Consider the following 138,128-nt stretch of genomic DNA (forward strand, 5'->3'; position numbering starts at 1 on the left):
TCTTGAATAGTATCTGCTTTATACATTAGTTTTAGGAACAGATGACCTTGAAGATTTATGGGTAGCAAAAGGGAAGAATATGAGTCCTGTGTAAGAAACTAGAGAAGTCCTTTGTACTATGTCTCTTATACCAACATGCAAAGCATCAACAAGCCAGACATACATATGTTCATTGTCGCTCTGAGTTAAAAGAAGCCACGCCCTGGCATCCAGGGAAGAAATGTGACTTGCAATATTTAATAATACATCTTCAGGTTACTTGAAACATTAATTATAAAGAGTAAAGATTAATCCTGCTCTACGAACTTGGCTTGTCAATGGAAAATATATGGTGAAAAAGATTGTTGTAAGTCTCTAGAAAAGTGCTGGAAAGGCTTGCTGAAGTTAGCAAACTTTTCTTGAAGGTAAAGGCTCTGAGTGTTCAAAATCTTAAGAGCAGCCATGCAAAACACTCCTAATTCCTCTGCTTATCTGTACCCTAGATAATATCACAGACAAGAGGGGAAGAGTCAGCCCAAAAGGCATGTAGGATATTCCTGAAATAAAGAGAACAGTGCAATTTTGAATGGAAAATCAGAATGAGACTGCTCTAAAGTATGTTGGGTACCCACAGAGCAAGCTTTTGGTTAGTCAAGCATAAGCTCCACAGGGCAAATGCAGGACTTGAATGGAGCTCAGTGCCAGCACAGATATTTACTTTCTGGCATGTCTGTCCTTCAGTCTGCAGAATGACTTTAAGAGCAGTTACTGGAGCTCTGTCTGCACCAAAGTGGGAGTAGTTTGTCTTCATATATATGGCTGGAGAAAGTCACCCCCATATAGGTGGAGGGAGAAGGTGAATCTCTTCCTGGGGCCTCCTTCAGGTCTAACACAGGCTCTGTCAGATTGCTGTGTTGATGGTGTTAAGCTCACATGTTTTACTATTTCTCAGTTGGTTTATTCAGTTCTTTGTGGCTTTCTGGGAGATTTTCCTCTGCACATTCTGGCCACAGATTCACATATTCTTTCAGGCTGCAGAGGATCTCACTTTGAGGGGACAGCTTTTATCTGCCACTTTTGCCTTCCATGCTTTTCCATGGCACGGAGCCAAGTTCTTCCTTACCCTCCTCCAGGTTGTGGGAAGAGTAGGGATGTGATGAGAAGCAGAGGGACAGACATTTCAAAATAGTCATTCTGAAACTGAGCGACTGAATATAGCCAGCGAGGCACTGCTGAAAAGTTGTGAGAAACCTCTGGCTATTATTCTCATTCCCAGCGAATCTGGGACAGGTTCAGTGCAGACGAACTGGCACCTGGCAGCCAGCCCAGGCACCTGAATATGAGGGATTTCCATGCTCCAGGTGAAGAGCCCTACTGCAGCTAATGGTGGATCGCAAGGAAAACCTGTGCAAAAATCCTGCTGGTGGGACTGTGGAAGACAAGAGGCTTTCTGGGAGTGTCCCTATGCTTCTCTCACAAACAGACCGGGGACTAGAAACCTGGAGCTGAGGTCAGTCTTGTGTTGCAATTAGGTGAGACTGAGAGAAAAACACCTGGGCAAGTGAGTTTGTGCCTGACAGGACCGACGTCATTTGCAGTATTCATGACAAATTTTTCCTGTATGGTTGAGCGCAAAATCTGATCAGTCGGTATGTCCGCAACATGATCTTTTTCATGTCATTGTTTTGCTTAGTTCGAAGCTATTTAAATATAGGATGAACTTTTCCTGATTTACATTGCTTCCATCTGGTCAAACTGGCAGCCCTGCTGGTGGCCACCTCCAATCCTTAGCTGAGGAGAAAAAGAAATCTCCCCAAAATCTTTTCATGGCAGGTGCTAAATACTCTCACTCACTGATGAGAAGTAATGCAGCAGGTTGGACTGCACAGCCCTTAAATTTCTGCTCGCTCCCACACCACCGGTATCGCACAAGGCACGGTGGGAATAGCCTTGCAATCCAGGTCGATCTCGATCGAGAAGTAACAAAGAACTTTGTGAGCTCGGAAAGAGGGCTGCGAGGCTGAAGTTGTAAACCGATAACAAGTTGGACACACTGCACTGTTGTGTTGTAAAAGCCTAATGTTTAGCTTCTGTTTGCTTTAACTGGCTAACATTTTCCATTCTCTGGCTGTTGTAAATGTCACTTCTTTCCATCATCAAGAGGCCAGGCCCTGATCTTTGCTCAGAAAAGGGTCCAGCTCTTATATCAAACCTGCTCATCATAATTTTACTGCAAACCTTGGACAAATTTGATAAGTGGTTATGTTATGAATTGTTGGAAGGAAAGCTTCTAATCTTGAACACTAGTGCAGGCAGGTAGAATGAATCGAATTTTGAAACAAAACACAATAAATGCTTTTTAATATTACATTTACAAGCTTCCAAGAAGCCACTTTGCTTATCAGATGCTGAAATCATTTCCAGGAGCTACTTAGAAGTAGCTGTCAATTCTCTTCAGAAGTGATATGCCTTAGAGAATTAATGAAGAGATTCCTTACTAAATTTCTCTTTTCTGATCTTGAACTCATCTACAAAGTAAATTATTTAATTTTTTAAAGAACGTTAAACTTGTTTTTTTTAAGTAGATCAGAGCGATGGAAAATACTGTTAGCAAGTTTGCCTTCCCAATGTAATGTTCTATTTTCTTGATAAAATCACACATATTTTTTAATCTGTGGATAAGAAAGGAGATAAGCTGGTGGAAATATGAAAAGTAAAAAAATAAATAGAAGAATGCAGCAGTCCATGTAAAAAGAGCTCATATCCTTTGGGAGATAAATAGCATATGGAAGAGTTATTCTCCCTTTGATATGCAAGATTACCAGCCATTGATCTTCAGTGAGAGCCGTGCATAAGGCTGGACCTGACAGATGAACTACAGTTGTTGGTATTTTGCACAGAAAAAGTAAATACAGTTACACGCCTGCTTCTGTAGACTTCCAGTTGCAGTGATCATTGATCACACAGATTTCTGTCCATACCAAGAACTCATATTGCCATGCAGCAGCATGCAGTGACTGAGATCTTTATTACAGTGGCACTTATGTCATTTTTGCTGAGCTAGTTTTGAGTTCAGCGGAGTTGAAAGATGAACCTGTTCACCTTATAATATTGTTTGCTTTATTTATTGTTTTTTCCATATTACACTTTGAGGCTCTCACCATGTAATTTTACAGCTTTGAAGTTGCGTGGGTTGACCTATAACTGTAATAAAAGAATTTGGAATGAGATAACACAAGTTTTTCCATTATTCACAAAAGGTTGAGGCTACTTATTAAACACCTTCATATTCCATAACTTTGCTAAAATGAATACTTTTTCAAGCAACTGTTATGTTGTGGTAGACCCTTGCAGCACACAGATTGGACAGGAAAGGTCTGTGCTGTAAGCTCAAACAAGAAAAACCTCCAGTTTAAATTTTTAATTCAACCTTTCTGAAGAACACTGCATTTCCTAGTTACAAATTAACAGTATGTTTTCATCCTGCGTAACTACTCTAGGACACAGGTTGTGTTTCCCGTGACTCATGCTCTTCTTAAAGAGCATTAAGTTCAGGTAAGAGGATGTACGGAGAACAGAGAAGAGCATTTTGCTCCCATTCTGTCCACAGGGGATTGACCCACAACACCATTTCACTTGGATCCCATCACATCTAACGTATCCCTAAAGTGCACCCCCAAGTTTTGGTCACACAGTCAGCTTTTTCTCCAAGTAGAATAATGCCCTATGGATGTGCCTGGGCTGCAGAGCAGGTGTGCCCCAGGGTGCACCCCGCAGCCCTGGCCCCCCGCTCACCCAGACCGCGGTACCTGTGGGCGTACTCTGGAGTTTCCTTTCAGCTGTCAGCTCAAGTTTCTTTCAAAAAAAAAAAAGTCAGGGGTTTTTTGGTGCTCAGGAGGTGAGGACTCTGGGAACAGAGACCACTGACACACACTCAGCTCTCCTCCTGTTGTGGAGCTAATGGTCAGCGAAAGCATGCATACTGCCCTGTAATCTAGACACAGTCCGAGTTCTCCAGGATGGGTAAAGTGTAAGTGTCCTAAATGCACAAAAGGAGCTCTAAAATCCTCCAAAGAGACAGATAATCCTCCTAAATCAGGATCCTACATTTCCAGCAGTTTCCCAGTAAAATGTCTCACAAGATGGGTCTCTGTAAGCTTCGGTAACCAGTCACCAACACCATCAGTAGCACTAACATTCCAGTTAACTACTTGCTAGACTACTAAACTGTGCTGAATTTGCTTGGAATTGCATGCAAATAAACATTATCCAAACTGTAGAAAGATGATAAAAACCCGGTCTGGCACATAGCAACATAAGCCACTAAAAATCCCACTGAAACTCACTGAAAATCAAGAAAGGGACGAACACTGATGTTAATAAACATTGGATCAGACTCTCAGAGAAAGCACTGGGCCCAGTGAGCTGCAGCCCACTCAGTCCGTGCCATGCAGAGAGCTCAAGGCAACAGCTGGAGATTTCCTCATGCCAGGGGTAGCTTCGGCGGTAACAGTAACTTCACAGCGCCTCACACCCCACCAATGTAAAGGTATTACGGGACTGCGGCAGGTGGGCAAGAGGAGCTGCTTTTCCTGGCATGAGTTAGGTCATCCCCAAGCTGCTTTCTCCTGGTGTGAGTTAGGTCATCCCTGTGGCTCTTCTAAATCTCATCGTTAGGCAGGTATTTGCCTGCAAAATACAAGAAAAAAAAACTGTTAAGCATTATCTTGGAAAAGAAGGAGCTAAATACAAGAATGCTGCATGATTTCACTTTCTTTCTTCTTGGTTTCCTACTTGGTCTATAGTATTGTAGAGCATCAAAGAGATCCCATTGACCTCAGGCGCTTTTCCTGGTGGCACTGACGCATCGACACCCCATTCAGACATGAAATGCTCTGATGGCTCCAAGGATCTTACAGGATTCAGACATGAAATGCTCTGATGGCTCCAAGGATCTTACAGGTAGGAAGACATGGCAAAGCATGGTTGCATGGACTTTGGGCCTTCTAATACCAAGGAATTTGTTGTTGTGCATTGCCTTGTCATCAGCACGCTGCTCCTTGGAAAGCTACAGATGAGACTGTAAGGGTATAAAATAGGTAAAAAAGGGATGAATTAGGCCTTGGCTTCACCTGTCAGAAGGTTAAGGCTTGGGATGTGCTGTAATCTGAATTTACAAGTGGCTCACCAATTTGCAGTTTATATTAAAATACATTTCATGACCTTAAAATTATTTTGGACAATTCTGTCTGGTGCATGAAAAATACATTTCTATATAATGCTGTCTTTGAAAAACAGTGAAGGCTCATGTAAATCACTATTTACATAATGTATTTCCTGTGCAAACAGTGGTTTACCACAATGACTATATAAGCTTAGGACAGCTTAAGATAGAGTGTGCACTTCAATGCTGCATTTTCTTTTTCATTTTTAAAGAATACAAATACTGAATGAAATGCAGATAAGGGGAAAATAAGCAATACATTATTCTGTAGTATTATCCAAATATTTTGAAAAGGCATGTTCTTCCACCACAGCCAGCCATACTTGCTGGCAGTTGCACACAACTGGAAGCTGCCTTCTAGAGCCCAGTGCTACCTCTGCAAATTCTGCCGCAGCCCAAACCAGGTACCAACACGGTTCCAGTTTTTAAAATCTTATCCCCCTTCTAGTCACGATGTTTCTCAGATACGTGTTTTAATGTGGGAGCATATAAAAGTGTGAGAGACTTTTTCCACATTGTATAATCATGAAAAGGTTATAATTAAAATCTAGGGAATCACTTCTTTCAAAATGCTTCTTACTGTGATAGTTCTCTACAGGAAGGCAGGACTGTAGCAAGGAATAACAGCCAAGGATCAGAATTTCCTTCTACATGTTTCAAGACTGACTGTGCTGCTAATCATCACTAAGCGTCAAATGGGAAAGAAGTAGTTGATAAGGAAGTCCAGCCACACCTCCAGATCACACGTGAATTGGTCCTTTCAGAGGAGAGGTGACACAATGGTCCCTGCCTTTGACATATCTTCTGATGGTGGACCGAGAATAACTGAGTAAATAACTTCTGTTATCCCTGTGGACCATTTGTGTTGTTCATGTTTCTCATTGGGAAGTTCTTGCATTTGGGTCTCTTTTGGTCTCTGCCCATCAAAATCCAAGTTTGCGATGCTTCACATGGTGCTCAAATATTGGTGCTTTCTGGATGAGAATTACTTATCTTGTTATTTCTTGCTTTTATTTGGGGGATATTTTAGGTTGGATTGCTATTATAATTGGCATATTTGATTTCCACACATCTTGAGAAACCCTTGGGATATTACAGCTAGACGCTCTTCAGAGAGTGAAGACAGAAGTCTCGTAGCCAGAACTAGGAAATCTCAGAAAACCCACATACAAAAAATTATTAATGAAAAGCATTTGAAGAACAGCTATGAACAAGAAATGTTTTCAAAGAAAATCATAGTCACTTAGATTCTGGGTCAAGTTCCCAGCTGGCTTCAGTGCAGCATTTCTGACTTCTGCCAGATATGGATCTGGCTCATTTTTTGTAAGGAGAACTTCAAGTAGCTCTAGCTAAAATGAATGACAAGGCTTAGGCTTCTCAGTGAAGTAATTCATTAATCAGTGTGTGTATATATGCATATCACCATACATATAATTTCTGAAAATATGAAGAACTTTGTCCTTGTATAAAGCCCTCTAGAGTCACTGGAAAAATTTGCATGGGCTTCATTGGGTTATGGATCACATCCTGTATATATCTGCATTTTTAAATCTTTTCCAGTGCTTCCTCTTTCAATGGAAATTAATAGCTTCTTGGAATTGAAATGACCAGTTTCCGATTTAATTTTGCATAAGAAGCAGAGTCCAGTGGGATTAAATATGAATGGTGGCTTGGTAATTCATTAATCATGAAAATATGGCATGCAGTTAGTTATATAAGTGATTATTTTTGCATGGAAATGTCTGCTACTTTTATGCCCGTGCAGGATCACTTCAAGTGCAGCAGTGAGAACATACAAATCCATTCACCTCAATATACTGTTTTACAAAGAACGCACAGAGATACATAAATGCTTTGTAGACAATACTGATTTTGTAGATGTTAGCATAATGAGAGGTCAGTGTGTCCAAGTATCCTACCTGCGCACGATTACACATGTTCCCGGTGGGGAGAAGCAGCATATTGTGAAAGTTCCTATGAGACTTTCTTCAAACCCTCCTGGCCACATATGACCTATGTAAAATATCTTATTCTGAGAACTTTTGAAAATGTAAACATTACAGCTACTGTTCATTTAAAAGTCTGAGCAGCCAGATGAGCAAGGTTGGGCTGGCCCCAAACAATGCTGAATTCTCTCCCATTCAGCTACAGACTTCTGGGTCAGGGAAAAGTAACAAGCAGAAGATTTGATATGCCATTGGAAAACAGTACGCAGCAAGGAGCAAATCAATGTAAGATGCAAGCCAGAGGACTGTTGAAACAGGTTCAGTACTCGGTTTCCATTTGTGCAGGCTTGCTGGAAGCTGAAATTCTGCACTGAACGGAGTAATTCAATATGCTTGGCAAATATAAGAAGTTGCCTCACTGGCACAGACCTCTTCTATCTAAAAATGATGGAAATGCCAGTTCCACCTTTGTCTCCTTCCAGTGCCCTTGCATCACTGGCACCCCATTGTCTTTTCCAAGTACAAAGGATAATCCCAGGCTTGAGTGACTGTGCTTCTGCTTGTCAAAGCCAGAGCTCTGCCATGTCCTTGCTCCTGATAAACAAACCTTCATGAATTCTCTCTTCTCTTGTCATCATTGCTACTTTATGGAAATGCATTAGTTTCAGATTTTTATTTTCAAGACAAGATGTAGGCAGATGACAGAAGTTTCAGGATCTGGCTACCACTGAAGTCTACTACTTTGAGAAAGCCATGCTCAAAAAACAGTTCCTAGATGGGAAATTGACCCAGCCATGATTTTTTTTATTTCTTTTCTACATGGTGAAACACAAAGCCTGATTGTAAGGAAATATTTAAAATTTCATCAGTCCTTTTGCAAGCGTATAGTGGTATTTGTGGCTGTAAAACTATTCTGAACATTTTTCGCTAATACTTACAAATATTTTGAACTGAAGGGATTAATGATCAGATTCTTGTGTCCTTCATCTTAACTGCTGCTTTGTGCCGCCGCTCACAAAACACAGACCAACATGATGTATCTCTTGAAGAACCCACAGCCAAACAGCAGCAACAGAATGAGAGAAAGCCGCACATAACAGGTGGAGAAACAGGAGAATGGAAAGATGGAGGGAATCAAGTATAAGGTCTCATGATTACTTAATCGCTATGCCCACATCTTGTTCCATAATGCATACAAGATTTCAGCCACCCAATCTACTGAAATCCCTTTCAGGACATGTCAGCCTTTAACTAAGCATCCACCTCTCATCCTGCTGGGTTATCCGTCCCCCTTGGCATTTTGCTGTCTTCTGTTCTGCATTATCCCATCGTTTCTTTATCCTCACGCTATATCTGAGTCTTAACATACTATTGTCCTACTGTTGCTCATGTCAATCACTTAACACACGGAGACTGCCGGGTTTCCCAGCTGTTATCATCCCCCATCCTTACTATACTACCTACTGTATTTGCCAATGTCCTGTCAGCCGATCATCTTGGCCATCAAACCATGCTAACTCAATGTAGGATCTGAGGGATACTGCTGGAAGGAGAAAGGCAGTTTCAGTGCTTCAGAGTACCCAGGTAACCCTAATGACTAAAATGAGTCATCCCAAAAGGGACTTAATCATTATTACTAGTACGATACCATGTTACCCCCTGACAAAAGGAAGCTGCTCTGTCCCCTCCCACCAACCCACTGCTGTAGGAGAGCAAGTCTCCAAAGCTGGTCTACCAAAAAACATTCTTGCCCAGTCAGAAGTGACTGTGGTAGTGTCCCTCACATCTCTGCACTGGGAAAGAAAGAGCTTACTAATGAAGTCTTCCATACTTACCTGTTGGGATGAAATTACCTGCTAGGGCAGTATATTTAAATTCACCATGCCTGTTCCCATGCTGTCTCAATATGGATATCTCAATATCCCATGATAGCTCCGTGGGAATATCAGTTTAAAGTGTTGCAGCACTTCAAAGATTAAGTCTGTGTGGAGTTATCTGCAGGTCTGGTTTGGGGAAGGAGCAGTGAAAAATGGCGTAACCAAAGCTGATTCCTTGCACCCCACATGGTGTCCCGTATGGCTTTTTTGTACTGGGACATCCTGCAGTGCTATTAGCCGTGCTCTGACATCCAGGACCCTTCCCCAGATGGAAACCCAATGGCTAAACCAGGAGGCTGTGCTCGCCCTCCGTCCCCCACGTCTCATGGGCACACTCTCCCACAGTGAGGGACCCACAACAGCTCCTGGGTCCCCCAGCGCCGCTCCCTCTGCTCGGGGCCCTCCATCCGGCACCAGCAGACCCCTCACTCCGACCCACGTTTAGAGGTGACTGTCCCCAGAGGGCTCAGCCGCGGGGGCCGGGGAGGGTGCCGCCGGGCTGGCCCCTGCCTTGGTGCCGCCGGCGGGAGACCCCGGCCCCCCCGCACAGGGCGGGGAGGCCGCGCCGGGGCCCGCGGAGAGGGAGGGCAGCGCCGGGGGGAGTGGCCCGGCCGGGACGGCCCCATAAATAGCCCTCGGTGGGGCGGCGGCGGGAGGAGCCGTCGCCGCCGCCGCCGCCGCCGTCGCCGCCGCCGCCGCCGTCGTCGTCGCTGCCGCCGCCGCCGTCGCCGCGCCGGCCGCGGGCAGAGTCAGCACCGCGGACAGCGCCCCGCCGCGCCCCTCCGCGCCCCTCCGCGCCCCCACCATGACGGCGGAGACCCACCTGCAGGGCGTGGAGATCTCGGCCGCCCAGTTCTTCGAGATCTGGCACCACTACGACTCCGACGGTGACTCCTTTCCCCCCCCGGGGCGGCGGGGGCGCGGGGGGCGGAGGGGGGCAGGCCCGCGGGAGGCTGGGGGGGACCCCACCGCTCCCCGCCCGAAAGCAGCCCCGGTCCCGGCCCCGCTCCGCGCCCGCCGCCCCGCAGCCTCGGGGAGCAGCCCCGGAGCCGTCAGGGGCTGGGGTCGGTGCCGGGCGAGGCGCGCAGGGAGCCGCTCCGCCGGGAGGGAGCAGACGGGTCGGAGACGTCCCTGCCAGCGCTGAAGAGCGGAGAGAGTTTGGAGGGAGCGGTGACAGCAACCGTAACTCTTTCTGTTGTAGGCAATGGGTACATGGATGGGAAGGAGCTACAAAACTTCATCCAGGAGCTGCAGCAGGCACGGAAGAAGGCAGGCTTGGTAGGTTAACGTTTCGCCCCACTTTTCAGTCTTCTCCAGGAAAGAAGAGTTTTCTTGAGCAAACTCCAGTGCCCCGGTTCCTTCTGTTCTCTGTTGCCATCACACGGTTCATGCACTTGCCTCACCAGGCAAAGGGGAGTAGCTCAGTTAGAAATCAGCACGTTGCAAATGAAATAAATCGTCTGATTTGGAAAGGTGAGGCCAGGGTCCACCTCCCTGGAGAGCAGGTCCCACTCACATCTTGCCAGGCTACGAGCTGATACTTCTGACAGTGCTTAAAAAGAAAAGTCAAGAAATGCATGGACGTTATCTTTTTGTCTTGGATGGGACCTTATCCCATTGCAATTAATCTTACCTGATCCAGATATGTACTGATACTAAAAAGAAGAGAAAAAAGAAAAAGAAAAAACAAGTTAGTTGGACTCTCTTTTAATTTCTCACCTTATGGGCAGTATGGGCTGAAATGCATTTCTGCCCCTTGGTGGTCAGTAAATAGATCTGCAGATGATCGCTAACCACTTTTTGCCCTTCACCGGTGTTATACATCAGGAGCATGAGTACCAAATCCTGGTAGTTTAAATTGTTCAGAGAGACAGCAAAGTTTTTGACAATGTTGTCAAAACAATTCTGTGTATGAGTTATTAAAGCACTAATTATTAATTTCTTCCAAACTATACCCACGTGGGGAAAAAACAGAGAAAGAAAGGAAGGAAAAAAGAAAGAAAGAAATTAAAGATTCCATGTAAAGATTTGAATTAAAATAGAAGTGAACCTTTTTAACAAATAAATTGCCTTTAAAATAATCAGTTTCTAAAACAGGCCACTTTTAGCATCAAACTCCAATATATAACCTAATGGAATCAATTTAAATGAATCTATGCTAAAAGACTTCTGAAGTAACAGAAAATGAAATTATAATTTAACTGGATGGCATGTGTGCATGGGGGAATAGATTAATACTTCATATAAGAATACCTCCAAATTGAGCAATAGCTTTTCAATAATTAACTTCGCTTTAAAAGTTACTGTATATTTTAGAAGTAAATGCAAAAAAATATTAATATGAATCAATTTATTTTGTGGAAAATTGTAACTTCTTATTAATTGTAGGAGTGTAAACTTCACACATCTGAAGATCAGTCTCCCAGCAATGCCTCTAATGTTAGTGCAGTCTAGGTATCAGTTAATTCTTCTTAGAGCCATTGGTGTAGGTGCTCATTTTCATGAGTGTAAGTAAGTTTAAACTAATATTTAAGAAAAACAAACTCAAAAAACCCAGAAAATTGGGAAAGGAATGTGTTTTTTAGAGGGATAAAGTCTAATTTCTTTTTTTAGAGTGTTACTTTTCAAAGTAACACAGAAAAGCCTTGCAGGATTATTCTTATCTGCTATGAGTTTCATAATTTATGCTTTTTTTTTTTAAATAACCTCTGCCTATATCTCACACTATATTTAAAAAATGCTCAGGTGTTTAAGTTTTCCTTTCCCATTTCTTTGATTCAAACCTATCTTTGGAGTGTTCTGCTGAAAAGAGCAATCTACAGTAGCAACATCAAATTCAGTACTTGGTCTATTGGCTCTGGAGTATGGATATATGTCATCTTAGGTTTCAAATCTAAGCTGATTCTTGAATTTGAAGACTCATTTGCCAAACAAGCATCTCATTAGTTCGTGTCTTGTCTCACGGGATGCTAATTCAGTAGCTTTGAATTTCTATTCTTTCGCCAGAAGGGACACATTGAGAAACTAGTGTAGGTTATATGTCATTTCCTCGGCTGTCCTTCTTTTAACACCCCAAAGCTTCTTTGTCATCATTAACTTCTGCATTTCAGGTCACTCTCCTGCTCACTAATTTTGAAATATTCAATTATGCATTCTTCATAGCTGGATTTTACATCAGTCATGCCATATGCATTAAAGAATCACATTGATTCTGTCATCGAATAGGACAGTTTAACATTTCCCAATATTCTTCCCAACTACAGAACTGTTCTAATTGTGTTCTAATTCTAATCCTTTTATTAATCCACTCAGTAACTCTGTACTTTCACAGTTGCTTTTTCTCAGATGGAGCAGTAGCATGCAGCCTGATTCATGCTAGCTCCAAAGGGTGGATATGTACTTGGAGGTTTTAGGGCTTGGGCTTTTCTTTGGTAACACACTGTCTTTTTGCTTCATGCATTATGGTAGATAGTGAATTGATCTGATATACTTTCAGACATGTTGAAAGAACTGCCTCTTTTTTAAAGATAAAAGCTGTATAAGTATATAAGCATAGCTTCCATTTATTTTGCCCCACATTTATGCAATACATTCTCTATTTAGGTATGCCAATTGCCAAAAGAAACTGTGGGGTGTAAGTGACTAACACAGAGGTTGATAAAGGGTCAAGAGGTGGATCTTGGCCGAGCTACTCCACATTTGTTTCTCACTTTCTCTGGATGTATAGATGATGACAATATTTCTCCACAGAAATACGTGATTTAATAGATGTTTATGAATACAGTCACGTAAGTGATTCTGTAGTGCCATCTATCCTTACATTTTCAAATCATACCGAAAAAAGCTATTTTTTTCTACAGCTCCGCTTGGCTGGATAAGTGTCTCTTAAGCTTTGAAAGGGGAGACTGAGATGTGAAGGGCTACTTTCTTAATTTCAAACATCGAGCACCGTGAAAGGGCTAGTTTCTTAATTTCAAACATTGAGCACTGCATCTGTATCTGTATCAAGTTTAGGACTAGACTTGGTTAAATTTAGGCAAGTTTTTTTGAATGAAAACATTTATTTGATACATAACTGGAATAACTCATCAAGCAGCTCAAGAGCAGATGAAGTGAACACCAAAAAAAACCCCTTTCTGAATAGCGTACTAGAGGATGAGCATCCTGTTTTGTTTAACCTGTAATCGGCTGTGCCTCCTTCAATGGCTGGACAATGTCTGGCACTGCGGAGCTGCTGTTAGAAAGATTAGTAAAATATTTAACCAGGACTAATTAAAATCCAGGTGTCTAAATTCTCCGTTCTATCTGCTAAGCAAACTTGTCCCCACTTTGGGATCATTAGATGAAAGGTGACATTGAAGTGCATTGTATTAATAACCCCATCTCTAATTAAAGCCATGGCAAATTACTAACCTGCCATGGATGACTTTGACAGAAATAGGATACTAGGCCATGATTGTATCAGCTACAAGGAACTGACATTTTAGTTAGCTTTGGTAGTTGAAATTTGGGACAATCTACAATGGACTTTGTACAGCTGAGATTTCCCGTGTCTCCAGTGAGAGAATCACGTAGGTCCTATATAATCAGATCTGTTATAGCAACTAAACCTTTAATTCCCAAAGACTGCTGTATCTTCATCTATAACCATAGAATTGTCCATTGTTTTAATATAACTGTAGTCCTGATTCTTGCTGCATGGTTTTACTAGCTCACACTTATAAGAAATAAAAAGAAAGTTGAAAGTTTAATCAGTATTGAAGGTTGATGGCAGCTCACGTCAAAGCAAGGCAAGTCAAGTTGAAGTGCGAAATCAAATATTTAGATATTCACCCCAAGGCTGGCACCTTTGCCGTAGCCTAGAGCGAGGATAGCCTTTAGAGAACAGATGTATAGCAGGGACCATAATTTATATGAAGAACAATTACGCTGGCTTTATTCTGTCGGATTCAAGGTACTGCTCAAAGTTTTCTCCCTCCTAAATCTGCCTCTCTGCATTTCAGCAGTGACATTTTGACTTTGTTTCTATGATAACCAAATACTAAACAGTGAAAAATACGATATCGTGATGAGTTCTTTTAGGGCTAAAATAGCATCCATTGTTCAGGAAAAATCCACTCAAAGCTGTGGAAAGGCTATTTTGGTGTTCAGATGTATTATACTGAAATGTTCCTTATTTGAAAGATTTTGCACTGCCTTCAAGTTACTGATTTAAAAATGAAAACTGAGAAAATTGACTAATAATTGGCTATGAACTTCACTGTCATCCTCTTAAACAAAGGAGCTGTTATACACATCTTCCAATACATCTGTCTTTATAATTTTTTCATTCTGTAAACTAAAATAGGAGTTCTAAGTATTTAGATGCCAATCATTCACACTGACTATAATATAATTCCTTAGGAAGTAAAATTTATTACAATGACATTATTCATGATAAAAAAATACTCAATTTCATTTAAACTTGAGGAATCTAGCTGCAGTAAGTGTGAGTACTTCATTAAATGTAGTATATTGTTTGGCAACTAGTAGAATATTCAAGTAAGTTTACATATGTTTCTCTGTATCTTAAAGTAATGATTCTCTCATTGTAACTTTGTAGGATTTAACACCTGAAATGAAAGCTTTTGTGGACCAATATGGGAAGACTACCGATGGAAAAATAGGAATAGTTGAGGTAAGACAGTTACTTTATAACAAAAGACTGACATGTTTACTTGCAGAAAATAAATTTAGCACAGAACAATGTGAGCATAATATGTAAATATTTTGGATTTTTAGTTACACAGAAAATTTCTTCCTCTGTCTTAAGATTTTTAGTATTTTTGCACTCATGAAATTTTTTCATTAACAAAAAGTAAGGTATTGCTTACCCCTCTCCAGACATTTCACTACACTTCATTTAACTTTGCATGCTTTCTTCAGTACAAATAAGCATCAACAGCAACTTAGTTTTCCTGCAAAGCAGATAAGAGTTCTATTTTAGAAATTTAAATTGTGAAAGGTAACGTGATTTATTTCTACCTATGATTTTGAACTAATGTTCTGTCACCACTCCTATAGCGAGGATAATACATAAGTGAACGCAATTGGGCAATCACTGTGTGTAGTCTGTTCTAAAAAAATACATATGTGGTAAGAGAGCACGTTAATCATGTTAAATTTAAACAAAATTTTAATGGTAGTTGTGATCCAGCTTTTGAAAGATCAGGATTTCTTATGAATTCCTTTCTTGAACTTTAACAGAACTTCAGGCAGAAAATTCCCCTACTCCTTACTCCCACTTTCTAAAGAGGGCAAAAATAACCAACCCCTTCTACACGTACAGCTGCTCAACAAGTGTATAATTTGGGCAACTTGCTAGGAAGGGGGGAACCATTGTGTTTTCCCTCTCTTCCACTCTTCAGTGCCGCAAGTCAAAAAGGAGAGTTCGCTGGGTTACAGCTTGAGAAGTCACTTTTTCAAGCCTAAATCTATGACGCATTTATATCACTCTGAGTGCAGTGAGACTGTGGTTTTATTTTTAAATGCTATTATATATTTTTTTCTGATAATAAGAAATCTGACCTAGAGAGCTAATTAAGAAACAGCTGGAAACAAGCCAGGTCTGCAAAATTTCTACAGTGACCAGCTTTGGGTCAGTAGCTAATTTTAAAATAGAGGACTGAATAGAATCTGTAAAAGTCAATAGGAAGTATTGCTGCTGATATAATAGATCATTTCAGGGTACCTTTTCTCCTCTGTCATGTGTCTGAATTGCATATACTTGTTTAAATGCATATGTAATTACGACTAAACTATCATGGAAATATGAACAGTTTGTTTCACTTGCAGCTATAACTGATTTTAAGAAATGCATCTTTTGACAATACTTAGCATTGATCAACTAGTTCTGCATCTAAAAAGAACTAATGTTTATTTGGACTAACAAATTGTTTGGGTTTGGACTAACAAATGCTTATTCATTTGGTATTGAAGAATCCTATTTAATTTAGTATTTTTGAATATGTGTAATAGCAAGCATTGGATGCAAGAGGAATGTGTAGACAGTGCCTGAAAAAGACTGTGTTTCTTCGCTTAGGAAAGATAAATGAAATTTTTACCTTTCAAATTGTATTTCTGATTCTGCTATTGACTTAATGGGTAAAGGTGAGCAAATCTGATAGGGCCTGGTATGGTGCAGTGCTCACCACCCCCAGTGAAGTGCCAAGCATGCTCAGCATCCACGGAAGCCATTGAATAGTGACAGTACTCAGTTCAGTGACTGAAGGGACTTTCTCCCTTAATATAGCAATTTCCTAACCCAATAGCTATATTTTATTTCACTTACATCAGCATGAAGCTTGATTTGGAAAGTGCTGATGGGACTCATGAAATGCGCTGTACGTGCAGAGAAGTATGATGTTAAAGTTGGTATTTGGACTTGATTCTCCTTCTTTATAAATAAAAATGTCCAGTAATTCCAGATTGCTCCCATTTACATAGTACATCAAATAGTTTTTCTGAAAAAGTGTATGAACGTTGTTTAAAAAAAAATTATGTAAAGCCATTCAGACTCCCAGCCATCATAATGAATACCCCAGCATCTGACGGAAAATGTCCTAGAGAATAATGAGGTTTCAGGAAAGGTCTGTTGACTGAGATAAAGGGGAGGCCTGGGTGGCTTCACAGAGGAAGGAGTGGATTCTCAGCTCAGATTAAGTGTCGATTCTGTCTTTGCAAGCAAACTGCAGTTAGTTCACTAGCTTTTATCCCGTGCCCTCTAGCTAAAGGCAGAGTCTGACCTGTCCACTTACTTGTCATTGTGTAAGGGACCTTTAATGCACCTTTTGTACTCATTCAGACCAATGCTTTCACTAAAATGTGGATGTGAAACCCAAGGTTTCGAAATTCAGGACTGCGGTAATTCCACATTCAAATTATTTGAAGCTTACTGCTGCCGTAAAAATACTTAGTAGCCTAAAATATTCTTTGTACTTCCATTCTCTATTACAGGATTTTAAAAAGCAAATTCACTGTATTAGGTGAAAAAAATTTTAAATAGCATTAAATGTCAACAGAATTTACTTAGAGAATGATTTCTAGAAAATAGTTCTGATATTGTTTTAAGTACTGCAAATATTTTTTCTGCTAGGTAACCTAAAAGATGTCCCTCAGCCTGCAGCTGAGCAGAGAGGAGTCAAGCCAGTCTCAGGCTTTGTGGTTGTCCTCTATTACTCACGATGCAGAAACAGCCGACATTCTCCATAAAAGCAGCAGAGCTCACAGAAACGCTCACTAAACCGCTATTGCTGCCATACACGAACTCATAGCAGTCTGCACTCTTATTTAAACATGCTCACGGAGTCCCTCTACACTTATCCTCACAAAGAAGTCATCATTAGAAGTAGCACCAGGTTTCCATCTTTGCTCTCTGTAGTGGTACAATTGGGACTGGGAAGTTGAGCCAGTTTCCACATGATCTCCTCATCCCTTAATAATGCAGAGTTTTCCACAAAAAGCAATTTAATGCTATTTGATGCATGAGCTTGGAGAACTGGACTTCCCTTTAGCTATATTGTTTCTATTACACTAAAAGGTACAAAAGAAAGAAAACACGAAAGACATTTTTTGGCAGAAGCCTGAGCTAATATTGGATATTGAGCTACTACATCTTTGTAACGTAAAAGCCTGTGTTTTCCCCTGAGACTTACAAAGGGTGACAGGTATGGCTTAAAATAAGATCATTTTCTTCCAGAGGTAATATATTCTTTACCTCAAATACAGTTTGGTACTGCTAATGAGTCTTTGGAAAGTTACTATTTTACATTTACCCTTGCACCTTGTACTATTTTACAGTGCCCTTGCAAAATTCACTAGTTAGCTATAGAGATCCCACGAATGACATCTTACTTATAATTTCTACACATGTAAACCGTTTCCCATTGTCATAATCAGTCCCTTCCCCCAAACTCTGCTTATTATTATAATCAGTTCTTCCATTCAACGTTTGTTGTGGAGTAGGAATGTTGATTTACTCTAAAAATCAAAGCTCCCCTGTCATGGGAGAAATAAAGAATTTTTTCCATAAATCAGTACTAAGTTACATACGTTTAGCTCTTGCATACATATGAACATGTACTTACCCACATGTGTATATCCTATTTATAATGGAGTAGGTTTCAAAAGTTGCTGACAAAAACAAGTTAAGTTGATTGGGTTTGGTGTTCAGCCATTTAGCAAAAGCAGTCAGAATGCTCTGATGGGCCTGACAGCCTGTCATCAGCTGCGCCATTTCTGTAAGGAGAGTGCTCTGATGTGTCTTTTCAGTTGTACCAACACTTAAAGAATATAACTGATTCCTTGCACAGATAATTTTAGAGAAACGAGAGATCTGTCTCCATACCATTGTTGTGCCTGTAGGGTGAGAGGGAGAGCTGAACTCCCTTATGGCGCCGCTGGAACCCAATAAAAAAGCCTGAGCAATTAGGCAATAACATTGAAATAGACAGAACGAGGGATTTGAGGGTGTGAAATGAATGCAGAAAAACAAAAATTTGAATCAAAATTTTAAGATGGGGCTCCAGGAAGTCTGCAGATGTGTTTTTTCATCAAAGAATGCAGCTAAGAAATCTGTCTTTCTCCTTTTTCTCTTCCTAGTAAGCACAGCTGGTCTATTCTTCAAGTAAAAAGTCTTCTTTAATCAAAACACATTTCTTACATTTTGAGGACAGAAAAAAAATATTGGGCCTCTGTTAAAAACAAATCATGATTTTACATTAAATTATACAGCATACTCTCCATCTTCTACGTTTGTCACTTGCCAAAATTGAGTTACAGTAAATGAACATTTTCAGTAATTAGCACAATAATGTCTGATTTTAAAAAAGCCTTTTGTAGAGGAGAGGCATTGGAAGAACCACCCCTGATTTTGCAGGGCTAAAAGCCCTGTTGATTTCTTTCTGGTATTTATAGCTCTTCTTGAACACATCTCTGTTCCTGACAAATGATCACCGGTTGCCGCCCCCTTACCCTCCCCGCTTTCTTTTTCTCCTGGCTTTTCCATATATTTTTCTGTTTACCTTACACGTGTTCTTCATGTCAGTGTTCCACTCTCTTCCTCCTCTTCCTTGGTATCTGTGAGCAGTCTATTTTCCTCACTTTCCTAATTCATGGTCCTTCACACTTATCCTTTAAACATCCTTGTGTTATGCTTTCCCTTCGTGCCGATTCCAAGGTTTTCACCACAGATCCTAACTCTGCATGGGTGATTTTTTCGCCCTCTTTCCCCAGCTACCCCTTCGGTAACGTGCTGTCTCACTCCCTTCTCTCAGACCTCAGTTCTGTTTGACCTTGATGAATATGGCAAAGCTGCAAGCCAGAAGCCTTTCAGAGGCATCTTCCAAACATTTCAGCTAACAGGATGAAGCTTCCTATGGGGCCACAACAGGGCAGTATGAGCACAAAGAATTTCATACTCTTTGAAAAAGTTTCATGCTCTTTTACAGGCTCAGCTGGACTAATGAAGAATCAAAATTTAATCTTTCTTAAACTCTGTTACAGCTTGCTCAGATATTACCGACGGAAGAGAATTTCCTGTTGTTCTTCAGATGCCAGCAGCTAAAGTCAAGTGAAGACTTCATGCAGGTACAGTATGAAAAGTTGCCTTTTGTAAAATCATCCAAGACCCACTTGCCATAAATACATCATTAAAGCATTCACGTTCTGATTGCAGACATGGAGAAAATATGACAGCGACCACAGTGGCTTCATTGATTCTGAGGAACTTAAGGTAAACCGATATCTATGAGTATGCACAACATGAGAACAGGCGTTGGATTACAGCCTGTGCTGCTATCTGTTTCTTCAGATACCCACCCATGCATGTTTTTGCATTTCAAACATGACTGAAAAGCAATATGATTAGCTGATGTTTTTATCGCCAGTAAGTTATTTAAAGTGAAACACTAATCTGATCACTGTTTTTTAAAACATGTTTTAATTCAGATCAATGTTTGTCTCAAGTGACTCAGGGTAGCAGGTACTTTACCTTAGAAGTAAGAAAGATTAAGAAAGCAAAAGAGGCCTCTGAAAGTTATGTTGTTCTTTTTTTGGTATATTAGGGAGGAGGGCTGTTTTGTTGTTTTTTTCTTAAGGGCATCACTACCATTAATCACTATGCTGCTGGACAGATCATGCTCTCTCAAGTATCATGTAACCCTACAGCTTCCACTGTAATACTGTTAGGCTAAAACAAATGGAATTGTGTTGCCCCTGTTTGGTTAACTTGGTGGGATTTTGGTATCAGCTTTAATATGCACAAATAAGAGCAGAAACGTCCATTAGCCACCTCAGCCTTGCAGAGTTAACAAACCTTAAAACTAGAGTGATTTACCTCCCTAGTCATGAAACTAACAGCAATTTGTAGATGCTGAATCACAGTCACAGAATCACAGAGTGGTTGGCAGGGACCTCTGGAGGTCATCTGGTCCAACCCCCCAGCTCCAGCAGGGCCACCTAGAGCCACTTGCCCAGGACCATGTCCAGATGGCTTTTGAATATCTCCAAGGATGAAGATTCCACAACCTTTCTGGGCAACCTGTGCCAGTGCTTGGTCACCCTCACAGTGAAGATGTGTTTCCTGATGTTCAGAGGGAACCTCCTGTGTTTGGGTTTGCGCCTATTGCCTCTGGTCCTGTCACTGGGCACCAGCCTGGCTCCGTCCTCTTTGCACCCTCCCTTGAAGTATTTATATACATTGATGAGGTCCCCCTGAGCCTCCTCTTCTCCAGGCTGAACAGTGCCAACTCTCTCGGCCTTTCCTCATAGGAGAGATGCTCATATACAACAGCCTCTGAGTAGAAAGGTGCCATTTTCCACAGTTCAGTTACACTTGATACATTACTGTAGCTTTAAATTCAGAGGAATCAAAACAATTCATAGCAAAAGAAAGACCTAGCCGTATTTATCCATCTAATTTGGACTATTTTGCCCATATGTGGTATTCTAAAGAAGGACTACATAAGCTTCATTAACTAAAGCACCGGGAGATCAAACTGTCTGAAATCCTTACAGCTCTTCTGTTCAGAAGAGGAATCCACATCAGACAATTCACATCTTTTTTCCTTTTCCCTTCCTCTTTGAGTTTGGTATCTGTGTGATGTTTGCCGAGGATCCTACCTCAAGGTAACCCTCAAGCAGAGGAGCCCATTCTTCTGCTGGCTGGTCGCAGCAGGTCAGTGTATCTAAAGTTGGTAGGATCAGGAGGAGGCCATGCACATAGCACTTGAGAACTCTCCAGCTGTTAGACGATGCCTTAAGGACTGTTGCCAGCTGCTATAATTTAAAATAGACTTAAAAAGGCAGGGCTGATTGAGGACCAGCTGAAGAATGAAGACATTTTAACTGGATCCCTAATGGTCCCATCTCTCTTGCACAGCGAGATTTTGTCCACCTCAGAGAAACAGGCCATTTTAACATGTTGAAAATAAGACATAAATGTCCAGTTTTATTTTTAGATCAGTATTTCTTGACAAGCCTAAACATTTGAAGTATTTGCTATGTGAGGAGTACACCCACTTACAACTTTGTAAGAGAAATTTAAGCTGGAAATAAGGAAAACTTTCTAACAATAGTAACGGCAGTGGAATACGTTGTCTAAGGGGGAGGCAGACTCTCCATCACTGCCTGTATTTAGGAAATGTTTGGCAATAGCTCAGATCAGACAGTAACTCAGGAAGTTTAGATATAGATGATCCTTTCTTGAGACATGGAGACGGACTGGATAGCCTTTCAATATCCCTTCCAGTTCTATTTTCCATCAAAACACACAAGATTAAACATGTCTCCATAACATCCATTTACAACATTTCAGTCATGTTCTTTGTATACAAGCGACCAAGAAGTTCCTCCAGCATGGAGGGGGCCAGACTAGCAGAACTATAGTGGGTATTAGTCATATGACTATTGACATGGTTGCATTCAAGTTCAAGAATGTCATCTATGTACAAACAGATTTTCTTATGAGCCACCCCATTTTCTATCTTGAAATGTGGCCCAAAATTCCACCAAGATAATGACACTCCAACTGATGACAGTAATTAGGTACTTCATTGAGCACTGACAGGCATATAGACATCTCAGGTCTTGTAATGCCCTTGTCAAATAAATTGCTATCTTTCTTTTTTAATGTCACAGATCTAGTACAGAAATTTAAACCACTGAATGGGGGGAAACAATCTTATTTTCTAAAGTAAAAATGGCTGGTGTTTGAAGTCATGTGATGCTGTATCAAATTTTCATTCAAAAAATGCAATGAAACTGGCTGCACACCTTTAAAACACAAGGTAGGAAGGAGCAACGTAGGTTAACGTTCACTTCTAGCATCAGGTACTGCCATAGGCAAGGAGAAAACTTGATTAATCATTGATCTTTTCTGTAAAATTCTTCCTATGTTGCAAGAAGTGATTAGGCATCCAAGTTTTCAAGGAGACTCAAGGTTAATTAGTTTAGTTTACTGATAGAGCTGATTAGGAAGCAGTATACTTGAAAGCTAAACTATTTTTTCCAAATTCACAATATAACAAATGGCATACAATGCAGAAAGTTTTATGAGTCACTTTTTCCAAATAAAACTGTGCAATATACTTGAATTGATCAAAAGAAACTGTTATATTCTTAGCTGTTAATTACTACTTCTTTTCATACTTATTTGGAACTTCAGCAGTAAATACTAAAGTGGGAGTAAAATAGTATTTCCCATTACTTTAATCTGAAGTTAGCAAGTCAAGCATTTTATACTGTAGATAAAAATTCACCTATTACTCTTCTATTTATTTTAACAGAGCTTCTTGAAAGATTTATTACAGAAAGCAAATAAGCAGATTGAAGACTCAAAACTAACAGAATACACAGAAATAATGGTAAGATTATTTACAGGCATATTTCATCAAAACTAGATTAATCCAAACTCTGTTTATCTTTAGCCACTGGAAGGCTCCAAATGACTTGGAGCCCCACCAGGTCCTAATCAGGCTAACTATGTCATTGCAACAGAGACGACTGTGGCATCTAGCACTGCAAGTACTTCTGCAGCTACAGAGTTTTGATGGGCAGTTTTCAGTGCTGCTTAAAAAAAAAAAAGCTCAGGAATTTTGAATCTTCTTGGTATTTATATAATATTAGACCATACCATAGTATTTTCCCCTATTCTGCTTCCCTGTGCCATTAGTTGTAAAACTGAAGTCTTCGCAGTTCATAGGAGAAAAATTGCACCTGTCATAATTACATTATTATGTTTAGATCAAATTACTTTGGGGTTACTTTCTATGTTTTGCCTTCTTACAGTGCTGTAGTGTCTGTCTCCCATCTTAAAAGCCAACACTGCATGGCAGCTTCTTATCAGACTTACAAACATCTCACTCTTTCCTTCTCCCCCCTTCAAGAAGGAGAAACTGATGTTTTAGATAAACACTAGAACAAATCTGTCTCTTCCCTGGCCTTACATCAGCCCGTCCTTGGGGCACTCTTTCCATCCCACTGCTATGGTGCTCCATGGTAAGGACCAGTATTGGCTTCTGAGTGGATGTTTCAAGAAAAAAAAGACTCAGAATTCTTGTCTTCAGGAAATGTATAACACCACATTTTTTGTTTTACCAGCTTGGTTTCATCCCAAAATATTTTTAGCAATCAAAAATGTGCTAGGTAAACACATTAGCCCTCAAACTGGCCTGAGAATGGCTGATCAAAACTTGTGTTTCTCCTGGAAAAAGTCTGCTGGTTTGTTGTGCCAGCATAAACCATTTACCTAGAATTGTCTCTATTTATTCACTGGTGAAGATAACACGTATCTTTTTCATTCAGGGAGCTTTTTGACCTTCATCTTAAAGTGTGCTCTAAGTTGAGAGACACAATGACAAAGAATTAACAGCAATAAGAAAAAAAATATAAGGCCAGCTCTCTCATAATCTCCTCAGAAACTAGGAAAAAAGACTAATAGAAAACATACGGCCCTGAGCAGCTGCAGGCAGGCACAGCCAGCCACTAACACCCATCAAAATACAAAATACGTTGACTTCACAGCTGCCACTGCTTACCTCCCCCAAATGCAAATCTCTTTTCATGGGAAATGCATGCAAGGCAGATGCTTTTATACAAGGAAAGGAAGCGTTAAAAGGAACCAGGGTGTTATGTAGAATTAAATGTTTATAGAATTGGTCTCTTTTCCGGTCTCCTTTGCCATTTATTGTGTATTAACCAACTGAAATTAAGTCTTTTTTCACGGCATTAATTCTATCTTTAAAAGGATATATACTTCTCACGGTACAGGATGTCGCTTTTCCTCTTATCTAAAAATTACATCTAAAATTTCTGTGATTGAAAGTGATGGGATGGAGTGTGGGTGGTGGTGTTTTCAGTACAATGTCTAACAATGTTTTGTACAGTTTGCTGCTTTTGTGACTCTTTTATACAGCAAAGGCAAAATAATATTTGAAAGTAGAAAAATGGAACTATACAGACATAAAAACTGGGAGAGGAAGTCCCACACAGGTGCAATACCTCCATCTACTTCTAATAACGACTATAAGCTGTTTGTGCCTCTCAAGCAGCAGGAGCTCATCCTTTCAAGGAAAATACTTTAATACAACAGGGTGATTAAAAATTATTAGAAATAGTCTTCACTTATTTTGTCAAATTACATTAATATATTTATTCCTATAATTATAATTATTGGGAGAGATTTAATTTCCGATTTTCATACCATCAACAAAATGTGGTCATCTACAGCATCTTTTCACTCTTTTCTTAAAATATGTCACAGAAACAGAATGTGATCTTTACTTAAATATTTAGACCTAGCAGCCAATTGAATGAAAAGTCTATTATTTTCTGTCCAAGGAATTGAATGCCTTGGATTCTCTTGAACTTTAACCAACTGTTGTTTCACCTTTATGAATAGAGAATAATGATGCTATTATCAGATCATGACATGAAGTCAAAAGTAAAATGTTATCATGTCAACACTCCTCTCATTTATAAATAATTACGTGCGCATTTCTCATATGGGACATTCATCACTGTAAGCAGGTTAAGACCTACCTTACAGTAGGTTAATCAGAATTGTTCATCTGGTTTCTTATCAGGCTTTTGGAGTAGAATTAATTACTATAAATTACTTCTTCAGTACTTTAAATAAATGTATTACACAGCAAATGTGACAGATTAAAACGTGGGGCCATCATTTCAGCATGAAATAAAGGCTAAATTTCATTGAATTTAAGTTTTCCAAAGAAGTGTTTTCTTCATTATGTTGATTAATTTTGATTAGTAATGTAAAATTATATATTCTTTCAGCTCAGGATGTTTGATGCAAACAATGATGGAAAGTTGGAGCTTACTGAACTGGCCAGGTATGTCTTCTGTCTCTTTTGACAACAAATATCATGTACCATTCGCTGTTATGGAAACAGTTAAATATTTAGACCTTTGTTTTTTCTCTCCAAAGACTACTCCCTGTACAGGAAAATTTTCTTATTAAATTTCAGGTATGAATATTCACATTCTTAAGGTAACCTGTTGCCATCACACGTAACTGGTGTCATTAATGGATTTTTTTTTTCCTTTTGGCATTTAGGGTGTCAAAATGTGTGCAAAAGAATTCAATAAAGCCTTTGAGATGTATGATCAAGTAAGTCTTCAAAAAACCTTTTTATTAATTGCGTAGTTTGATGGCACTTATTTTCTGAATTTATGGAAAACTAGCCATAACCTCTGAAATGAAAAATAAATGTTTAAAATTATGTTTAATGTTATTTTTCAGGATGGCAATGGCTATATAGATGAACATGAACTTGATGCACTACTGAAGGATCTCTGTGAAAAGAACAAAAAGGTAAACCTAGAGGGCTTTTTTCGCCTTAGAGATTAGATTTAATTTGGATTTTAAGGACATTTTAATCCACCCAATTAAGATAAATATAGAGCTTCTAAGTCATAATTCCTGAAGTCAAAGTACAACTAAAAATCTAGCAGAAGTCATAGCAGTGTAAATCATGAACTAGGGGAGTTGTGATTACATAGCGACACTGTCAAAAGCTTGCTTCTAAGACATCAGCTATCAGCAATCTAACATATGTCTACAATATGGATAACATACAAATACATAAACAACATTTGCAATGTGTTACTGTTGGACAGGCTGAGAATACCCTTTTTTTTTTCTCATTTTCTGCCATTGGAAGCAAACTTGTTCATGCTCATAACTAAACAGGATTATAAAGCATTCTCTGTTCTTTAAATAGGAATTAGACATTAACAACCTTGCGACATACAAGAAAAGCATCATGGCCTTGTCCGATGGAGGAAAGCTTTACCGAGCAGAACTGGCTCTTATTCTCTGCGCTGAGGAAAACTAGAACTCTTCTGTTATGTCCACTTAACTAGTGATGTACTCTATCTACACAATAACTGTGCACTATAAGGGAGTAGGCTGTATTTTTAAACTGCATATAGAAAATTAGCCAGGATGTGTGGCACATTCCTTTCAGTTTGTTTCTATACTGTTTGTAATGTACAGTTTTTGTAACAATAAGATTGATAAAGAGAATGTCTATGTTTGGGCCAGTCTGTATATTCAAAAAGAAACTAAAATATGTCAGGGTTGGTTTTGGTTTTGTTTTTTTTCTTTCATAAACACAGCTGGAAAAAAAATTAAACCTGCTGACATTGCTGTGGTCATCATATCCTTTGACACTTGCAACATTTCTTGTTGAACTACATAATAAAAAGGTCTACAGATACCTTTCCCCATGACAACTAAATGTTTTTTTTTAAATGCAAAACATGAATTCAGATTAAATATGATCTAGGTCTGAAATAGGAAAGAGACGTTGGCATGTCTGATTTCCAAAATTTAACAAGGCACTAAGAAATATTTTCAGTTGTCAAACCACCCACTTGCAGGTCTGGGCTCTCTGCAGTTTTTCAATTACTCTTCTCATTACGAACTCATAGCATATAGACAAAGCATTTATCCGGGATAGATCTCCACGCAGTAGTTGACAAAAATGTAGTGTTTTCAATCTAGCTGTTTAACTTTACTGAATTTAAACATAGGCACTTCAGAAATAAATGCCTGTAATCTGTCTTGGAATCCTGGCTAAATGACAGGTAGTATAGTTAATACACAGATTAGCATACAATATTATAAGTGTACCTTTCATGACTATTGCTGTGTCAGAGAATATGACAATCCATTTTCTAAACTATTTTCACATTTTGCAGGTTATAATTATTCTAGTAAATTGCTGTTTTTACATCATATTCTGTGTAATCTATAATTAAATTTAATATCCTAAGATTGTTGGTGTCTAGTTTGTCTATCTCCTGGATTCTTTTTGCTGTACCATGTAAAGGACAAAACTACTATTTAAAAAAATGTGCCTCCTTGGATCTTACACTGAATTACTAATCTATAATAATAGTATTAAAATTTAACACTAAATGAAGCAAAAGATCTAGTACAGATTTTCTACCAATTTAGTAATTTAGTTTACATGGTGGGCTCTGCTTTTTATTATGCTAGAGAGGTATTTTTTAAATGGGAACTATACCATGGAAACAGCCCTGTCTTCTTGCATCTTTATTTTTTTGGCCTGGCTCCCTTTTTACTTTACACCGGTTTTATGCCAGACAACTCCATGAATGTCCAGGCCATTGCTCCCAGTATGTACTGGTGTAGGAAGGAAATGGGGCTGTGTCTTAAAGCCAACAAACCTATGTTGCCTCCATGTACAACTGTTTTGGAAGCAATTCCAGGTTAGCAGATTAGCTATATACAACTTCTCAGATGCATCTCTGTGTCTTATTTAATAAGCAGAAGCAAATGCATTTTATTTGAAACGTGTCTCAAACAATGAGGCTCAGATCCTTCAAGATTACAGTCACTGAACTCCCACTGAAATGAATCCTTGAATTCCTCAGGTGAACTCGGGCAACTAAATACCACTTCAGGAATGGCCTAATGGCCTTGGGCTCTCTCCAGTCTGAGCCTTGGAAAGTTAAGGAGTAGGTGGTGCTGGATGGGGTCTTGCTGAAAGAAACCACAAAAAAATTAAAGTAAGATTAAGCTAGCTCATTCTCACTGCGTTACTCCCACTCCATGCACAGTGACTTAACTTCTCACCTGCTTGTTCTCCTCTTTTCTCTATGCAATGTGAAATACAATTGTGTATGTTAAGTGAAGGAACAGTGAATCTGCCTATCAGTACAATAAATGGTTGATATTGTTCATACTGTGCACTGGTAACCCTGGATTTTGCCTTATTTTAACATTTTAAAAGTGTAAAGAAAAAACCCCAAAACTTGTATGTAAAAATATGATGTGACTGTTTGCTAAAATCATTACAGTGAAAGATAAAGCATTTAAAGTGTTTTGACAAAAAGCCATCACAGAAACTGGGATGTCTTCCTGAATATGAGTAAAGTTACCTGTCACAGATCTGTTCTGAAGCCACCCTTCTACTACTGCTGCTGCCCACCAGCTGGCTCTGCTGCGGAGCACGACACAGAAAGCAGGTCTCAGTCCCCCATAGGCAGAATGTTTCCTGCAGTAATTTCTCATAAATAAAACTTGGATTAAAAGACAACAATTTAAAAACCCAGTTCTAGCAAAGGTGTCTACTATGTCAGTGCAAAGCAAAGTATAGCAAATATGGGTAAGTCAAAACTGCTGTAAAAATTCCAGGTTTTAAAATCTCTAAAGCACTCCTGGGCAGAGCTCTTAAAAATGTCAGGGTTGGGGCAGAACGAGGCTTGGAATAATAAGAGAGGCGATGACAGGGAAGACTGCAAGCTTCTTTCTTCTGGTAGACATTTGGTGACCAAAAAAAAGGTTGGAAGTAGAATAGCAGCATGTACAAAAATTAATTACATGAGGTAGTGTAGGTATGCCATATTCCTGCTAAACAGAGAAACTGGCTGACAGGTAGCTGCATGGGATCTACTTTACTGAAGATGTTAACCATTTTACTGTCTAAAAATATGTATTTTATTTAAATAAATACTCAAACTAATAAGCACTCAAGCTAATAAATACTCAAATACAGTCCTACAGATTGCAAACAAGCATGCTGTGCAAAATTTTAGCCCATTATAGTGTAAATGTGTACAGATGAAAACGCAATGTTTCCTATTTAGATCAAGTAAGGTGATTTTCTATTAATTTTAAAGCACAAAGCAGCAAACTTCTACTACTGCTTAAAGAAAAAAAAAAATCCAGTAACTATTAGGCCCTTCAAAAACCTTTGGCATTATAAATGCAGTATTTGCTGACAGACGTAAACCTTAACAGTATCAGGTCAGGCACAGTGAGTGCCTGCTTCCAGCTGTGCCCACAACACAGTCCCTCAGTGCACCTCAGGGGCCTCGCCTGATCCGAAGTCACTAACGCCACCCAGCTGGCAGCTGTGATACAAACCACTGACCAGGATGGAGAATATCATGCGAATTTTCACCGACGGTTTAATCAGGACTGAATACGGGCCTTGAAGCGAGCCATTTGGCTTTATTTCACTGCTGCATTGTCCACATCCTGAACAATTCATGCATGATATCATAGCACCGGTCTAATCCCCGCTGTTTACAACTTAGTTACGCATCTTTGTAAAGATTACCCACACAAGCTTACGAAATTTCTAAACAACATATTTCATGTGCAAATGTCAAATACAGATCAGGATGCTGAGACCCAGCAGTGCTTTTACGTAAAATGAACCTCATCTCACAAAATATGCACACGCTGCTGCTAAACGCCACTTAAACTAGGGTTAAGTCTTTGTTTCATTAGACAATGTTAGCTTTTTCTGAATAACTTCCATTTGACATCTTGTGCATTTATACTAAGCCCTCATCATAACCATGATTATAATCACTGGTTGTGGAGGCATACTGAGATCCACACCTACTTGCTGTGTCTATGAGGAGGCTCAGAATCCACATTTAGGCACCCAAATAAATGTGGCCTGATTTTCTGAAGTGCTGAGCACCTCCAAATCCCTCTGAAATCAACTGAAGTTGTTCTGCACCAATTAAAAGCAGGCCAATGCACCGAAATCCCAAGGATCATTTTATTTTACTGCATATTAAATTATCACATAAAAGATTGGGGGTTTTACCTTGGTTAAAGTGGGGTTACATGTTTAGCAGCTACAACACAAGATGCTCCATGGAGTTAGATAAAGGTATCAATTTCCTTGTCTTTACTTAAGTGTTATCAGCATGTGAAAGAAAGGAAAGATAAATGAGCAGTTCATGTGCCAATGAACTTGGAAGCCAGTATGGACAGGTAGGAACCCATGGTTCCCTCAAATAGTGTCATCTTCTGCTTGTAAAGCAGATTCTCGAATTGGTACATAATAGCAATATTCTCAACAGTAGTTGAAACAGTCAAGAGGAGGGAATTCCCAGAAATAGGAGAACCAAAGATTGACAGCAGTTCTGGTATCATAGCGAAGAGGTAATACAACTAATCTCTTTCATTTGCAATCTCAAATGATTTTCATGACTTGTTTATAAGCCTTTACTGTAATACAATACCACTTTTACAGCACAGAATTAATCTAAGAAGTTTTAACAGGTTCAAAGACAGTAAATAATCAACTGAAATAAAAAGGGTAATTTCAAGATTTAATCAAGCAGACAAGGTGTACTTTTCAGTTGAAAACAGACAATGAATCCTCCTTTGCGAGTGTCTCGCAGCTGAGTTCATGGAAGCGTTAACACCTTTGACTGACGGGTCATGCAAATGTCATTTTAAAAAAGGTATTTGGATTCCAGGAAAGTTTTCCTTGTGATCCATGAAAATTAAACTGCCTCTGCAGCCCTACTGACTCCTTTCGCCATCTCCAATGTATACCATCACCTTTTGTGACTCATTCCTCCACTTTCTTGTCCCTCCAACTTCATCTCCATAAAATTATTATGCCGCAAAGCAATACTTTTTTCATGCTCCCCTTTACCTTGTGGCTCACTAGCAATCTGAGGTCAGGAATGTAACAATCTCAGGGCAAGTTAGTCAGCATAAGACAGTGTGCTTAATGTGGATACTATCTCCTACCATTTTTGCTATGTTTGGAATAAAGTAGCTGTGACGACTATGCTTTATGTTGGTCTGTGATAAGTGTGCACAATATACAGCTGCGGAGCATGCTTATGGATTGGGCACCTCTTCAGACTTAGGGATATTTTATGCCTCTTTCAGGACAGTCTCATCCTCGTGGGCATTTAGGAACACGTTCTTTTGGAATTTCCAAGCCAAGCCAGACACCGCCTGGGCTAGGCAGTCGCTATAAAGCTACTTTCTCTTGTTCTTTTCCTGAGTTCAGATGCCATGTGTTGCTACTTTAGTAACAAACAATTAAATTGTATTTAGGTAGAACATAAATTTGAAATGTTCAAGATTCATCTCTTCATAGTAATGTTCCTCTCCTGTGCCTAACAAGTCTAACAACTCTTTTAAAGAAGGAAATGAATACAAGCCAGACTATTCCATTCTCCTGCAGAAGTGGATGGCTAGATCAGAGTTAGTTTTTTTCACTTAACTAAGTCTATATATTAGGAAATATTTTATAAACTATCCAGTAACATGTAACTCTTTAAAACATTATATGCCATTTCTAAAACCTGCATCAACACATTGTATGCATCTTGTCAAGACAGAATGTTCAGAATCTAAACGCAACTAACTTGCATAGTTTGAAATGGATGTCATTGGTACAGGTAAGATAAAATAGACTCTATTCTTATTATAGATGCTCATTAAAATTTAAAGTGTGCTTTCTGGTTCTATCACTGAATAACATATGCTTTAAAAATGTTTTGTTGCCACTTTATAATTAATAATTCATTTAGCTATAGACAGTAAACAGGTAGAAGATGACACTTCGGAAGCAATACTTGTTTCTGCAAGTGATAAATGTTCTGTTATTGAATAAATACCCAGTATCTATTTACAAGACAGACTTTAAGAGGCCTCCCTTCAATATTCTGCCCTTATCAAATAAAGCAAAAAACCCCACCCTTAAAGGACATATTCCAGTAACTCTGATTGTTCAGAAAAGAGCTTCAGTCCCTGAAAGGTTCACTATGAATTAAAGCAAGTTTCTCCTAGATGCAAAGTTGGCCTGAATCTCTCTGATAAGTAAAGCAATGAAGGAAAGACAAAGATCTTTTCATTTTTTAATTTTAGGTCAAGAAGCAGTATTCATTTTAAACGGCAAAAATACTTGAAATTCTTTAAGTACTTTTGCATAGGAACCCACTGCCTCTTGCTGTGGAAGAGAAACATTTCTGAACTGAGCTCCGAAAAGTTTACTTTCTAAACAAAGGACGTATGCAGGCAAAGCAGTGTTATAGTGGTGGCTGAGCCAAAGAATAGCAAGTCTGTGTGTTTATAGCCACATAATGGAGTTCTGGCATTCACTATGCCAGTAGGCATTACATCTAAGCACTGCGGTACCTGTTGCTGAAATATTTGGAAAAAAATAATTGTAGCAGGGCTAGGCTTATCGCCCTTTTCTCCTTTGCCCTTCCTTTTCCATCTCACCCTACCCCCACCAAAAAAATGCCTCTGCTTTCAGTATCTAAAAAATACATTAAATAGTACATAGGATTATTAAAAAAAATGCAAGATTAAAAAAAAAGTATTGTTACTATTAATTTATATGCAGGGAAGAGAGATGGATTAAGAATATGTGACAGCCAGCAGTACTTCCTAGCCCCCAAAGCCAAGTATAGACTTGATCCTAACATAATGTTGAGACTGGGAATGTGCCTCTTTTCTTGACCTTTTCCACCTGTGCCCCACCCAGGACCCATGTTCTGTGAGCTAAAAGGAATGTGCCAGTCTCCCTGCTTCAGATGACCAGTTCCTGAGGGAATGCTGCAAAGTGCCCTGCTGTTCAGACGCAACAAAAATAACCTAAGGTCACATAAAGTCTGCGACAATGTTGGAGACTGAACACGGTTGTCTTCAATCTCGGTCCAGTACTTCAACCACATAACAAACTTTCCTATAGTAAAAGTCGTACACACCCATGGATGCAAGAGATGAGTGGGAACTTATTTTTACTGATAGCCTTTCTCCAGAGGATACTCTACTAAATACCGAAGAGAAATACTTAATCATACCACAGCTCACAAACATACCTTTGAATTTTTTTTCTGAAACACTTGTTTTTCTACTGTCAAAGCCTTATATGCAACTGTGTCCCATACAAAGAGAAAATGTAAGTATATGCAAAGGACGACGAGCAAAGAACAGTACATACAGGCCTAACTTCTCAATTAAATCACTTTTTGGGGAAAAGACATGGGTATCATGTCAGAATTTGATCTTGACAGTAGACCTACCAAAACCCAAGATGCTATAAAAAAGCTTTACATTATGTTCAAGCGACACCTTGAAGGCTGCTATAATAAACACATTTGCTTTGTTTTATTATCAGCGGCACAAATGCTATTCAATCCCCCATAGGACGATCACTCTCAGGAGAAAGCTGGCACGTGGAAGCATGCACTAATATAGTCCACCCTTTCAGCAGAACATATATCAACTTGCTTCAGCTTTGTATTAAGGCAATCAAATGATTTCAAAGTCAGATGCTGGCATATTTAAGTATGGCCTGAAGTGTGGGTAAAGTGACAAGACCACTGCCAGCACTTGAAGGAAGACATCCTTGAATTCTTTCTATATTCCTGACTCTTAAATCACTGTATCAATTTCAAAGCACATACAGCTATGTCCATGCTTGTATATGTGGACGGTCTGGAGCTGGGGTTAAACAATTAAAAAAAAGGCCAGAGCCTGTTAATTTATTTGAAGAATGCCATCCATTGTTTAAAGCAGGGGGGACAAACAACTGGCAACTGCCTAATGTGGAAAATGTAATAATAGTAAAAGAGGGATAGCAATAAACATTGTTTGTTTGATTTGGTGGTTTGTTTTGTGTGGGTTTTTTTCTTAATCACCTGCTTATTTGGGATGGATAAACTGACTAGATTCAGAGGTAATGCCATCTTAAAGCTTCTTTAGTACCAGTCTGTGAATGCAAATGAAACCTAGGGATTTCTGTAAATCTCAACCAATGAGTTTCAACGCTTTCAGTCCCGATTTACTGATGTCCTTTACTAGTCTTAACTGAACCATTTTTTACGGAAAGCCTCCCCTAGTCACACACACATTAATAGCAAATGATTTTTAGTTTCTCATTTTCAAGAACATTAATCATAACAAAGAGCGAGCTCCTAAGAAAGGCATTGCTAGTCCTTAAATGCCATTTTTAAAGTTCAGCATAAGATAATTAACAGACTGAAAATGTCAGCAGAAGATAAGACCAAGATGGTTATGTATTTCAAGATTTTGTAAGTAACCACAGGAGTCACATCCCATCTCAGTGTATGTAGTCCTGCTGATCACTGGAAACTTTGGTATTTGCAAGTTTAGGACTTATTACTGCAGTGTGAAGATTTGGACTTAACTTCTTAGTTTTTCCTCAGATTAACAATTATCATAGAATGGTTTGAGTTGGAAGGGACCTTAAAGATCACCTAGTTCCAGCTCCCCTGCCATGGGCAGGGACACCTTCCACTAGACCAGGTTGCTCAAAGCCCCATCCAACCTGGCCCTTCAACACTTCCAGGGATGGGGCATCCACAGCTTCTCTGGGCAACCTGTTCCAGTGCCTCACCACCCTCACAGTAAAGAACTTCTTCCTTACATCTAATCTGAATCTACCCTCTTTCAGTTTAAAGCCAGTACCCCTTGTCCTGTCACTACATGCCCTTGTAAAAAGTCCCTCTCCAGCTTTCTTGTAGGCCCCCTTTAGGTACTGGGAGGCTGCTATAAGGTCTCCCTGGAGGCTTCTCTTCTCCAGGCTGAACAACCCCAACTCTCTCAGCCTGTCTTCATAGGAGAGGCGCTCCAGCCCTCTGATCATCTTCATGGCCCTCTCTGGACTCGCTCCAACAGGTCCATGACCTTCTTATGTTGGGGGCCCCGGAGCTGAACGCAGCACTCCAGGTGGGGTCTCACCAGAGTGAAGTAGAGGGGGAGAATCACCTCCCTCGACCTGCTGGTCATGCTTCTTTTGATGCGGCCCAGGATACGGTTGGCTTTCTGGGCTGCAGGCACACATTGCCAGGTCATGCTGAGCTTCCCATCAACCAACACCCCCAAGTCCTTCTCCTCAGGGCTGCTCTCAATCCACTCATCGCCCAGCCTGTATTTGTGCTTGGGATTGCCCCGACCCATGTGCAGAACCTTGCACTTGGCCTTGTTGAACTTCATGAGGTTCACACAGGCCCACCTCTCAAGCCTGTCAAGGTCACTCTGGATGGCATCCCTTCCCTCCAGGGTGTCGACCGCACCACACAGCTTGGTGTCATCTGCAAAGCTGCTGAGGGTGCACTCACTCCCACTGTTCATGTTGCCGACAAAGATGTTAAACAGCACCGGTCCCAATACCGACCCCTGAGGAACGCCACCCATCACTGCTCTCCACTTGGACATTGAGCCATTGACTGCAATTCTTCAAGTGTGACCATTCAGCCAATTCCTTATCCACTGAGTGCTCCATCCGTCAAATCCATGTCTCTCCAATTTAGAGACAAGGATGTCATGTGGGACAGTGTCAAAAGCTTTGCACAAGTCCAGGTAGACGACGTCAGTTGCTCACTGAATTAATTAATTATATTCAGTTATGACAGTCCTGAAATACTACTGGTATTACAATATTAAGAGACATTTGCATATACCTGAGAAACAAAAAAAATCCTCTGAATATTAAAAAGAAAAGCTAATTGTAGACCACGGCATGGCTATACAAGACATAACCTAAAGAACAATAAAATTTCAGTGAACAACTGTTGCTCACTATTGGCAACAGATTAGATTATAGAAGGGAAAAAATACACGTGTCGTGGTTCAACCCCAGCCAGCAACTAAGCACCACGCAGCCACTCACTCACTCCCCCTGCCCACTGGGATGGGGGAGAGAATCAAAAACCATAAAACTCGTGGGTTGAGATAAAGACAGTTTAATAGGACAAAAAGGAAGAAAATAATAATAATGATGATAAAAATAATAAAATGACAACAATAATACTAAAAGAATTAGAATATAAAAAACAAGTGATACACAATGCAATTGCTCACCACTTGCCGACCGATGCCCAGTTAGTTCCCGAGCAGCGATCCGCTCCTCCTGAACAACTCCCCCCAGCTTACAGACTGGGCATGATGTCATATGGTATGGAATATCCCTTTGGCCAGTTTGGGTCTGCTGTCCTGGCTGTGTCCCCTCCCAGCTTCTTGTGCCCCTCCAGCCTTCTCGCTGGCTGGGCATGAGAAGCTGAAAAATCCTTGACTCAGTACGAACACTACTTAGCAACAACTAGAAACATCAGTGTGTTATCAACATTCTTTTCCTACTAAACCCAAAACACAGCACTATACCAGCTACTAGGAAGAAATTAACTCTATCCCAGCCGAAACCAGGGCAACTTGCTATATTCAAAATATGACAATTTCAAAATATTTTATTGAAATTAGCATACAAAAGATTTTGAAGGCTATTTCACAATTGGTTATTTCTAAATATTAATGAAAAAGTAGTGGTTCATTTCCAAAAAATCTCCACCATACAGTTACGTACTTTAAGAGCCTTTTGTTTTTCTAATCATTGCTTCCATTATATCCCACTGCTCTTTGGTAACCTAATAAAAGAAAAGAGTGTTTTATTGGAATTCCATATAATAATTACACATCGAAGTATTTGTTTGAATGTAAAATAGCAAGCACGGGATTTAATACCTTCTTCAAATCATTGAATTCTCCTGCCATAGAAACGTATTCTCCACCATCCATTCTAATAACCTAGAAAAAGCATAAGCAGCGTATTTAATAACAGTGGGTTTTCTGTAGCATTCCCTTATTATGAACTGTGAAAGTAATTTTCATTGATTTGGATCAGAAAAACCCATGCTCAAAATAATGTAATTCAATCACTTTTAAAAGTTCTTTTTAAAGGTACTAACTACCATGCGTTACAACTAATATGTTAATAATGCTTGTAAAGGATTTAAAAGTAACAGTTTTTCTTTCATTTCTGACACCAGGGCTTTAAAAAATATCAGCAAAACTCAAACCATCAACAGGTTAATTGTATAAACAAGATCAACCAAAACTCACTGCTCCATTAACCCAGCTTGCATAGTCACTGCAGAAATAGGCAGCAAGATTTGCAATTTCTTCTATGGTTCCCAGACGACCACAGGGAATCCTCTCAATAATTTTCTTCTCAAACGAGCCTGTTGGGTCAAGGCGGCTAAAAGCACCCTGAGAATTAAGAGAACCATTTCCGGGGGGGGGGGGGGGGGGGGGGGGGGGGGGGGGGGGGGGGAGAAGAGGAAGTTATAACTACAAAAAGAAGTTTAACTACATCAGAAATTAAAATCCAACAGAGATTTGACTCCGCATAAACAATATGGAAGTTAACATATGTGAGTAAACTGTCTATACCCTCTTTGTCAGTAGGATGAAAAAGAAGAAAGTAGGAAACAGAAAACAATTTATCCCTGTTGCACTGATATGAATCTACTGAGGATAAGCTGGAATTTAACATGTTTGGGATAGTCATCCACCATCTATCTATGACAAACAAAAGGGGTTAATAATCTTTGTTTCCCAGACACCCTTGATAAACACTTGAGGAAATAAGCAAGACTCAAAACTGCTGCATGGACAAGGGAGAGGAACAAGGGGAGAAGAGCAGCAGGAAAGTGACAGAAATAAATTATACATGACAGAGTAAGTAAAACCGAAAAGGAAAAAAAAAAAAAATCAAGTTCAGCCAAATTGCAGCAATGGCTAGAACTAAAATAAAGTCACTGGAAGTTTTAGTATCTGAAGAGCTTAGAATGGCATGGGAAATAGAAGAGTTTTTTTGTTCTTCCTGGCTCCTCCACAAGGAAACAACCTCCTCAGGCAAAATCAGAAATGTATGAGTAACATTTATGTTAAGTTACTGAAGGTATGAGAGTTAAAGCACACTGTAATTTATGTAATCATGGCTGTACTCACACCATTTAAGTCTTCTATTGCCATGTTTTTAAATGCCAGTTTATAAGCTTAACAGTATTGCGCTTGTACGCTTTTTTCTTTTCCTATCTTGACTTACAACAGTGTTTTTTAAAGACATGGATGTAGCCCCTAAGGCAGAAAGCCTCAATTTTGCAATATGCTGTTTTAAGTAAAGCTTGTCTGCCTTTTTATGCTTTCAGGGAAATTTTAACTTGTAACCAGTATGACAAATGTCGTACTTTATTAAGAACACACAGTATCTCAAGTGGGATATACACTATTAGTTTAAATCAGAAACATTAATGGAAGGTAGCAATATTGACATTTAAAGCAGGTAACTTGCCAAAAATCCTAAGAATTTATAAATCAAAGTGACCTTGCCATGTGGTGTAATGGATGCCAAAAGTTTGTATGAATTCAAAAAGGCACAGGACAAACTAATGGAAGAAAAAAAAAATCCATCAAGATGATTACAATACAAAGAGATATCAACTGTATCAAACTCCCTGGGCCATAGACTGCCAGAGGCTGGAGACATAAAGAACAACAGTCATTAAATGTTTTTCTTCTACTCTTGCCTAAAAATCCACCAGATACAAGGCCTGGAGGACTTTTGGACTGATCCTGTAACATTGTTTCAACATTCTTATAACCCTGCTGATACTGCCACTTATCTTTACAGTCAAAAAAGGTAAAACTGAGTTGTCCAGTGTAGCATCTAATACTGTCAAGAAAAAAGAAAAAAAGAAGCAACCCTGCACCCCTACCCCCAAAACAACAGCAAAACCAACATTTTGCAGGTAGTAGTAATACCATTATTAGCTGTTACTGCTCATAATTGTAATATTTTTGATTCAATGTGAAATGGATCCTCCTCTCTCCTCTTGCAGGACTGGTTTCTTTTTTCTTCCTGTTCCAGCTAGTCTGGATTACTTCCTTCAAACCCTCCAGTCCTCCTTTTCACTCATACCAAAGCTTCACATTTCCTTGCTGACTTAGTTTTTCTCTTTCTTGTTTTGTGATTTTCAACAAAACTACTGAGATTCTGTTCTCATATACCTAAAAGAGATTCTGAAATTTTGCAACTGATGAGATGTTTTGTTTAAAAATTAGTTCAGGCAGAAATAGGCACTTTTACCCCATCAAGTGTAAGAATTCACTTCACTTGATGAACTAGGTACATACAGATCATAAGAATCAACATTAAATATTTTGATATATCATTTCTTTGAAAAACTAAAAAAAGGTTTCATTTATATTAGTGTAGTAGAAGAGGCAGTGGCAGGTTTCAGAAGTTTCACAAATTTTATTTTACAAAAGAATTGAGAGGTAGTGTGTTCAATATTCCAGCATAGTCTTGACTACCAAGCAAATCATACTTGAATTTAACTGTTATAGAAAAGGTTAGACTATCTTAAAGTTAAGTCTGTACTACAAAACATATTCAAGGCTGTGTTTCACTTGATGCTATGTACCTTTGTTTTTATTGGACCTGGTTGAATCACATTGAATCTCATGCCATATCTACCCCATTCAGCCGCAAGAGACCTAAAAATTCATTAACAGAATGCATCAATATTTTAAACACAGTATTTTAATAATGTTATTCAGCAAAAAAAAAAAATATTTAAAACTGAATCAAACATGTAAATACTACAATTTTCCTGAAACAGGCATTTCTGCTTAAGGGGTTTTTTTTGTTCTTAACAAAAACATTTCAGAGAAGAAAAAAAAAAAAAATCACATTCACAAACAGAGGAATATTGATTTAATAGGTGCATCATAGCTATAGCAACATTAAGGAGCAATTCTTTCTCCCTCTCAAATCATACCGATGATTTTAGCACCTAAACTCCTTGACAAACTACTGTCAGGCCACCATCTTTCTCTGGTAATTTAGACTATCCCACAAGTATACATTTCTAACATTTTCAACATAGCTCTCACATTACATGCTTTAAAATAACACAAAATAGAGGTTACATTCTAAAACGGGACCAGTAGAAAAATTTCGCTTTATGGCAACATTTTCTCTGCATAAGCAGTGCTTCAGATAGATCATCTACTACTGTGAATGAATTAGCTGGGTCATAAAGTCTCTGAAAAGTACACACTTCAGTTACAGCTCTATAGAAGAGAAATCAAGACCATCACTCATTCCCTCATTTTTTTCTGGATAAGGAATTCTAGTTACTAAAGGGCTGCCAAACTACTCAATTCCTTCTGCCGAAGTGCAGAGGAGGATCCATTTGCTATGAAGGACTGTCCTATAGTTAATAATAATAGAAATCCTTTCGTTTGCTGAGTAACATGGATATATCACATGATACTGTTCTGAATTAAGTATAACTGCAGATCTTAATTTAAAATAGTGATAGGAAACACATTTATGAAACTAGATAGGTGAAGCAACAGTATACTCCACCCAAATACAAGCACATCTTTTCCTGAAACAAAAGAAAGTGGAAGGCACTATAGATCTCGAACAGTTCCCCTAATAACTGTCTTTAAGTGCTGGTTCGCCCATGAGAATGCAGGAGAATTTGATTATCGAAACTGTAATTAAAACTTTCGAACTTGCTATTGCTCAAAGAAGTAGTTCCACTTGTCCTTATCTCTTCTTTGCGATAAAAATCACCATAATAATAGCAGTTAATACTTCCTTCTGTAAGGAGCTGTCGGCATACTATTTTCTTGCTAGGACACTGGAGGCTGGAAGGTTCTCTTATGATACAATGGAATAGGATGACTGTACCAACTAGCTCCATTTTTATAGACCAATTACCCTATCTCAAGGATGTGAAAAGCAGAACACACATTTTGCTGTATTACTCACTTGCTCATTGCTTCTACACCAGCTTTGGCAGAGGCGCTCGGCAACACAAATCCTGAACCGCTCTCTGCATAAATTGTTGTAATAGCCAGGAACGCTGCTCCTGGAAGTTGCAAAAACATTTAAAAAAAAAAAAAACAACTCACCAAGCAAACAAAAAAATGCATGAAGATCAAACTCTGAACTTAAGGTAAAAGCAACCTCAGTGGTACAGAATTTTGCAGCTCAAGTGTTAGGGATGCCACTTCACTCTGGGTTGTAAAAAGATATTTTAAAAATCTAGTCTTGGAAGCTTTGCTTTCAAGCCTTTTTATTTCAGTTCCCTCTTTTCCATGAATGTTGAGTTGTTCCATATAAGTGTAAATAGCTATTGATTACGCCCCAAAGGTCTAAACCCTCAGACTTCTACTGATAATGAATTTACATGTGCAAATCAGTCTAACTGGAGCGAAGGCCTAAGATCTTACAGTGTCTTTTTAGAAGCTGCCCTAGCCTAGTAGTCACTAACCAGGTAATTCATGCTAATTTCATCAATTCCTGGCTGAAAAAAGAAAAATAAAAAATCAGCATTAACAATTAGGTTTGGCACAATCTTAAAATGATGCAGTTTAGGGCTTGAGTTAAAGTTTATGCAGAAAAAAAATATGAGTTTTTTTAAGAATTTTTCAGAAGCTTTTTCTGCAGTAGAGCTTATGACAAAGTTAACATGCATAACTTTTTCCCATTATTATCACAACAAACTGTATTATAAAAAGACCACTTTCTTTTATATGTTATATTTTATAACAGATTTAGCAAAAACTTTATGGAAAATAAGGGAAACTGCAGCTGTTTATTTAATCTTCCTTTTATAGAAGCCTGCAAATTCTAATTGTCTGATTAATGACTAGCATGAACTTACCGTAACTCAGAAATGGAGGACAAGTGACAACAGTTCACTACTTACGCCACAGTAACTAAAATAACTGTTCTACTTACTGTATTTTAAAAATAATTTAATTAGAATAGCTACCCAAGGGATATTTCTAAAACAATATACGTTACTGATAGAACATATGTGATGAAGAAGTAGAGACTCCGTTAAAAAATTATGGTAACGTCACACAAGAGAAACTAAAGAAAACCATAAACAAGCACTGACAGAAATGCCAGCAGATATCCAGAAACCATAGACCCTATTTATAAAAAAAGTAGTCTACAGTGAGAGACTTTGAAAAGAAAACAACAACACAGGCAAAAAACACAGAACAAGTTTGAAGTTATCTAGAGTTGATTGTTAATTATACATTTTGCAGAATTAAACCATAGAATTTTTAAAATACAGGTTAAATAGAGGTGAGTTGGGTGAACCTAACACAGAAGCAAGAATGACTGATAAATTTACAGCTCTGAAGTTTAAAGTACACTTCAGTTCATACACAACTCTTATTTCTAAAGCCTATATTCATAAAATGGACAATATAACCAATTAACTCCTCTCATTTTGTAAAACTTTAGTGCATAGATAACGCACTAGCAGATTACAAATCCCTTTGAAACACCAGTACAAACCCAGAGTCTACAAGCAGAGCACTTTTATTATTTACTAAATTAGGTTTAAGGTAAGTCATGCTGCAGACCTAAAGGATGTGCCAGTGTTCTAGTAACCATCAGATGTACAGCATCCTTACAGACTGTGCTAAAGTATTTGCATTAGGTAGCAGCTCTATCACTTCAGAAACTAAGCTCTCTGCTCAAATTTAAGAAAACGAGCAAGTAAAAAGAAAATGAAGGTGGAGAATGAGAGGACAAACAGGTACACTTGATTTACTTGCAAAAACATGTCTTAAAGAAAGCCTTAAATAAAAAGTCTTACTTACAGATGGAATCCCGTAGAAAGAAGGCATGCAAGTAATAGCAAAAGAAATTCACACGTTTTGGAAGCTTAGAAGTGAAAGGAAGAGAGACAACATGAAGGCGAATGACTTCTGGATTTTGCCGAATTTGAGGGTGGAAGCAAGGAAAGTAGCTTTTCATTCAACAGCAGCAGAGACAAAGGCATTTTAAAGCTATATTTCAAATTACTATAGGGAGACACTGCATGCATCTGGAAGGCCATAAAGCAAGCTATTACAATAATTTGCTATAATGATATAGTAAGTCAGAGTTGGGGATGGGTTTTTAATGTGGGAATATTAGCACTAGAAAGGCGGAAATGATCTTTTCATGTGCTGCTAAAATATGTGGGAAATACCTTGTCAACTGACTGAAACTGTTAGACTTGCTGAAACAACATTAACTTTATATTGTTATCATTAAATAGTATAAACCCACTGAGTACTTTTTGAGGAATTTTGAAGAAATTCAACTAATTCAGGAGTTAGAGAAATACAGTGCAAAGACAAAGGATTATTTCAACACAATGGCTGTACCTAGAAAACAGGATTCAGAAGTGAAGGCACATGGAAAACCACAATATACCTCACTGCTTTTAAAAGCTATTTGAGATGATATCTTTCTGATCAAAAAATAAGCTCAATTTTTTTCAATTCCTAACTAGAAAATAATGTAAAATGAAAGCAGTTCTTTGTATATAATCTATGATATAACATAGAAGGGCATATATTATCTTTCCCTTAAAGACAGTAATTCGGTTCAGTAAATCTTTGGCTAAATAGTATATCAAAGAACTATCACATTTTTAAGGTAAAGCTAAAATATTGGATTAAACTCCTAGGTAGTCTGGAACTAAGAACTATACCTGGGAAAATAAAACCTAATACTGATTTCCATTTTTAAATTCTTCTTCAAATTGTCTCAAAGGCAATATTCTCTAGTGCTATTAGTCAAATACCACAGCTGTGAATTTTATTTATTTAAGTGTAGGAGGAAAATTCAAAGTGATATCCTGACTTGCTGTTCATTTAAATAAATGCCACACATTCAGCTGCGCAAAGAAATCAACATAGACATAGAAGACTCAAAAGAAATAACAGCGTATGTTTTAAACAAAGCCTTATTTTTTAAATTTTAAAAACATTTTACAACTAGTACAAACTCTGCAATCAGATTTTTATATTCAACCTCATGGCCTCTGGATCCAATTTTAAGGACAGATTCTACAATGAAGTAATTGCTAGCCAGTTCTACTGTGTGATATTTAAGTATGGCTTTACTGAAAATGAAGTTTCTTTCTAGAAAAGATGTAGCATGTTAAAAATTAAGTTTATTTTCAAACTCTCAAAACTGGCTATAATAATAGCAAGGCAAGGAAAGCAATAATAAATAATAATGTCACAATGCTTAGTTACCATTTATCTTGAGATACCTTTTTGTACTTTAATGAGCTCCTTTCCGATTTCCAGAGTTACAAAAGCAGTACCATTAAGCACAATATCAGTTATCGTTTTCCATGCATTAGCAGAAAGTCGTTCAGAAGGGGAAATAAAGTTTCCAGCTGCGTTGTTTATCACAACCTGAAACACATGAAGGAAAACCTAAGAGTTAACTAAAAATAACTCTTCCTGAGAGAAAAGCAAAGAATTTACAAGGAACTTCTTAGTGTTTCCAGGTAGAAAAGTAAAAATATCCTCATCAAATGAGGTATGGGGCGGGGAGGGGGGACTGGGGGGTGAAGAGAGAGAGAGAGAGAGAGAGAATAATCCATCAGAAATTTTAACATCTGCAGCATAGATATGTATCAGTAACAGAAAATGAACTGTATTTCCAAACTGCTGTAGTTACTAGCTTAGTACTGAGGAACTGTAAATGTAGAGGGTGACTTAAGCCACTATTTTCCATAGTGTCTCAAGTGCATCCTAACAGAAAAGTTCGTCCCCACCAAGTTCCAAGGTCACATGTCATATTTAATGTAATGGATGCATGGGAATAAAAGCAAAAGAAGTTCAGGTAACCTGATGACTAAAGTCTGGATTAGCTGACTGTTGCATAACAGGAAGTCTAATCAGTCATGACAGAGAATACTATGATTTAGTGAACCGCAAGCAACTAGTACAAAACTTTTTTTGAACAGATGTATATCCATCACTTGTTGCCTTTCTACAAACAATAATTAGGCAGAGGATACTTTTGATGTATCATCTGCTTAGCCCTTCAAGCTATTAAGTTAGATATATTTTTTTAAGGGGACTAAGCGTCACATAAGCAGTTTTTAAACCAAAACTTGTGTGGCCAGATCTTGTATATTTAATAATAATATAATGTGCTGAAGTAATAAAATGGTGTATTACTTATGGAATGGCACCTAGATTCACGTAGGTTTGCACATAAAACAATGTCTTTGTCCTGAAGAACTCCTGGGCTAAATTAAGACATTAGAATCTTCAATAACAAAACAGAGCACAGCACATATTGCATGAATATAAAACAAATAAAATGCAACAGCCATAAATTATACATACAGATGGCAAATACAATTTAAAGGCCTCCCCAGAGTTTGAAGAAAAAAAAAAATCCAAACACCTCAAGATACTGAGGAGGTTACTTGAATCACTGAATATATCGAAGACACAATAATAAAACTAGTGAACTAAGGACTGCATGATATGATCTTTGAGGTATGTAGACATACATGACTGTTAAAATAATCCATGTGACAAAAGAATGATTGCTTTCTAATTAGGAGTAACAGTCTTGGGGACAGAATGAACAAAACAAAGCTAGAAGGAATATGACACTGCCATTAACCTCTATCTTTGAGATCTCAGCTCACATGCACAGTGGCAGTGATACCCAGGCTTGCAGCATTCGTAAATTTATTTTTCTCTTAGTGACAGACGTGACACGTGAGACAAAAAGAAGTGAATATTCAATTTACTCTGCAGTCTCTCTTAAACACACAGAACATGTGAAATTAGAAAGAAAGGAAATGCTTGTAAAGAACAAGTCATGGGAAGTATTTATTCAGAAAATTACTGGTGTACTAAAAATGTAATATATAGCAAGAAGTCTCCTCCCTCTCTGCACACACTTAAAACCTGGAGATCGTGATGTGCTTTGGCCAAAAACTGCAGTAACTAATAGTCAAAATAATATCCAGAGTATCTTGTCTACAAATCAGGACAGTGAGCTAACTTATTTTATAGCACTGTTATAGCATACAGCTGTGAGAAATAGTTTCTCCACTTCTTACCACACTTAGAATTCAGTAGGTTCTCTTCCATGTCTATAGGAAGCTATTGGTGAATGCAAAGTGTCTACAATACACAGATCACAGTTTCAAATCTACAGTAAACAGTTTAAATCTGACTATCCATTACATCGATGTTAACACCCTCATCACACTTTCTATCAGCTAGCAGAATCTGAGTTGTTTCTCTCATGATCAAATCAGTTTGGTGCCTATCATTGTTCAGACTCCACCAGATCACCCTTCTCAAAGCAACAGTCTGATGTAGAGAGCCCTGTATTTTGTGCCAAACTATTGAAAAACAGATGCTTAGCTTGTCTGAAGATTTCTTCCTTGATTTTATGAGAACTTAGTTTTCAAGTTGGAACCTTCTTTGTGTATTTTAATAAGCTCAGCAAGGACCAAAGAAGATGTTTATGATTACTTCCATTTCTAATTTGTGAAACATTCTGTTAATAAGCAACAGGTGTAATTCGGTACCAACGCAGGCAAGTCACCTTTTCAGGAGGATTTAAGAGCAATATTCTGTTCACTTAATTAATTCAAAGAATCCCATCATAATTGTCCCACTGTTTACAAAGAAACTGTTAGTCCTTAGAGTAAGGACAACAACATTTTGTCTATTTGGCCGCTACGTATTTTAAGAACCACAGGAATAACCAGTTTAACTGTGAATGTTAGCTTTATCTTGAAGTACGGCCACTTTTTGTCTAGTGTCTCTTTAGATTCCATTAACTTTCTATCATAGTCATTTTCTTCATACCTACTATGCAGAGTATTTTCAGTAATGAAGACTGAAGTTATTTCCTTTCACTAAAACACTTACATCAGGATGTCCTGCCACTTGGATTATTTCGGCAACAGCATTCTTAACTGAAACTGGATCTCTCACATCACACTGGACGGCATGAACCTATATAATAATGGAAAGGCAGCTGTAAGACTTCAAAACCATATCGCTCATAAATTAAACAAGCCCACAGAAGCACATAAATGCATAAAAATCCTATAACCATTTAAATTATAACAACTAACATATACATAATTCTGTGAAATTTACCTTACTCCCTGTTTTAGAAGAAATTTCTTCTGCGGCTCCTTTCAAAACATCGAGCTTCCTAGAAATAAGTATACAATGTCACTAAATTTCAATTAAACGCAACTTAATTCAGATTAATAAAATCTGGTGATTTTTTTCTGCACAAATATGAGCTAAACCTTAAAATATCATTTAATATGTATGTGCATGCATGTGTGTTGCTGATTTTCATGAAAATTGAGCTTTAAGATAAAAACTATATTCAGTTACTAACTTTCTGAAAGAAAACTATTTAAATCTAAGTAATTTCTGGTTACTGCTACTTCAAAGCAACTCAGAAGTGACTACAATAAGAGATTATTGTGAGCTAATCAAACACGGTAAGGTAGAAAAAATATTTTCATTCCAAGTACATAATCATAACTTAGTTTTAGCTACCACTCTACTAGTATTTTAGAAGGGACACGCATATTCAGATTTAAAAATAAACATCTAAACCGCTATTTGGACGAATGTCACAACACTTTTGTTCATTTTGATTAAAAATGAGATTGTTTTTCTAGTCTTTACTGTAGTGCTACTTAAGAGAACCGTATAAAGATCATCTTCGTTAAGTGAAAATCAGGGCTGGTTTTGAGGTCACAAGAATTAAGAGGAATGGCTTTAATTCTTTACTACAATTCAAATCTGTATCAAGAACACCTGCAATAATACATTCAAAACGTTCAACAATGGCCATTTCAATTTTGTGTTCTCTTTTAGGCTTTAGTTGACTTTATGTCTAATATTCTGGGTTGTTTATTTTGCTGCCGCATTTCATGGAAAGGCATTTAGTTTATTTCTTCCTACTGCTGGTTACACCATTAGACACTTGTAAATGGATCTGCAAGTTTCTGGTATTTACAATATGACATTATAATTTAAAAGTGTACTGAAGTAAATAGAATAAATTTATCCATTTTATGAAGAATAAAACAAGATCCGTTATGAAGAAGAATACAGATCTATTCAGCATTCAGTACTAAATGAAAGCTCTAAAACGTTTTCATTAATATTTACCGGCTTGCTATAACACATGTGGCACCCAAACTGGACAAAGTTGTTGTTATCCCTTTGCCAATCCCAGTACCTCCACCAGTTATAAAAGCCACTTTCCCTTGAAAGGTGTTTGGTGGCAACATCACTTTTTGAAGAGGTGAAAAGAATGCAGCTTGCGGTGTACTGCTCTCTTGATGCAGCACATTTGGCCCACAGCTGAAAAACTGAAAGAAAAAAGAGGAAAGTTAGTTTTTTCTCATTTCTGTATACAGGACTGTTACGCAAGATTAGATTTTCTTATGACAGTGGACGTAACAATCGTAACTGCCTTATTATAAATTGAATCTAGGAACTATTAGATTATATTATACTAAAACACGCAGACCTTCACAAAAATGCTAATATTAGACTAGGGAAGCACCTGAGCTATTTTTAGATGTTCCATTGCAACTAGAGAACTGTTGAAAAAATATTTTAATCATGATTTTTGTCATTTTGAAAGTTAGTTATTCTTACGTCTGTCACTTTTACTAAAGTGTGTGGAAAACCATTATCAACTAATTACAGACTCCCAGCAGGATTTGGGTTTCAGATTCATATAGGTACTGTACTTTATGCATAAGGAGTTTAGCCCTAACAAATCCACGTGATTTTGAGATTACACGTGTATATATTTACAAATTCAAAAGCATCAGTAGTAGCTTCAAGGCTTTGATCCTTTACTACTGTAGTCAACAAAACATTCTTCTTTACTGGAGAATGGGGTAGAATCAAACTCCATGAGACCTGTCCCAATTGTTACTGGAGCTGCTAAGCAAACCAATGCCATCTCCCAGACAAAACTGTGCAAGGTTTAGTTATCAGCACTACACCCATCAGAAATACCATTTACAGTAAATTAGCCCTCGATGAACTGGTCCTTGCAAAAAACCCCATGATTGGTATGTGTTTAAAAACATACATGAAAAGAGAAGAAAATTCAGTATGACATCTAGTGACCCATGTTAATAAGAAAACATCCCATTAATGCAATGAAAAATTTGTGATGTCACCAAGAAAGTCACAGCAAAAATAGGCAAGAGGATATTTCTAGCATCCTAAAACACTAAACTAACTCAAGCCCTAAGCTAAATACTGAATTAAATGCTTTGGAACAGCAGCATTACAGTAGTAATTCAGAAATTCCCAAATTATTCAGAATACAAAAGTTACCTTAACCTGAAGCTGCAAACACCTCTAAATATGACAAAACTACATTATTTTTATTTTTTATGTGCAAAAAATGAGAAGAATGTAAGTTATATTTATTTTCTCTAATACTAATTTGTACTTGAGCCTTTAATGTTTTTATGTGAATACAAAAAATTCTAGTAGAATTTTAGGAAAGAAGACTAAATGGTTACTCTTGTATGGTGGTGTTAAAAAACATGCAATTGTTCAATAGGTTGACACAAAGAAGAAAGGTTATTTTATAATAGTAAAAATACTGCAACTTATTGTTCTATTTACCAACTCACATTTTCAACACTAAAATTAAGAGACAACATTTTTAGTGGTAGCTGAATAATCTGCACATGCCACAGCTACAATGCACAGGGATGGGGGTTTCACAGAGCTTAAAGTTGGCCTGAGAAAGCGTGCATGTGAATCTTTCTGCGTGATAATACATTTGCATGTGAGCAACACAGGTGAAAACAGAGAGAATAATCATGGAATTACACTGCCAATTTAGTGCAGCTCATGTTCCAAAGAAATGATGAAACAAAAACTAAGAGTAAGGAAGAGTTGTGGGCACTATGTAGAACAAAATTAAGAAAGTAAAGCTCAAACTAAAGCTAGAATTATCACAAAAGTAAAGCAATGCAGCAAGTCCTACAGCATTTATATTAAATGTGTACTTTAGGGATTCTTTCTGGAACTTGGACTCTTGAGCTATGTGCAATGGCTTCTCACAAATTAAAAAATAAACCAAAGGCGGTTCTAAGGAACAGAAGCAGACCAAATGGAAAAATCCAAAGAATGTCACAACATTTTTCTGAAATAACAAAGTTCTACAGATCAGATCTGCCACCAAATGTCTGTAAAATACTGATAATTTTTTTAATTCTCCCAACGAAAATAAAATTTGCATATTTTCACGGAGTACCAGAATACTATTAAGCCTCCAGGAAAGGGGCGTGTGAAGATTCTCCTTTGGGTCTTTCCTGATGAATAGTCCCCTATTCATCTCATCTCTCTTCAGGTACGCAGGGAGAGAGAAGGGCTCCCTCTGGAGAACTTCAGCTCATGGCAGAGACTACAAATCAAGACTGCATTTGGACTCCCTCTTCCTCCAGTATAAGCAGATAACTGGAGATAATCCCTACACAGTACTGAGTCCGCCTGATCAGGTGCTCTGTTAGTGACGGACACAGCCTACTCCCCTTGCTCAGCACTACAGAAACCGTGCAAGCAGCTTTCCTCCTGCTTGGGGGAGGAACATGAGGGAGCACGCCACAGCAGGGGCACGCAGGAAGACTGCACCAAGATTAATAAAGTACTGTAACGACATCAAGCAGTCAGTAAAGATGATGTAATTCAGCAATCTTTTCATGAGACTGCTATCATTTCATTACTACCTTGCACTAGGGGCTTCTGTGACAGGATCCACTCAATTTGATCACTCCACTATTTAAGGTCAAGGTTTTAAATTAAACCTCAGGTGTAAACAGAGATATAAAGAAGCCAGGAAACAGCTTTAAAAAAAAACCCAAAACATGAACAAACCAAAAAACAACCCCTACCCAGGGGGTGGAAGTGAATCATGAAATTACTGCAGGCGGCCTTCTCGGAAGCACACAAGCAGTCACTGGTAAGAAGCACTGTGCCTGGGCAGAACTCACCAAAAACAGCGTCCAGCAACACCCACACAAATCAGCCATGGCACTGCTTCCGCAGCAATATTCAAACCACTTTACCTAAACCGCACTGCCTAACTTTGCTATTGGGATCAAAGGGCAATACCAATGCCTCTACAGCTTGTACTGATATGGGAGAGAAACGGCAACTGCCCTGCAGCAGGGCTGGCGGGCCATGTCCCGGGGAGCACAGGCTGCACCTCTGCGAGGGCTCTTGTGGCAGACAGGGCCGGCGCGGATTGCGCCGGGCGCTGAGGAGAACCGGGGGGTGTCCCCACCCTCGGGGCATTTCTCGGCTGTTTCCCCAAACCCCAGCAGCCGGAGCTCCCCTCAAGCCTGGGCCGCCCCTCGACACCGCTTCGACGACGGCGAGAGAGCTTTCCCCGCGACTGCGGGGGGGAAGCCCGTGAGACGGCCGGGAGGCGTCGGCTCGACGGGCTGCACCGTCCGCAGAGACCCGCCGTGCCCTCTGACAGGACAAGAGCGCCCGGGCAGCCCCGGGGGAGCGGTGAAGGAGATCGCGGAGCACCCCCGAGGCACCGGCCGACTGCCCTCGGCCCCACCAGAGCAGGGAGCACCTTACCCGCCCGCTGCCAGAGAAGCAAGCGGCGGCACCGCCACGGACACTGCACCGCCCCAGCCGCACCGCCGCCGCCATCTTTCCCTGCCGAGGGGCCCGGCGTGGCAAGCTGTGCGCCTGCTCCGTGGCCGGGGCCAGCGCCCGCCCCGGGGCGGGAGGCGGTGTGGCAGCCGGGTCTCCCCGCGGTCCCTGGCCGGGCACGGGTGCGCTATCGGTCGGAGTGCGCCGCCGACACTCCTGCCTGAGCTACTGAGGTGGGGAACTAGCGAGGCCGTCGCTGCAGCACGAAATCGGGGCCCCGCCAGCCGCAGGGGCTTGGCCCCGCCGGCCGCCCCCGCCCCCTGGGCGCCTCGCCCGGCCACTGCCACCACCCCGAGGCCTCGAGTTCCAGCTGCGAGGAACAGATTGTGTTCGGTTCAGTTTATATGCTTCACTGGGTTGGGTTTTTTTTATTGCAAATGATTTACTCAATTCTATTTGAAGGACACTAAATATCTTTTTTTTTTTGCCTTGTGGGATCTAAAACCAGGAATTGATGTGCCCTCTGTATCCTGAGCATAGCTCCTCTCAAGCGGTCTTGGCAGTTCTTGGCATGTGTTTTTGGGGGAGGGGGTTGTTTATTTAAGAAGTATGAGACAAGCGGTGGCACAGCAGTCTGCTAACTGGGATTTCAAATGGGGTGGGTAACACACGGCCTGATTTGGGGTGAGATTGTGCTGAGCGCATTCACAGCTCGCTCCCTGACAGCAGCAGCACAGAGGCTCCACGCTGGCCCCACTGCACACACCAACACCTTTCACCTTGTTGACTGCTGTGAAGCAAGGTTTACCAGAAAGACCAAGATTCCTCATTTCAAATTCAGCACTGTCAGTGGAGTTCAGAAGAGGCCTGAGCCGTGTGTGAACATTAAACCATGTTAATCTACAGGGGATTATGTTGAGATAACAAGACATTTGATTTATCTATGTTGAGCACGTAGACTGGCTGTTCGGAAAGGTAATGACTGACTGATACCCACCCTTTTGCACAGCCTGGGTAATAAGGCAGAGAAGCCTGCAGAGTCCTATCTGGCCATAAGGAAAGGCAGGGTAAGGGGATGGGGGAGTAGCACTGTAGCCATAAGAACTTAGGGATTTGATAAAGCTGCAGGTTTTGAGGAGAAGAGATCACACCGACGAATCTACGCAGTTACAAAACTTGGCATGAAAGACAACAAACCTATCAGTGGGTCTATACTATCAACTTTTGAATTAAGCATTCAGGGCAGACTGAATACATGCTGCTATGGGAGTTCAGAGGCATCAAAATTAAAATCCTATGGCTTAGTCATCAGCACCCTGTATAAAAATGGTCAAACAGCTCATTGTTCAACATTTAGAGAAAAAAAAAATGTTGATGCTCTGTTGGTACGGTCAGTTCCAGAGTATGTTATCATTATTAGTCCTGCATACCGTCTGGCAGCCACTGAAGCAATAGTGCCACGCCACTAAGTAGTAGTTGCCACAGGATCATTAAAGTGGTATGTCAAATATCTGGTAGGTGTTAAAGAGTCACTGTAAGGTTTAGATAGTAACATTTCATTAAAATCAGTTGATTCAAAACACAGAGTCTCAAGAGAGATGTAATCACTGAACAAAAAAATGAAAGTTGGAGAAAGGGAGCGAATATAGTTCAAGAGATGTTTTAAAATTAACAAATACTACAGAATTTAGAAAGCTTCACTGGAATGAAGCTGACAAGTAAGAGGAAACAAACTACAAAAGCAAACCTTTTACGCATTGGAAGATAGAAATGTGCCAAACAGCTACCTCTGAAAGAATCGTCGTCATGGTAAAAGTGAACAAGAAGTTATGACAAAATTAAATTTCAGAAAATGTTTTTCAGCAACTTTCATTGATGAGCTGCAATTCCTATATCAGACCTGTTATTTTTTGGTAATAAGAAGAAAGTAGTCTCCAAGACTAGGAAGCAGACAAATTTTAAAAACTGCAATAACACTTTCATGTCTCACGATCTAAAAATATAATTGAAGGCAGACTATCTGCATTTTACAAGGAAAATAAGTTGGCTTAATAGGCTATTACTCCACTTTATAAAATCCTACTTCAGTTTGGGTGATGCTTATTTACAAGTTTAGGAAGAGTTTAAGAATAGCTTAACTGAAATATTAAAGCATCCAATCTCTGGTTTAAAGTATGTCAGGAGGTTTAAAGTACAGAAAGTATCTGTTTTTTAAAAAATCTTCTAGGGTAACGAGAAATTATAGGACTGTAACATCTGTAGGGGAAAAGTAATTAAAAACCATAACATCTAGAGAAGCATGATCTGAAAGTGTCTAACTAGCACTAGTTTTCTGCAAAGATAATTATGTCTCAATAATCTCTTACAGAAATGCTTACGAGGTAATGAATATATAAGAGCTGGCAGGCATAATTTTGATTTTCAAGGGTTTGGCCAAGTGGCGTAACATAGAGCTCAACAGAAACCTGAGTCCTCATTGTAAACTTGCATGCCAGTGCTGTTTCTGCCACTCAAACTACCTTGTCAAAAGAAATGCATAGCACCTGATGATAAAGTTTAAAAATAGTCCAAGAGACTTTTGACACAAAAGGCTACTAAGAAAAAAAAAAAATCCTAGGTCAGGGATAAAATATTAACATGGACATAACACAGACCTACATTTCTGTTCAGGGCAAAAGTTTAATGATAGATCACCTTAATATTCTGTTTAGATACTGTTTTGCAGGGGTTAGTCAACTATGGTACTATTTCACCAGTTATCTGCAAGTTAAGCCTGCAGTCCATATGAATATCTGAAATGCCTCTTTCTGCTCTGATAGTCTCTGAGTTTTGGACTCTGCAGAATCATTTATTTATGAAATGAAAAAAGGAACAAGTAGAAAACCAACAAATATTACAGGACAGACAGCTGGGTCAATCAGGATCAGAGAGACAGCAAGAACTCAAGAAGTCTAGAAGGTAAATGAATGGGAAAACACGGTACCAGAAAATAAAATAAGATTGGATAAATGCAGGGAGATTGAAAGTATAAACATTATAATGGGGTTCACAGGATTCATACAGTTTCTTATGATGATGATTTGTCATATGAGGTTGTAATCACAAAAGTCAAGCCAACAGGATAAATAAGACATGGAATAATGACAACAATACAGAGAATATTTAAGTACAGTTATATAAAGCAGAGAAATAGTCTCATTTAGGATACACTCTATATTTCTGGTCACCCTAGCTCAAAACTGACTGAAATTGCAAAATTATGAGGGACTAAAAAAAACAAGCAAAGAAGATGAAGAAAACTCGCAAGAAAAGAGATTAAGGAGACTGGGATCATTTATCTTAGGAGAAGCGTAGGAGGGAAAATATAAAAAGGTATCTAAGTCAACATTTAAGGACAAAGGATACTTAAAGTCATACCACATGGAGATTAAACAGATTATGATTCTACAGAAACAACATTTGTGACTGACAGCTCCTGTTTACATTTCTGTATGTTTTGAATTAATCTTTTCCTATTAGAAAAATGTTATCCTGAGTTCCCCCACTCCATTTCAACTCCACAGGTTTTCTGATGCTAAAACTTCTTAACTAACTGAGGACATACCTCCAAAAGCGTTCGCTGTTTTACAAAGATAAGAGGCAAACAATTACCAATATTCATTACTTGAGAAGCAAGCTGATTTCCCAGTAGGAAGAAATTTGCTCTCCAACTGCTGGCCGAAATGATTATGGGCATCAGGCATCTGACACTCTGCTCCTTGTGAGCTGCACAGCACAAGGGGAAATGGGTATTTTGAGCCTTACATCAAATGTGTGTGACTGGAGTCATGCACATATGGCTTCTCCATACCTGCCCTCTGCTGTTCCTTTCCAGAAAATTCAGCGTAACAGAGTAGCGAGTCTTTGGTAACCTGCCGAATGACCTTCAAACTCCCAGGCATTTTTTCTTTTACTTAAAATTCTAGTACATTTCTTCTTTTTATCCAAAAGTTGCTTTCAGTTAAGAGATGAATCTCTGCAGTATTTCCTATTCTGCATGCAATGCATTGTGTTAGGGCTATCAGCGCACTCTGAAGGGTAGGACAGAGGGACGCAACTGTCGGGGTGGGGGGGCTCCTCAGGCCTTGCCAGCCCTGCCCCGCCTCACCTGGGGCCCCCACCTGCACCCTGCCCCTGGGCCCAGGAGCCCCGCCTCAGTTCAGCCTGGGGCTGCCAGTCCCAGCCTCAGCGGTCACGGGGCAGGGGCGACCGGCAGCTCCCGGGGGCTGCAACGGAGACCCGGGCCGCGAACACGGGAAAGCGGCAGGCCCCACGCAGGGCTGGTGAGAGACCAGGGACCTCCCAAGGCCGGGCAGGCGCGGGTCTGTCCCTCCCCGCCGCGCATGCGTGCCGGGCCCCGGCTGCACTGGCTCCCTGCCCCCGATAGCCAGCGCTCTTTTCCCTTCCCCTCCCTTCCCTTCCCCTCTCACCGCGCGGCCGCAGCCTTGGCCCGGGCCTCGCAGGGACGCGGCGGCTCCGGCGGCAGCAGCAGCAGCGAGCGAGGTGTTTTCTCTTCCCGGCCTTGCCCCGGCTCGCCGGGGGGCGCTGGACGAAGCGCCCCCAACCTCCCTCCCCCGCCCCGAGGCGCCCCTCGCCGCCCTCCAGGATGTGGAAGCTGGTGCCCGCCGCAGGAAAAGGTGAGGGACCGCCAGACACCGCCGCCGCTCGGGCGGGCTGGGCCCGGGCACCCCGGGCCGCCGGCCCTTCCCCGCCCCGGCCTGCGTCTGCGCGGATCCCCGGGGCGGGGGGCCGGCGCCTGGCCTGCGGCTCGAGTCCCGCGGCGGCCCGTGAGGCCGGAACCTGCCGGCCCGGCCGTTACCTTCGGATGCCGAGGTGTACCGGCGCCAGGAGCCGGCGTTTCGGCTTCCACTGGGGTCTCCAGTCGGGCTTGCTTGTCCGTGCTCCTCGGGCAAAGCTGCGTTGGTCCGGTGTGGACTAGTGGTGACAGAGGTCCTCCTCGCCCTGGGCACTCGTGCATGGCTGAGCCTCCGGTTTTTCCCTTGAGCACTGCAGACCACAGCGCCTGTTAAATTTATGCCCTGGTTTTGGCTAGGGTAGAGTTCATTTTTTTCCTAGTAGCTGGTATAGTGTTATGTTTTGGACTTAGTATGAGAATAATGTTGGTAACACACTAATGTTTTTAGTTGTTGCTAAGTAGTGTTTATACTGAGTCAAGGATTTTTCAGCTTCTCATGCCCAGCCAGCGAGAAGGCTGGAGGGGCAGAAGAAGTTGGGAAGGGACACAGCCAGGACAGCTGACCCAAACTGGCCAAGGGAATATTCCATACTATGTGACATCATGCCCAGTCTATAAACTGGGGGGAGTTGTCCGGGAGGAGCGGATCACTGCTCGGGAACTGACTGGGCATCAGTCAGTGAGTGGTGAGCAATTTCATTGTGCATCCCTTGTTTTGTATATTCTAATTCTTTTAGTATTATTGTTGTAATTTTATTATTATTATCATCATCATCATTATTATTATTTTCTTCCTTTCTGTCCTATTAAACTGTCTTTGTCTCAACCCACGAGTTTTACGTTTTTCTATTCTCTCACCCATCCCAGTGGGTGGGGGGAGCGAGCAAGTGGCTGCATGGTGCTTAGTTGCTGGCTGGGGTTGAACCACGACAGTCCTTTTTGGCGCCCAATGTGGGGCTCGATGGGTTGAGATAATGAACGACAAATCTGACTGGAATGCGTTAGAACGAATTTGTTATAAGCATTCATTGTATTGGTTCAATAGTTGCTGATCACAGTGTTGATTTATTCGCTCTCAAAGTTGGTGCACTTGTTCTTAAAGGTGCATTATGTAATACCTTACTTGCAGTATATGCTCCCTGTTGTGCTGGTTTTCACCTGTGGGAACTGGGCTAGAGTTATCATGTTGTTGTACTTTGAAAAACTGGCTTATGATACGATAGAATTGCTCGTTGTGGAACTAATCTGGTATTTGTACTCAGCATTGCCGTCATCTCTGTACTTTGGGAGTCATCTATCAGAAAATATTAGTAATTACACCTTTTACTTTTTTTCGTTGGAGAGCCAGTCCATGGGGGAGACACATTTCTTCACCTTCCCCTTCTCCTCCAGGCAAATTACAATAGCTCTTGAGAATTTTGAATATCCTTGGGATGTTCAAACCAGCATGTTCCTATTGCTATGTCTCCTGAATGTGTTCCAGGTCTTGTTTAAGGTTAAACAACTGTTTAAGAATATCACCCAGAGATCTGCCCTGATGCTGGCTAGTCATGGGTGGCGTGGCATGTGGGAGAATATGGGCAGGTATCTAGAGAACTTCTCACCTCCAATGATTTGGAACTTCACTCCTGAACAACTACAGGACCCTCATAAAGTGATAGAATATTTGAAAGGAAAATGCTGTGGCTATTCTAAAGAGGCACAACTTACCGCACTGTGCTGGGCCCTGGGCAGTATCTGCCAAACACTGCTCGATATCATGCAGCGCTCTCAGGGAACAGGGAGGGAAAACAGACTGACAGGCACTGTGGCTACTCCAATCCCTGCGACAGGCACTGTGGCTACTCCAACCCCTGCGACAGGCACTGCAGCTGAACCAGAGAACCAACCTGTGCCGGTATCAGTTGCCCTTGTACAGAAGAAGAAATGTGCAAAAAAACCAGTTTGCTTAGTAAGGGATGAAGATGAACCAGGGTCATCACGAGAACAGTAAGAAGAGGCACAACCAGAGGTAATCACCCGATCCCTATCCCTGAGTGAGCTGTGGGATATGCCAAAAGATTTCAGCCATTGTCCAGGTGAGCACATTATCACCTGGCTGCTCGAATGTTGGGACAATGGGGCTAGTAGGCTGTAATTAGAGGGTAGGGAAGCCAAGCAGCTGGGATCACTTTCTGGGGAAGGTGGCATTGACAAGGCGATTGAAGAAGGGACACAAGCCCTGTGCCTCTGGAGGCGACTCCTGTCAAGTGTGAAGGAAAGGTATCCCTTCAAGGAAGATGTAATATGTCAACCAGGCAAGTGGACCACCATGGAGAGAGGTATCCAGTACCTGAGGAAATTAGCTGTGCTAGAGATGATTTATTTTGACCCAGACAACGCACAATTACCCAGAGATCCAGGCAAAGTCCATTGCACAGGATCCATGTGGTGGAACTTCGTATGGAGTGTACCATAGTCGTATGCCAGCCCATTGGCAGTACTGACCTGGAAAGATGAAGAGGCACCGACGGTGGATGAAATAGCTCACCAGCTCTGGCGATACGAAAAAAATCTCTCTTCCTCCCTACGAGCCTGCGTCTCAGCTGTGGAAAAACTGTCCGAAAAGTCCGAAAAACTGTCCGAAAAGTCCAAAAAACTGATTGAACTGATAGAAAAGTCCTACTCCCCACCTGTACAGACCAGTATCTCAGCTATTAGGAGTGAGTATTCCTCTGCTCAAGAGAGAGAATATAGAAGGTACACACCACGGGGTACCCTGTGGTTTTACCTGCGTGACCACAGAGAGGACATGAGGAAGTGGGATGGAAAACCTACCTCGACCCTAGATGCACGGGTACATGAGTTGCAAGCAAAAACAACCACAGAAGGGGATTCTTCCAGGAAAAATGCTGCTCCAGTTTCCAGCGGGCAATTCCCCAGACAGAGCAGAAGGGCTGATCTTACTTTTGATCCTCTTGAAGGGACTTCGAAGTCATTTTTACAAGAAGTGAGTAACAAATACTCTGACCAGGATTAGAGGGGCCCTGCCTCCAGCCAGGTGGAGGAAAGGGACAACCGGGTTTATTGGACTGTGTGGAGTCGATGGCCTGGCACATCAGACCCACAGGAGTATAAGGCTCTAGTGGACACCGGTGCACAGTGTACTCTAATGCCATCAAGTTATAAAGGGGCAGAACTCATCTGTATTTCTGGTGTGACAGGGGGATCCCAACGGCTAACTGTATTGGAGGCTGAAGTGAGCCTAACTGGGAATGAGTGGCAGAAACACCCCATTGTGACTGGCCCAGAGGCCCCATGCATCCTTGGCATAGACTGTCTCAGGAGAGGGTATTTTAAGGACCCAAAGGGGTATCGGTGGGCTCTTGGTATAGCTGCCTTGGAGATAGAGGAAATTAAACAACTGTCTACCTTGCCTGGTCTTGCTGAGGACCCTCACAACCTCGCTGAGGTTGTGGAGTTGCTGAGGTACAAAGAACAACAAGTGCCAGTCGCTACCACGATGGTGCGCTGGCGGCAATATCACACAAACCGAGGCTCCCTGATTCACATCCATAAGCTGATTCGTTGACTGGAGAGCCAAGGAGTGATCAGGAAGACTCGCTCACCTTTGACAGCCCTATATGGCCAGTGCGAAAGTCTGATGGAGAATGGAGACTAACAGTAGACTGTCGTGGCCTGAATGAAGTCACGCCGCCGCTGAGTCCTGCTGTGCCGGACACGCTAGAACTTCAATACAAATTGGAGTTGAAGGCAGCCAAGCGGTATGCCACAATTGATATTGCTAATGCATTTTTCTCAATCCCTTTGGCAGCAGAGTGCTGGCCACAGTGTGGTTTTACTTGGAGGGGCATCCAGTACACCTGGAATCGACTGCCCAAGGGGTGGAAACACAGCCCCACCATTTGCCATGGACTAATGCAGACTGCCCTGGAACAGGGTGAAGCTCCGGAACACCTGCAGTACACTGATGACATCATCGTATGGGGCAACACAGCAGAAAAAGTTTTTGAGAAAGGGAAGAAAATAATCCAAATCCTTCTGAAAGCCGATTTTGCCATAAAACTAAGTAAGGTGAAGGGACCTGCACAGGAGATTCAGTTTTTAGGAATAAAATGGCAAGATGGACATTGTCAGATCCCAATGGATGTGATCAACAAAATAGCAGCTGTGTGTCCACTGACTAGTAAAAAGGAAACACAAGCTTTCTTAGGTGTTGTGGGTTTTTGGAGAATGCATATTCCAAATTACAGTCTGATTGTAAGCCCTCTCTATCAAGTGACCCAGAAGAAGAATGATTTTAAATGGGATCCTGAGCAACAACAAGCCTTTGAATAGGTTAAACGGGAGATAGTTCATGCAGTAGCCCTTGGGCCAGTCCGGGCAGGACCAGCTGTTAAAAATGTGCTCTACACTGCAGCCGGGGAGAATGGCCCTACCTGAAGCCTCTGGCAAAAAGCACCAGGGGAGACCTGAGGTCAACCCCTAGGGTTTTGGAGTCAGGGATACAGAGGATCCAAGGCCCACTATACTCCAACTGAAAAAGAGATACTGGCAGCTTATGAAGGAGTTTGAGCTGCCTTGGAAGTGGTTGGTACTGAAACACAGCTCCTATTAGCACCTGGACTGCCGGTGCTGCGCTGGATGTTCAAAGGGAAGGTTCCCTCTACACATCATGCAGCTGATGCTATGTGGAGTAAGTGAATTGCACTGATCACACAACAAACTTGAATAGGAAACCCCAGTCACCCAGGAATTTTAGAATTGATCACAGACTGGCCAGATTGCAAAGATTTTGGAATATCACCAGAGGAGGAGGTGACACGTGCTGAAGAGGCCCCACTGTATAATAAACTGCCAGAAAATGAGAGGCAATATGCCCTGTTCACTGATGGGTCCTGTCGCATTGTGGGAAAACATCAGAGGTGGAAGGCTACTGTATGGAGTCCTATATGACAAGTTGCGGAAACTGCAGAAGGAGAAGGTGAATCGAGTCAGTTTGCAGAGGTGAAAGCCATCCAGCTGGCTTTAGATATTGCTGAACGAGAAAACTGACCAATACTTTATACTGACTCATGGATGGTAGAAAATGCCCTGTGGGGGTGGTTGAAGCAGTGGAAGCAGAGCAACTGGCAACGCAGAGGTAAACCCATCTGGGCCGCCACACTGTGGCCAGATATTGCATCCCGGCTAGAGAATCTGGTTGTAAAAGTACGTCACGTAGATGCCCATGTACCCGAGAGCTGGGCCACTGAAGAACATCAAAACAACCAGCAGGTGGATCAGGCTGCTAAGATTGAAGTGGCTCAGGTGGAGCTGGACTGGCAACAGAAGGGTGAATTATTTATAGCTCTGTGGGCCCATGACACCTCAGGTCATCAAGGAAGAGATGCAACATATAGATGGGCTCGTGATCGAGGGGTGGACTTGACCATGGATACTATTGCACAAGTTATCCATGAATGTGAAACATGCACTGTAATTAAGCAAGCCAAGCAGTTAAAGCCTCTGTGGTATGGAGGGCGATGGCTGAAATATAAATATGGAGAGGCCTGGCAGATTGATTATATCACACTCCCACAAATCTGCCAAGACAAGCACCATGTGCTTACAATGGTGGAAGCAACCACCGGATGGCTGGAAACACATCCTGTGCCCCATGCCACCGCCCGGAACACTATCCTGGGCCTTGAGAAGCAAATCTTATGGCTACATGGTTCCCCAGAAGGAATTGAGTCAGACAGTGGGACTCATTTCCTAAACAACCTCATAGACGCCTGGGCCAAAGAGCATGGCATTGAGTGGGTATATCACATCCCCTATCAGCCTCCGGGAAAATCGAATGATACAATGCAGTGTTAAAGACTACACTGAGAGCAATGGGGGGTGGAACCTTCAAACATTGGGATACACATTTAACAAAAGCCACCTGGTTAGTCAACACTAGAGGATCTGCCAATCGGGCTGGCCCTGCCCAATCAAAACTTTTACGTACTGTAGAAGGGGATAAAGTCCCTGTAGTGCACATAAAAAAATACGTTAGGGAAGACAGTCTGGGTTACTCCTGCCAAAGGCGTAGGCAAAGGCAAACTTATTTGTGGAATTGCTTTTGCTCAAGGACCTGGGTGCACTTGGTGGGTGATGCGGAAGGATGGGGAGGTCCGATGTGTGCCTCAAGGGGATTTGATTTTAGGTGAGAACAGCCAATAGATTAAATTGTATTATGTTAATTGCTATATAACCGTGCCACTGTGTATCATCATTGCTATAATTGTTACATGCTATATCAATGGTATTGCAATAAGAATCACTTAGACTAATGAAGAATGAACTTTGATAAAACTGAGCGAAGCGCAGTAGTGATGGAACCAGAACTGACTTCAGCATGCAACAATCCAACACTACACATCATCCTCCTGCTGCGCCCAGTGTCACCTGCCCGCCGCACCACACCGAAGCCTGATCCTGCTCTGCCAACTGAGCAGACTTCACACCATCCCTCATGCCCAGAAAGACTGTTATGACAGATGGACCCCAAAGTTATGGACTAAATGAAGTCAATAGACATTTTATAGGGATGGCCCACAGACTAAGGGAATGATATCTGTGTGCGTGTGTGTATATATATCAAAGGACACGAAAGGTGATGGTGATTAATTGGGATGTATTGGAAAGTGTGGGACCTGAGCATGACATAAATGGTATAGAATAAGGGGTGATACTGTCCTGGTTTCGGCTGGGATAGAGTTAATTTTCTTCCTAGTAGCTGGTATAGTGTTATGTTTTGGATTTAGTATGAGAATAATGTTGATAACACACTGATGTTTCTAGTTGTTGCTAAGTAGTGTTCGTACTGAGTCAAGGATTTTTCAGCTTCTCATGCCCAGCCAGCAAGAAGGCTGGAGGGGCAGAAGAAGCTGGGAGGGGACACAGCCAGGACAGCAGACCCAAACTCGCCAAAGGGATATTCCATACCATATGACATCATGCCCAGTCTATAAACTGGGGGGAGTTGTCCGGGAGGAGCGGATCACTGCTTAGGAACTAACTGGGCATCGGTCGGCGAGTGGTGAGCAATTGCATTGTGCATCCCTTGTTTTGTATATTCTAATTCTTTTAGTATTATTATTGTCATTTTATTATCATCATTATTATTGTTTTCTTCCTTTTTGTCCTATTAAACTGTCTTTGTCTCAACCCTTGAGTTTTACTTTTTTCCGATTCTCTCACCCATCCCAGTGGGCAGGGGGAGTGTGCAAGCGGCTGCGTGGTGCCTAGTTGCTGGCTGGGGTTAAACCACAGCAACTTAATAGGGCTTTTCGCTGTGCGAACCCATGCGGGATGTCTTTAGGTGCTGCTGCAGCCAGTGAAGTAGGTCACAGAATGGTGCTTTAAAATACCTGAAGAGTTTAGCTCTGAGGCAGGAGTCAACCTCAGGAGTCTCTCCTTTCAGAAAAGATGTCTAAATATCATGTTGATGTTTCAAGGATCAAGTGTTGAACTTAAGACATCATGTTGTTTCTTGGATGCAGAGTTTTGAAACTGAATTGCCACTGTACCTTTCTTCATCAGTTTCTTTATCCATGGGAGCTTCAATACATTGATAACTTTGATAATAGGTATCATATAATATACAAATTTCTTCTTGACTTAAATGTTTCTCTTCTGTATAACGAGCAGTCCTATCACAACTGTATCTGCTATTTATTTCCTAATTCATTGGGAATGAACTTTGGATGTTTGATTTATCTTCTAGTGGTAACAATACTTAATCCTATTGAAACGAACTGAGTTATCTCTTACAGCCTGGAAAACTGTTGAGCAAGAGCCAAAACACTGGTATTGTTGTATTCAGGATGATCATTTCTGTGCAGTTCGTATTTGGAAAGTTATTTGCCCAGGGTTGATAGCTAGAATTTAATTTGTAGTTATTCATTCATTTTCATCAAGAAACATTTCTGGTTCTGTTGACTGGTAGGTAACACAGACCTTTTGGATGTAGTCAAGCCATTCACTGAAAGGCCAACATGTGGTCTAGATGACAGATACCAAGAATGAGCTAAAGCATAGGTCAGAGACTGAACTTACTAAGTATCAATTTGATTTACATTGCAGATCTTCTTACATTCATTAGGAGGACATTTTCCTCTGAACCTCTTAATAAGTTACGTAAATAAATTATTTACTCTCAAAAAATTAGGTACCCTTAAAACTTGTGTTTTGGAAAAGCTATCTTACATAGTAATCTTTTTTTTTCCTTCTATATGTAACACTTAATCTTCAAGAAGTAATACAAGAGAAAAGTTAAGCAAAGTATTACTAAAAATATATTGTCTTTGAAAAAAGTGTGCTGCCACTTTTGTAACTGCTTTGTTTATCATAAAATGTATCCTTTTATAATGGACAAAGCAAGGGAGAGGGGAAGAAAGAGATTTTATCTATAAAGTAAATGCATAATTCTAGTCAGCCTAATAAATGATGCATGACAAAGTTGAGTTTCAGATACACTGCAAACTTCTGAATGTTTCCTAAGTGCTTTGGGTATTTTGGAGTTTTTTGTAAATTGATATTTTTCTGTCTTTTGTTTATTTTCAGGAGAGCCATATCGGCTTTTAAGTGGTACAGAATATGTTATTGGACGCAAAAACTGTGCAATTTTAATTCAGGATGATCAGTCCATCAGTCGAAGTCATGCAATTCTGACAGTAAGCCGTCCTGAAACAACTCCTGTAAGTAGCTGGCATTTTACTGCGTTATCGATATGCTCTGTGGGTAATTCAGTCTGCCCTGACCATACGTACTCTCATTTTGCTCTCACTGGTGTTTTATACTTGGAGTAGAACCATTGATCACCTGTCTTTTCTTAATCTTGACTTTTTTTTTTTTCCCTCAGGGTTGCTTGCCTGTGTTGAGAAATTTAGTGGCATAATTCTACTGGTGCAAGCTCCCTTTTATCCCAGAGTGAAGATTTACTAGGAATTTGTATTAAAATAATCACAGCAGGAAAATTATGCAATTAAATTTCATTACATAGACAAGTTTTAGGTCTTGGTTCTGGGAAGTTCTTCAGTTGTCCTACTGCAGGCTTAGTTCGTGTTTCATTCCACATCATTAATTCTGTGTTTGCTTAGGGGACTGAAAATAAAAATGTCCCAAGGAGAATTAGCAAGCAGCAATTTACTATCACTTATGTGTTGCAGTGTTTACAGACATTTTGAAGCCAGTCAGCAGGAATTTCATTTATGTAACCTTACATAGAATTTGGAATACATAAAATTTATTTGTCCTTTTAATACTACAAATAGTGTATAACTACGTAGCAAAATTTCGTAAAAACAAACTGACAATGTTCTCATTGGCTTGTGAACCATTTGGGAACTATGACAGTGTCTAACCTCTTCTCTCAAGACACACTGGTGTCACCATGCCCTGCAGCTTGTGGAAGACTAGCTTGGGCAGTTCTAGCCCAAGAAAGTGACTTGGGCACCTATGCCAGGGCTGAATGGTGGGTAAAAGCATCAATAATAAATCTGAGAGCCTTGCTAAGTCACACTAGCAGAGGCTTTGGGCCAGTGAATGATTGCTTTGCATGGCCTTCAAAAAGACTGAGTGCAAGAAGCGCAAAAGTTCTGAAGCTAAAAATATGCATGTCTTCTCTCATTCCTTCACAATGAAAACCATAAGATGAATAATTACACATAGCCAGCCTCATTGTCCAAAGTCTTTATTTAGGATGGTATTTTGTGGGCTTTTTCTTATTTATCTACTGCTTTGATCCGTAATGGTAGTAACCTGTTTCTGATAAAACTATCTCATTCTGATAAACTATAACGGCTTATTTATGTTTATTTTCAGAGCCAGTCTCTCTCAGTCCCTATATTAACAGTAACAGATACGTCTAAGTATGGTACCTTTGTTAATGGATCAAAACTCAATGGCACTTCGGTGTCTTTGCAGTCTGGTGACAGAATCAACTTTGGAGTCCTTGAGAGCAAGTTTAGGTAAGTGCTTTGATTATAAAATATCAAGTAGAAAATTGCAGTTTTTGAAAAGAGTATTTTAGCACATCATAAAACTCGGCAAGCAATACAACAATGATGAATTTTTAGAAAGCAAAAGAAATGAGTAATATTTTGCCTATGTTCCACACCTGCTTCTGCGATAGTTTTCCATTACGTATTTTTATAATATAATTTATTATGACACTAGGAAATTAAAATTGTTTGTAGTAAAGCATTGGCATTTTAGAAGATGTTTTATCGTGTACAGTGAGTGTTTTCAGGCTATCTTAGGCAAAGAACAAAATCCTAAACCAGAAATGGTTCTAAAGAAGGGAGGAAAGTTTAGGGTAGGGAGAGCTTGTTAGCTGTTGATAATGTAATGAGAAAAGAACTGAGATAGCTGGAGAATGCTTTGTGCAGCACTAGCCATTGAACGCTTGTTGCCGTGACGTCTGCCTGCATTAGCTTTAGTGAACCCAACTTGCTAATTTTTCAAATTTAACATGGTAGTCAGTGCTATCTGTTTGAATATATGAAGCACTCCTTGAAGTAAAGTGGCAGGTAAATAGAACAAATTCTAATGACCATTAAAATCAACATTAAAGCAACCAGAAGTTGGCTTTGTTCCTTAAAATTTCACTCTGTTTTGTCACTACTGCTGGTATTATTTGATAGCACAAATGGCATTCTCCTCCACTTATTACAGTAAATTATTTTTGATATTTTAGATCAACACACCTGAAATGTGGTACAGGAATCATGCTGTGAGACCAGATACGTCATCACTGTTGTACCAGAGAGATTATTTAAATTTCTTTCTGCTTTGTAGACTAAACCAAATCAAATCATGGAACTTGATATGCTGTAATTCCATATGGAAGATCTACAAATATAAATAGGCTTATGGTCAACAGTAATGGCAGTGTTAGGAAAAAAACTTACTTGAACTTGCATTCTGTGACACTTACATTTTTTAAATACTGATCTGTTTGTGGACTGTTCTGTTGAGCATGTTCTGTTCTTTTGCCTTTGGAAGCACATGCTCCATTTCTTCTGATATTCCCTGACCTTGCAGTATTCTTCAAGCACTAATTCTATGTGATGTCTGTGAAAGACCCAAAAGTCCTTAGAAATATTTCAGACATCAAGTCAAAATGTTGTTAATTTTTCTGAATAAAAATCAGTATTTACTTTCTTCAGGAAATTGTAAAGCACAGTCTTTGATCTAGGTAAGAGTTATAGGGTGGGGTTTTTTTTTTTTCTTTTTTTTGTCTGTGTCCGCCCCCCCCCCCCGTGATTTCCCTGAGACACAAACATGATAGTTACGTCAGCTCTGTTCATCATAATGATTGGCTGAAATATCTAAAGCAATTCTCTTTTACTTGTTCTTTTCAGAGTAGAGTATGAACCTTTGGTTGTCTGCTCCTCATGTTTAGATGTTGCTCAGAAAACTGCTTTAAATCAAGCCATCCAGCAGCTTGGAGGTCTTGTAGTGAATGAATGGACAAAGGAGTGTACTCATCTTGTAATGGTATCAGTAAAAGTTACTGTTAAGGTATGTTGAGCTTTTGCATATTGATGGCATTGCTTTGCAGTTTTCCCACAAATGCGAATTAAATTCTAGACCTGCTCAAGATTTTCCTCTACAAAGCTATGAAGTCCACTCTTCCAAGTTTAGAAAGAGGTATACGTTGATGGGAGGTTGGAGGGAAAGAAAATGAAAAAAGCCAATTTTGAAGACTGTTACTGATTTTCATCAGTTGCCTTGTATATTTTCATAACTTTGGTCAAGACAGCAATTAAAAGCTAGGCTGTTAGAAGCAAAACTATCCTGGTTTTCAGCAGCAAAATTCAGTATTGTTCTATTTGTTTGTGTGATGTTTTCCACGTCTAAGATCTTAAAAAGCTCATGTCAGTTGAACCATATTCTAGCTGAACTTTTGCCATACAGTAAATATATATTTTCTGTCGTTTCAGACTATATGTGCTTTGATTTGTGGTCGACCAATTATAAAACCAGAGTTTTTTGTTGAATTAATCAAAGCTATTCAGTCCAGGCAACAATTGCCACATCATGAAAGGTAAGTATCATGTTTTAATGTCACAGAATTAAACTTATGGGAGTTAGATTGTTAAATAACTACACATTTATCTGATCATATTTGACAGAATATGTGATTTACAGTAACTTTATTTGTGGAGGAATGCTTAATATGACACACATTTTAATATTCAGGCGATTTCCTTGCTCTCATCCCTAGAGTTATAAAATGAGCTCTTGGAATTGACTCTATGCTTAGAGATGTTACTAGCTCTAAATAGGAACTTGTTTTGTTGATATGTTTGAAGGAACATTTAAATTCTTTTGGGAGTTGATACATTAAAATAAAGAAAATTATATTTTTATAAAAGAAATTATATCAAGCCTATTCATTATGTAGACATATTTTCACAGTACACAGTTAGTTACTGAGTTTACTGTAAACTTTGGTCAAAACAGAATTAGCCTGACCATTGAATTTCCTGAAGTAGCAGGGGTTTTTAGTTATCTGTTAACAGATGAAGTGAGACTAATGTGCATTGGTCTTCGCTATATGAGAATAAGTTTGTTTTCATGGTTAAATTAACTTGAAAAGGGAATTCTTACTTTGGAATAAATAAGTACTGCAGAATAGCCCTTTTGGTTATTTTCTCTGTGTAGAAAAGTGTAAAATAATCCCATTATTGTATGCGAGAATTTCATCTGAGCCTGTATGGCTACTATTTTTACCTTGAAAAGGGAGGCAGTTGTGTTTTGGGTTTTTTTGGGTTTTTTTTGTTTTGTATGAACACATGATTTATGCAGGTGAGAAATTTCCATCATGTATTTTTAAAAGGTAAACTGCATGGGTACTTCGGGGATTTTTTTATTGCTTCTGTTCTTTGCATGCTTTGGAAGATACTGTGAAATGAGATACATAATGAATGTCAAATGCCAAGTACTCTTAGAATTTCCAAATAACATGTTGAACTTTTAATGTCAGTTAACAGGGAGAAAAATTTGTGAAATTACTTTAAATGCATTCAAGACATTATGATTTTTCTGGATGTATTGTTTTAACCAGGTGGATGCTGGACACCAGACATTTGAGTTGGGGGAAATAAGTGGTGAAGAAGAATAGAAGTCACTGTTGGTTTTACATATGTATGGATATACATACATACATATGTGTTAGGACATAGCAATTTAATTTATTTTCTTTAGTGGGTCTGATGATAGCCATTGGTAGAATAGTTTGAAGAACGAGGGTGGGGGGAAAAGGGCAGCTAAACAAACCTCAGTGGTGCACACATGGTAATGGAAGCAAAGCTGCAGGGGATTCACAATAAGCTGCACTTGCTACGTGGTAAAATATATTTCACAGAATGTGACAGTACCTTGTTAGAACAATACAAGTGCCAATCTGGAACATTTGGTAGCAAATACTCTTTAGTTTCTAGATGCTGTTTTACATTTGCAGGGGTTTATGTAATATGTCAGATCAGTCATCTGTGAGTGGTTTAAAGCTCATTTGGTCTTCAGTTTCAGAAGAAAGGGGGAATCTTCATGAATTGTAACTTTTGCTTCTACTTTTATAAGGATGTGAGAAAACTAAACAAACTATTTAGAGTCCTCTCTGAAATATTGCACGTAAGGTTTTCTGGGAGGTTTTTATTTTATTTTTTTTTTAGTACAGGTAGTACAAGCCATCAAAAGCTAGCAGTTAGTTGTGCAATTTGAAATTTGCTTGGTCTAGTGTTATCTAGCTGTAAGGCTGCTGTTACTGTCTCTTACAGTAACAAGCAAACAGTGGCTTGGGCTCTTGAAACTGGGGTGCATGTTGTCCATTCCTTTAATACAGAAGTGACAGTATAATTGAGCTGTTAAGTGCTCCCTAAAATAGAACCAGATGGATATGTTTCCCTTTCTTAAATATTTTTGCTAACTATTAAGACCCTCAGAGGAATTGAGCTGACTAAATGTTAGTGATGCTAGCAGTATATCCATTATGTACCTTTCGAAGAGAGAATTCTGCATCAAGCTAAATGAGACAGCTGGTGTAATACGCAGATCTATATTTAAAGTAATTACAGTATTTTAAATAGGTGATATTTTTAAGATGTAGCTTGTGGGAAGATATTGAAAATTTACTTAGCAGCTGTTTGCATTCAATTTCCAAAAATACTTTTAACTTTCACAGGGAATCTCTACATTGTGTGTTGTAGCTAGAGCTGACTTGAGCTGGTACATCCACAAGACACTAAAAAACTTGGGGCAGTACTAGTTTGGACATGAAATAAGAAAGGTATATTAATGTGGTAATACAAGGTGACACTGTTAATTAAATCTGGATTACTACTGTAGATCTGATCCCAAAAAAATCTTTGGGAAATATAATCTTAAAGTTAAAAAAATTTAAAACTTCTTTTTGTTTATACTAAAACTTCACGGAATTGCAAACCTGCAGTTCACATATGAATGTGGGGCTTCTTATGTGAGGCTTTTTATGGTGAAGTATATTACCTTTGGTACTCTCTGATAACCTATGCAAGGAAGAAAAATAACTGAAGATTTCACTAATGGCTGCATAAGTGCAGCCCTGTATGAAATAACATGTTTTATTACAGCAGTCCAGTGTAAATAGTGCAGGGCTTTTAAAAAGTAGAAAAGTAACTGAGCCTTTAACAGAAACTCATCAAGAATGAAAATCTGTTTATTGAAAGATTCAAGACTGTAGAAGGTCTTTTCTGGATAATGGTGTTACTGTTCAAAGCTTATGGGGAGAGAGTACAAGGAGCACTTCGGAATCCTAAGACGGAAAAAGATTGTGTTGCCTTTTGAGCTTAGATATCAGCATTGGATAAGAGTTCCAAAGGAAAATCAAAGGTTTCTTTGAGGAGGAGATGATAAGTTGAAGTTTCCTGCTGAAATTAAAAAACAGAGGTTTGAAATGTATTTATAGAGAAACTATAGTCCAGTTCCAAAGTAATGGAAACTGCTGTTTCTCCGTTTTTACTCATCCTTTGGTCTTTAAAGATGACTTTGTCTCCTGTATTTATCTTAGGTTAATAACTGTCTCTACGGGACTCAGTATCAGAAGTCTTCTGGCCTGATAACTAAAATCTGAATTGCCCTATTTCTTACAATTAGTAGACTTTATCATATCTATTTCAATTTCAATGCAACAATATTTTTGTAAACAGACTTGAACAGGTTGCTGAGACTTATCAAATACTCATTTTTTGAAACCTGATGGTTTTAGGCTGGTTAATTCCCATTGTGTACATAAAGCTTCAGGAATTGATTGTGAAGAACACAAAAGAACAAAGATTATTTAAAATTAACTGTAATTATATAGTACATCTTAGCCTATCATAATTGAATTACATATTTGGATGCAGTAGAAAATTTACATGCTTATACTTGTGTTCAGCTATAAGGATTTGAATATTCAGTGTCTGAAGAATGTTTATATGTTTACAGATGGTGCATTTTTTTCAGAAACTTAAATATTTCAGCATTTCATGGAGTATGTTTCTTGCTTAGGATCTGCTAATACTTGCATAAATTAGAAAAAAAAATTAAAAACATACCCGTGTGTGTGTATGTATGTATACATGTATATATGTAATTTATTGTGCTATTAAACCAGATTTTAGGAGTGTGTTTCAGCATCTTTTTTTTTTTTCTGCATAGTAGTATGAGAAGGATGTATAATTAGCTGTCAGAATAAAGATAAGTAGTTCTATGATCAGCCAGAGTATGTACATAAACTGCTGTTTGGGTACAGATGTAGTATAGTACAGTTAAAATCAACCTATAGTTTCCCTTCTTTCTAGCATGCGCCTTCACCTTGTTCTGTCAGAACTGCTGTAGTAGTGAATATGTGGCTCAAAGATGCTGTAAATACTATCCTGAAATTATCAGTTAGATGCTTGTCTTAACTCTAGAGGCTTTTTATGATGTGGGCATGCCGTCATTAACTGGAGCTGAGATCTCAGGCTGTGACAAAAATGAGAGCTTCAGAGTAGAATTTGACCTCTGCCTAATCTGTTCCCCAGCCAAACTCCTGGTCGCTTTCTTGTATTGGACAAAACAATTGAGAATCTGCAGAGTGAATCATCTTAGTAGGCTTTCATCTTATGTGATGGTACACAATTTCTTGATCCAGTAGAAGGGAAGGAGGAGTGGCTCTGCCCACCTGAAGGGTAGAGGAAGCAAGATGACTAATTTTGTGTGGAGTTTTACTATTAGCCAGAGTAAGTGCAGAATGAGATTGCAGTCTCATTTGTCAGTATTGTTAGTAGAGAATGTGGATATGTGTACAGCAGATGGTGGACAGGTTGAATACATTCCTGAAAGTGTTGTCGTCTTAGTTACAGAAGTAGAAAGTCTTGGTCTTAGCTTAGATGTTGAGAAATTAGAGGCTCTGTTTCTTCTTAACAATCTCTTGAAAAAATATTTATATAAATAGTTTTAACAGAGAAATGCAGTATTTTAACTTCTGAGCTTTAATCTAAACCAGAAAGGACTATGAGTCAGTGCTGATAGGTAAATCCGAATTTTTAACTTTAATTTTCTGTTCTTGCAGCTTTTATCCTCCAGTTGATGAGCCTTCCATTGGCACTGAAAAACTAGATTTATCTGAGCATCGTGAAAGGAAAAAAATATTCAGTGGAAAAACTTTTGTATTTCTAACTGCCAAGCAGGTAATCAGGCTTTCCATTGCAAAAATGTTGCAGGGGTAGCTAAGCACAGATTCTGTTCTCTGTGAATTCACACTCATTCTGGGTTCATCAGGAAAGAAGGATTTCTGTGTATTTATATTCTTACAATACAATGGTCTAAGCAAGATGAAATACAGGGGGAGAAACAGAACACATCACATCTGCATTAGTGCATCAGTGATAAGCATTATGCTGATAGTTCATTATGCTGATACTTCTAAACTGACTGTATTTTAAGATTTTTTTTTTTTTTTTTTTTTTTGGCGTTCTCTTTTTAGCACAAGAAGCTGGGTCCAGCAGTTATTCTTGGAGGAGGGGAAGCAAAGTTGATGACAGAAGGAAGAAGAGAAACATCTTTACTAGTTTCTCCTGAAGTTTGTGTTGTTGATGTGGGGTTGACAAACTCTCAGATCCCAGGATCTGATTCCATGAGAAACTGGACTGATTCCATTCTGACTGTCTTGCAAAGGTGCAGCATTGTTCTCTTGTACAGCAGTGGGGTAATTTCAGAATTTCTGCAGAGACTTAGTCATGGTGTTTGCATGCGTATTTAAGCAGTAGGATGCTTATAAAGAGGGCATATTCTTCATTGCTTTAAGTATTTAGCATAGTAACTAAAATTTCTTGAAGCAGGAAAGAAAGGACTTGGCAGTTCTGTGAGGATTGGATGGGGGTTTTGTTTTGGGTTTTTTTGGTGGGTTTTTTTTTTTCCATTTTTGGAGGATCCAATTCTACAAAAATTCATTGTAATGAAGCTGCTTTGAAATTACAGACAGCAAGTGGTTTTTCTTCTACTATTTAAAAGACGTTAAAAATTAATATCTTCTAAGAATGGAAAACAGATTATCTATGATTTTTCAATAAATATATGTATTTATTTCATGGAAAACAGATGAGATGGCACCTTGAGGTCATGTGGTTCATTGCTGTCTATTTGCATACAATGTTTCTGAAGAGCAGCTTCTGTTTAATGAAAATTGGTTTTTGTTTTGGTAGTAGGTTTTGTTTGAGAGGGCAGACTTCATACTTTATAGATGTTAGGATTTTCTTGATGCCATTTTATTAAAACAATGAAAGAAAACAAAATCCCAATCCTTAACCTAGTACCTAAACCTAGTTCCCCTGAATTTTCTTGCTAAATAGAGAAAACTGTACTCAAGCTCTTCTCATGGCTGTAGTACAGAAGAGGTGTGTGTGTGCCTAACTGACTTGTAAGAAGTGCTCAGATCTTTCAAGTCACTTTTCCATTCACACACATTTTTGAATCGGAGGTAGAGTACAGTTGGTTAAATTCCCAGAAATCAGGTAGGGAGAGATGCATTGGCCAGATTACTGGGACTAGACAGTGGCTACAGCAGCAGGAAACGTTGAAGTTCATACATATAGGACATGGGTGTAATGATGGATAATTATGCTGACTTACTGTATTGTGAAAAATTGTAGTGTAAACTGGTATTTTTTGAAAGGAGGAATGGAACATTTTGTACTTTGTCACATCTGTGCCCATTCGCCTATTCATCTTTGAATCTGTATTGAGAAACACTTTTTATTTTTTTTGTCTTTATTTTATTTGTATATTAACAGCAAGGATCTCAGGGCTATTCCCGAGGCAGAAATTGGATTGGCAGTTATCTTCATGTCTACGGAAAAATACTGCAACCCTCAAAAGCAGCTTGGTAACAAAGGTAATTGGAAGAAGGGTAGTAATAAGTTAACAGCATTAAAGAGGCAGTATTTCTTTTTGTGCAGGGGCATCAACTGCTAACGTTCAAGTTCTTTTGTTTTGTTTTGCAAGACCACTAAAACAGAGTGAAACTGTATGAAAAATGTATACAAGTCTGAAGAGGTAATTGTTTTTTAATGGTCTTGCAATAAACTGCAATGAAAATTATATGACTCAGATGTAAATAAAAAAGTAGCAGATCTAAAATTAGCATAAAAAGCATACACATAGTACATTGATCGTTAAAGGAAAGGTACTTTAAAAGAATCTTCTGAAGTTCACATTTTTAGTGGCCACGGAATTAACATGTATGTGGTAGTTTGAATTCCATGCTATTCTATCTTTTATTGAAAGACTGGGGTAATAGGGAGGTAAGAGATCAATATTAGAAATTGAGAGAATGAGGATGGAATTAATTTGTAAAGGCTTGCACAAAAAGGAATTTGCTTTAGGAAAATTCAACTGCCCCCCACCCGGTTCAAAACTAAACATAATCTTGACGTAAGAAGTAAAAACAATGAGACACGATTGCCACATTTGCTCAAGTAATACTTTGGGAGTGGACATTCCAAGTCTCAACTTGAAACTTAACTTGTATTTGCTAATACAGTAGTAATAAAAATCTTTGAGAGACAGAAAGAGCTTTTGTTTGTCTAATTCTCTTTTCATGCCTTTCCCAAAATTGCTAGTCTATATTTTGTTTCTATAAAATTGTCAGTGTTATGTGTATAATTTTAGGTTCTATTCTGTTCTACAAAGTGTTGTATTGGGTAGCAAATCCTACAATTTTTAAAAAAAATCAAACAAAAACCCCATAAATTTGTCTTTACATATAGGAACATTACTTATTAAAAAATGTATTTTGAAGAGAGAAAGATACATGCAGTACTGGCAGAGCTCTGAAGAATATTTTGGTTGACTGGTGTTCTTGTATGAATAACTTGTATATGATCTGTTGTCTATCCAGTTAGTTTAGAAAACAATACAAAATAAATTAATTCTCAGATTAAATTTAAAGATACTGACCCTGCAGACATCTGAATAAATCAGAAATGCTGATTCTTGTTTCCAGTCTGAATGATTCAATTAGATAAAAATTAAGTTGTCTGAATTGTGTAAATGGACTGTATATAAGGCTTTTAAAGGTAGCTATGTTTACAGTTTATTTGCTGAGAGGGAACAAATGCTACTGTTTGGGAGTTATAAAAAACTTCTCTGTGTGTGTTGAAAATCAGAGGGATTGTAAAGAAGACTTCTTCCTCTGATTTTGTCTCAGAAGAACGAATAGCAACATATGTAGGATGTAGTTGCTCAAGGAGGAGACCTAGGTGTGTCTATAGGTTATTCCTCTATAGGTTACAGTGGTAGGAAAAAATTAATGAATGAATGTATAAAGAATGGGTTATCTGAAAGGATAATAACTGTCATCATAGTCTCAATCAGAATGAGATGCAGGAAGAATGTAAAGGGCTGAGAGATGAGTAGTAATTAAAAAAATGTATCTAGAAGCATGATGAGACATACATTAAAATAGGAAATGTTAGTGTCCTTTGACTTGGAGAAGACATAAGTATATGAAGACAAGGACAAGCGAAAGGGCAGACAATGTAAAAGAAGTTGTATATGCTCTCCTTTCTGTTTTACAGAGAAATAATGCAAGTAACTAAATAGAGAGCAGCAAATGATGTTTTAAGGCAAACCCCTGCCTATGGGGATTATGAGAAATTGTTTGTAGAAGACATTTATTCTAAGGGTTTTTGATAGCAAATATTGGTTCTGTAAATGTAATGTAATAATCACGTTAGAGATCATCATAAAGCAGTAAACGTAAGGAATTTTGTGCTCTGACAGTTTTGCATAAAATATATATTGCATGATTTATTAATTACATTATGTCCATATTAATATATGATTTCCCATTATGCTTCATTTTTATTTAAGCAAAATTCCATGACTTCATTCAGTAGAATATTTAACTAAAACTGAATCCCAGAATATGGTCCTTTAGAACTGTTTCTTTCAGGTTTTTTTAATTAATGAATCTGCTTAATTTTTTGATTAAAATTGCTTTAAGATCATTTTACAAAAATCTCACCTGATCAGTTACTGATGTGTAATAACACATGCAAAGAAACACAGATTTGATGTTAACCTTTTAATTCTTCTCTTGTGTTGATCTTGCAGCTGTAACTAAAGGTACTCCTGCATCAGCTGTTGTGGGGCGAGCCATTTCTCAGAGTTTGGCTGTGGATGAAACCATAATGCCAACTGCTGCAGATAACAGCGCAGTATATGTAGCTGATAAAGAAACAGAAGAGCAGACATGGTAAAGTATTCATGGAAATAGTTTCTAAGCTAATACTTGCAAATAAAGCAATCATTTGTGGCAGAGGAACTGTATCATTGCTATGGACAAAGATATACAGTGTTAGAAATGGCACTTACTAAATTGCTGTCACTCGTCTGCAGTGAGATAATTTCTGCTTTTGAGTGGTAGGTAACAGAAGACATCACATAGGACTTACATGACTGTCGTGGTTTAACCCCAGCCGGCAACTAAGCACCACGCAGCTGCTTGCTCGCTCCCCCCACCCAGTGGGATAGGGGAGAGAATCGGAAAAAAGTAAAACTCAAGGGTTGAGATAAATACAGTTTAATAGGACAGAAAGGAAGAAAAATAATAATACTGATGATGATAATAATAATAAAAAAATTGACAATAATAATACTAAAAGAATTAGAATATACAAAACAAGGGATGCACAACGCAATTGCTCACTACTTGCCGACCTATGCCCAGTCAGTTCCTAAGCAGTGATCCACCCCTCCTGGCGAGCTCCCCCCAGCTTATATACTGGGCATGATGTCATATGGTATGGAATATCCCTTTGGCGAGTTTGGGTCAGCTGTCCTGGCTGTGTCCCCTCCCAGCTTCTTGTGCCCCTCCAGCCTTCTTGCTGGCTGGGCATGAGAAGCTGAAAAATCCTTGACTCAGTATGAACACTACTTGGCAACAACTAGAAACATTATTCTCATACTAAATCCAAAACACTGCACTATACCAGCTACTAGGAAGAAAATTAACTCTATCCCAGCCAAAACCAGGACAATGACTCAGATACAATGTAGATACTGCATATCTGATTTGACTGTCTTAACTATTAAAAATGTTCAAGCCATTTCACAATTATAAAAATATATTTATCATAGCGGATTTTACAGTTTGTTTTTAGCACACCTACATTGTTTATAAGTATGTTCAAAGTACAGGTACAGCTTTTTTAAAAAGTGGTATTCTATGGTGTATCTCTGTGGTAACTTCTTGTGTGTTCACTTAATGTTTTTTCTCTCTAATGTAGTATGGAGATAGAGAATACTCCCCAGATGGATAGACGAGGGAAAAGGGCTTTCCAGGATCTAACCGCTGTGAAGAAAAACCCTAGCACAAGTGGCAGTGTAAATGCAGGAACATCGATATCTGGAGTGAACAGAACTTCTGGGTTTAGTCAAAAAAGTCATTCTGTCTCGCCATCTAAAATTTCAGAAGCTGGTAAACCTAGTGAGTGCACTTCACGTCACCAGTCTAACTCAATTACAAATTACTTCCAGGTAGCTAGAAAAAGGTATGTTGAAATGTTCTTGACATTATTTCCCTTATTGTTACATTGGTGCTGTTTCTGGAAAATAATTTTAACTCAAGGGATGTACATTTAATTCAAAACATACTTAAAAAGGTAATTTTTAGATCGTGTTCCTAGAATGGCAAGCTTTTCCTCAAGGGTACTTATGTTCAAATTTCACAGTGCAGTCACTAAAACCCCAGGAAGCTGTTATGTTGTGGATGCAGCTAGTCATATTCAAAAATGCTTTTGTAATTTCTTTTTTTTTGTAATTACTTTCTGGCTAAGGGAAAGAGCTGAAGAAGGAGAAGAAACATCTGTACCTAAACTAGCAAAACTGGAGGAAAGGTCATTGCCTGTTTCCAAGTGCACTGAACCCACAGCTTCATCAGTGTGGAACAGTGAATCAGAACAGCATCAAAAGGAAAATAACATCCTGGACTCAAACCCAAATTTTGCATTAGAAGACACAGGAATAAAGCTTATGAGGGAAAGTGGCAAACTAGCAAGTGATAAAACAGACACTAAAACTACTTCTAGTGAAAAGCATGCACCGAAGAAGAGAAAGGAGTTAAATGATTTATCTGAAGATACAGAGACACTAGAAATTGTGTTTGGAAGCAGAGACCTAGAGTGGGAAGACCAAATGGCAGATCATGACCAGGAACCTCAAGGAAATACACAAAAAAAAAGATGTTTGGAAGCCAAAGGAAGCAGGATTCAAGAAGTAAATGTAAAGCAGAGAGAGGATAATAAAATATTGGTAAGTTATATTCTTCTCATGTACCTAATCTTGAAATTTACAGCTGTATTAGAAGGATGCAGATAGCTCCTTTAAGGATGAGGCTGCCTGCATATAGAAAGTGGCTTTGTAAAGTTTGTTTGCTTAAACTTCTCAAATCACTCTGAACTAAAAATTGATATGATGTATCTATTACATGTGAACATTGCAGTGTTACACCTATCTAAATGTTTTTTCATTCTTCAGGACATTGTTTCTTTGTGAATTGAAAGCTGCTTGTATTCTGAAAGTTCTCTCTTTTTGCTTGAAGTAGGGCTATATTCTGCTGTAGGTAGAACAGCAGAATATATTCCTGGTCCAAGAAAAACTTCTCATGTATGTTGTTGTGTTAATTATAATGTTGATATTTATACTAAAATAATACTCAATTATACTATCTTTACGTAATGAATTTTCTGAAGAAACCTTTAGTTGACCTCTTCTGTTGAATACCACAGTAGTGTCCAACATCTTTCAAGTCAGAATCTCTAGATGTGACGTGAAAGACTATTAAAATTCCTGTATGAGGCAATTCAAATCACTAACATCCTCTTAAAAAACCCAAACCAACAAAAAACCACCAAAACAAAAAACAAACAAAAAAACCAAAACACAGCTTGTGATTAGTTTTCTTGATTATTTCTCTGTTTTTGTTTTTGAGAATAAGGCAATTTTCTAAGAGAAATGAAGAAAACAATGGATTTTTAGTGAACAGTAGCCACTTAATTGAAAAAAAACTAAAAGCAGGTTTGTAGAGGAAAACAATGTTGATAGCTCTAGCAAAGTAGACTATTAACAACGCAGAGGGAAATAAAAGAGAAGGAACAAGTTTAGTTTTTGTTTATTTAAAAAAATACATATATTAAAGCTTACTGTCCAGTCAGTTCTTATACAGTGTAGGCAATGTTTAAAGGCTGTAATAATAAAGTTTGAATGTATGATTGAGTAGCTGGAATTTGCAAGATACCTTGGATCAGATGAGAATTAGTAATTGTTTGTGCAACCTTAGCTCCGACCAGCTTAACACTCTTCTCTTGATACTTTACTGGAGCTTGCTTCTGGCAAAGTGTGAATTTTGAACTTTGTTATAATGCTATTTTTTTTTGTGTTACTAACAAGCAAATTTCAAAACACAAGTCTTACAATTGTAGAGAATCTTTGTTTCTTGCTCTTTATACTATCAGAGGAGGTACTTTCTATCAGGTCTGACTGTACTGAGAGACTAAAATGGCTGCTTGGAATAGTCTTTTGAATTTTGTTATGGCCTGGGCAGTTTTTCTAGTCTAACTTCTTGTCAGGATTATGAAGGAAAACAAATTCTTGTGTATAACTAAACTGTTATTTTATCAGATGCGCACTTAAAGATTTTTGCTGACAAAAAGTCTTCTAATAGTTTAATTAAGAATGATCTGGTTTATTCATGTAAATTATATTTCCAGTGGAATAGGAAGGAGATTTCATGATAAAGCTCCACGGGCATATTTATGTTACCTATTTTCTTTAAGTATGGATGCACCTTGTGTATCTGGCAAGACAGAGAATGTGAGTAATTGCCTCAAAATCTACAGGGTGCATAAAGCTGATCTGATTTTTTTTCAACCACTGAAAATAATTTATGAAAGGCAAATCTAGTTTTAAACTACAGGAGGAAAGCAACCTGCAGAATACTTTCCTATTCTAGTAATGAAATGTCCTTCCTGCACACATGTACACTTAACATATGAAATTGAAAATGCTACTTTTTATATTCAGAAGCTTTTACAGTATTTTCCAGAACCTGGCAGGACTTTGAAGATTGTACACATGGACAAAACTTGCTACCGGTATAAGAAAAAAAATTGTGAGAAAATAATAGTGATATTTTTAAATAGAAAAAAACCCCAACAATTGTTACAGTGTACATAAAATCATAAAAATTTAAAAATACAGTACAGTTTCTTTTCTGTCTAAATATTTATATTGAGTTGAAAATGCTTATTCCACTATAAAGAACAGAAAACAATTTGATGTAATTAAATTTGCATTTAATTTCAGTGTTACATTTTAAATAATTTTTAATCAAATAGGAAGAGGAGGAACGTGGATCAGTTCTAACTTCGGAAATGAAAAGTGGGGTCAAGCAAGAGTCACCAGTATTGGTAAGAAACCAGTTAACTGTAAGTTTGAACAGCAAACTTTGAGAAGCATTAAGAAAATGCATCAAAATTTTTGCTTTTAAGAACATAGTATTTGTGGATCCCATTTCAGAGTAAAGGAGGTTCTGAAGATTGTACTGCTTAAAATAATCACATGTAAATTTGAATAGTACAGTCCAACTTATTGACTGTGAAAAGACAGAGCAAACTGTAGTTCATCTGCATGCTTTTGTAATGCATTTGGATGGATACTTAAGGTGACTGAAACTACAGAAACCTAATGTAATTGTATTAACCCTTCAATGTGGTTAATACTTGTACTGATGTTTTTGTTAGGTTGCTGCTTAAAGACCAGACAAGGACGTAATCTGCTTGTCTGCTCTAAAAAGATCACCACTAGAATGGAAGAGATGGACCATTGAGAAAATAGATGTAACATACACTGATTAACAGTAAATAGCATGCTAACTTTGTTATAGGTGAGATGAAGGAAGGAAGGAGGGGAGAATTGCTGGGAATGGCAGTGAGGCAGAGGAAAAGGAGATGAGGCTAAATGAAACTGAAATGGAAAGATTCTGAAGAGATAAAGGAGAGTGTAGCCAGTCAACAAGGGGCAGGATAAAACCTTTTCACATATGTACAGAAAACAGTCCAAGAAGAGGGATTGCTATGCAGGTATACCAAAGTTCAGGGTCAGCGCAGATTAAGGGACTTTTCATTTATACTTTGCTATAAAACAACTGTACTGCATCTGGGCTGGAGCTGTCCATGAAGATAGTTTAACATTACTTGTGAACGTGTCCTGCACCCAGACTTCCTTTTTAATCCACATAGATCTAGCTGCAAGCAGCAAAGTGTGCATGCTGGCATATGAGCATTCTCATGTACAAGAAGTTGCTTCATTGGTCAGATCCAGCTTACAGCCCTAAAGTTGGCCTAAATGGTAAATCTGTAGGCTAGAATTGAGCTGAAGACGTTCAACTTTGTCTTCTGTGAAGTTAGCTGGAGTTTCCATAAGAGTAAGCATACTTGATTAAATTAGTCCAAGTAAGAGGCAAGGTGGAGAGGAGGAGAGAAGTAATTCTTAGGTATTAGCTAAACTGGAAAAAAAAAATATTGTTTTTTTTTTTACTTGAAGTTTTATCTTGAAGTAAAATCCTAGTGAAATGAGGTACAGTGACTTCGTTATTATTACTGCAGTTCTTAATAATCCTGTCTTTTCAACAGATGTAAATATGAGAGAAATAAATTTACTGAACTCCTAGCTCTATTGGTAGTGTATAAAGAGGTTGAGAAGTATATCCCTCTTCTTGGCTTCTAGCACTGCTGCTGCTCCCCCTCGCCCTTTTGTAATCCTAACTTTTGCCTCAGCTGTGCTCATGATAATTTCTTTCTCTAAAGTTTATACTGTTACATATGCTGTATGTCTGTTTATACACTTGAAGTGTTCCTTCCTTTTTCTTCCCACGTAAGAACGACAACAAACTGCAAGATGACTCCAGCAATCTTCCTAGCAGACTTCTGTTGAGTGAGTTTAGATCATTGGTTGTCAGCCATCCAACACAGAACAGTCAGCTTACTGGAAATACCAGCTACGGGGGAAAGAAAAATTTCAAAATGTTCAAAAAGGTTAGTGTGTATTTGAAATGGTCACAAGATGGCACTATTTAAAAATACTAAAAAGTATTGCCTTAAGATTGTAGAAATATGTTATGAAAGACTCTTTTTTTTAAATTGATAGTAACTACAGAAAGAAACAATTTAAATACCATATTATACTGTTAATAAATATTTTGCTAATTGATTGAAGAAGTACCAGGCTGACAAAGGCTTACCTCATGCTAGATTATTTAGATATTTGTACTCTCTATTCCAAGCTGTTACTTGGAATAAGTTGTTAAGTGGTGCCTACCATAACTTCTGGTAGTACCTCTAAAAGCTAGTAATTTGACTTCTCCAAAGACCTACGTATAAAGCATATGCTGATTCAGAATCTTGCATTTTATCTAATAAATCTTGGATTTCTAAATAGAACTAAATCTACTATCTTACAAAAGTAAGATTATTGCTTGCTTGGGTCCTGAAGATAATTTCAAGAAGATTCTTAGTGTTCAATGTAAAAATACCACTTCAGCTCATATCAGGGGAAAAAAAAAAAAAGTGGTATAAGATTACTAGAAATGCATTTCAGTAAAATATTACGTAGAGAGTGAGTTACATAATGCAACTGCCAGCTTTTTTAAATAGCATTTTAAATTTCTGATAGTATTTTCTTTTCCACCATTTTGTAATAGATGCTTATGCATTCTGATGATAAAATAGAATCTATCAGTAAAAATCAGTTTATAATGTTTTCAAACTCCATTTAATGTACTATCAGATTTATTTAGCATATGTAACTTGTCAGCTATTTTTTTTTTTGTTTCTTTTGGTAAAAAGTAATAGCTTTCTGTAAATGCATTTTTCACTTCAATCTGTTTTAAATATGATTTCTGATAAATTCCTTATTCAAAGGAAGTCTGGCTGACTTTCTTCTGTGGTATCTGAATAGACTTTCTGAATTTGTTAAAACAGACCTTTTACTTGCATTGTGCTTGCCTTGTATTGTAATTGTAAGAATTTATTGTCCGACAGGTAGCTTATCCAGGGGCAGGACAACTTCCGTACATTATTGGAGGATCAGATTTGGTTGCTCACCATGCCAGAAAGAATTCAGAGCTAGAAGACTGGTTAAGGCAAGAAATGGAGGTAAGAAAATATTTCTTAAAGATGATCAAACAAAAGCTTGACTTATGTAAGTGGTCATACCAACCTGTGGTCATTACTGAAATACTTCAGAATTTTATTTTTTAAATAAAAGCTCAGCCAATTAGCTATCCACACATGCTCATAGGAACATACACAGTAGAAAAGTTACTGGAAGTCAGAGGCCAGTGGTAAGGCTCATCTTTTTGCTGAGTATTTGAATTCCTTTTACATGCAACATTCATATAATCAGAAATATTGATTTAAAGCAAAATCAATAACCTAAAAGAGAATGATTTTTTTTTTTTTTTTTCAGTAAGCAAAATAAGCGTTATGGAAACTTGTGACAATTAAAAAAATGTGACAGGGAGCTAGGAAGAACTTCTATATGGTTAGCTGTGTTTAAGTTGTTATACAGTACAATTGATATTCTACTCTTGAACAGAACAGAAAATACCTGAGTAAAATTCTGTTGGAGTATACTGAAGAGATGTAGTAAGAATACATTTAATATTTGGTCTGTTGTGAAAATCTTCACCTTTGTATGTAAAAGTTCTAAAAAATATTATATTTTATCATAGCAGTTCTCTAGCACTTTCATTTTCTACTAGTTTCTTTAAAAATACTTGCTGATGAGTCATATTCTGTTTCCACAGCCTAATCAAGATCCTGTAACGTCAACACTTCTTGATTATCTTTTTTTTTTTTTTTTTTTTAATCCCTGGGTATAGATAACGCTAATTAAAATTCCCTTTATGCACCAATAATCAGATAAAAATTTCCCTGTTTCTATAATGATGCTTAAAAAACAAAAAACATACTTCTGACCAAAATTGGTATCTTGCACAAACTAATCCGTTCCATTAGTTGGTAGCAGTAGCCAAACTTGAGTAGTGAAATATATTATCTAATGTGACTATGCACTGAATGGAGTACTTAGAGAAAACTTATTTCTTCAGGAAAAACTGTGTTAGTGCAGGAATATATTGTTCTTCTATATTGTTCATTAGCTTCATCCTTAACATCAAATATTGAATATACTCATTTTCTCAGGAACAGAACCGACATGCAAGAGAGGAATCGCTTGCTGATGATCTCTTTAGGTAAGAGTTTCATGTTTCTGTTTAGAAAATGTCTATTTTTTGCATCACATCTTTTTTTTGACAAATTCCAATTTTGTAAAAGACTACTTTGACTATTCTTTTCAAAATTCCATGTATTTCCATGTATGGAGTATACCCAAAATGACTTAACAACTTCTCTCAATTTTTTTTTAATGCCTTAAACTTTCAATTTCATTCAGACTTGCTACAATCTTTTAATAAGAACATTCTCAGACAAAAATGTTGCTATTTCCTGGCTCATGTGCACAAGCTTGATTGTTCACAAAGGCTGGGAGAGATTCTGGGGTCAGGCTTTCCACCATTAGTGTTTGCTAGAGCCTAATGAAGTGTTTTGATCTTACAATTAAGTCAGTCATCTGAACTGTGAAGAAAAAGTGATGGGGTCTGCCACTTTTTCATTCTGGCCATGGCACTTGTTTGTCCCTGTGCTGAGTCACTTGAGGGAGCTAAAGCAACAGAATACTAGTTCTGTGAAAAAGTGATTGGCAGGACTGCTTTCTTTTTTTTTTGATCTTTGAAGTAATGATTCCCAGAATTTAAAACAAAAATTAAAAAAAACCACCCCTCAGTAAATCCTTCAGTATAGCCCCACTGTGTCCCTTATCTTTGAGACCTTAAGCTGCTTTCAAACCCATTCACAATGAAAGAGCTCCTACCTTTTTTTTACTTGTTAGAAACTCCCTCAATGCCTTACCACCTTTCCAGTTTTCAGATTGAGGAGAGGAGGCATTTTTACACCTATCATTCTATGCTCTTGACAGCATAGTAGAGTCATTAATTCTGTCTTAATCAGTGCTTATGTCACAGGAGTTTGAGAGATTTCTTCGGTAGGTCCAGGTTCACCTTGGGTGTTTGCCATTGCTCTTTGCCATAACTCATTACATTTGCCTCTAAACCACAGTCTGTTTCAGCAGTTTTCTTTCAATAACCCTCACTTCAGTTGTCTACCACTTTCCCTAATCTCTCTTTTGAAAGGGAGAGTCATCCTACTCAGTTGATTTCCTGTCCGGTTACTTTCAACTGTAATCCTAATTTAATGATTTATAACCACTTTCTAATTAAAAAAAGTTCTAAGCCAAGTTTGCCACTTTATCCAGTCTTTACATCTGCAATACAGCCTTTAAATATATGTCAGTTATGAAGACATTTATAAAAACATGGTGCAGCTTGATTGCTGTGCTGGAATATTAACTGGTTCAAAATATCTTGATTAATTTTAGCGTTTCAAAACACAGCAGTGGAAACTTAGATAATTCGCATGCATTCATGCTTAGAAAAGTTTTTACCTCAGCTCCAATTTATTTAGGATAGTTGTACTTACAGAAGTTTCCACAGTCAAAAATATTAAAACACACAATTTAACATTCAGCAGTTTGTAATCTACTTCTAATTTTGTCCTTAATCCTGAGTAAAACTACTTGGCGTAATGCTAATGTTAACAGCTGCAGTTTCCCATGAAAATTGCATTTGAAGATGCCATTAGAAAGAGTCATGAGGTACTCCAAGGTAAAGATGAGCTAGAAAGAAAAACTGTGCCCTCAGCTGCTACTGAGTACATACTGACATAGAGGAGGAAGGGAAGGCAAGGCAAGGCATATCCTACTATCTGCTAAGACTACAGATAAATGGATTATGTTCAGTAATAGCCCTTTGTATCCTTGCTCCCTGTTCCCAGAAAGGTCTTTTGTTTCTTTGTGCATTCACTCACTGTAGTGGAATCTCTGTAGTCCTTTTTCCATTTCAGGCCACAGGCACTGTACAGTTTCCTTTCTTTGATAATGTTGCTAGATTTCTTTCTGTCTGGAAAACCTCATCCAGGCTTCATTTAACATGGAAAATGGCTGGAGGTGAGGGAGATTACACAAAAAGATGTTCATGACTGTCAGTGTTGGCATCTCCATAGACAGTCACAGACAGGGTTGAAGCTGTTGCTGTCCTGATGGCAGGTTTCCATCATGTATCATCCCCTTCTCCTATCTGCTTATCTTTCCCCCCTCTCCTTCCCCGCCCCCCCCCCTCCCCCCCCCCCCCCCAAAAATAGGATTTGGTGTCCAGGACATACTTAAATGTTAGAACTAATGTGTTACAGTGCTATAGCAATAAATTCAAAGAAATGCTTCAAGATTTAATATAAGGATCTCATTTTGTTTAGCAAAGGCTTCATTATTTTCTTACTTTTTGTGTGAAGAAGCAAGCAACCACTGTTTGACTTCTCACCTGCCATGCATTTGACTAACACTAAAATTTGTGCATTTAGGTAGAAAAATGTGTATGGTGAAGAAGGATGTTTTTGTCCAAATCACTATCAAAGAAACATGATACCACATATCAACATGTGTAAGAGCCATTCAGAAAATCTTACTGCATTAACAGCTTGCTCTGTTAATTAACAGTTAATAGTAGAGTGTTTCTTTCAAAGGGTACACATTTCATTTTTGCCAGAAGTCTGAGTTGTATAGCAGCAGCAGTGACTTCTAATACCTTTCTAGTTATGTGGTGATGTAATTTGGCTCACAAGTTGTCACATTTTCCTGTCTAAGCAAAAAAATTCTTGATGAATGAGAGCAGAATTAGTGGAAGTAAAACTGCCTGATCATTCAGTTGTGTCCATAAGTTATTCATGCACGAATACAAAACACATCAGAATTTCAAAGAAGTGACACAGGATTTTGGGAGGTGAAGCACAAATGGAGAGAAAGAGAAGGCCAAGGGATAGCAGTGTCAAGCAGAGGCAAAGTATAAGCATATTGCAGTAAATCAGGTAACTATTTAGTATATCCAGAAAGTAGATCTAAGTTACTAAAAATCAATCAGAAGCTGTATAAAGGGGAAGGTAAGGCAAGGAACTGCTTTATGTGGGAGTAGGAAGCAGCAGAAAGGTTTTGTCTGAATGAGTTGTGGCCAAATGTTGTACATGGCTGTTAATATACAGTGCCCCTTTCCCCTCCCTCCCCTTTTGTGTGTGTGTGTTTGGTTTTTTTAGTAAAGAACTTAATGTTGGGACATTAAAGGCTCAGAGAAACTTGTTCATGCATCAGAAAGATTTTAATTAGCTAGGAAGTCAGTGAAAATTTTAGTAAAGGTTATCTCTAGTTCATGCACAGGTTCTAGCTTATGCATCCTTCAGTCAAATTGTAGCAACTGTAGGTAATTATAGAAGTGCAGTCAGGGAAAGGACTGAACACTGACCAATCCCTTGTTATGAATATATAATAAAGCTATTTACATCACATTGTTAAGTTTGAATATCATTAAGTTTTACTTATTTGTAACAAATTTTCTTTTTTGTTGCAGATACGATCCTAATGTGAAAAGGAGAAGATAAATTGTGACCTGAATTTACAGTGATTCTCTGGCAAAATCGGCTTTCTGTTCCTTAGGTTTGCTGGTTACAGTGTGTAATATATACCTACGTATGACCATTTGAGCTATCTATTATTGTAAGACTTGTTTTTAAGTCTTGCTTTTATTAAAGAAAAAGAAGAGTTTCTTTCGCTGCTTGGTACTTACAGATTGCATGTTTTCAAGACCTTAACATTATTTGCTTCAGAGTAATGCTCATTAAAATACCATAGATACTTAGGATTTCATTTTAGGCTGTTTATTTCTAATGTTTGCTTATCAGTACTATTTTGGGAAAAAAAGGAAGTTAGCATTAGGCTTTTTTAGAGGCTTTTAGAAAGGCTTTGTTAATTAGGTTTTTCGTATATTGTCAATTTTGTCTTGAGGTGGAGGTTTTTGAAGACTTCATAAATAAGTTAGACCAAACTTTAAATTTGTATCTGAGTAAACAAGAAGTATTTAATATTGATAAGGTCAAGCTTCTTCCTATTTTTGAAGTCGGTGACATCAAATTATTTTTAGCCAGCCACCAATTTTGTGCGAAGGCAGATTTGAAACAAATGCTTAATTTCTAAAATTCAGTGATTTTTGCCCTATTATGTCTTCAAATCTTCAATATTTGTTTGAACAGCCTACAGTTAGACTAGAAACACTCTTATAAACTCAGAAAAAGATACCAAAAAATTTTGCAGCAGCAACAAGCATTTTAATTTTGGTTTCTTGGGAAGGGAGAGAGAGGCAAGTGCAGTTTCTTTCTCTGCATATTTCCTTTCCTTTGCAAATAGAAGAGAGCTATGTTTGGCTGTTTAAGAACAAAAGATGTATACGGAAAGCCCAAAAGATGCATGATGAGAACCATCAGATTATGAGAGTCTGTGTACTTTCCTGTAGTTAAATGAGAAATAACCTTGTACATTCCTCAGAAGTGTAAATTCTGACATAATGATGTCTCATATCCTGTAATTGTTTTTATTTGTAATGAGATTCAAGTTAGAGGGGGAGAAGACTGAATTTGATAGTTTCTGGGAGTCAAGTGGGAGGGGGGACCCCACCCCCAAAATAAGATTTTATAGATCTTGTTTGAGATGTCTTCTCTGTATCAACACTTCCAACATCATAGATTTCTTTGCAGTCTTTCACAGGCAGCTGTGTGCTCTCAAGAGGGGAGGGCATTGTGGGGATTTCCACAGTTCTGCTGAGAAAAAAAAATAAAAGTGAGGATCAGCACTTCGCTAAAGATATAGCCAGTGTATGTTCCTGTTTTGGGTCCAACCTGAGGGTGCCTAATAGGTGATAGTTTGGTTTCTAATTCAGTTGCATCTGCTGTCTGGTTGATGAGAAGCCTGTAGATGAGTGACCCTGAGCCTTTTGCTCTTTCGACATGAAGTTATGCTTGCATTAAAAAAGAAGCTTAGACACCTAAACCTCTACCCCTTACCCATGGCTTGAATTGTAATTCCAAATTCATGTAACAAATCCTATTCATAATATTGAAGCGTAACAAATTCTATTCATAATACTGAAGCTTTCCTTCTGTTTTAGCTTAATTTTGTCCTGATTTTCAGCTCCAGACATTAGAGGAAACATGCTTGTTGGCTTACTGGTTTGGGCCTTCTGTTAATGAAGTTTCTGAGGTAGATGATAAAGGACATGATTACATGATCCAAGTCTTGGGAGCCTGAACATCCAATAAATTAGATCAGTATTTGCCTTACCCCTGGAACTATTACATTAACTCGACCTGATGTTTCCTTTATTTTAGAAAACATACTGTTGTGGGCTAACCCCAGTAGGCAGCTAAGCCCCGTGCAGCTGCTCACTTGCTCCCCCCCCCCCCCCCAGCAGGATGGGGGAGGAGAATCAGAAGGGTGAAAGTGGGAAAACTCATGGATTGAGATAAAGACAGTTTTATAGGTAAAGGAAAAGCTGTGAGCTCAAGCAAGGGCAATTAACTTTGCATTCTGCAGTTTGGAACTTTTGCTGTGTGCTCCATTTTCATTCTGTGGGGCTTGTGCCCTGTGGTTTCAACATTCAGTTCACCAGTTTCTGAGAGAACTTGTGTAGTGTTGATTTTCTTTAGAAGGTTAAAAAAAGTTCAGTAACTCAGACATGCCATCTAAGGTTTCTCTTATCTGCCTCAAACCACAATCTGCAAGCATACCCACCTTTTTGACAAAATGATGCTCTTCACCTAAAAATACATCTAAGCAGAAACTTATCTTCAGATCTTGTTTCTTGCATTTTTCTGTGTAATGCAAAGTTTGTTTGACGGTTTGTTGGGATTGTTTTTATAGCCTGTATTAATCTTTGTTCACACTGTTCACAGGAAGGAGATGCACACAATACATAAACTAAATATACTTTTTATTAGCAAGGCTTTTAAAATACAGTCTTGCATTCAGCAGCTTAGCTGAACACAGTTTAGAGCAGATTGAATTACTCCATGCACCGCTAAAATAGAGGATGGGTGCTGTATCCCTGCAGGAACAACATGCTTAATTTTCAGTTTAACTCACACCAGTTTCAGCTGACTTGCGTCTTTCCTACATCAGTTGGGGAAGCCACTGCCTTTTTTGGCAAGACTACCAAGATATTCTCACTGTTGAATTTTTTTTCTATTTCTGTCCATTCACATCTCTGAGTCTGCCCCTTTTTCTCATACCCTTACTCCCCATCTTCTCTGAGAATGGGGGGGCTCGTGCAGCAGGGCTGGCCTCTCCTATATGCTCCTATATGCCTCTCCTCAGTTCCTATATGCTGAAAGTGTGTTTGCAGTCAGCCTCAGTTTCCTCCGTCCACCAACCTCCCCATCGACTTCCTCCAGTGCTAAACCCCCTTCATCACCTCCATTCCTCATGTGTCCGAGAGCCTCTATTCCACGTTTACCATCAAACATCAGTTCATAACCGAGACAGTAGCTAGCGTCTCTGCTATAGACCTACCTCCAACCCCCTCCCAGCTCTCCTATTACCAATCCATTTTGTACAGGTGATTTCTCAGTCCTTATTCTTACCCTGTCTTTTCTCCCTCTCCCATAAAACTAGCCCTTCTCTTGCTCTGTTCCATTTCTTGAATCTATCCTCAGTCACATTTGGCCACACCTGGTGTTTGATTCAAATTCTGATTGTGTTCTGGTATCTCCTTAGAACTTAAGCCAAACGTGGCAAAACCTGAACTGTCTTCCTTACTGTTATTCCTCACTCTTCCTCTTACAATATTTTGATAACCACCATCACCACATTCCAGTGAGATAGTTATAAAAATGCTAGACAAAGTCAGATCTCCCTAACTAGCAACTTTCCCTGCCACTTGCTTTAGCACTCTGCCCATGCTGCTCTGCCCCAGCTTTGACCATCAGAATCTCTCTCAAGGATTGGCTACAGCACCAGATCCAGGCAAACCAACACCTTTGCCCTCTTTCTGAACACTACAGCTCTCTGAATGCCTCTTCCTCCTCAGTTTGTTTTTTTCCTCTGACTTAAGAGTTCCCCACTTCTCCAAACCAAAATAATTGGCTTCTAGGTGAAACTGTTTTAATATTACTCCTTTAGCCTTCACTCTGTCATCAGTTTTCACACATGAAGATAAAACAAGCTTGGCATGCAAACCTCAGGTAGGTTTATCATCTAATCAAAGCTGAGGTTTTGCTCACAAGTTGCTTGTAGCTCAGAAGAATATATTTCAGCTGACAGCAGATGTTCTGTACATGTTTACATTGCTCATCTGAAAAAAAAGGGTATGACCCAAGCATACTCCAGCAAAAGCAGAAAACTCAGGCATGACACATGGAAATGACATTTACATAGTATCTCCAAGTTCAGGTGTATCATGTGTGTGAACAAACATGTAAGTAGATGAACATATGCCTTTATCTCACTTAGAACTGGAATTCCACAACCAGCATACCAGACCTAACAGAGAAACAGGCAAGATCAGAGTATTGACTTTCCAAATTGTGCCAGGTAGATGTAAGGTAGCAGGATCAGTTCTTGAACAGCAGTAACTCAGTGTTCACATAGAAGCTGGTCCTAGAATCAAAACTGATGAAAAATGAACCATTTCCCTCTCCTCAGAGTATCCCCTGGAACTGTATCAAATCTCTTTGATTGCCTTGTCTCTGACTTTGTATTTGTGGACAACTATTTTTTTTCTTTATACACCTAGTTAAAAAAGAACCTAAAAATGCCAGGATTCCATAATACTTTGTGAATACGTAACAAACCTGTTCATTTTCTTTGTGCTGGCATGTAAGTCTACAGAGGGTGTCCAGGAACATGAAACTGAATTTTAGTTTATCGAAGCTTCCAGTGTAGGCTGATACTTACACATTGCCAGTAATCTCAGAATAAAGAGATGGAGGAGGAAAGTGCAAATTAAATTAACTTCGTCTCCAGAACAAGTCATTTCAAAAGGACAGGAGAGCTAAGAATATGAAGGGTTTTTTTTTTTTCCTGGTTTTGATGACTACTGATGACCACTAGGTTTTAAGAGTTGGCTTAATATGCCCTGTAAGTACAAAATTATCGTTGTTAGAAAATCGGCTAGCATGCAGACAGGTGTAATGTAAACTCAAGTTCAGGGCTTGCTTGAGCTGAAATGTTCTAGTGTCCGCAAAGACAAAACCATCTTTAAAACAGTGCTTAGCTTCACTACAATTACTAAATTATACTATAAATCCTTTTTTTCCTCACAATCCTTGTTCCTTACACCAAATTCATGCTGGACCTCACAATTCCTTGTGTAATTCAAGCTTCAAAAATGAGCTAAACTGAAACACCTTAAGTGTACCATATTCCCCAAAATACCGTCTTTTTCAGAAAAAGAGCTGTTCATACTTCAATATCCTTGCTTCAAATTTGTACCCCTAATGTCACCAAAGCCTTCCTTTCTCTGTCAAAGAATATTTCAGTTTCCATTGTTTCTGCTGAATAGAATCTGGTATTATGGTTATTTCAAAGCAAGCATGACTTTTCTTCCAAGTTGGGCACGGGGACAAGGGGGAAGTAAATGTCCAAAAAGCTCTCACATCTGTTGAGGTACGGTGCTCCCATCTTGCTCTCATCTCAAAAAATAATCCAAAATGATGACGGAACATTGTTATTGTAAGGTTCTAAAATATTATCTAAATTAAAATGTAACAGTATAAACCTTTTAGCGTTTTTTGTTCCATAACTTCTTCAAAATGAATCATTACTGTATGGATGATAATAAAATCGAATAATCAGCTGCCTTTAAGGCATACGTGTGCTACCTCTTGCTGTTCAGAAATGTTTGGGAGCTAGCACTGTTACTGCACAGATTCCGCTATTACATGAAAATACCTGCTTGCTTTCTCAGAAGTAGAAAGTACGGTACCAGAGCAACCAAGTCTCATCTCTTGGCACACCACCTTACTGATCCAGTCCTACAGCTTCTGGAGCAAATACAATCGCTTCTAGTTCATACATATGTGTTGTACTTAAGTGTAAATTCAGTTAATAGCCAATTAAAAATACATGGCAATGTTAGACTAACAGCTCCAGCACAGAGCTCTAAAGTTACAGTATGCAGATCTTGACACAAGAGGATGGGAGAGCACCAGCCTAGCAACACTGCATGGATTCACTTCAGCACCTATAGGTTTGCAGTTCGTATTGCTCAGATTCTTTGCTGCTTTCCTCCCATCGTTCCTCACTGATCATTGCTTGTTATCAGTGAGGACTCACTAGAAGTCTGCAAATTTTAAACCCTTTCTTTCTCTCTGCAGAGCAGTTGGCCTAAAAATGGCCTTTTCTTCCTTTCAACTGGATATGCAGGTCAGGCCTGCCTCAAAGTTTGGGTCTTAATTTCCTCCAGCTTTGAATAAGTATTCTGGATTTCTGGCTCTAACCGCCTTTTCACAGTTCTTGAGCTGTGAGAGAAAGAAGCTACAGCCACCTCCTCCTACAAAATTAGTATTTTTCATTATGCAACCATCACTCTCTGAAATCAACCATTAAAAAAAAGGTGCCTACTCTCACCAGGCCAGAAGGAAAATACAGTATACCCCAACAGTTCCCTAAGTGCTGAGGACTAGGGACCTACAGCTCTGGGATGCGCTTTGGTGTCCCTTACTCAATGTATAGGTGCTGTTTCTGGGAGCTATACTCTTTCCATGCATCCACTGGCAAGGCCAGGCTGCTAGCCCAAGGCAATGCATTTTCCTGAGAGAAGAATCCAATGTAATTGTCACCACTCTCTCTGGATTACTTGCAGAAAGGATTTCTGCATTTACTCACCAGGGTAAAACTTAGCCTTACTCTTCTGTGAAAAATGTTTTCAGCAGAAGTCAGTCATCTGCTGGAAACCAAAAGAAAGGCTATGCCGTTTCCCACCGCCTCATCAGGTGCCTTCATTAACAAGCACCTATTGTTAAATAATCATGAGGCAGATTGTTAGGGAAACCTACTATGACAAATCTTAGTCCCAGTTCAACAGCTGGATACTACTTAAAATAATCTTAGCAGTAATTTAGCTAGGAGACACATTGAGCATTAAGAACCAAACCCAAATGTAAGAGACATTTTCCCACTAGCCTATTAGAAAATACACACTATGGGTTAACATACCTTTACAAATTCTATAAATCCAAATTAAATTCCTTTAGCTAAAAATTATATTTTTCCTGTCTGTATTTTAGTAATAAAGCTTAAGTAGTAAGCATCCTTAGATGTGTGATGTTTAAAAGCTTATCTTTCTCACTGAAAGAAGAGCTGAAAGAAGCAAACTGTTTCCCTTCTGGGAACTATTACAGCATACAGGAAATTCAAATGGTATTTTTTTTTAAATCTGAGAAACAAAGTATTTCCCCAAAAGACAACTATTCAGTGCCAACATCTAATCCACAATAAATGCAGTAAGTATGATACAATACTTTATGTAAAACTATCCTAAGGCAAAGCTTGAATTTTTACATCTCTTATTCTTTCAAATACCAAAGAGGAGAGAAACAGAAATTTCTCTCAAAATCAGAAACCCCAAAGTGAGAAAGTCCAGCTACAACTTTAAACCTAGCAATTCCTAGAAGAAACAGGATGACATTTTAGTAAAGCTTTGGTTGAAAAAGATATTTTTATACTGGCTTAATAAGGATGACCACTGAGAAAATTTCTCTGCCCAAGGGGTCTCACGTGCAATTTTTTATCTCAAAAATACTGGCAAGATGACTGATAAAAAAAAGAAGCAGTTAAACCTCAAGGTGCTGTAATACTGCAGTGAAAGATATCTGTATAATAACAGGACAAAAATCTCTGCTACAAATTTGTCACTACAACACACACCGCTTGTAAGTAGCTGCAGCAGCTGAGGCTACAGATTTGGCTGTTTGAAGCTTTTTTGCCCTTTTTGCAAAATAACTGTTTAAGTAAATTGTTTCCTTTGTTTTGTTGGCATTTTAAATGTTTCACATGACAAATGAAAAAGCAGTAACATGCCATGATATGTTGTATTTGGACATTTATATTGACACAAAACTGAAGCAGTGCAGATGTATTCCCAATATATTAACTGCAATAAAGTTCTATAATCAAGTATTTAGCGCTTATAACATTGATTCTCAGTTAAAATTATTAGGTATCACAGGTTTAGGATAAATTTATATATACACAGTTTCTGCCAAAGAAGGCAAATTATAGAATCTCAATTCAATTATGAAGAAAATAAGCCTAGAATTTAGCATAATTAAAACCAGCTCAAATATCAGTATAAAAAAGTATCTTAACTAGTATTGACAGTGTATGGTTAAATCCAACCATGTAGGCAATGCGGAAATTAATATAAATGTTGCTTTATTTGTGTTTATTTTTATGCTATTAAGTTGGCTCTAAACTAAGATTTAGTAGTAGTAGTAGCATCATTTCATAAATTACTTCAGACTTCCATTGAAAATACAGGCATTTTAACCCTTGCACACTTTACAACTTCTATGTCCAAAGTCTGAGTAACTTACTCAGATGCATAAAGGCCTGCAGTAGCCACAGAACCCCGTAATTCAGTAGGCACAGAAAACAGGCATTTATTGCATATAGGTATCTACAACTTAGGAAAGTTAGACCGCTGGGAAACCAGCAAGCACTAGCAGTTTCACAAAATCTAAGCCTAATTTCCTTTAAAAAATCTGTTCAAGTTCTAATACGAAGATTTTAATCATGCAAACACAGTACCTTAAACTAATACGACATTGTTCAACACAAAAAAGCCCCAAACAAAAAATTAAATTAAGTAACATCTATTCCATCACATTGGACCTGAATTAAAATGTTTGGTAATAAATCAGTTAAAACCAAGCACTTTTGTCTATTGAGTGTTCTGGAAGATAACTTTTCTGACTAGCTGTTGCTTACCGCACTACGGTGAATAACCCATGAGTGTGTTTAGGTAAACTAACTACTCTAAAACCTAGCAAATGAAATCTAGGTCTTACATTATGGAGCAGAAAGGTGAAACTTCAATTCGGAGGTAGGTACAAGTTAAGTCTTTGTCTTTCATAACAAGCTTTAAGATTTATAGGAACTACGGCATGTTTGTTTTGGGTTTGGTTTGTTTATTCTTTAGCTGGCTATGAGAGAGAACCTTTTTTCAAGTTTCAAAAATTGCAGGCTAAAATAGTTTTAGTGTTATGTGCTGCTCTAGAAAAAAAGAGAAATAACCAATACTTGGTCAAATGGGAGATGAGAATATCTATCACCCACCTTCATCAGTCATTTGATCCCATTCAGTCTTCCTGAGCTAGGAAGCAAAAAAACCTTGAGTTTTCTTATGTACTTAATTTTTCAGTAGTACGCTAGATATTCATTATATTGACACTGTAGTAAGAGCACTTACATCAGTACTTTATTGTTTATGTTAATGAATATTCTCAGAAATGTACATATCACTGCAGGGGAACATCTCATGTTAGTCTTTCTGCACTCACCCAACTCTAGGCATAGTGTGAAAAAACATTAATGGATTGCGTCAAATCATGCGTTAAAGATTAAATGGGAATGCTTATTCTTTTATTCCAATTATCAAATGGGATAATTTATAACTGTTAAGGAATACTTCTTGCTTACAGAAATAATTCTTATAGTAAAAACCATTTTACTAAGTGCTCATTCCAAGTATTACTGTATTACTATGGCAAATAAATAAAATCCTTGTTTCAAGCAGAAGGCTCCAAATTTGCTTTGGGACCAAGAATCACTTTGTACTAAGCAAGCTTTCTGCTTTTAGAAGTTATTTTAATTTCATGGTAAGAATATTTTGTCACATTTGACACTACAATGTAAAGCCACTCTGGTAGGCATTGCTTTTCCCAGAGGAAGTCTGCTCTTGTAGCTGAGCAAGAGATGACAGGCAGGTCAATGCAAGTTAGTCTCATTTTCTGTTTATCTGGAAGTAATTCCAGTTGAGTAGAGATCAGTTGTAATAGCAGATCAATTTTTTGTATTTTGAAAAGGTGAAGTATTGTAGTATCAGCATCCTTTACCAAGCAATACAAGCGCAGGTTACTTGTATACAACAGAAATGTGACTGCTATCAACTTTCGCTGTCAGTGAGTGTTCTGTTAGACTACGTCTGTAATTCTGCATGTGAAAGTTTCTAATGTTTCATTTATGGTACCCCATCACCTCCTCCATCCCCACTTTCAATCAATTCATGTTTCTTCTTTTGTCTTATTGCCAAGCATCGTGCAATGCCCAATGCACCTCCTTTTAAAAACCGTACAAAATTGTCTCCCACCAGAGGACCTAAAGCAAAGAGGTTAGCTTCTTTAGTGCATTCGTAAGTGTATGGATCAATCTCTATAGGATTCCCCTTGCATGTGATGGGCTGATTAGAGTGATGACCTATGCTATGTCCTTGGTCCTTTAGAAAGAAAAGATTTGGGTGGGAACCTATCAGAACTAAGGCTACAGAAAACTTCAAAATTTTCTTCAGTCCGGAGGCATTCTGAAGAACACATTTCATTTCAGGCTTGAAGGAAAGTACATTGTGTTCAGGGAAACTAGTGTAAGCAGAATGTAGATTAGAGTCCACAGTATGGGACTGAGTACACATCATATGATAGACCTTATGGTATTCAGGGTAAAGTTTTTTAGGTAACTGTTTGAAAATTAGACTTGTATCGGTAACTCTTCTACGAAACACATGGATTACTGGGATGTTGTTGTTGTAGGCACACAGTACTGCATCAGCTGCTGTAAGTCCAGCACCCACAATTAACACAGGGTCTGCCTTCCCACGTAACTTTCCTTTGCTGATAGCAGCTCCGAAGTCAGACATGGAATGAAGCACAAAAGGAAAGTCTTCTCCTTCAACTTGTAGTCGGCCAGGAGAATCAAAGGTTCCTGTGGCAAGAGCCACATTCTCAGCAAACAGGCAGAAGGGCACATGAGAACCATCTGTTGCTCGCTGATAACCTCTGACTTCCCAGTTTCTCTTAATCAGTGATTTCTGTCCATCTTCCATTTCCAAATGCTGTGTTGAAATATCTTCATTTAGTTGACTTCTATTTTCATCATCCTTTCCTCGGTAAAGCCTGGATACTGATGTTATGTAAACGTTGTCTCTGAAATTCTTTTGGAGGCCCATGACTTTAACATAGTGTTTATAATAACAAGCTATTTCCTCTGGCATTACTCGATCACTCTTTATATTTCTGAAACAAAATTGAATGGTTCCAGTTAATATTTAGACCTTATCGGTAATTTGAATATCATATATGACATGCCACAGGACAGTCAAATTTAAGAGGATTGAATCTGCTCAGTGTAACCGACAGAGTTCAGTATCTTTAAATGCGTTCAATTTATTTGTTCTCTTGATTCCTGATATACCAAACTAACTTTTTTTTTAATAGCTGTAAATCTTTACAATGTAAAGTGCTATGCTGATTAACAAATTAAGCATAACAAAACTCTGCAGTATCACAGTAGGTCTGTATGGAAGTGTTTTACAAAGCCAGTTTAGCATCATGACTGTCAACAATACAATACTGGCTACTGTACTTGTACTCTGTGAGAATACACTTACTTAGGATGTAAGTAATTAAATGTCAATAGTGTATTGGGTTTGTGTGGCAAGGTTTTGGTAGCGGGGGGACTATAGGGGTTGCTTCTGTGAGGAGCTGCTAGAAGCTTCCCCCCATGTCCAACAGAGCCAATGCCAGCTGGCTGCAAGTCAGACCTGCCGCTGGCCAAGGCCAAGCCCATCAGCAATGGTGGTAGCGCCTCTGGGATAACATATTTAAGAAGGGGAAAAGAAGTTACGGGGAGTAGCAATTGCAGCTGGAGAGAGGAGTGAGAAGATGTGAAAGAAACAACTCTGCAGACACCAAGGTCAGGGAAGAAGGAGGGGGAGGAGGTGCTCCAGGCGCCAGAGCAGAGATTCCCCTGCAGCCCGTGGTGAAGACCATGGTGAGGCAGGCTGTCCCCCTGCAGCCCATGGAGGTCCATGGTGGAGCAGATATCCACCTGCAGCCCGTGGAGGACCCCACACTGGAGCAGGTGGATGCCCAAAGGAGGCTGTGACCCTGTGGGAACCCCATGCTGGAGCAGGCTCCTGGCAGGACCTGTGGACCCACGAAGAGAGAAGCCCACGCTGGAGCAGGTTTGCTGGCAGGACTTGTGACCCTGCGGGGGACCCACGCTGGAGCAGTCTGTTCCTGAAGGACTGCACCCCATGGAAGGGACCCATGCTGGAGCAGTTCGTGAAGAACTGCAGCCCATGGGAAGGACTCATGTTGGAGAAGTTCATGGAAGACTGTCTCCCGTGGGAGGGACCCCACGCTGGAGCAGGGGAAGAGTGTGAGGAGTCCTCCCCCTGAGGAGGAAGGAGTGGCAGAGACAACGTGTGATGAACTGACCACAACCCCCATTCCCCGTCCCCCTGCGCTGCTTGGGGAGGGAGAAGGTAGAGAAATCAGGAGTAAAGTTAAGCCTGGGAAGAAGGGAGGGGTGGGAGGAAGGTGTTTTTAAGGTTTGGTTTTATTTCTCATTACTCTACTCTGATTTGACTAGTAATAAATTATTTTTTTTCCCCAAGTCGAGTCTGTTTTGCCCATGATGGTAATTGCTGAGTGATCTCCCTGTCCTTATCTTGACCCATGAGCCTTTTGTTGTATTTTCTTTCCCCTGTCCAGCCGAGGGAAGGGGACTCCCCTCCCCAGGGGAGTGATAGAGCAGCTTTGGTGAGCACCTGGCATCCAGCCAGGGTCAACCCACCACACATAGTAATTGTTAAGTGCTAATTTTGAAACTCTAGGTTCGATATGTTACTTGAGTCAAGTATTCTTCATTATACTTTGCAAAAGACCTCTCCCTTGGGTAAAGGTAAGTTCAGCAAGTATCAAATTAAGTATTTCCATATCACAGGAATGAACAAAGCAAGTATGACACAGAACCTTAATGCAACTATGTAAACAGGATTATGATGTCCAAGTGTCCAATAAATAACATTTTTGCACTGCAACCCTGGTATTACATCTATGCTTTTCTCATGTTTATTGCATTCTCATTTATAAAAAAATATGCTGAAGATGTATTTATTTTGAACACGTGCATGAATTTTGCTGCTTCTTTAGAAGTAAGCTCTAGGAAGAAGGCAAAAGAAACAGCAGTGAACATCAGGATTGCCACCAAATTATGCTTAAAAGCACATCTACAAGAAATCAGGCTACTCATTCTCGTAGATTAACAAGATAATAGCATATGCACGTTTAAATGTTGAGGTTACTACTCTGAAAAGCCTGATGAGATATTTATTGAAGAGGATAATGTGACAGTGTGACACCTGTTACGATGAAACTTAGAAAACTATTTTACATGACTAGAAGTTTTCGTTATCATCAATACTTTTAAATACGTTTGTTTAATTGTAGTATAATAGGTCAGCATTTCTGTTTTTAGTATTGTTGAAAACTATAAAATAAACAAATTAGCTTCAGATAATAAGCAGCTTATGGGATTTCAGTTAATAAGGAGGCAAGATTACTGTGGTTATCTAAGAAAGCGATTAAAGAACAAAGGTACAGTTTCTTCACTATAAGTGTTGTCCTGAAATGAGTAACAGTCTGCCCTTAAAGACACATGCCCAAGTAATTCTACTTCTTCTTTTGCCGTACATGGTACAAGAACAACTTCCTTTAATTTTGCTAAAACAAAGTCAGGAAAATTAAAATTTTAGAAAAAGCTTATTTAGAGTGTTCCTAGGTTCATTTGCTGAGACAGACCTTTATGAACTAATTGTATAACTGAAGTAAAAACAGTGAGCTTGTACAAGACAGTAATTTTTCTTCTCTGAATTTTTTCCAAGAAAGAAACTACTAGAAAATAACATTGGGAAATACTGAATTGTGCTCTTAAAATTAAAATTCATAGATAGCAACATTTCAGATGCTGCAGCTTTGCCTGTAAAAGCAAATACTGAAATATACAGCTTCCTGAATTACAAGAAAGCTAGTGTGCACAGCAACTTAAGTTGCATCCACGTTGAAAGAGGAACTTCCAATACTTCCACAGATTTTAAATTCCTCCCTCAATCTTCCCTCAACTCTGATCAAAACTGCTTACAGTAACAGTGCTTCTTTGTGAAATGTTGCTAAAAACACACCACTGCTAGTATGTACGCTTTCGATGCACTCAAAGCAATTACTCTGGCCAACCATTGTCCATTTTTCTCCATCAGAGTACACACAGCAGAATCACTTCCAGTGCCATCAGGCAATTTAATAAACAAAACAAGAAGCCCTCCTGTGAACAATGAAGTTTGAATGTTTTCCAGTTCTTAAAATAATGTTATCTGGATTCTTATAGCAACTAGGTTTCCCAAATACATTATGCAATACCTTTACCTGCGTTTGCTAGCTGCCCACTCCTTAAAGGTGAGGCCAGGCAATTCCATCCAGTCTCCAAAACTGATTGTTAGCATAGAGCCTTCCATGGACTATGGAGAAAAAAAACAAGATGCATGCCCAGATACATTTCAAATGGATACATTTATGTAAAACACAGTGAAGTTCTTCTCCTTGTACTCATTTAGAGCAATAAAATACCAGAACATAACATAATGCCAGGTCATTACATGAAGTGTTGATGGACTGTTTTCCTGTTACAGTTAGATACTATTTCAATGAGCAACTACATGATCTAATAAAGCAGAAGGTGAAGAGAGAACAAGTGAAAGGGAAACTAAAAGCAAGTTACTTCAAATACAAAACAGGAAGAAAAAAATGTGAAACCGACAGCATATGAACACATTAAGATTTTGTATAAAAGCACCTGGAAACAATGCAGACGAGAAAAAAGTCATAGAAAATACTCTTCATTATAATTCATTAAATTTAAACTAATAAAAGAACACGTAAGACAGCAGTCATGGTCACAAATCCCCAAATGAAGGGCAACTTTTTCCTTCCTTTCTCATCTCCCCAACATATTTGGGCTTTGGTAATTGAGCAGTTGAAACTGCAGTTGCCATTACTATCTAAAACAGTCTTAGTAAGAAAAAACCCAAACCACAAAATTCTCAAGTTACCCTAGAAGAGATACAAAATTCTTACTCACATGCCAAGCCCCACCAGGTGGTCCTTTACCAAGCACTATATGGGGAATATAATTATGTTGTTCTAGCTTCCAGTGCAAAACCGGCGGGTAGTCATACCCAAAGTCAGCATCAGGATGAAGCAACGTATCGAAAAGCACTGCAACTGGGTTTGAAGAGCGTCCTTCGAGGCCTTCAGACAGGTACTCCAGATCCTAAAGTATGACAAGAAGTGCTATGTTCATGCAACTTTTACTGTTCTTCATGCTATTCTGATGTACAGAAGTTGAATTTCAAGAGAAAACACAGTTCAAGTTGCATTTTAAGTAGAGATAACTATTTAATATAGAGATTCAGTCAAAACACTTTTTAGAAATAACTGCCATGATTCAGTTCTTCTATAATGCTGAATAATACATTTCACTCATTTAAAAATTACATGTTAATAACACAGTAATACCAGGGCAGGTCAGTATTTGAAATTCATTGTAGAAAAAGAAATATAGGGACAAATATTCAGAGATCAGAGCAACTTAGTAACATTTATATTTACAGATAGCGGACTGCTTCTAACAAAGAATTGCTAGTATTTCTAGGACCCCCATTTTGATAAAGCAGAATTGGAATCCAAAAACATTAAGTTTTAATGATCAAGTAGAAAAAGCTCTTTTGACAGCTCCTAGGTAGTTCCAACACTAACTTTATTATATTTTTAAATAATGGAGGTATTAAGTATTATTTTTTAAATTTAATTAAAACTAGGCTTATTTTACAAAGCAGTTAATGTTGAGAACAGTTTCTATAACTTTGTAAAACGTTCACATTTTAGCATCTATTAACCAGCCATGTTCTAAAAATTTCACCATGCAATAGCAAATATTTGAAGAGAGAACAGAGATTTCAAGGAAGAATTGGCTGTAAGGCCAATTTTTGCTGACAAAGAGAGGACAGTTTGGCTTCCTAAATTGGGAAAATATCAGGGGGTCGGGGGAGGATGAAGTACATGAAACACCTGTAGCCAAAAGCTTAGGCAACTCACTCTCCTGCAAAAAAAATAAACCTTGAGACTTAATATCAACATTACATACAAACAGCACAGCACTAAAACAAAAAAAAAAAACCCAAAGCCAAACAACCCCTACTTCCCCACTACAAACACATATGCATGTTCGTATTTCAAATAAATTAGTCACACAGGCAATAGAGTTAGTGATAGCATTGTGAGTAATCCATCAGGAGTATAGTGAGGTGAGTAGAAAACAATGGTAACATGGCAAACAAATGGACAAGTGGGGAGAAAAATAATGGAGAAGATTTAACTAATCAAATCAGACAGAAAAATTGGATGTATACAAGGATAACAAATACAGCCTGAGCAATTGTGAGTGCAATACAAACACTGAAGGATGCATACTGTTCAGAAAGGAAAAGTGGTTTGTGTTTATAGAGGATCTATATCCCTAATGTTACTAAAACAAAGTCTTAATGAGAATTGTACTATTTAGGAAGATTTTAACTTGAAGTATGTGTACTTGAAGTATGTTAGCAGCATGTGTTCTTTGATGATAGTGCCCAAACATCCTAGGACATGAAAGCTGGAATTCCTGCATCAGCTACTCACTGACCAAGTGATGCTTTAGACACTTTTGGCAAGTAGTAAGAACACAACAAAGGGCAGATTGTAAAACCAAAAAACACCACAAACAAAAAGCCTTCAAGAACCACAAAAACCACCACACGCCCCAGGACTGGATCTAATGGTCAGGAGTCGATTCTATTTAAATTAACAGAATAACAAAATAACTTATTAATGCATTAGAAATACGATTAGGTAAGTAGGCTGGTTCTTCACAATGCAATCTGCAGAATTGTTTTGGATAAGCAGTTCTTAAAATGCATTGCTTTTCATCTGAAGTGCCCTACATATAATTTGTTACAAGCCACTGAAGAAGGTATATACTGCTCTTTATTTTACAGGTAGGAAAAACAGAGGCCAAGAGATAAAGCTACTTGTTTGAGGCCACACAGTTACTGAGATTTACTGTGGTCTAATTCTTTCTGGGGTGAGACTATTAAGCCTTTTCTTGTCTATGGCACTACTTACGTAAGTTGCAAAAGCATTTTAAACAGGATCATTAAAGAAAGCCTACTGTTTCACAATCCAGCTGGCAGTAGGAAAAGAGCTAGACAAGATGGCAACCAAAGCTTACTTGATCAACAATGGAAAGATGTCGAGCTTCTTCTAATTTCGTATGCAGAATGGGGTTTGGGTGTATAGCTTCAGGAGATAAATATGGCCTGTATCCAGACAGCAGGTAAGAAAGACAAATTCCCGAAGGTCCATTTCCTATTAAAGAAAGAAGTTACTGCTTTAGTAAAAATGTCAATAATCTACAGTTTGTAAGTCACTAAATAAGCAGCAACAAAATCATACTAAAGTAGTATAATGCGATACTGTCCTGATTCAAAGCAGCTTATAAACTTCACAGTAAAATAAAGCCTACCATAGGAACTTGTTCCAAATAAACTGAGCAAAATCTTTTTCAGATAACAAGAAACATATGTATGACTGTTTACACCATGAAACAAAATGCATATAAAGGAGTTTCATAATGTAGTATGTCAAATTCACTATTCTTGTGTGAAAATGGTCCAATGGATAAGATCTGGTCTGCCTGTCAATCACAGTGATATCTGAACAGTATTGCCATCTTACAACTTTGCATTCCCATTTACACTGGGTACTGTAAAACACAGAACAGAAACTCTAGAGCATATGCTCTTCAGGTCTGCCCATAAAATAAAAGGAAAAAAGAGACAAGAAGAAAGCTGAAGACTGCAAGTCACATGAGAAGTTACAGACACGGCACAACAGCAACGTAAAAGCTGAGTGAAGACAGATACAGTAGATAAGTGGTGAAGTACAAGAAACTCATGTAAGACTACATTCATTGTTCAGCAACAATATAAACTCAAACATCTTTCTATATCCTTTTTGTAGCATTTTATAATTCATATATATGCATTATTGCAATTTTAATAGACTAACCTATTTTCAAAATGTTATTAAAGGTGTGAAATGGATGAGACCAAAATGTTACCATAAGGTAATTATTTCTATTTATTTGACTAGTGTTAAACAAACTAGGGGACCATAATTATAACATGCAAATACAGAAGTAATATTCATGTTGCAAAGTCAGATATCGAAAGCCAGGGACCATATTTATAACATGCAAATACAGAAGTAATGTTCATGTTGCAAAGTCAGATATCGAAAGCTAGGGAAAGCTAAAGTCAGAAAAGTATGTGCTATGATACAGAATTTAAACATGTGACTACGTACTGTTATTTCTATAGCTGCTCTTCCTCATTAACTGAATGAAAAGCACAGTGTTCTCCTAATGAGGCACTATTCAGTAGTTCGTCTTTGTTTTCCATCTAGAGTGGCACACATGGTATTTACCACACACTATTCAAATTCTAGGCTAAAGATAATGTTACTAATTTATTCATGTTTTTATATAGCACTCATTGTTCGGATGTTAGCTCTTGCTTCCTACTGTTTCAACTCTTGATCTCAAGAGTTCACCCATTGTTTCCTGTTCCCCATCACCTTCACACACACTATTTCCATCACCTGTTAACAATTCCACTTCTCCAATGCCTGTCTCTTCTCCCTTTTCTGATTTCCCAGTCCCTAAATCCCCCATCAGTTTGCTGAGACCCTGTTCATTCCCAGTCTCTTCATACACTGGATCTCTTTTTCCTCCTCCGCCAGGCTACACTCATCACTCTGGTCCCCAGTAGCAGTATATCCCATACTTTATTACAATGCTGTGTGCATAGACCGGTCACAGCCATGGGCTATAAGAAAATCATGTAGGCTCACTACAGAGGAGTTCTTCAAAGGCTGAGACTACTACATTATAAGAAATCTTCAATAAGGATGTTTTCTCCAAAGGCCTAGAACCCAAATAAGTATGTGAGTCTGCCCAATGGCTCCTACCAAACAATTTAGTTTTTACACCCAAATATGGAGGCAAAAATAAAGGCATCAGAGTGCCTGTGTACTGTAAGGACCATAAAGCACTGGAAAAAGACGGTCTAGGAAAGCCATGGATTTCCATCATTGGGATCTTCAAGACAGTTAAATCAAAAGTCTGTAACGAAAGGTTTAAATATTGGTCATCCTGCCTATATTATTTCCCAAACCACTTCGATTCCTATTTTGCCATTTACAAAAAAGACCGTAAAGAGTCCTTCAGACAGTGAAAATGTTCTTCCTTACTCTCACACAGTTCTACCCTCCCACAAAGAGATCAGCATGAGATAGCCAGGTATGCTTCAGTCCAGGAATTTAAAGCTTAAAACAGATGCAAGCCCCTCCTGTCACCCACTTGCCACATGAGATGGATGTGAGAGAGAACCGTAGGAATACACTGAAACCATCCATAACAATATCATATGAAGTTGTGAAAACACTCTAATCATACCTGTAGTTCACAAGCATTCCCATGACTGAGTAAATTCTTAACTATTTTTAGAATTACATCTTGTGTACAGTAAAGAATTTTGTTTCTTTTTACAAGTGCATAGCTAGATTTTTTTTTTCCTGCTGGGTTGTAAAGGAAGCTAGTTCACAATGGAAAGAGAAAAACATGTGCCATATCCAAGGATGCCGTGCTAAAGATCATTCCTACTGGGTAAGACTGAAAAGAACCAAATAGATTACAAAAGTTGCCAAAACAAAGGCTGGCAAGGGCCAAGAAAATTACTGAGGATGGGATTACATTAAGGTGAATTACTGTCACTGAGCTCCCTAGCCACTCCCCTGGGACCATCCAGAGAGCCGATCCAAACCCAGTTCCTATTCTTTGAGCAGATTGAGTCCAAGGGAAAGAAATTCCCTTGTAGATATGCTCTCAAGAACACACAAGATGAAAGTTCAGCTGCAAGGTCTGCAATTAGACTTGCTGTGATTTTCTCAGAAAATCAGGGGCGGGGGGGGAGCTTTTTGAAATGAGAAATTTATACCTGAGGAGTTTGCTCTTTATTTACACACAATGCCTCCAATAACAGAGAGCTATTACTATTATACAAACTTAGATATACAATCAATATACCCCCAAACCCCATGGCCCTGTTCATTTAAGGAGCAGTAAATATTTTGTTTGAATAGCAGCAGAAGCTTCTCCTGACCAACAGTAAACAACAGTACAATCAGCTTTACATTATGCATCTAAATTTAAAGCAAATAATCAACTTCAAACATCATAACAGCCTTGTTATTTGGATGAAAATTTAAAACACTGTGTTTACACAGTAATGGTCAAAACTAGTGCAGAAGATGAAAGTGTTTAGTGCAGAACATGCTCTAGACTTAGAGGTCAAGCATGAAATTCTTCAATCCCAACTCATTCAAATGGAATGTATCTGCTTCTTCCCAATTTCTTGAAGACAGGTACAGCACCGAAGTTGCTTAATATTACCACAGCAGCTTAGTACTCTATGCAGAACTGCAGTACAATATGCAGTACAAGCTTAGAATCAAATCTTAAATTGGGCATCATACACAGAAAAAGGGGATGGTGAAGTTAAAGAAAGGGGAATATAAGTTATTGCTCCGTCATTAAGTTAACTGCTTACTCATGTGCCATCTTTTTCTTTCTGATTAAGAAAATAGCGCAATGAGAAGATGGTGGCACTAGGAAGCTAAAAGTATGTTTAACTCCAGCTATACAGGAATCACATGGAGAAGATTAAACCACTAGACAGTGTGTGTACGTGGGGGGGGGATGACAACTATTTTTGTATTCTTCTACTACACTACTAAATCATTTTAGATCTCTTTTAAGGCTCTTCAGACAGCCAATGAATTAGTGATAATAGGCTGCCAATGGAGAAGATCAGGTTGTGAAGTGTCTCAAACGTACCTGTGAAAAAGCATTTGGGCAACGTATTTGTTTTTCAAGGAGAACTAGTCAAGGCAGCTGTGTTTGGTGTCAGCACATAGAAAGGCGCTCTAGACAAAATAAGTACTGAGCACAGGTATTTGCATAATGCATATTTGCAAAACTAAACAGTGAAAACTGAGTCATTAACCATATGGCAAACCTATACTAAGGTTGACAAAATGCCAGGAAACTGTTGCTCTCCAACTATGATGCAGAACTCAGCAAGTGATTCATGTCTGTCACATCCACGTAAGTCTATTACACGAGCACTATTTTAAGCTATCATGAAGAGAGCTTTGAGAACAGGCACTGTACAAACACCAATCTTTCAAAGTTGTGGAGATTTACTGTGAGCACATTACGTTGAAACATCATTCTCTGGAATCTCTGCTTGTTTGCAGGTACAGTTAAAGCTGTTGGTTTGCCGTAGTCCCAACAGCTTTGGACTAGATTATTGAAAACCTCCTTTACTCCAGATCTTTTCTTTATCCCCTCATCAAGTCATGGCGGTAAGGAGCTGGTGACCAGCTGTTGCTGAAAAACCTTGGCCCAATACAAATCATCCTGGCACTCTCAATTAAGTTGTGTACCTAAGGAGCCTGCTCCCTCTGCTATCCTGTCATTCAGAAAGATTTACAAGTACAAACCTTTAACTATTTAATTAAGACTACAATTTATTGTTTTAAACTGGTCGAATTGACTTGGATTCATTTTGGAAAAGATGGGACAATATTCAGACATTAGTGATGGATGCAACAAAGAAAAAGGCAATTAATGAGAGAGGTTAGCATCTAACCAACACACAGCACACATTTTACATCATGCTTTTCACTGTCCCATCTGACCCCACAAATTTCTACTGGTGCACCACCAACAACCTCCATGCAACCTGAAGTAGACACATCACATTAATCAAACCCTATGTGATCACCACTAGAATCAAAACAGTTCTTCCATTAAGACTCACGTATCTGCTGCCAAATAACGCAGCTCATTTTGTCAAAGCACAATTTGAATTCACATATACTCCAATAGCAAGTCGCTTAACATAACTTTATGGTACTGTCGTTAATCATAACAACTGTATTACTTTAATAAACATCTTCACTGTAAGAATGCTAAGCATTAGTTTGATGATAAATGACTTCATGCAGCAGGTCTATAAAGGCAATGGCAGTCACAGAGAATCTTAAAAAAGTGAAAACACTCACCTATTATTACTACAGGCAGAGTAAGGAGGGAGTCCCCAGGCAGAACAGTTTCTTCAATTAAAGGCATTCTTTTAATCTTCCTCCCAAGGCTATCACCAAAATACTGGACGAAGGAATTCAAAAGCTGTCCTTCAGTTTCAGGGCCACTGTAACTTCTAATTAAGAAGGAGAGATGGGAGAAAACTAAAATGAAACAGTTGAACTGTCGTCAGAACAGCCTCTTCAAAAATAAAGCTGCTTTTGATGCTTTAAGAGCTATGGAATTTGCAAAACCGAGACCAAAACAGGTATGCTTCATCCAATCTACAAAATTTTACTCTTCAGCACAGCTTTTCTAACAGAAGATTTTTAAAAAGTCCACTTTCTCCTAGAAAGTCTACAGAAGGATAACAAAAAGGCACAGATGGCTCTGTAGAGATGCAGATTTCTAATTTCAGTTTATACAAAGCCAAAGTATAACCAACAAGCATAATTTTGATCCCACACACAGCAGAACTCACTCCTCATTATCCTTACCAAAAGAGGAGAGAGACACGCTGCCTAGCCAATTAGCAACATTAAAGCCAGCCAAAGGCTGAAGGAGCAGCTAAGGTACAACAGCAGCCGTTCACATCCCTTCCTACCTGCTGAGCAGCACAGAGGACTTCGCCTCAACAAATTTCTGTTCACGTAGAGGTAAGGCTGGTTAAAGCTGGCAGTGGTGTGAAGATGGAGAGAAGTGTGATCCCTGTAAGCCCTACACACAGCCCATTTTACCACTGTTAAAAGAAAACTTTTTATAAAAGGAATTGCCATGCAGTCAGGTCAGCTACTGTGCAGCAGACTGCTTTCACTCCTAGTCATTTTCCTAGATTTGTCAGTTCTTTCTCTGCAACATCTACTTAGGGTCCTCTCATAATTCTTCACCATCTAAAGGTGCTTCTAGACTACGAAAACTTGGTTTATATTGTTTGCTGTTTAATTATTTAGGAGCCCTTTCTGAAGCCTTTCCAGGTCATTGAAGAAGCATGCGCTATCAGTTTAGCTAGAAAGGCAGGGGCAAATTAAAAATAGTCTGTTATTGGCAGTTATTTTATTAAGTCTTCAAAATAAAGACTTAACTTTCTAATTAAAAATACCCCAATCAACTGATCTAAACATTTTTCTCTTTACAAACACAGTTTTAATTATTAACTTAATAAATAAAAGTACTCTTATTTATTTCCTAAGAATCTGCATATCTTAAAGCCATTCCAGTATTTCAGGAATTATTTTCTACACAGGACCAAAAGTGTAAGACACTGATCCCATTCCCACAGCCTTCAAGAAGCCACGTATGCTACGCGCCACCTCAACTCCCACAGCACTGAAGGTTCTGCTACGTCTTTCAAAAGCCTTTCCTCAACAGAGGAGTCTGAGGTAAATGACAGACAGAGCTGTACAGTAATAACAGGACTAGCACACACTGTAATACATCTCTCTGATGGTTATTTCCTTGTTAAAAAGGGTGGAAAGCTATTCTAAGGTTGTATTTGTTTCAGAAAGCAAATACTTGACATCTGCATTCCCTGCACTACAACAAAAAAAGTTTGCAAATTACGTGCTTACTGTTTGCTTACAGCTGCGCATTAGCTCTTTGTGATCCTGGAGACATGTAACATACAAACAGCATGAGTTAGATGAAGACGAGTAGAAGGCAGAGAGAGGATATCTAACTATCATACTGCTTTTTTCACCTCTGCTTTTAGATAGGCACAGGTAGACTATATTATTTTCCAGCCTTTGCTCAAAGTTAACTAAGGCAATACTACCCTATGCTTTGCAAAGGACAGGTTTAAAGGGAGCATGAATGTTTTAGTGTGGTTTTAACATACTTGCTGTGCTAGACGGAAGATAAAAATGAAAAGAAACATTTCAAAACCTCTTTTATGGGATATATGCACAGTGCTGTAGGCTACAAAAGAATCTATAACAATAAAAATGTTGCTCCTGTGCAGCTTCGATAGCATATCACAAACTACCCAACTGGTTTAGCACAGAATCTAATTTTGCATAGAAACATCCGCATGCAACACGCAGTTTCTCAGCTATTGTGCACATGAAGCAGGTGAAGGACTGTTGTCAGGAACATGTTCTTCCTTTGCAAGAACATCATACCAGAACTCAGTAAGATCTTAACTTAGGGGCCACCACCTTCCTACCCTCTGAACAACACTGAAAGCCACTCAGTACCAGAAGTTTTTCCCTTGATAAAAACTCATGGTAGACAGCTTTGCAATGGTGGGGATTTGGTAAAAATATCTATTGCTCTAGTCCTGCAGAGATGCAAATGGGCACAAAGATGAGCCAGTTCCAAAGCTAGTGCTTAGTTTACCTTATGCTGGTCATACCAAATAACCTCAAGAATTACATTCTGTCGAACACCTAGATTCTAAACATGTTCATCTTTTTTTTTTTTGCTTTTTAGTGCTTTTCAGTTAATTATTTTTATTTTTAAATGTGAAAAACCCATTAAGAGAAAAATCACAGCATATACATAAACGTTTTTCTCCCTTTGAAAAAGAAAATAATAATTCTTTCATAATAACTGTCTTAATTTGCTGCAAGTTATTAAAATCAGAGGTGCCTTTTTCAGGTAGCAGTTTTTAAAGATCCTAGAATTCCCTACATACTTTTAGCAAAAAAAAAAAATTAAGTAAACTGACTGTAGTGGGCGGTTAACAGAAAACTCGTTATATAAAAGGAATTTAAATTTGGTCTCAAGTTGACGCTTTGGGAAGCAAATTTAACAGTGTCAGATTGTTGGGGGGTTTTTAAGGAACCGGGAAGAGCGATGCCCGTCAGGACCGGCATCCCCGACGGTGCAGCGCTACGAACCCTGAAACGAAACCGAGCATCAGCAGGCGTCGATTCCTTCCCAGCCCCGGCTGCGCTTCAGCGCTGCCCAAGGTCACAGCGCGCCTTCCCGGGGCGCCACCTCCATCCCCTCACCGCCGGCCCCGCGCTTCGCCCGCCAAGCGCCTCCGCCCGCCGGCGCAGCCGAGGGGGCGTGCGGGGCCGGGCAGCGCCGCGGCCGCCCGCCACCACGCAGCAGCCCCGCGGAGGCCGCAGCACCGGGGCGGCGGCCGCGGCTGCGCTCCCCGCCCGCCGGTGTCCCCATCATCCCCGGCACCGCCCCCCCCTCCCCGCCCCGACCCCCTCACCCCGCTCCCCCGGCGGCCCGGCTCCCGCGCCGGGGAGGGGGCGGCAGGCAGCCGCCCTGACCCACCGGCCGCTCTCCCCCGCCGCCTCACCTGAAGTGACCGGCCAAGGAGCAGCGGCAGCACCACACGGGCATGGGGAGCGCCGGCGGGCTCGGGGCGCCAGCGGGGCCCAGCGATGAGGCTGCGGGGGGACGCCGCGCCGCGGCTCCCGCTCCTCCTCCTGTCGTCGCCGCCGCCGCTGCCACACTGGGGCCCGCGCGGCGCCGTCCCTCCTCCCCGCTCACATGCGGCAGCGGGTCACACGCGGGAGGAGGAGCCGCCGCCAGCACGGTGAGGGAGGGAGGGAGGGACGGGCGGGAGCGGGAGGGGAGGGTGCCGCTTCCTCCTCCCAGCCCCGCCGCGACCCCGTGCGCCGAGGCGGGGGGCAGCGCCGCGCCCGCTCCCCGCAGGACGATGCGGGATGCACCGCCTCCCCCCGGGGAAGGCGGGAAGGGGAGGGGAGTCCCGGTTTGGCACCGGCGCGGGGGAAAGGATGAGCGGGAAGGCAGCGCAGCGGCGGGGAGACACCTCCTTGGGCCGGGGGCCAGGGGGGCGGCGGTAGGAGAGGCCGCCCGGGGCCGCCACGGCCCCCCGCACACAACCACCCCAGAGAAAGGCGAGGGCTGCTCCCCGCCGCGGCCCGCGTAGCCGCCCGCCGCCCCTCCCTCGCGGGGCCTCCCCGCACAGGCCGCGCCGCCTTCCCGCCGAGGCACACCTGCGGCCTCGCCTCGGCCGGCGGCGCGGAGAGCGGGGGCTCCGGTTCCTGAGGTGAATTACACCACTACCAGAATTAGACCAACGGCAATGGCGGTAATCACCGAGCCTTCCACCCAGCCCGGAGTTCCCTGCTGTGCCCTGTCAGGTTTCACGTGTCAAATGCGCATGAGGAAATAAACAGGAATCACGCTAGATAGTTTTGAGGCACCGTTTGACGAAATAGTCACCTATTTGGGAACAATACTTCATATATGTTCTGTTAGCTACTTTAAATTGTGTCGTACCATAAATATTTTGCAGATCTGCTTATTTGGAGAAATCATCCCTTACCTAGTCTTTCCGTAGTCACAGAGTGGCTCAGGTTGGCAGGACCTCTGGAGGTTATCTGGCCCAACCCCTTGCTCAAGCAAGGCCACCTAGAGCAGGCTGTCCTGGAACACGGCCAGTTGGGTTTTGAATATCTCCAAGGATGGAGACTTCATGACCTCCCTGAGCAACCTGCTCAGGTGTTTGACCACCCTCACAATGAAAACATGTTTCCTTATGTTCAAGTAGAATTTCCTGTATTTCAGTTTATGCTCGTTGCTTCTCATCCTGTCCCAGGGAACCACTGAGAAGAGCCTGGCTCTGTCTTCCTTGTTCCCTCCCATCAGGTATTCATGCACATGGATAAGATCCCTCTGACCCTTCTCTTCCACAGGCTGAACAGTCCCAGCTTCTTCAGCCTCTGCTCATAGTAGTCAGTCTGCTGAGACACCCATGTCTTACACTGGTTTTCTCTCTCAAAGTCTGCTAAGCAATAAGGGAGAATGCTAATAAAATCTATGACTATTTATTAAACAATTACAGCCTTTCACACAGAGTTAAACTTGACCATTCGAAATGTCTTCTTGGTGAATCTGTTCCATAAATCCACAATACAAGATCTTACAAGGCTGTAGAGTTACTGTGTCTGAAGTGGCTGTTGGTAGCTGACAGTCCAGTTCACCTTTAGGTTATTCGTTCAACAGACTGTCATGACTGTAGTCAGCAAATAATTACTGTTTAATAGCATCGGTCTGGTTCCTACTAGAAAGGATGGCTTTATATTTATTAGATATGTGCTCTATAAAAACTTCAGGCAAAAGGACACAGGAGCTGAGTTGTACCGCTGAAGAAATACAGAATATTGATATAAAATCTCTATTTAGAAGGGACAAAACATCCAGTTAAACACGTTGTTCTTCAAGTATACCCAGCACCGGGTGTAATACATCTTTAGACCAGAATTAACAACCTGAAGCTGCATTTAGCTTGCTGTGTCCCCCAAAATACTGCCTTCAGTTCAGGAAACTACATGAATCATTTGTATGTTGACCAGATAACTCATGCTACATGATTCATCTCATTTTATTAAAATTGTATTCTCCTTTACAACGAGTTACAGAAAAATACAACACAACCTGAAAGGCAATCTGAAGTTTTTTCACATAATATTTTGCTCATAGTCAGGACTCGGCCTCCTCCCAGATAGAAAACTCCAGGTCTGCAGGATCTCATGCTTCAGGGAAGTTACCTATAGCCAAGCAAAAGTTTTCCAGGTTTCACTAGCTATTTGATGGCAGGGTCAGATGACATTGACTTCAAAATCAACACACTGAGGACATATTAGGCTTTAAGTACCCCCTTTATTTCCTCCCATCAGCAAATCTGGTTATCTAGAATATAACACAGAACTTCAGCTATACTGGTACTATTATTAGTTTGTGCCCTTATCTTTGTGGACATAACCTTGAGTAGAAGAAAAACAACCATGCTTGTGTCCACACCTATGATCAGGACATGTCTTTCCCCAGCACGCTTTAAAATCGAAAAAGTTATACTGGACCTTAAGTTTATGATACAAAGAAGGTAGGTTGGAAAAAAGGTATTTTATAAACCTAACAAATACTCATGGGGCTTCTCTGGAAATCGTATTCTGCGTAGATGGCCTGAGTTATAATTAATTATATGCTTCTCCCAGAAATAAAATCTTATGTTCCCTTGAAATTTTACATGTTAGCCTGGGTTTTTCAAATGTCTTAGTTTTTTGGCTGGGATTTATTTCAAATCCATGTCTCATGATAAAATATATTTTCTTCAGATGTACCTTTGTCTTAGTTATTTAACACTAATGAAGCAACAAATGAGAACAGAATAAAACACACCAAGCCATAGCAAACATTTCCTCCCATATATAAAGCCTAATCACATTTTAAAAGGATTTATATTTCCTGTTCTGTTCATTTCTGTTAACAGATTCAGGCAGTTATTGGCTGCTAGGTATATTCCAAATCTTTACATTTTAAATCATGCTAGCCAGTTAGCTAATTTAAATCTCCTCTCTTTCGCTAACACTCATTATACTAATTTAGGTAATAAAGTTGTGCATTTGTTCGAGAAATATTTTTTTTTAAATCAATTGAGTTTAAAAAATTTTTCTTCCCCAAATATTCAGCAAATCATTATCTCAGCCAATGATGTTGGAAAATATATTAAGCAGATAGCTTTTTGTTAATCACAAAGGTATTTTTAACAACATTTGTAGCATAACCTTTCTCCTGATCAACTGACTGATAACTAAGTATGTTTAATACCAGCTTGACACTGCTGAATTCCTGAAAATCCTGTGGACACATAAGATGGGAGCATCAGAGCAGGGGACTGTTGTCTCAAGCCATCATACACACATGGAAAAAAAGGGCTTCATCCTCCTCAGTAGAAGCGGCATGGTCAGTGAGTAACTGAAGAACGACAACAACTGTGCGCTGAATACAACCTGCACGTTGTAATACAGCACAGGAAACAAGGAAAATGACTGCAACATTTTGGTAAGATTCCCATGCCTCCACCCACTGCAATGTGAGATTAAAGTACAAACTAAGTAGAAAACAGACCTGCAAGGCCTCAAATGTCACTACAGGAATATGACCAACTCTCTCTGGATAAATAATGTGGTATCTCAGTACTGGAGCTTACCCAGGACAGATGTCTCGTCAATAACAAACCGTTCCCTGTAACATTAAATGACACTGAAAGATGTATGAACTGCAAGGCCCGGCAAGCGACAGTGTAGTGAAACTTTTCCTGAGATGAGCAAACAGAAAGTTTGCCACAAGCCCGTGGCACTCCTCCTGAAGTATGAGGTGCTGAAGAAAGGCCAGGAAAGATTAGGAAGGCTGGAGGTTATTTACTCTCAAAACTGTTAAGCAAGATGGCCACTAGGAAATCTAGCTACAAAACAACTTTCTGCCTGGCCAAGGAAAAAGAACGATAAAGACGCGGGAATCTCAGTCAAGAAATTCTGTTGCAGATGTAACAGAAGCTGCCAAAAAGTCAAGATACTTGCAAGAGGGACAAAGAAAAGATGCTTATGGAATAAGCTTAAAGGAGCAGGTCTGTCAGCTCCTGGGATCTTTTCAACACTTGTTAAATAAAATTCTTTTCAGTGGTTCTCTTCAGGTGTTTCAAAGTGGTAATGAAATAATACTTGCTTGCAGAATAAAGATGCAGCAATTTCTATGTCAAAGAATTATCTTAATAGTATAGAAGGATTGACAGGACAGTCTTTACGGGCCTTTTGCACTTCAGAGAGCGATTTGCCTGAATATCTCAAGAGGGGTCTATGTAGTATTCTGTGATGATAGGATAGGAGAAAAATTCTGCTGATGCAAGGTAAAAACTCCCAGCCAGTGGTAAACTGCGTAACTATGATAACATCATTAGCACGTGGAAGGAACTTGTGTTTCTTAGCACTGCACTGGACTGCTTCAACAAATGGATAAAATCAGATTGGAGAGAGCCTGAAAGATCACGACGTGACAGATGGGTAGAGGCATAAATGATCTCTGGAAAACGGTGCACATGGAAGGGATTAACCGCCTGGAGTCTGCTGATGGTGTCAGTCTTCTAGACATTTAGGATAAGAGTTTATAGATCCAGCCCTCCATGGGAGCAGTTAATGTGTTCTTCTGTTTATTGGTGGAAACAAATCAATTGTGATTGTCTTTTGCAAGGTAGAGGAAGATAATTCTAAATAGGCATTACATAGTGGCAAGGTAATTGGGAGTTTGTGCTACCTGACTTTAGAAGAAATAGAAGGAGTGATGCTGAACCTTCTTGGAGTTGCTTGACTGTCAGGGAGTGTCGGGACATCAGTTTCCTGAGGCATTTAAAGGTATGAACACTGGCATGAAAGCCTGCTAGTATAGACATTTGTAAAAATCTGTTAAGTTATAAAAAACATTCTGATTACAAATACCTAGAGAGAAGGATGAACAAAAATGCAGAGAGAGCACTTCATGGTGAAGATAACTCCAGATTTTCCAATTACAGATGGTACAACTTTGTCAGTCTCCTTTTGCGCTTGACCAAATGGCACCTCTTGCCTTCTCATGGCCACTGCTGAAATGCATGGAAGGAGCTGGCTGCAGTTGTATGGAGTGGGGTGGGGAGGAGCAGGTCCACTCCAGCCTGTCAGATCACCCACAGTCAGACTCTGCACTAATTATCACGGAAAGCTGGATATTCTTTATCATCTTTGAGCACTCAAAGGTTTTTGTTGTTCTGCCACAATGGGAAGTACACCTCAAGTGTGTTTGAAGGGTGATATTGCTGGGAGAGAATAGCTAACCGGGATCTAGTCACCATTAAGTGAGACTGGGAGGGGCTAGGTGCCAGAAACGTGAATGTAAAGGAGCAAGCAGCTTCCAGTGCTTGAAAGACTCGTGAGAGGTGGTAGCGCCAGAAGTTACAGACTCTGGGAACTGGAGAATTTGGTGGTTCCAACAAATATGTGGAAGTCAGCATGTTGCAAGGCATGAAATAAAGTTTATGATACATTCCTGAATAAGGCAAAAGGCATATATTCAAAATTGCCATAGATTTGTTTGCAAGAGTAAGTGTATAGAAAGGTCTGGGTGAGGACATATCCTATGGCATATACTAGACCTGTTTGGTAAGCTTAATCAATTTAATCCCTGAGGCAACTGTTTCAGCAGTAGAACAAGTGAATCTTTTGTACGGTTTGTATTTAACTTTGGATTTGTGAACTGCTCTGATGTTAGCGTACAAAATTATCCATGGTAAAGTAATACAAGTAAGAGTAAGTGTCAAAGGAAGTAAAGATTGTGTTCTGCTGTGTCTTTAATGGTGCATACATTTAACTAGCTACAGCCTTGAATGAATATGAAGTTTTATTTAGAGGATTTTCTCTCTGAGCAAAATTGTTACCTCCTCTCTCATTATAATGAATACATGGTAGATAAAATATGCAAATGGTATTTTTGGAAATATAATTAGTCTGGAAGTTCTGTTTCCTTTTGCAGTTCTACAGTTCGCTAGTGTGACCTTTGAAGGAGCCGTTAGCACTATCTGCCTGTGTAAAAACAACCAGCATTTATGAAAAATATGCTTGGAAAATATATGAAAATTATTTTAAATTGCTTGATGAAAAGACACTGTCAGTTTTTTGCATAATGTTGCATCTCTATTTTATTTATTTGACCAGGACCAACTGTGTGTTCTAAACCTAAAATATAATAGATTATCCGTTTATGCAAATCTACCTTTGTTCTTATAAATACCACCTTTGTTTGTCCTCTCTATTTTTTATGCAAGTTATTTTGCCTAGATATATTTCATTTATGTTTTTAAGAGTTCTAACATAAAACTAGGCCTAGTTGGCTAAAAAAGAATTCATAGAAAATATTTGATATATGGCTTATTCTACTAATAGAAGCACACTGTTTCTGGTAGGCAGTCAGACAGCTCTGAATCTTTCCTAGATGTAGCTGTAACTTTAGTTGCCTTTGGTAATAAGCACAAGATACTTACTGTTTGCAAGAAAAAAATCAGAGGCATGCCAGTGCGTATGTGCACAGATGAACATCTGCCCTTCCAATTCTAGGTTATTTTTGTATTATGTTAAGGAAAAATGACAATGACAAAACATTCTGCACAGAGACATGAATTATTCAAAAACATTCTGCTTCTGATCTGAAATACAAAATGCTGCGATGCAGGAGCAGGTTCAAAAACAACAGCGCAGAGTGAAAGGGGTTGTGGATTCCTGTTATTTGAAACTTGGACTGGTGACTTGCTTTTGATCAATTTGCTATCAAACAATCTTTACAACATATTTATAACTATGCCAAAATTGCGAACCATGCCACCATGCTTCTAGGCCACTGAAGCATGGTGATGCAGGCCTCTTATGGTATCATTGCACTGATAGATTTGTAGTAGTGTTCTTCAAATAGGTATTATAGAGAATACGTTTTTGCTCCTTATTTGATGGATAACTCTGTATTTTTGCACAGTATGTTTTGCTTTATTCCAAGAGCAGCATGATACCGAATGGCCGTTCTGTAAAAACTAGATAGTCCATAAAAACCAAAATATTTAGTAGACTTAACCCTCAGTATTATAAACTGCCCTCACTGAACCAACCAAAGCGCCATGCTGGGGTAGTGTCTTTATGCCGACCTGTGGAGGCACCGGGGTGGATGGAGCTCGGTACACAACCTAAGCAAAATGATAGCATACTGCGAGCCTGTGGCAAAATTCCTGTAAAGATATCCTCCACGTACAACTAGTAGTTCTTATCTCATTTATTTAAAATGTCTTATTCTGTAAATAATCCCATCTAAGCTTACTGATAATGTTAACAACTAGTAATAGTACTTTATGTCATATGTAACTATCAAGATGCACATTCATTTTTGGGGAAGCAATTCTGCAATTTTTAGTTAGGAACAGCTTCCTATTACCTCAGAGTTTTTCCTATATAAAGACTTTAAGACATGCATTTTTATTTATAAATAAGTATTTTTTAAAAGAGTAGAACTTTCCCCTCCCCAGTACTGCCAGATCTTTCTCTGTGCTCATTATTTTACCAAAGTCCAGCTCCCGGAGACAAATCATTATATAGGCTATATCTAATCCTCTATCCCCCAAAAATCCAGAAAATGTGTCTCAGTCATACTTCTGATTGTGCAAAAACTTTGTCAAAAGTAACTCCTTAAATATAAATTAATTTAAACTCCATATATTTTGTAGGTCTGATTCATAATTTCTTAAATACTGGGGGCTAGCTCTATTTTGTTGCTTTACTTTCTTTTAGATATAACGCTGTGATGCAAACAACATTTTTATATAAATGTAAGAATGTACAGCTTGTTCCTGACAGTATCCAGTGCACGCTTCATGCTGCCTTTTCGAGTCAGCGGTGCACACTGTGTAGAGGACTGAGGCTTGTCATAGGAGATGTTGGAAAAAGAGTAACATAATTCTAAAGGTGTCAAAATTGCAATTTAATTCATCATGAATTTCCTGTTTCTCAGTTCTTCTGTTATGAAACACAGATTGTTCTCAGACACTGACGAACCTGCCTGTTATGAAAGTCAGGTTGCATCTCGTAGACATAGTGACAAATCCATGGGGAAGCTTTGTGTACTCGCATGGATGTTTGAAAAGGGCGAGGACAGGATTGTGTGCGAAGTAAACCAGTCAAGGCTGGCATATATGAAGGCACAAGGGATTTGAAGAATAATGTAAAGAATGATAACAATAGTTTTCAAAACAAGGACAAAACCCCAGGAGTTGAAACAGCTGAAATTCTTCAGTTACAATAGGTTGCAGCATATTGTACCCCAACCTACTTTTTTTTTGCTGTGGCTTCTGCATTCCTCCCTCCTTTAATCTATTCAAAATGCAGCTGTCATAAGCATCCTGTTGCTTTTGCTGCTTCACACATTTCTTTGAATCACACTTTTGTTGTGTTGCCCAAGTGGGAAGTGAAGGAGAGAGTGGGACAGAAACATCAAAACAAGGGTATCAAGTAATGAAAGATGGAGCATTCAGGAATAGCTCTTAAAAGTATTTAATTAAAAAGGAAAATAAAAGATTTCAGTCATTGAACTGGGCAATGTAATTACTTGTAGGGTCTTAGAATCACAGCTGGTTTTTCTTTCCTGTGTTTCCTATTATCTGCCACAGCTATTTGTAGCATTTTATTTCTGATTACATTCTTAGGAGTGTGATGCGTGCTTGTGTGTTTGGGTGGGCACTGTTGTCCTGGAGCCTTGTTTCTGATTAGGCCTTTCAACTTGTGCTGTAAACCAAATTCAGTAAGTGAGAATGAAAAAAAAAAAAAAGAGTAGATGATAAAAATATTTTGGTCAAAAGTACGGTTACTGCCGATTTGGCATTTCACTAGTCCTTGTAACTACTTACATAGCAGGTCAGTCTCACTTTTAGTGTAGTTGAGACCATCAGCGCTTTTTTGGTTCTGTTGGAAGGTGATCAAAATGTTAGCCTCTGTTTTTATTCTGACACTCTCATTTCCTAAAGCTGACTGATAATAATTAAAAGTGACAAATGTAGGGTTTTTTTTGCTCTATTGCCAGTGACCTGCAGCTTTGTCACAGAATGGGAGATGCAATTGCTGAAAATTAAGGCAAGTTACTTTTCACAGTACCCAACACCCACCATATACTTATTTCAAACCTTCTGCCTTTCCTTCTGTTAGGCACCAAAGGAAACCAAAAGAAGAGCCATACAAAAGGTTTTGTCCCTTTAAATGTTAGATTTCTAAATTTTAAGAGCACAGTACCCACAAACAGTTTGGTTATAGCTGCACTTCCGTAGCAACAACACTTCAACCACACTTCGCAGTTGTATATGAACGTGCCTTATTATTTTAAGTCATGCTATTTTAATTGTCACATCTGTTAACTGCTTCATGTCTGTAAAAGGCATAAGACTGCAAGGATCTTGGAATTTAAATAGTGAAATAAGAGGTGCGACCAGTCCGAAATGGGATAAGTGGGTGGAAAGCAGAGGCTGCAGGTTACGGGAGAGGGATCCAAAAGGGAGTTCACATCATCTATGTGCAGGTGTGTGTGCTTTAACTACACATAGGTGTCCTAAAAAAATTACAAAATCCAGTCCAAAAAGCAAACCAGCCAATTAACAAGTATTGCAGAAGGCTTTAGAAACAACAACAGGATTTTCTGTTCTGTACCAAATATATTACCAAGCCTCTCATAAGCCTGCCTAATCATAACTTTCCTCACTCTTTTGTAATTCAATCTTTTGTTTTGTGTCCTGTTTTGTTTTTCAGACCACAAGAATGGTCTGCAGCTTGCACTTGATTTTACATGTGTTTGAGGATGGAATGGGATTTGACTTGGGTGGTGACTTGGCAAAATTTTTGGAAGCATTTGCCAGTCATTACTGTACTCATAGCTTGTTTGTTTTTCTAAAGAAAGTATGTAGTGCGCTAGATGGGCACTTTTAAGGACCAATTTGAGAAAACATGTAGCTAAAGGCACAGAAATAAATAAGAACTGACTATATGTTTTCCTATCTGAGAAGAAATGGATTATTCTACAATCCACTGAGGTACAGTTTATCTTTTTTTTCTTTTTTTAAAGTCTCTCTCTCTCTCTGTTTGATTTCCTTGTACATGGGTTAAAGGATTATTTGTCTGAACGCGTGATTATTCCTCTCTCATTGCTGTAAATACAGCGGCAGTTTGCATAAGATGTGCTGTATTTAGTGGATTCCAATGCAATTGTTCCTCTTTACCTCATGTTAGAGAAAATGCAGAATGTGTTACAACTTCAAGGACACATTTTGAGAATAAACGCAGACCTCTCAGTGTGAAATGCTAAGAGCCACAATTTCTTTCATGCAGTTTTGCTCCTTAGGAGCTATAATTTAAAGCAAAATTTGGATCCAAATATTGTCAGGTTCCCTCCTTAGATTTATATAGTAAAATTTTCCATCACAATTTCTAAAAGAGGGGTCCTACATATTTTTTTAAGTCATGAGTACATCTGATGTGTTTTGGTATAGATATATTTTTGATTTTTTTTTAATTTGCATTAAAGCCTTCACATTTCAAAGCAGTATTATTATATAAACTGTTAAAACCAAGCAAATTACCTGACCCAGTATTGTCATCATATGTTCTTTTACCAAAGGGCATTTAATATCAAAGGTGAGGAGTGGCAAATGCAGCTAAACTAGAGAATCCATAAGACAAAGGAAAAATAGAATAGTAGGAAATATTTGCTAAGCTCACATGTTTTTGAAACAGAAGACTGACCACGACACAGACCACCTGTAATAGCTGTGCTAAATTCCAAAAAGAAAACCTGGAAAAAGTGGCTCGTTAGAAACTTTAAGGTCAGTATTATATAAGGACATTCATTCCCTAAGGAGCATTCCAGTCTGTCAAAATTAGCAGTTTTACCACTGAAAATCTTTTTTTTTTTCAGCAGGCTGTAGAGCAAAGTTAAACATTTGGCCACCTCCTACTCATGTTTTGGGACTGAAACCTGTGATTTCAATGGTGTAGTTTTTATGGCTTTAGGGAGTCTTCAACTGTGGAAGTGCAAACAACTTTGGAAGAAGTGGAAGAGAGAGAAGAAACCTCTCCCTGAATGGGCTATCTGATTTTTGCATTAAATCTGCATGAGTAACACAGTGATGGTAAAATTAGATAAGAAAATCAAAATCATCAAAATGAACCATGAAGCATTACCTGTGCCCAACAGTAAGACTTGCTTCACCTTAGCAGCTATATCTGAAGGAAAACAATAGCAATTAGTTTGATGGAAAATGTAGGGAAATAAAATCTAATGGATATTTAATAATAATGCTTTAAAATACTTATGACAAATGTTATATATTTTTCTAGTGCTTACAGGATGATCTTCATCACTCTGTCCTTTGTTTTGTCACTTGAGTACTGAATTCTACAGACTTTGAGGGAGAAGTCATGTTTTCTTCTTTGTTTCTACAGCATCTAGTACTATTATACCTTAGTCTGGATTGTAATCATGGGGAATACTACAATACAAAGACATATTTATATTTTAAATGAATAAGCAGCATTCAGTACCAGATAAAAGCAGATGCTGTTATATCCCCCAGACTGTGTTTATCTCAGTAGTCAAATATAGTTTGCTGGTGACCAGATGTACTGATTTGCATCTTCAAAAAATATTTTTGAATGAATGCATGATGGAAATACAGTCATGTAGCTCCTCAGTGGGATCGCATGAAAATCTTTTGGGACAAGCTATTGTGAACAACTGGCACAGAAACAGACAAGGCTCTTAATTTTGCATGTTCTTAAGTGGCTTAGTGTTTCTGGTACAACTTTGTTTTGGGCTCAGCCTCAGTAATATGCATAGGTGTCTGCATTTGCTTAAAAAGCCCCATGCTGTATTACTGAGACAACAGATGAAAGTCTCACTGATAATAGCTTTATTCAACCTTGCTGAAAAATGTTAAGTCTAGTGACAATAAAGGCTTAACTGTTCTACAAGGCGGCCAACTGGCCTTTGCATATTACAGCAAACAATTGCAAGCATTTATCTTTTCAGTACACATAAACCAGAACTACTTGGGAATGCAGGATCTGAATACATACCCCTGATGCACCCACACTGCGGAATGGCAGAAATACACATTGTTGTAATCAATATCGGTAAGCTCATCTTTGGAAAACTACATTTTACAAAATATACATTTTGATTTTGTTTTCACACATTCAGATGAAACTGAAGAGATTGTTTCAAATTTTCTGAAACTCCCAGGACTCTTAGACAGAATTTAGGCGTGCTCATTTTGCACTGACCTGGCAGAGTAAGGAAGGTATGAGACTCTCTGCAGCTCCTATAACTCACCTGGGACTAGAATCAGGAATGATTTCCAGCTGCTGCCTGCAGAGCCCAGTTAGGTGCTGCCTGCATCGATGGAGCTGGAGCTAGTCAGGTTTGCTTGCCACAGCTGTATCCGCTGGTTTAATGAAAAGCATCATCTTTCCTGTTGAGTGTTGCCTTATGCAGCTCTTCTGGGGAGCAAAGACATTGGTAAATGAGCAAAGGATTTTTAGCAAATTGTGATGTAAATAGTGTAGAGTGTGTTTATTTGCACTTGTAGTCATTTTGGGTCCCTGACCTGCTCATGCTTGTAAATTCTACATTTAAAAGCTGGTGTAAAATAAATCAGAGACAGGAGAGGGAGAAAAGCAATGCTTTATCTGTGTTGAATTTCTTCTTTGTGATTTTTTTTTTCTGAGTTTGAATCACTAGTTACTATTAAAATTATTCATCTTGATAATTCTTAGTATGAAAAGCAGATATTTTGTTGCATTTAGTTGCTTGATTGTATAGTTATTATATGGTTATATGGTACTTGCATTTTTATTTTCCAAAAGTTGCTTTATCTGATATGGACTAACTTATTTTCACTCTTAAGCTATGTTCTTTATAAAAAAATAGTTTCCACTCAGCCTCAGCTGTTCCTGACTTTGTTTTAAATACTTGAAGATACTTATGACACTGTTTTCATTTTAGATGTCAGATATACCCTCCTTCTCCGCCTCTCTGCTTTAAAACTCTTTTTATTTCTCCAATCCCTTTCTCCGACCCTTCTTCCCTCAGACCACCAGCATATGAACATCTGTGTCCAGGTCGCTTCTATTAAACTCTCACTTTTCCTACAGGACTTCTCCCCTCTTGTTTGTGCTAATACGTTTCCTTTATTTGCTTTTATTCATCATGATTTATCTAACATACAGTTTAGAAATACTTCAACTGAGAACAACAAAACTTCATCACATTAGGAAATTCTCTCTTCATCTTAGCAGAATATAACTGTGCACATCATTTCAACTACAATCAAAACCTACAGGACTCTTTTCATTTGTGCTTAAACTCTTTCTGGGAAGTTTACAATCAATCCTTGGAGATCCACCAGCCAAAATTTTGCCTTTTCTACTGTGGTGTTACTGATGGCAGCAGCGGGTTATCGTGCTCGGTATGAAACAACAGCAGAAAGGTCTCATCACAGGCGTTGGCAGATAATGGCAGAGCTTTCTGAATGCAGGATCACCATAGCTTTTAATACAGGAAAAGCAATGTATTTCCATAATCTTCCTCTCGGAAATTGCTGAGCTATAGTCTATGTATCTTGTTCTGGCATTCACTTACAAAATCTACTGACTTCATAATTTCTTGGCATTGCTTACAGACTAAGGTGCTGTGGCTTTGGCCGTCTATTATTTCCACAGTGCCTGATACCAGCCCCCTGGAAGTCAGAGCTCTGTGTTCATAGTACTCCTGATATTTTCAGACTAGCAATTCTGAAGTTATTTTAACAAGCTTTCAGTTGTGATACAAGGATAACGTTATGCCAGCAAGTAGCTTGCATGGTTGCCTTCTTTGAATGTGCGGTAACAATCTCTTTTTGGAACATGTGGCTCTCTTTTCTCCGAGTTATACGAATTCTCTGCTGCATATTTAGGGAACTAGTTTAGGGTCTTTGGAGTTTTTTATTTGGTTTGATTTCTTTGTTTTTGCTTTGAGAAAACCAAGAGGGCTCCTGTTACTAGCTTGTGTTGCATTTCTGATTAAAAGCTTTCCATTATGTGAGAGAAGAAAGTATTGCAGATGCCCAGGCTAGATTCATCTAATCTCCTAGGAAAAATCACTCCATGGCTGTATCCCAAAGAGAAAGAATGCTTTGCTGAGGCTGAGATCACATGCTCTGTACTGCCAGTGTCCTAATCCAAGGCAAACTGAAATGTTTCATAGCATCCATGAAAGACATCACAGTGCTTGGGGCAATGGGGCATCCAGCCAATACCTCTAGAATCACTTTTTCTACAGCAATCTCTTTGTGTTAGAATAAAAGCATTTCCACTTTTAGAGGGATATGGCAATATTTTCAGAGATGTCCTTGTTGGTCACTTTATTTTTGAAAAATGAGCTGCAGACAGAAACAGTAAGTCCGCCAACAGTATTCCCTTAAACGGCACCTATTCGTAGTGTTTGGGACACATCCTGAACAGCTCAGCTGCCTTGTCACATCAAATGATTGGAAGGCATTTTGACATCATTTAGCCTCTGACCTTAAATTTCACTCCCAATAAGCAGAAACCAAAACATACCCCACAAAACACTGAGAAAATAGAAACTGCGACTGTGTCATTCCAAAATGAATCCCTATCACTACAGATGAGATATTTCACCACTTTCACACAATAGATGCTTTTATTTATTACTATCAAGACTGGAGCCAAACTGAACAATCTCTCTTTGTATACAGATACTTCTTTTAATTTGTTAGTGAGTTGATCCTTTTAAAATTGCTGATTAGCTCAGCTGTTATTAATGTGACTCAAGTAACTGGAAAATCTCATAGTCTTATGATCACAGAGCTTTTCAACTGGCTGGTCCACAAGTACCACTTATTCACCTCGTAAGTAAAGAGGTGTTTAGCCCAGAAAGAAAAAAGTAAAGTAATGCATACTGTTCAAATTGAAAACAAAAGGAGTGTTCTCAGTATTGGATTTTAACATTTCCCATACTTGCTGATTAAAGGCTCCATTAGTTTCTTTAGCAAAAAAATACATTAATTGCAAAATTAATAGATAATTTTTAACCAGAAGAGGCTTTTTTCGTTTCCAGGTTTCTCAGGACATACTGAAGCCTCTTATGTGCAATGGAGGTCCTACTACAGAACGAACATCCTTGTCTGTGTTTTGTGTACTCTATTACACAAGTAAGTCCTTCAGTTCCCTGGTGTTGGTTGGCATACCTTTGTTTTCAGTGTCTAGTCATTGTTATTAAACCTAGGTTCACATTATGAATTGTCTGTAGTAACTCACAAATAAATAGTAGCATACTTTGCTCCAGTTACTAGTCCTCTGTATGTTAAATCTCTGTTTTCTTTTTGGAGGCTTATGCTAAAAAACTGCTAACGTTCCTTCTCCTTTTCCTTCCCTCTTCCTCCTCTGGAGAAACAAACCAAACCATTGACCCTACTTCAGTTGCTAACCAGGCAGCTGGGGAGCGGGGAGTTGTGAGAAGTCTTTCTTACCCGTAAGTCAATTTGTTGTTGCGTACAAGTCAGCTGAGTTCAGCCTAAATTACCAAATCTGCAGTTGGTAGTAACTGGTGTTTAGTAAACGCTTTTTTTCCTTGAATCCAGACCTTCTTTTGGTAGAAACAGGTGGAATCTGGTTGTTTTCTAGAAACGCTGTCTGCTGAGGAGAGCTATCAAATGGCAGCAGAGGGCAATGGGAAAAATATGACATGCAAGTGCAGCTTAGTGGTAAATTATAGCTTCATAACAAAACTAACTACCACTAAGAGATAACTTAATCTGTTTAATTCAATCAGATGACAAGTGTACATGACACAAAGTATGTGCTTAAGGTGATAAAAGTCACCGTGGCTAGACAGATCAAGTGAACAATATTGCCAGAATTTCATTTATTTGTGTAAAACTGAGGGATGTTATAAGAACTGCGTCCATGTAAGATTTGCTGGTCTAAGCAACTACATTTTTGTAAGGATTCTCAGTCTGGCCTCTGAGTCTTACTTTTTATTATGCTTGCAAAAGATGTCCTTGTTGAAGTTACTACAGTGTTACTTTACTGATTCTCAGTTTTAATCCTTTGCCAAATACTTGGAAAAAAAAAAGCATGCATGTGACATAAGGCATCTCCTGTCACTGTAGAAAAATAAAATGGTATATCCAGATAGGCAGGTGGAGACTGGTGTGTGTTTGCTTTGCTCATAGTCCATGGTGGCCAGATTTTAATGCTGCTCTGGTCTGAAAGCAGGACAACTGTATAAATGAAATGCTGTGTCTAAGCACTGCTCTCCAGAAGACATTATTAACAGAAGCACAACACTCCTTTAATGAAAAAGTTACACACAGCCAGGTAAGAACAAGATAATGATGAACTGTCTATACCCATCAACTAATCATAAGTTATATTTTAAATAAGAAATATAATGTAATTGGTAGGTGCATCATTTCACAGTCTGCTCATGGTCAGAAACAGGAATGAGATGGCAACTGAGCAAATGTCAATACCTAAATCTCCTGTTGGTACAAGTATTTTCAGATTTTAGTCCACAAGTCTTATTTATGTAAGACTCCCGTTCATACCACCAGATTCATCAAAATGAAGGTAGCAAAAGGTATAACTTAGAAGTCTCTTCTGCAAGTATTACTAATAATTAATTTTAGAACAGAAAATGATGAATTTTGAGTTCAGGGCCATATTCTACTGCAGGCCACTTTTTTATTGTATTTGCCCACTGCAAATCTCAGAATTGGTTTAATGTTCCTTTCATCAGGTGCCACGTTATGACATGACTGTTTGAACAGACACTACTTGCAAAAAAGCAAAAAACTGCATCTGTTTTTTGGTAAAAACAGAGGGAATTCATTATTGTTTCTCAGTTACCTAAGAGAGAGCAGGAGAGTAGTCTTATTACAGACATGCATTTCAATGAGCAAGGAGAAATTATCTTGTACATTAATTGCTTTAATGCATGTCAATCAAGAAAAAACTCATACATAAACAGTTTTTAGCTAATAAAGGAGAGCTAAATTTTGTCATGTTGCCTCACCTGAACTAATTAGTTTGTATGTCACAGTTTAAAGATATAAACAATCATAAGAATAAATGTTACACAGTAAAAAGTTTATTATATTGGCAGAACTATTAAGATCTTAATTTTATTTCTATAAATATTAAATTACAAGACTGTTCAACTTGTGGATGTTCAGCATTAAGAACATAACTCTGAAATACTAAAAAGGAAAAATATTGATATTTTGTTTGCTGCTTTTTCTTTTTTTGAGAGCACCTATAATGAAATCTTTGTTAAAAATTGTCTGAATTTGAATACAAAATTTACCAAAATAGTTTTGGTTTAAATTGACATTATACGTTTGCAGTCAGACTTTCCATTACTGTAATAAGCTGATATGATTGCTGAATTCCAGAAGTCATTTTGAATACAAGATTTTGGAATTTTAATACAGCATTTTTTAGGCTTGGTTGCTAAGTGGACATATTTCAGATTACAAATGAGCTCAGCTGACACTTCATTCTTGAGAAGGAAAGCTGCTACCTGACTAATTCGTTAATATGATTACACGAACAGAAAATGAAAAGCATAACCAGAAAATCCAACAGGAATTCTTATGAAAAAAACTCCTTTGAGTTTGCAGGAGGCTGTATCTTCTGCTCACAGACTGGCCAATGAATTGGCTAAATGTAATTTTTTTTTTTTCCCCAAACCTCCAGAAAATGGCTCTAGCTGTTCTGCATTCTTAAAGGTGGTGAAATAAAATCATGACTTCTATCTGTCTGATTTGATGCTGGATGCCTTAGGCCAGCAGAGGTCCTTCTGAAGCCTATGGTAGTCTTGTCCAGCACAGGCTGTCTGGGGACACCAATGAGGGCTACCTAGGGACACCTCCGAAACTGAAACCAAGTCCATAGAGGTTTAAAGCAGGAGTCTGCCTTTAGCAAAGCTTTTATGATGCATTTCCATGGCAATACAGATTTTTTTTTCATGCTTTAACTTTATAGAGCCTGCGGAAGCATAAGATGTTTCAAGAGATGAGATTTCTTGAGTTTCTTTGGAAGTTTCGGAAATGTAGTGCACGAAAGTTGTTCAACATTAAAAAGGGAAGAGATTTAGGATGGAGTTTTCAGAGGCACCTAAAGGACTTTTCTTTTGCTCTGAGCCCTTTTTTTGCTTAGACACATCTGATGACACCGCACATAGACAATGGTTTTGCATGTGCTTTGTCGTGGCATCATGTAGTTTTGACAGGGATGTGTAAATGACCTAAGGATGTGTATATTCATGTAATATACCATTAAAAAACAGTCTTATTGAAGCAATTTTAAAATTACCTAAATGTGAAATTCACATAAGATGTATCAGTAGAGAAACAGGCCACAAAGCAAGAAATAGCAGCATTATTTTAGGAAATCAGACGTTTTTCTGTAACATGCTAGTATCTTTAGCAGTTGTTGAGCCTCTTGAGAAAAAGCTGAGTGGTTTATATTAACCCACTGATGTAGTTAGCTCAGTAGTCTGTGGGGATGTGTGAGACTTACTAATAAGCACAGAAAGAATGACTGTACATGCAGTAGGGTTTCAGTAGGCCCTCTCTTGATGATTATCCATGCCCTGGGGGAATAAAACTCAGGCTCAATAGTCATAGATGCTGCTGAGGCTTCATAAGATGAGACTGTAGTTAAAGTTCATAGTTTTATATTAACAACAATACTTTAAAAATTTCAAATCCACAAAGTTTAGGTTTTGAGGGACTCTCAGTATATGGTTTTAGATTGAGGTAGGCACTGCAGTTGCTTGTAGGTGGTGTGAAAATTGGAGAGGTGAAACAAAAGGAATTAGACTCATGACATCAAGGCTGAGGTATTCTGTATGTTTTTAATGTGGTTTTTCTTACAGGAGAACTGTAAACTTTAAAAAAGTAAATGGGATGCTAGAGAGTTAGCAAGAATGGATATGGCAGAGTGTATAAAAACTTTGAAATATAAATGAGAAATGAAAATGAGCTGCTGGCAGTTCAAAGCAAAATGTGAGAAGGAACAAGATCAAAGACAAGGGTTACTGTACCTGAAACAGAGAAAAGAAACCCCTACAGGGCAGTTGAGGGGAATTATTTTGCAGAGGAAAACTAATGCAGAAAATCTTGTGATCATACAGTGTTCTCACTGATCAGTTTGGTGCCTCTTTCAAGACATGCCCCCTCCCTGCTGCTCAGATGGTGTTGGGGTGCTCAGGACTGATGTCTCAAATACCCTGAGGAAGAGCGCAAAATCGTCTTTCAAATACAATAGGTAATGCACATCTCAAAGCTTTTGTTTTGAGTTCCGTGTCTTTATAGAGTGGAGCACTGAAACAAGCATTCTTGATCCTTTCGACTAATCCTCTTTTTATAACACTGACAATGCTGTGAAATTGCTTCTCTCTTCCCTATTGAGTACAACTGCACTGGAGTAGAAGATGATGCTCGGTACAGATATGTGCTTATGCTGGAATTCAGATGTCTGGTTGTTATGATTGTCCTTTAAAGAAGGCTGAAGAATGAATGTGTGACTAAAACTCTGATGGATCCAAGCTGGATGTCTGAAAATATGTGTGAAGATCACCCCACGCATCTCTTTAAATAGGCATCTTATTCAAGGAAATAGATAGCTGGGAAACAGGTCTCCGTTACTCATTAAAAGCAATACAGTAGTCAATGAAAGAAGTTTGATGTGATAGTGTTTGCTTTACCTTTAGCAGATCAGGCATTTAATAAAGTAAACTAATCTGAATATGTGAAACAGTTATCAGGTCCAGAAGCAATTGAGGTTTATAATATCTGCTAAAGTTTGAGATTAAATTTTAATATTTTATAAAAGAAATTATGTGAAAACAGTGGATAAAAATCAGCTTTCTTAAATTTCTGTTTCTGATGCATAATTAGTAAAGCTATTATTTCTGTTTCTTTTTGCTGTATGGTCTTGGATGGAGGTTACAGTGCTGTCACAGGAATCATCTTCCTCTCTCGCTGATCAAGTCATGTGTCATTCCCTTCCATCTCCTTCACCGGGTCCTTTTGATCTACATCATGTTTCTAAGAGTCACCAGTTTTTTGTCTTTATGGACATCTAGTCAAAATATTTGCATGTCTTTTATTTCCTCCCTTTTCCCTTCCCCCAGTGTGTACTTATTCAAACACTCCTGACAGGCTGCCTCTCTTGGCAGCCTTATTTTGCTTATGTCCTTTTTCACTCTGTGCTTGTATTCTCCCCTGTGTTTGTTTGGCAAATGATCTCCTCCTCTCGTTACAGCTGAATTTTCTCTTCTGTTTCTCCTCAAAAAGATACTCCTGACAGATGTCAGCCTTTAAAAGAGGTAAAAAGAAACCTGGAAGCAAAAGTATTCAACCTTACACCCTCTATGTTCGATTAAGAATAGTATTCGGTTTAATTCAACATTATAATAAGTTTCCCACAAATAATACCGATTTATTTCATGAGTTTATTTGACATTGAAATGTCATTGTTTGAACATATCTCTCTGTTCTCACCTTACTCTGGTTCTGAATTTAATTTTTTAATTCAGATGTTTGTATATGTCTTTTGAAACCACGTTTCCCCACCCCTGTCCCTTCACTGCCCACACACAATTTCTATCTGAATTATGGCTCTGCTGGTTGGAGTACTATTTGTAGTGCTCTCTCCTTCTCTCTCTGAGCCATCAGTCTAAAAAAAAAGTGCCTGTTTTATTTTAGCTTTATGCATCACTTATGGAAAGACAAAAAATAAAATATCTACTGATTGACTGTGTCACATGAAGAGTAATGGTGGTGGTGCTGTTGTTATGACAGCCTAAAGACATAATCAAGGCAGATTTTGTTGGTGGAAGCGATATCTTTTATTAGACCAGCTTGTATCACTGGCAAAATTAGACAAGTTTTTGGGCATGTGAGTCCTTATTCAGGTCTGAAATAGAAGCAGCAGACTTCAAAGCTAAGTACAAGTTGGGAGCATTGTCTTATAGTTATTACATTAGTTGTGTCTCAGACGGTCTCAAGGAGAAAGTAGCTGATGTTTTTAAAGGAAAGAGGATGATGGAGGAAGGAACAGAGAGAGGAAGAGGAGTCCGAGGAAGAGAGACATCAGGGTGGTGGTGGGAGATTTTAATATCAGAAAAGCACTGTCTGTGAGTTCATGGGTTTTGGTATCTAGCAGATTTGTGAAAGCACCCATGTTTTTGGAAAATGTTGTAGGATTCCTTGAGGCACAGGCCTAAGACATTCAAAATGCAGTGATTATTTTCTAAGAAATGTTTCCTCCCTGATAACTGGGCAATTCTGTCCTTTACCCCTTGTATATGCTCATTCTTTCCGGTGCACAGTAGTTGCTTAGTTTCACCTGCATAGTTACCCTGAGAGCACTTGATGCACTTGATGAAATGTATTATGTCCCCAGAAGTACAGGCATAGGAGTTGATTGTTGTGCGTTAAGGGGTTTTTATTGTGCTGGTAGTGGAGAGATGTTGGTTACATTTTGTACTTGGGAAGGGCCTAAATATATGTAGTTTGTTTTGGCCACAGGCAGCTTGCTTCTCATAACGGGTTTAGTGATGTTGGGGCCTGTGTAATTAGAAGGGTGGTTCTGGAGAGCCCTATTTCAAAACAGGATTGTCTTCTAATAAATCTTTCAATGATTGCGTGTGTGTAGGTTCCAGTACATGAAATTGCAAGTGGGAAGGATGTGTAAGAGCTTGATGATGTTCTGCTACCACTACACTATTTCAACATTGTGCGTATCCGACAGCTTGTCTTGCTTTTCTACTTGTGGCAGTCAGTCTGATAAAATATATTATTAATACAAACAAAAAGAATATGCCCTTGCCTTTTAAAAAACAGGTCCTGAGGCAAGAAAAGAGGATAAATGATGGTAACATTAGCTTTTGTACGGTCTGCGTCACCATGTGTCGCGTATGTTGATTGCACTACAGTTAAAACGACATTTATGCAACCGATTGAATCACTCTGTGGGGGAGGATTTGCTAATAGTGTTGCATTTAACCTAATCCCATAATCTTTCTGTTTAGTTAGGAGCCCAACATGATGATCAGTGTATGGTCATTGTTAACATTTGTTAACCTCATCTACATCTTGACCTTTTTCACTTCTGCTGCTGATGGTCATTCTTGGTGACTACTGGCAATGCTGAAGTGCAATGTCTATACCGTTTAAGTGAACAGGCCACACTGTCCTATTCACTGTAGGGAATCCAACTTGTGTCTAAATAACCAGACAACTGTATATAGTACTTTGGCCTTTTCCAAGAAATACCTCCTCTATTTAGGTAATGATTTATAATCCAGTTCTCTTTGGTTTCTCATAAAGCTGTCCCATGATGTCTTGTCTTTCAGCCAAAAGTTTTCCTCAAATCCTTGTTCCTTGAATCTCCAGATGTATATTCTGCCCTTACATGACCAAGTTCTCTGCAAGAGGGAAGTCTTTAGAGTTTCATCGAGTACATAGTACAGGTGGATAGTTTGCCTTTGTGATGCTTGTAACATCAGTATTAAACTGATTAATATTAACAATATTATTTAGTATTCAACCTTGGAAGATTTACTGAAGTGGTGCTATGGGCACTTGTAATTCTTCGGGCTTTGGGGATGACAGTGCTTTGTAGGAGAACTTCCACAAAGCTGTTGTATTCCTTAGTGGAACACAAGAGAAAAGAGCTAGTAGTTATTTTGCAAATGGCAATGAAACTGGTCTCACTGTGTCACACCTGAGATAAGGATCTCGGCAGCCTCTGGTTAGTGATCCCAGGAACTTCCAGTTTGAGGCTAAGTTTGGGCAGCACTTTTTCTGAGGGTTGGTTGGATAAAAACTTAGAGTGGTAAGGAGGGATGAAGTCTGTGCAGACCATGGATTTTGGGAAGATAAACATATAACGGGAAAATAAAATAATAATAATAAAAATGTAGCATGGGGAGTTGCAGCAGTTCTTAATCTCTAGTGCTTCCTGACCTTGAAGTTGTGTCACTCTCTACTTCTCACCAGAAGTCAGCCACATCCAAATCAATTCATACCATGGAACTTTCTTATCTCCAGCTGGGATAATATGTTTCCAAAGTGTCTTTCCTTTTTTTCCATGTTACAACAACATGAGAAACATGGAAAAGCCTGAGGTATTTAATAATGGTATTGTAGTGTGCTGGTGTTCTCTGCATTTAGAGAATACTTGTTTAAGAATAAAAGCTCTTGTGACCTGTGCTTTATAGTCTGATTTCAAAATACTGAGCAGAAATGTTTTGTTTTAAAATTACGTCTTCTTTCACAACAAAACTTCCCACAGTATTTTCTATATTTTCCCTCTGGCTCTACCAGAGTCTTTCCGTTCTTTCCAAGTGGAGACATATGTTGCAGAAAGCCATTTGTAAAGCTAATGATGTATCTTTAATACAGCATATAACATGAGATTCATTCTTAGTGGTCTTTGGAAGACAAAGTCTCTGGAAACAAGCAGTCCCCAAGCTTATAGCTGCAGAGGCTCTCCCAGGGTGACACCCTCAAGGGTCCTCTCCTTCCCCTCGGGCAGGACACCGAGCTCAGGGCCTGGCCTCACGCTGTGGGGGATTGCTCAGGCGTCAGCCAGATCCCAGCCTCGACAGATATCCCAGATCACATGGAATTTGCCGTATTACATAGTGACATCCCGTGCAGGACACACTCCTGAATGCACCCACCCAGCACGCTCAGCAGGATGCGGGCACAGCGATTTCGTTGCATGGGACATGCGGCTGCCCCGTGTGGTTTGTCCGTCTCAGACTGCACCAGCCTTCAGTCACCGCCGTGCCCAAAAGCCTGGAGATGGCCCTTCCCAGGGCAACGCAGGGCTGTTTCTGCTGAGGGTTTGGCTGAGAGTGGAGGCATGGCTTCCCTTGCAAGCTGTGACATGCAGTAGTCACTGGCCCCAGGGCACTGCTGCACTGGTGAGGCTTTATCTCACACTGGTATAATGAAATGGCCGGTACGGTTACATCAGCCAGGGACTCAGCCTCTTTGGCAACCCTGGGTTGATTGATGCAGCTGTACTGATGTTTTTTACCTGGGGCTTATGGGTAGAAAATACTCCGTAGGGAAAATAAAACAGAATATAGACTTTTTTAATGCTACCATACAGCTTTTAAAAGTTAATGTTGTCACTTAGGACTGTTGAAATATTCCATAAAGAAATACAAATATTTGACTGAAGAAACACTTCATCTTGTTCTTTTGCAAATAATTTTTCTAATACGTCATTTAGCTTAGTGACAAAGTACATATTCTATTAATTTAGGGTTTTTTTCCATCCCTTCCCTGACTGATATTTCTCTTTGGGCTCTGAAATCATGATTCAAAATATGTCTGGGTGATTATATCCTACCCGAGATATAAAAAAAAAAG

General features: G+C 39.0%; 4 protein-coding genes across 5 annotated transcripts; 2 read left to right on the plus strand and 2 right to left on the minus strand.

The window, feature by feature from the left end:
* Window positions 1-9,831: 9,831 nt before the first annotated feature.
* Window positions 9,832-27,361, plus strand: CALB1 (calbindin 1). Its single transcript, XM_050892069.1, has 11 exons — window positions 9,832-9,913; window positions 10,228-10,304; window positions 14,629-14,703; window positions 19,569-19,652; window positions 19,741-19,797; window positions 22,850-22,927; window positions 25,359-25,414; window positions 25,510-25,549; window positions 25,639-25,692; window positions 25,825-25,896; window positions 26,306-27,361. The coding sequence occupies exons 1-11, from the start codon at window positions 9,832-9,834 to the stop codon at window positions 26,417-26,419; spliced, it is 789 nt and encodes a 262-aa protein (XP_050748026.1). The 3' UTR covers window positions 26,420-27,361.
* Window positions 27,362-36,082: 8,721 nt separating this feature from the next.
* Window positions 36,083-56,210, minus strand: DECR1 (2,4-dienoyl-CoA reductase 1). Of its 2 annotated transcripts, none has more exons than XM_050892336.1 (10): window positions 56,148-56,210; window positions 48,202-48,404; window positions 47,164-47,221; window positions 46,930-47,016; window positions 44,283-44,430; window positions 40,979-41,078; window positions 39,618-39,690; window positions 37,252-37,398; window positions 36,874-36,936; window positions 36,083-36,776 (listed from the first exon to the last, which is right to left on the minus strand). In XM_050892336.1, the coding sequence occupies exons 2-10, from the start codon at window positions 48,321-48,323 to the stop codon at window positions 36,717-36,719; spliced, it is 858 nt and encodes a 285-aa protein (XP_050748293.1). In that variant the 5' UTR covers window positions 48,324-48,404; window positions 56,148-56,210; the 3' UTR covers window positions 36,083-36,716. The 2 variants fall into 2 exon arrangements, with proteins under 2 accessions (XP_050748293.1, XP_050748292.1); XM_050892335.1 differs by lacking the exon at window positions 56,148-56,210 and adding an exon at window positions 51,661-51,887.
* On the plus strand, window positions 56,178-88,872 carry NBN (nibrin). Its single transcript, XM_050892333.1, has 16 exons — window positions 56,178-56,354; window positions 65,009-65,142; window positions 66,269-66,414; window positions 67,810-67,969; window positions 68,392-68,495; window positions 73,026-73,143; window positions 73,440-73,630; window positions 74,746-74,846; window positions 77,069-77,210; window positions 78,244-78,507; window positions 78,793-79,267; window positions 81,352-81,423; window positions 82,894-83,049; window positions 84,055-84,168; window positions 85,219-85,268; window positions 88,584-88,872. The coding sequence occupies exons 1-16, from the start codon at window positions 56,324-56,326 to the stop codon at window positions 88,612-88,614; spliced, it is 2,289 nt and encodes a 762-aa protein (XP_050748290.1). The 5' UTR covers window positions 56,178-56,323; the 3' UTR covers window positions 88,615-88,872.
* Window positions 88,873-97,459: 8,587 nt separating this feature from the next.
* OSGIN2 (oxidative stress induced growth inhibitor family member 2) lies at window positions 97,460-113,680 on the minus strand. Its single transcript, XM_050892334.1, has 6 exons — window positions 113,613-113,680; window positions 110,341-110,495; window positions 105,383-105,519; window positions 103,196-103,387; window positions 102,484-102,575; window positions 97,460-99,291 (listed from the first exon to the last, which is right to left on the minus strand). The coding sequence occupies exons 1-6, from the start codon at window positions 113,654-113,656 to the stop codon at window positions 98,244-98,246; spliced, it is 1,668 nt and encodes a 555-aa protein (XP_050748291.1). The 5' UTR covers window positions 113,657-113,680; the 3' UTR covers window positions 97,460-98,243.
* Window positions 113,681-138,128: the final 24,448 nt, after the last annotated feature.

The sequence above is a fragment of the Gymnogyps californianus genome, chromosome 2, assembly GCF_018139145.2.
Source record: "Gymnogyps californianus isolate 813 chromosome 2, ASM1813914v2, whole genome shotgun sequence".
Taxonomy (NCBI): Eukaryota; Metazoa; Chordata; class Aves; order Accipitriformes; family Cathartidae; genus Gymnogyps; species Gymnogyps californianus.

Coding starts and splice junctions, on each gene's coding strand:
- CALB1 (XM_050892069.1), top strand. CDS start 9,832: ATGACGGCGGAGACCCACCTGCAGGGCGTGGAGATCTCGGCCGCCCAG. Junction 19,798..22,849: donor TTGATTCTGAGGAACTTAAG/GTAAACCGATAT, acceptor TTATTTTAACAG/AGCTTCTTGAAAGATTTATT. Junction 22,928..25,358: donor CAGAATACACAGAAATAATG/GTAAGATTATTT, acceptor ATATTCTTTCAG/CTCAGGATGTTTGATGCAAA.
- DECR1 (XM_050892335.1), bottom strand. CDS start 51,735: ATGGCGGCGGCGGTGCGGCTGGGGCGGTGCAGTGTCCGTGGCGGTGCC. Junction 41,079..44,282: donor GCTCATTAAAGTACAAAAAG/GTATCTCAAGAT, acceptor TGCAACTTCCAG/GAGCAGCGTTCCTGGCTATT. Junction 37,399..39,617: donor CAGGTCCAATAAAAACAAAG/GTACATAGCATC, acceptor CTTAATTCTCAG/GGTGCTTTTAGCCGCCTTGA.
- NBN (XM_050892333.1), top strand. CDS start 56,324: ATGTGGAAGCTGGTGCCCGCCGCAGGAAAAG. Junction 78,508..78,792: donor TTCCAGGTAGCTAGAAAAAG/GTATGTTGAAAT, acceptor TTTCTGGCTAAG/GGAAAGAGCTGAAGAAGGAG. Junction 81,424..82,893: donor AGCAAGAGTCACCAGTATTG/GTAAGAAACCAG, acceptor TTCCCACGTAAG/AACGACAACAAACTGCAAGA.
- OSGIN2 (XM_050892334.1), bottom strand. CDS start 113,656: ATGCCCGTGTGGTGCTGCCGCTGCTCCTTGGCCGGTCACTTCAG. Junction 105,520..110,340: donor TCTGCCTGTAGTAATAATAG/GTGAGTGTTTTC, acceptor TTTCTTTAATAG/GAAATGGACCTTCGGGAATT. Junction 102,576..103,195: donor CACCTGGTGGGGCTTGGCAT/GTGAGTAAGAAT, acceptor TTTTCTCCATAG/TCCATGGAAGGCTCTATGCT.